Source organism: Trachypithecus francoisi, unplaced genomic scaffold (genome assembly GCF_009764315.1).
Source record: "Trachypithecus francoisi isolate TF-2019V2 unplaced genomic scaffold, Tfra_2.0 Lachesis_group4, whole genome shotgun sequence".
Lineage (NCBI taxonomy): Eukaryota > Metazoa > Chordata > Mammalia > Primates > Cercopithecidae > Trachypithecus > Trachypithecus francoisi.
The window spans coordinates 80,805,927-80,950,105 of record NW_022681469.1 but is presented as its reverse complement, the minus strand read 5'-3'; the positions used below and the strand labels follow the sequence as shown (position 1 = coordinate 80,950,105).

General features: G+C 34.0%; 1 pseudogene; it reads right to left on the bottom strand.

The window, feature by feature from the left end:
- Positions 1-31,292: 31,292 nt before the first annotated feature.
- Positions 31,293-32,451, bottom strand: LOC117072818 (annotated as a pseudogene).
- Between the last annotated feature and the right edge of the window lie 111,728 nt (positions 32,452-144,179).

The window sequence follows — 144,179 nt, the reverse complement described above, 5'->3', positions numbered from 1 at the left end:
GTTTCACCATGTTAGCCAGGATGGTCTCGATCTCCTGACCTCGTGATTCGCCCGTCTCGGCCTCCTAAAGTGCTGGGATTACAGGCTTGAGCCACCGCGCCCGGCCTCTTTCAAATTTTTTTTTGTTTTTGTTTTTTCCCTCTTCCAGAAAATCCAGGAAAGAAATATAAAACCACCGATGGTCATCAGACCTGTAATGTGACTCTGAAACAAAAACACTGTAATGGTTTATGTGCAAGTGGAGAAATACACAGCTCAAATCTGGAGAGTCAGCTCTGGAGGCCATGCCAGAACAAAATATAAAGCAGAAACTGAATGGAGAAGAGAAAAATGCAGCCCCGTCTGAGCAAGAAGGGGATGCAGATAAATGTCACCCTCAGAGAGAAAGCAAAGGGGGAAACACAGACACCATGTCTGAGAACTAGAGGAATCGAAATGTAGGTTAAGGGGCTTTGAAAGAGACCAGAGGTATCAGCCTTGCGAAGGCTTTGCTTCAAGAAACTTAGTGGAAGAATAAAGCATGTCAAGAATTAAAAGAAAACTATCTCCATAATAATTATTCAGACAATGGATGTTAAAACCAGTGAGTTAATAGGATACTTATACAATCTCAAAGTGTCTCCCCATAAGTTACATATTAATTAGAAAGGAAAAAGTGCCTTTACAGTGGAGTAATCTGATAGCCACTATGGTAACCAAGTAATCAACATTTTCATGACAAATAATGGGACACAATTAGTGTGACATGATACCCTGGGAAGATATCACTTTTTTGGTATTCCTGCCAAAAATAGTTGACTTGAATCTAATCTTGGGAAAATAATTAATAGTTACAAACTGAGGAACATTCTCCAAAACATTTGGCCTGTTCTCTTAAAAAAAAAAAAAAATCAAGTTAAGGACAAACTATGCGTGATTAAAGAAAATTTAAAAGACATTAAAAAAATGCAATTCATGGTCCTGGACTGTATTGTGGATCAGAAAAAAAAAAATCGTATAAATTGTGACTGGAGGTATTGTAAACATTTGAATATGAATTATATCAAATAATATGTTATTAAACTTAAACTCATGGAATTCAATAATTGTACAAAATTAGGGAATATGATTTCTTTGTTCTAAGTTTGAGGGGTGAGAGGTTACGATGCCCACTAATTATTTCAGTAGGCTCATAAATATTATAATAGTACTAACAATTTGTAAATTTAGGTAAAACTATATGCGTTTTCAATGTTTTATTCTTATAAATTGGGATGGAATATTTTTAAAAATTAAAGTTAAGCTGAGTGCAGTGGCTCACGCCTGTAATCCCAGCACTTTGGGAGGCTAAGGCAGGTAAATCACCTAACGTCAGGAATTTGAGGCCAGCCTGGCCAATATTGTGAAACCCCGTCTGTACTATAAATACAAAATAGATAGATACATAATACAAAATAGGCGACATATAGATAATTGTTTATTTAACATTATTGTATTTGTTGCAATAATCAATTTTTTAACTTAAAAAGCATGTAACAAAATATTTAAATTTAGGAATAAAATTAAAATCTTAAAACCCCAAAACAAAATTAAAAATCACCTTGCAAGCAGTTAAACTGAATGAAAACAATGAATAATGGGAAAAATAGAAGAGAAATCTTTCTTCTAGGATCCAAAGGAAAATGTTGTAAAGGATGCATATGTTCAAATAAACACTGAAAACAGTGGAAACAAAGACTAAAGTTAACTATAGGCATAGCCAACTAGTTAACTATATATACCTTTTTCAACCACTAGTAACCACTATTCTACTCTCTACTTCTAGAAGATCATCCTTTTTAGTTTCCATATATGAGTGAGAAGATTTTATATTTCTTTGCCTGACTTATTCATGTAACATAATGTCTTCCAAGCTCACACATATTGTCATGAATTACAGGATTTCATTCTTTTTATAGCCGAATACTATTCCATTGGCTGTATATACCACATTTTCTTTATTCATTCATCCATTGATGGGCACTTAAATTGATTCTATATCTTGGCTACTGTGAATATGCTGCAATAAACATAGAACATATATCTCTTTGACATACTGATTTCCTTTCTTTTGGATAAAAACCCAGTAGTGGGATTGCCCGGTCATATGGTAGTTACATTTGCAACTTTTTGAGGAAACTCCCTACTGTTTTTTTTGTTGTTGTTGTTGTTGTTTGTTTGTTTTTAATAATGGCTGTATTAATTTATACTTCCACCAACAGTGTATAATAGGAATCTTCTTTTATCTGCATCCTCTACAGCACTTGCTAATTTTTGCCTTTTTGGTAGCCATTCTAATTGGGATGAGATGATATCACATTTTGGCTTTGACTTGCATTTCTCTTATCATTAGTGATTAGTATTTTTTTTTCATAGACTTAGACATTTGTAAGTCTTCTTTTGAGAGTTGTGTATTCAGATCATTTGCTTTTTTTTTAATTGGACTAGTAGTTCTTGGCTGTTGAGTTTCTTTTATATCCTGGATATTAATTCCTTGTCTGATGAACACTTTACAAATATTTCTTCTGGTCTGCAGTTTGTCTCTTCACTATTGATTATCTCCTTTGATGTGCAGAAATATTTTTTATTTTGATATAATCTCATTTGTTTATTTTGACTTATGTTGCCTGGGCTTTTGAGATGGTAGCCATAAATTCTTTGCCAAGACCAGTGTCTCAAAGTATTTTCTGTATGTTTTCTTTTAGCAATTTCATAGTTTCGAGTCTTTAAGTCTTTTATCCATTTTGGGTTGATTTTTGTATATGGTGAGAGGTAGGAGTCTAGTTTCATTCTTCTACATATGGATATACAGTTTTTCCAGCACTATTTATTTAGATCAATAAATGTTCTTGGCACCTTTGTCAAAAATCGTTTGGCTATAAATAAATAGATTAATTTGGGGGTTGACCTATGTGTCTATTTTTATAAGTATTATGCTGTTTTGGTTACTATAGCTTTGTAGAATATTTTGAAGATGGATAATGTGATGCCTTCAGCTTTGTTTTTCTTCCTCAGAATTACTTTGATTATTTGGGGTCTTTTGTGATTTGTACAAATTTTAGGATTGTATTTTTTCTATTTCTTAAAGAATGCCATTGGTACTTTGATAGGGGTTGAGTTGAATCTGTAGATCACTTTGAGTAGCATGGTAATTTTAACAGTATTTCCCCTTCCAATTTATGACATGAGATGTCTTTTTATTTTTGTGGATATCCTCTTCAATTTCTTTCATCATTGTTTTATAGTTTCCTTGATGGACATTTTTCATCTCCTTTGTTAATTTATTCTTAGGTATTTTATTTATTGGGTAGTCATTATACATGAAATTGCTTTCTTGAATTCTTTTTCACCGAGTTCATTATTGGTATACAAAAATGCTACTAATTTTTGTATGCTGATTTTGTATCCTGTAACATTGCTGAATTCATCTATCAATTCTAAATGTTTTGTTGGTGAAATCTAAGTTTTTCTGTATTTAAAGTCATGTTGGCAAAAAGAGATAATGTGACTTTCTTCTTTTCAATTTGGATGCCCTTTATTTCTTTCTTTTGCCTAATTGCTATGGCTAGGACTTTCAGTTCTACGTTGAATAAAAGTGGTGAGAGTGAGCACTCTTGTCTTGTTCCAGTTCTTAGAAAAAAAACTCAACTTTTCCTTGTGCAGTGTAATGTTAACTGTTGCACTCTTGTCGTGTTCCAGTTCTTAGGAAAAAAAACTCAACTTTTCCTTGTGCAATGTAATGTTAACTGTTGCTTTGTCATATTTTGCTTTTCTTTTGTTATACACTGGAACTCCTGTTCTTAGCCTTATCTATAAAATCCTTTTCTGAGATAAAAGCATAAAATGTCACATAAATGAGCTATTAGTATGCATTTTTTGGTCATATTTTGACTGACTTTCACACAAACAATGGTAAAAAAATTCTCTCCACAAGATTTCTGAGCATGCTATATTGAAAATAGCTCAGACAAATAAGATTCTATGCCACCTATCTTTGCCTCAGAAATATATTTCAGAAGCTAATAATTTTCAGAACCTGGAAATAGTCTTCAGGTATGCAATTTATGTTCTTTATAAATTGTAGTGTCATTTAGGACTCTTTGTTTAATCTTTGGTGAAAATAAATACTGGTGATTATATCTTTGATGACTTCTTGAGTACCCTTTAGCCTTCTAGTCATAGGCTTTTAATTTTTTGTCATGTATTTTTTTCTCCAGTGCTTTGCACATTATTGAAATATTTTTGGCAACAATAAACAATTGGCTCCACAATAGCTACAAATACCAACCATAAAAGATTTACAATAACATCTTTGTTCACTATTGCTAGTGGATTTTTTAATGTCATAGTTTTTAATGCACTCAAGTAGAAATGAAAAACAAAAATTACTTGGCTCAAATTCTGAGACTTAATAGATCGTTTAGCCTTAAATTACAGATTAGAGATGGAGACTGCCCAGAAAATAAGTGGATGAGAAAATACACAACTCTTTTTTTTTTTTTTTTTTAAACAAAGGATTTGGTCAGAAAAAGAAAAGAAATATATGTTTTTTTTATTTCTTTGTGTCTTTAGCAGATTAACATAACCTTCTCTGTTCAATGTGCAGCAGTTGCCCATGGCTCAATGAAAGTGGACAGTAAGAATCACACAACTGGAAAGAATAACGAGACACCATTTTATTTATTGCCCTCACTAGGTTTACTTTACCTAAACCTTCTCTAGAGTTTTCATAAAAGCCTTTGGCAGAAATACAAAATTCTTAGGAGAGTCATAGTGCTTTACTAAATCTCCACCATGGTATTCATAAACAATTTTCATATGCGCATACGGACTATTTGCCGTCTGTTGTTTTCCAGTTCTCAAGTTAAAATGTAATTACCACCACAAGTTAAGTTTACATTTTCCAGTTCTAGCTCTCCTGCTCTTTCTGGAGTTTTACACAGAATCCTAGTACATTAAGAAAATAAACTCTCAGAATGCAGTTAAAAGAAAACATCAATTATTATAATAGTTTCCAATATAATTTTTTAACAACTTTATTGGGGTATAGTTGATATATGATAAACCACATATTGTTAAAAAGCAACATTTGATAAATTGTTATGTATACATCTAGGAAACATTACAATAATCAAGATAAAGAACATATTTATCTTCCTCAGAGTTTCTTGGTGCCCCAGTAAAATCTCTCCCTTTGTCACTGCCCTTATCATTACATTGCAGGAAAATATTGGTCTTTGTTTTGCATCACTGTAGATCAAATGTCATTTTGTAGTTTTATTTGAGTGGAATCATAAACAATGTGTTCTTTTCTGTTTCTGCCATTTTATTCAGCATAATTATTTTCAGATTCTTAAGTGCTATTGCAGGTATCAATACTTTATTTCTTTCTATTACTGGGTGGTATTCCATTTTATGAATATACCCATAACTTTTAAATACTTTTGCCTCTTGATGAAAATTAGTTTTGCTTCTAGCTGTTGGCTATTCAAAATGAAGTTGCTGTAAATATGCATACAGATTTTCATATACATATACAATCATTCCTCAATATGCGTGGGGAATTAGCTTGAGAACTCCCTGCAGATACCAAAATCCGTGGATGCTATAAAATGGTGCAGGGCTTATGTATAAGCCATGCAAACATGTGAAACATATAAACTGTGCACAGCCTCCCATATACTTTAAATAATATAGAGATTACTTATAATACTTAATACAATGTAAATGCTAAGTAAATAGTAGTTTTACTGTGTTGTTTAGGGAATAATAACAAAAAAAGCCTTTATCCATTCAATGCAGATGCGCTCATCTATTATTTTAATTTTAAATATTTTAGATCCAAGTTTTGTTGAAACTACATATATGGAACAGATACAGAGGAGGATTTTAAAAATGTGAATATTTGCTACTCATGTATTTTTTAAATTTAGTTTACTATTCAGATTTTGTACTCATTTTTTAAAAAATAGGTTTTTAATTTTTCTATTTTTGAGTTATAAGAGTTTTTACATATTATAGATATAAATTATATGCCAAATATATAGTATGCAAATACTGTAATTCAGTAGCTTGTCCTTTCATCCTTTTAACTGTATCTTTTAAATTTTTAATCTTAAGAGTAGAAGTTGTAATCTTGATGAAGTCCGACATTTTTGTTTTCTTTGTAGATCATGTTACAGGTGTGATGTATTAAAAACCTTAGCTGTATTCAGTCATTTCTGAAATCTCTATAATGTTTTATGATCTAGTTGTCTGTCTCAGTAACAAAACCACACTGTCTTGATGCTGCTTTTGAAATTATTTTTTAAATCATGAAGTATTATGTGCTCAACTTAATTCTTCTTTTTCAAAGTTATTTTGGATATTATGAGTTCTTTCATGTGTGTTTTAGAAGATTCTTGTCACTTTCAACAAAACAAAAATCCTGCTTGACTTTTGATACACATTGTATTGAATCTAGAGATAAATTTTGAGAGAATTTACATCTTAACAGTATTGAGTCTCCAGATGCATGAATGTAGTCTCTCCCTGCATTTATTTAGGAATGTTTTACCCTCAGTAATGCCTTGTAATTTTCGATGTATGTGTGTTGCACATATTTTATCAGCTTCATCCCTAGATACTTCAAGTTTTTTATGCTATCGTAGGAGATATTTAAATATTCAATTTCTAATCTGGAAATGCAACTTGCCTTTGCATATATATCATTTAACCATCGTTGACTTGTCAGTTCTAGATTTTAAATAAATGTTTCCAATGTATTCTCTAAAAAGATGATCATGTGGTCTGTCAATGAAGTCATTTTTTCCCTTTTCATTCTGGATGCTTTTTGTGTCTTTTTCTTGTTTTATTGCTCCAGAGAGAACCTCCAAAACAATGATGAGTAGAAGTTATATACATTTTATAATATATGGAAATATATAATATATATAGTATGTAATATGTGTCATTATATTATTTTATCTTATATTTGCTCAGATTTTGTTTACAAGTTTTATATCTAAATTCATGAGAGATGTTTGTCTTTAATATTTTATTATTATATTGTATGGTTTTTGTAAAAGGGCAATGCTAGTGTCAGAAACTGATCTAGTACACATTTCCTCCTCTTCAACATTTTGGAAGTTTTTGTATTTCCATAAGTATTGGCTGCTATGTTTTCCATAAGTATTGGCTAGAAATCATTAATGAAGACTTTAAGCTTTATTTTCTACTTGTAAGAATTAACTACCAATTCAATTTCTTTACTGAGAATAATAAAATTATCTATTTCTTCGTGTGTGAGTTTAGCAGCTTATGTCTTTCACCAAATACGCCCATTTCATCTAAAATACCAAACTTATTTGCCTACAGGTGTTAATATTTTTCTATTATATTTTTAGTATTTGCAGACTCCGTAGTGATGCCACATATATTGTTCATAATATTGTGATTTTTTTTCTGGAAAACTTTTATTAAGTTTATTCATCTTCTCAAAGAACTTGTTCTTAGTTTCATTGTCTCAAAAAATTTTTTTTATGTTTTCTTTTTGGTCCTTTATTATCTCTTTAATTTTTATCATTTCTTTCTTTCTCCTAGCTTTGTGTTTTATTTTCCCTTCTATTTTTAGTTTATCAAGATGAAAGAAAATGTCATTGTTTTTAGATCTTCATTTTTTTCTCAATATAATTGTTTACTGTTATAATTATTTCCTAATTGTTGCTTTAGACAAATTACATAACCTTTGGTATATTATATTTTATTTTTCTTTATTTAACACTATTTTTAATTTTCTTTTTATGATGTATTATTTAACCCATAGATTATTTTAGATGCATGCTTTCCAGTTCTCAAATATTTAAGGGTTTTTTACATATTTTTCTGTCATATATTTTTTAATTTAATGGAGTCAGAGAAAATACCTTATGTATTTTCACACTTTTTAAATTCATTGAGAATTATATTATGGCCAAGAATATGGTTCTTTTAGGTTAGTGATTGAGTATGCTTGAAAAACATGCATATTCTGCTTTAGTTTGGAGGCATATTCTTAAAATATTAGTTAAAGTTGGTTGTTAACTTTCTATAGTCTAGCTAATTTTTGTCTACTTGTTTTATAAATTTTTATTTACAGTATTAAAATAACTATTATAAGTGTAGATTTGTCTGTTTCTTCCTACAGTTATATCAGTTTTTGCTTCATGTATTTTGTAGCTCTCTTCTTAGGGACATAAATGTTTATAATAATTGTGTCTTCTTTATTAACTTACTTCATTTCTGAGTACAGAATTCTAGGTTAACAGTTTTTTTTTTTTTTTTTAGTACTTTTAAATATATTGCTTCACTCTATTATTTTATTGTTTCTGAAGAGAAATTTGCTATTAATTTTGTCTTTGTTCCTCTGTAAGTAATATGTCTACTTTCTTCTCTGCTTTTAAGATTTTCACTTTATCACAGATTTTTAGTAATTTACTTACAATGGCCTTGATTTTTTTTTTTTTTCATTTTTCTTATTCTTGAAGTTAGTTAAGCTTTTTCAGATCTGTGGATTTATTGATTTCATTGTATTTGAAAATAATTTGGCTATTACAGCTTCAAATATTTCTCCCTACCTACCTATCTTGAGGTCAAATTATGCTTAGATTTGATCACTTGAAGTTACTTCACAACTCACGCTTTTTTTATTTTGATTTTTTCTCTCTCCCTGAGTTTCATTTTTAATAATTTGCCTTTCTATGTCTTCAAGTTCTCAAATAATTTCTTAATTGTTGAAACTGCCATAAACCTCATAGAGTCCTTTAACAAAAGAAAAAAAGAAAGAAACTCATGCATATTACTTATCATAGAATTTTCAAAGTTTCATTTTGGTCATTTTAACATACAAAGAAATCTTCCATAAATCTAATTAAATTAATGTCTTAATATTCTTGTCTGCTAATTCTATTACTGTGTTAGTTAGTTGTGGATTGTTTTTAATTTATTCTCTCTTCCACACTCCAATTATGGGTCATATTTCCTTGATTCTTTGCAATCTAGCATTTTTTTTTATTGGGACAGAAATTGTGAATTTTACATTGTTAATGCTCTATATTTTGTTTGTATTATAAATAATCTGGAGCATTCTTCTGAAACAAAGTTAAATTATTTGCAAATAGTTTATTCTTTTGAGTTTTCATTATAAGATATCTTAAAATCAATAAGAATGGAGTTTAGTGTAGGCCAAATTATTACACACTAATGCAAGGCACTTTAAAACTTCTTAGTTTATCTGATGCCTTATGAATTGTAAATTTCCTAGGCTAGCTGGCAGGAAGAGACACTATTCTCAACTCATTGTTACATTGAGGTGCCACTTCTGAAGAGGTTCCCTGCCCCCCTCCCCACTTTGGCCTTGAGTAGTTTCCTCATGTACCTGTGCTAATCAATATTTTGGATACATTAGGGACTCATGGCTCCTGAAGATCTGAAGATCTTTGGTGCTTTTTGTGCAGCTCGCTTCTTTGGCACTCTGCTCTATGAACTGAACTCTACTTTTATTCCCAAATTCTCAGCTATGTATCTCTCCTACTTCTCGAGCTGGATAGTTCTTTCTACATTTGCCACGTCCTGGAAACTTTTTCAGGACATTAAGTTGAAGCAATAGTAGAATGTATCTTATTTGTTCCCTATTTCTTATGGATCACTGTCTTTCAGTGTCAGATACTCAATTTCTTGAAACCATTGTCTTATATATTTTATCATGTTTTACAGTTGTTTCAAGGTGGAGATATATTTGATTTCTGATAGGCACTCCATTTTCACTGGATTTGGAAGTATTCTTTTGACCTGTTATTTTCAGTTCCTTGGAAAGTACCTCGAGAACTATTCTCTGATAGAAGGGTTAATGATGAATAGGCATCTGGGTGAAGTGCTTGTCCAGGCCCCACAATTTCTAACCCTCATTCCTGGAAATCTTCATGTAGGCTTAAAAATAGACAAAGGCAATGTCTAGCATGATGGAGACTGCTGAGAGGATGCCAGAAATTGTTTATTAATCCTTCAAGAATAACGTGTTGAAAAATATTAGTTTAAGCTACTTTAGACAGACAAAATCCAGAGACAAGAATGTGAATATTGCACCACTGAGACTTATTTAATTTCAAATCCTAGCTTGTTCAATTAGTAAGTATTTACCCTGATAAATTCATTGAGAGTTTCTCTGTAACATAAACTCAAGGAAATCCTTGAGAGACCAAACCTATGAAAGGTGGTTAAAGTCACATTTAAAATAGTTGTTTTTTTCTTTCTTTCTTTTTTTTTTTAATGTCAAATATCTCACAAGTGTGCCTGGTTCTCAACCAAAGATTAAGAATTACAGATAGTTGGTGTTTTTATCATTTCAGTTTGTGGATGCATTTTTTTCTTCAATGTCATTCTCTTAATGAATTTTGTGCATAGCATTCAATTTTTTATTTTTCCTTAGAAAACATGAGGGAATTAACTAAAATAGAATTAACTAAAATTTCTATCAGAAATGCAAAAGTTCCTGATATTGTTTGTTGCATATAGGAACTCATGGTTCAGTTATTAAGAGATATAAAACAAAATTAATGGATTCAATTTTATGTTGTCAGATAAAGCAAATAAGTGAGTTTTTCTTTTTCCTTTGTTTAGAGTCAAGGTTTCCAAAAGGAAATATGTAATTATCTAACCAAAGAGATCCAGCGAAAATTCTATAATTTAAAGCCAAATTAGACATGTAGATATATACGCATTTGTAAAATATTATTTCTCACTTTGTTTACCAAAATAATCTAGAGGCAAGGTCACCCTAATACGCAAACCTGGCAAACAGATGATTTCAACCCATTTCCCACTAAAGGAAATTATGTCTAGGGCATGAATGAATTTGAAGCATCTGAAATATCTTCGCAATTGAAAGTAAGAACCTTTTAAAAGATCAATGAAACATAGAAAAGGCCCTCCTTAGACCAAAATCATTGATCAATCGAATTTTTAGAGCAGAAGAATGACAGTCGATAAATGAATAACACAAAGCCTTTAAGGAGCCATGAGTCCCTAAAAAAGAGAAATAATAAAAATGCAAAAATTGAGGAATAATAAAATATTCTCAAAGCAGGGTGAAAAATAGAATGAAGTATTACTGAGTTTTGTTACTCATCTGTTGTATGGATGAGGAATATAGAAGTTGATAAACATCAAATTTAAAGACACTATACAAATTCTGAAATTATGCCAAAAATTTAATACAATTATGTATACTAACTAGCTCATTATCAAAAAGGACACAGTTATATTTGCTGATAGCATGAAAATGTGACAAGACATTTTATAAGAAATATGACAAAAGAATCAATATTCTCAAAGGTTCATGAATGGATAATCCATAAAAGAAGATAAGTAATTGTCTAATGAGTAATAGAAACTATATTCAATCTCATGCAAATAAAAACATGTATAATATGATTTATTTATTAAATTAGCCAGCCTTTTAGATTTATCTCCTTCTGGTTTACCTCCACTTTACCTGAGCATCTTCGATGTTTCTTAGGGCTCTTTAGCCTTGGCAGATCAAATTCTGATTTTTCTCTCTCCAGCATCAGAGTACCATTACAAATTCAGCATAAGGGTCACTTCCATTTGTTTTCCTGGCTCTTGGACCTTGGCCTTTTAAGACTTGACTGCCTCTGAAGCTCTCTGATTTCTCCAGCTAGATATTTTTAGTATTTTGCATAGCTTTGATTTGTGTTCTTGGTGGCAAGCATATTGTTGTACTATAAGCTAACCCAACACAGTCAGGAGAAAAATGAATGACAATATCATTTTAAAATGCTGTTTTATTTTTTAGTTATTATTTTTCCAGTGTATTATTCTATGTTGACGAATAAAATGGCATTATAAGCTTGTGTATCTTCTTACTCTTTATCTAATTTCACAGTTATGATTTACATTCTTCCGAGGTCAGAGGGGCTGTGTGTTAAATTTTCAAGGCACACCTCCTCTGCTGCAGTCAATTCTGACTTAGGTAGTGGGGCATCACCAGTGCTGCTACTGTAACTGCACTGGCTTATGCCTGATACCACGTTCAGTAATTCAGTGGGGAGGATCCTTGAAATTCTTCATTCAACATCTATGGACTGCCCCTTTGTTGTCATGTCTAAGTTAGCTATGACTGAGATATGAGAAAAGCTTGAGCTGCTTGGGTATTGTCAGTCATGTAGATTCATTTGTCTTCTAAGAACGAACATGTATTTGTAAAGAATATACATTTTTCTTTTAAAGCTGGATGTTGTAGTTCTGGTAATACTATCAATGCAGTTTTTTTGTGGATAAGATGAGCTGCGTTGATCTTAGATTCAGCTTATATGCTATGAGTTTTCAATGTCTGGCAGACCAAAAATATAGATTTTTTCTTATTATCTGAATATCACATGTACCTATTACTTACTGGACTGTTGAGGTAGTCATTGATTACATGAGGAACTGCCGACCCAGATACTTAATTTTTTTTATACTGTCATAGACCCGCTACAATGTCATTGGTTCTTGTATTTGCTCTGTGCAGTGTCACTGAAGTTGCTAGAAGAGTCTGTGCTAATATAGTTTTCCTATGAAGTACTGTGTTGTTGGCTTCCATAGCCACTGGAAACACTCAGGTGAACCAGCTGTAAAAGAAGTTTGTTAATTTTTCTCTTGTAATTCTGTTATGTATTTGTAATTATTGTTTACCATATGTATTCTGGTAACAAAAACATTCTCCTTCAGTGGATTTGTTCAGACTTTACGAGAACCAACAGTGAACAAAATCTTATGGCTCCATGAATTTGAAAAGCTAAATCAGCTGGAATCCAATATGACGTAGTTGTACATTTGAATACAAAATGCAGTGAATGAATGTTCAAAGAGAAGGTAGCCTGCAAACATCAAGGCTTTTTGGTATGTATTGACAAGGAATTATATCCTGGATGCAAACACATTACGAATGACATTCCAACCAGATCTTGAGGAAAGTCACCCAGCAAAGACACCATTATCTAACCTGCCACTCTTTTAAAGAAAAACACATCTTCGAGTGTGTGCGGTGGTAAAAATTACTTTATCTACTAGTATTTGAGGAGCTTCATAGCCAGAGTGAATCTTCTTAACTAGTGTGAGACAGCAAGATTCAGATTCTGTTAGGATAGAGCTGTGTATATAGAGCTAATGGAGAATAATGTAGATTAAGTAATAAGTAGCCTGCACTTAACAATGGGGACTACATTTCACGATGCCCAGTTGATGCCTGAAACCGAGGACAGTACCAAACCCTGTGTACACTACGCATTAATTTCTTTCTCTTTCTTCACAATTTCACGGATAAAGGTTGGTTCTTACAATGTAGATCTTAGCCAGCTTAGTGTGTGTATATACACACACACACACACACACGCACACACACACTTTTTTTTTGTTTCCTTATTAAGTTGAAAGAACTTAAAGGAAGCATTCTATGGCTTCTCTTTCTTATATCTAATTGTTAGCATCACTACTCTTGTGCTTTGCGGCCATTAAGAAATACAGCAAGAGTTTCTTGAACAGAATCACTGAAATACTGGTACAGGCAATCTGATAACCCTAAGTGACTAGCAAGCAGGGAGCACCTATAGAGCAGATACTCTGGGCAGAATAGGGTGGGACTGCCCAATATTTCATCAGGTTACTCAGAACACTGACCACAGTTGACTGTAAGTAATTGAAACTGTAGAAAGCCAAACCACAGATAAGATGGGACTACTGTATTATTTCTCTTCTTCTGTGTCTTTACTTCTATGGGTTATGAAAGAAAAAAGAATTTCAGTGGAGCATATGCATGCTGTGAAGATGCTTTTGTAGGTACAGTTGCTCCAGAAAGAAAGCTGAAACTGGGTATTATGTGTATAGAACACTCTCATATGTTAAAGGCATGCATTTCAGCAAAGTGAGAGGACTCCAAGATATGTATGTATGTACACACACATACACACACACACACACACACACACACACACAATTTCAGGAATAACCTTCCAGACAGAAATAAAAACTTGCCACAGGGGTATCTGGTTTTGGAAGTGTATTCTGAATCAATGGTGTCTAGCAACTGAAGTTGAACATAATTGTATGTGCTTGAGGTACTCAGTTTTAACTGGAAAATCTCACTGTTTGCTTGCATGCTGTCAACACAGTGAAGGACATGGTTGAAGACATAGAAAGAATATGGTTTACTATGTCTCCACTATGTCTCCATGATGGAAAGTATATTTTCATATCATTTACAATCCTCATAAGTTCTTCAGAAGGCTTTTTTTTTTAAATGTGCTTTTGCCTTCTAATATATTTTAGTTATTTCTTTCAATTTCCTATATCTCCCCATTTTAAATTGTTGAGTCTCCACTACACTTTTCCATAGGCGGTTGCCACTCTCCATGTTACTCTGCCATGTGTATTCTGGCTTCACATTTCATCAGATTATTCCTGAAGGAAATCAATACCACTGGATTGTGGTCCATTACATTAAGGTCATTTCTGCTGGAATCATTTTCACAAGATTTAGTGTTTGGTGTCTATAGATCTTCAGAGTAGTCCATCTTTTGCTCTTCAGCCCTTGATTCTGTTGTCTGCTTCTTTTTATTTTGAAATCATTCACTGAATTCATTTGGTCCATACTATTTGATTAGAGAAAGTTATTAGTCATCATACACTGACAATTAATTGTCTACATTCTTGTAGATGTATTTCTTATTTCATATATTTCCAGGAAATCTCTTAGAAACTTTTACTCATGGTACATATAATCAGCTCTACCAGCAGACCGTGAGATTAGCCAGTACAGCTAGCTCTGCAGGCAAAATAGAACATGCTAATAATATATGCTATTGCAGTAAATATGCCATTTCAATAGTTTCTCATGGATGATAATAGTGGTTTGGACCAGGATTATAATTAAGTTGCTATGAAAAGTGTTTGGGTTATGGGTATATTTAGAAAATAAAACTGGCAGTTTTTTCCAATTCTGTGAAGAAACTCATTGGTAGCTTGATGGGGATGGCATTGAATCTATAAATTACCTTGGGCAGTATGGCCATTTTCACGATATTGATTCTTCCTATCCATGAGCATGGTATGTTTTTCCATATGTTTGTGTCCTCTTTGATTTCACTGAGCAGTGGTTTGTAGTTCTCCTTGAAGAGGTCCTTTACATCCCTTGTAAGTTGGGAAGGGAAACATCACACACCGGGGCCTATCATGGGGAGGGGGGAGGGGAGGAGGGATTGCATTGAGAGTTATACCTGATGTAAATGATGAGTTGATGGGTGCTGACGAGTTGATGGGTGCAGCACACCAACATGGCACAAGTATACATATGTAACAAACCTGCACATTATGCACATGTACCCTAGAACTTAAAGCATAATAATAATAATAAGAATAAATAAGAATAAGTCACTAAAAAGAAGAGTACAGGAAAGATGAGGAAAAGAGAACATAAAAAAATAGAAAATAAAATTGGCAGGATTGGATTTGGGGTACAAGGAAAAGTAAAGGGACAAAAAATGCCAAAAATTTTTAGCCTGAATACGATCCAGAATAAATTTACCATTTCAGAGATTTGCAGGTGGTGGGAAGAAAAGGTTTGGCAGAGGAGATCAAGAGTTTCATTTTGGAGATTTAAGTTTCAGGTAGTTACAGGTCCTTGGATAATAAAGTATTACAGTTAATCCTCTTTTCTGAGTATTATTAAGATACAGTTTATCTATCTGTCTATGAAGAAATTTCAAAGGTTATGTGGAAAATATTGACAGTCACTTGCACTAAGGGTAATTATGTGGGAAGAAAGCCTTTTAGGGTGGTCCTGGCTGTCTATTAGGCATCTATCCTTCAATTTCTTTTTCTTCGTTGAAATTCAAACACAAATTAAACTTAATTAAATATAGCATTTAAAAATCATTTAAATAAAATAACTATAAAATTGTGTACCTCTATTTATTCATTTCAATATGAATATAGAAAGATTATTGAAATGATAGTCACGAAATATCAGTAACATTTAGTAACCAAGTGCTGGAAATTGTGGTTGTACATTTATTTATTTTTATGGAACCGATTTTTAAAAAACTTTTCTATATTTTTTCCATTTTTTTACAATGAGAACATGTTACTTTTACAACACTATACATATTAAAATGTGAAGAAAAGAGTAAAATTACTGGTATGCACTTTGAATAGAAGTTATGTCTCCAGGGAGATACGATTGATCAAAAGAAAAGGACTGAATAATCACCAAACTTCCTCCATGCCTTCCCTCTTGGAGATACAACCTCTTTCCAGGAAACAAGTGAGCACTAAGACTTGTCATATCTTTAAGGATGTAGAATTTTTAAAATAATTATAATAATCCTACCATTTGTCCACATTTAAAAATGTACCATATTAACAACAGATTAATCCACAACAGAAGATTAGAACCAAGGTAGAAGAGTCAACTAAATTAGAAAAATTAGTTTTCAGAATAGAGATTTAAAAGAAGCAACCAGTGAAGTGAGGGAAACATTGAGATGTTGATGTCCATGAAGAAAATAAGGAATTCAAAAAGAAAGTACTAAGTTTCTACTAGATTTGGTGGACTGGTATTTTTCCTTTCCAAACAAACAAGTCTCCTGGATAAAACCTAAGAAGTAGACAAAAAATCGTAAGAAAGTGAAATACCTAAGTGCCACAGGTAACAGAGACAGAGTGGTGAGTGGTATTTGCTAATTAGTGGCTCAACAGAGTACAAAGTCTACATACAGGCCTTAAAACTGGATGCTAAGGTTGAAATGTCCATGCAATATTGGCTGATGATCATCTGGCCTGTGAAACCCACAAACTAAAACTGAGATTTCTGTGAAAAATTGGCACCCACAAAGGGCTATCCTTGTTCAATATGCTAGGAAACACAGCATTCAGTAGCTGAGGAAAGTGATAAGTAAACTAAAAATCTACTTGGGTCATGGGTAGATGAGGAGCAGGACTGATTACAGCCCATGATAGTCCCCTGCATGAATTGTGAAAAAAAAAAGTGTCTCTTTTTCCGGATGATTGCCTTTTCACACCAGAATACATGGCTTGATTAATGCACAAGACTGATTTTTTGGCATCGGTATCCCCTTAGTTGGGTCCTCTTTTTCAATGTATGATCTACACAACTGTATGCTGTTTATACAGAAGGCTGAGCTGAGTATTTACAATAAAAACTATTAGATAATAGGTGAAAAATTATAAGGTCACATTTAGACAAGGCAAAATTCATCTTTAGAGAAGTCTCCAAAACCAAGGTCACCTAATTTCATAGAATATGATATCCCAGAGAATAAATTCACAGTGGGAAATTGCAAAATACACAAAGAGAAAGAACCAATAGATGCAACATTTGAGAATATTTAAGCCCCCAGTAACAGAGAATAAAATAATCTTAAGAGATTTAAAAATAAGTATATAGAACTGAAACTTTCAGAGCTAAGAAAGAGATACTGAAGTTATACGACAAACAAAAAGAAGTATGAGAAAAATGCAGTAATGTACCATCTACAAACAAGTAGTATAGCCATGGTGTGTGGGACAGATATGGTAAGTAGTGAGATTAATATTGTTGTAAATAAAATTAGTGAATTGAGATAATCTAAAGAAATAGCTCAAAAGAGAGGCATAAAATATCAAAGAGAAGGCAAGAGATAGAGAAGATTAGGAAAATTTCAAGATTTATTTAATACTATTTATAGAAAAGGAAAATGGAAAAATAAATGGGGCAACACAGTTTTCAAAAACAGAAACTGAAAAGGAGACCGAAAGAAAATAGGAGTAAAATAGCTTTTACTTGGAAGATATTAATTAGTCTCACTGAGAAACTAGGTGGTGAAACCAGAGAACATGAAAGACAAAGGAAAATCTTAAAATATATAAATTTAACTTTGTGGTTTTGTGGTAGAGTTACTGATGGCAAGACTTTTAGCAGACTTTTCATCAGTAACACTTAGAGGTCAGATGTAAAATAAATTATTACCATCCAAGTGTGAAATTTAAATATGTTCACTGTATAATTTTATACACAGCTAAGCTATCATTTAAGAATGCAGGTGAAATAAGGATAAATTTCAAGCTGCAAAGTTCCTCATCATTGGAAACATTAATTGTATATTTACTTGAAACTCTCAAGAATATCTATCTTTTAAGGGTGTTTTCCCATTTTGCATCAGGTATGCATTTGCTTTTTGCTTCCCGTATTTTCCTCTTTCTCTATCCCTATGTATACCTTGTCACCAAACACCTTCCTTTCTAGTAATACTGTTGAGTGTGACCTAGCTGTTTATTCAAATATTGTTATAGAATTGTGTGGAGAAGCAGACATGTGTGGAAAGTGGAACGTTCTACTCTTCCATTCAACTATCAGTCTTGTATACCCCCTCAGCATGAAGTTATCGTATACCTTCCATCAACCACTTTTAATTTCAGGATCTCCATGATGTGCTCATTTTTCTCTCCCTTTTTCATTCTTCCATATCTGCAGTTTGTAAACCTTATGGTAGTAACCAAAGAGAGCTGGTGAGCATGTTTTCGAAAACCTCACTTGCATGGTTTCGAAAACCTCGGCAGGGTGCAGTGGGAATCTGCTGCTCTTTTCTGGGTATAGTGGGAGGACACAGGGGGCATTTCCCAGTTAGGGAGTGTCTTGCCATAATAGGGACACTTCAATGATGAAAGCTCTTTTTTTTTTTTTTTTCAGTCCATATCTTTTCTGATTTTGAGGAGCGCCAAGCTCTGGGTTCTACTTCTTGTTTTATTCCAATTTCCGTATTGGATATATATTCTTCTTGATTGGTGGTTAAGATTTTGATGATTTACTTTCTTCTGCTTTGACTATGGAATTGTATTCTTTTCATTATGCGTTTATTTTGTTGTATTCAGTGATGCTCAAGGAGTGAAATAGATTACAAATATCTATCATCTTTATTCAAAGCTACCTTACTTACATTTCGAGGCTTTTTTCTTTTGATTAATTTTTGTACCTTAATTAATTTTAAAGGACAATATTGCCTCAGTCATTGATTTTCAAATCATAAGTAAGAGTTGATAAACTTTAATAGTTAGGTGTTCAGTGCATACTGTGTGTCAGTCACTGTCCTAACTGCTTTATTTGATTATCTCATTTAACCCTGAGCGATTCTAATAGCATCATTATTCACACCTGGAGAAATGTAAAGGTGATGCAGTAAATAGGTGGAAATCTCACAAGTAACAGATAGCTGAACTGTGATTTGAATCTTTGCAATGTTAAGGCACAGATTACATTCAAATCACAATGCTGTATTCTCATTTGTACGACTCAAGGAAAAATATTTACTATAATTCTCTTAATTTAAAAAGTCATTCCCAGATCTCAAAAGAAAATTCATTTAAATGGAATTTAATGTAAAATACTTAGGAGGACTAAGGTACTGGTATAGCAAAATCAAACTAGCCATCTACACAAGAATTTTGTATCTCCTTGTGGTTATATCTCATTCCTTTAAATAACTTATTGTTAATGAGAATAGCTAGTAAAGTCAGAAATTAGTAGATCATCATTTATGTTTAACCTTCTCGAGTTTAGAGAGAAAATCTCTAGCATGAATCTGCTGTTTACAAGGGTAGAAAAACTATAACATAAAGTTGCTTCTTAGGTAAGTGGAAAATGAATACAAGATTAAGCTACGTAAATACAACAATAAAAAATAAGGACTTTAAATTCTTTCTTATTACAGTAAAATCTCATTAATTTAAAATAAGATTTCATGAAGATTTGCAAATGGGCTCTGTTAAAACTTACCTTTAAACTATTTTTAAACTATAGGAATTGCTAAGAAAATTAACTTTTAAATAAGCTTGTAGGTGAAATGTCTAACTTATTTAATAGGGTATTTTCAAGTACAACAGCCTGTTTTAAAATAAAATAGTACTCAGTTAATTTTCTGGTCATGATAGCTGCTGTGTCAGGACCTCCACTTTGTACTTTTCTATCCATTTGTTTCAATTCCTCTATGTATGTTTAGTACGATAAACAACATTTTTTCCTTAAAAATACACAATGTGAGGTTTCTATTAACTCTGAAAAAAATAGGTACAAATATTGTATATTCTAAATGAGATTAATATGCAATAATTCTTATCCCTACAGGAGAATAGTCCCCATATTATGAAGATTTAATGGCATGGTTTGACTCTGTCCCTACCCAAATCTCAGTTTGAATTGTAGTTCCCACAATCCCCATGTGTGGTGCGAGGGATCTTGTGGGAGGTAATTGAATCATGGAGGTGGTCATCTCCATACTGTTCTCATGATAGTGAGTGTGTTCTTACGAGATCTGATGGTTTTCTAAGGGGCTGTTGCCCCACTTTGCTCTGCACTTCTCCTTGCTGCTGCCATCTGAAGAGGGATATGTTTGCTTCCCCTTTCTCCATGATTGTAAGTTTCCTGATACCTCCCCAGCCACGCTGAACTGTGAGTCAAACCTCTTTTCTTTATAAATTACCCAGTGTCAGGTATGTCTTTATTAGCATCATGAGAATGTACAATTCAAGGGTCAATTCTGTTTTAATGAAGCATAACCTGTAATCTGGTATCTATGCCTACCAGCTTTCAATTGAGTTAATATCCTATATATATTAGAAATGGGAGTCTGAGTACAGGTATTTCTTCAGGAAAATATAAATTGGATGAGAAGCAGGAAGACGAATTTGTAAATTTCTATGTGGAAGTGTGACACATACATTCTGGAACCAATAATTCAAACAGGGACTTAAATCTAGATATAAATCACTGAGTCAGAACATTTGGATACTAGGTACATTTGTGTCATTTATAAGGTATAAGGCGTAAGACCTTGGGAAAATCACTTCATCCACTGAGTTTTAGCCTTAACATCTAATAAGATAATCAACTAAAAATGCATAATTTAACTTTCTATAATTTTAATTTATTACTTCTGAACAAAAATTATTGAATTTTTATAAACTAGGGAAGAAGAATAAAAATGTCATCAGATAACTCAAGCTTTTATATTTAGAAAAGTTTGGAGCAACTACTGACTTTTGATAGTTTGCAGCCTGCTTGACAGTGCAACTCATTCCCAGTCTCCACTTGATAAGCAAAATGCATGTAAGCTCACTCTGCTGTGTTAAGGGTTTTTTTTTTTTTTTAAATCTGTCAAAGGACCACTTCATTACTAATGATTTGTGTCCCCACTAAAGTTCATTCATGCTTAGAATATTGCTATAATGTATTGACAAAGGATTTTATCGCTGCCAGTGTGCTAATTGAAACTCTTTATACCACAGTTAAGTAAAACAAAATTGAATAAATCCAGCATAGTAATCTGACCAATAAAATTTCCCTTATATTGCTGGCCTTCAAATTCAGGCAATTAAAATGTAGCAGAAAGTTAGGAAATTATCTGTATAACACAGGAAATAAAGTTTTCAATGAATAATTTCATAACCGTCACTGTTATTTTGGGTGGAATGTATGGCTACTGTCTGGGACTCATATTCAAGTTATAATATAAAAAGTAGACATTTTAAGATTGTTAAAATATTTCTAATATATTGGATCAGAAGAAGCATGCATACATTTATTCAAGAAATGTGAATTAAGAATTTATAGTCTGAAGGATGTACTGATGAGCAAAAAGTACAAATTGTTTACTTTCATGGAGGTGACGATATAGTAAGGAGTAAATCATATAAACAAATAATTAAAATATAGCATCATAACGGCTTGATAGGGGAGGATTCACAGAAGCACAGCAAACCCTCAGTCTGATCTGATACTAAAGTAAGAACACAGAGAAGTCAAGAGGTCAAGAAATAATTGTCCTCTAAAGGGAAACCTTTGATAGTTAAACTCAAGAGGAAAGAGTGAAGAGACTGTTGAAAATAAAAGAGCATGTAGAGATGTCCAAGGAAGGCTTGATTCATTCAAGTACCTAACAAAGAGGAAATGAGTTCTGATTTTAACAGGTGGGGCTCAACTCGGAAGAGTTGAACTTGGGGAGGTAAACCTGAGCCAGAGTTAGATAAGTAGATATTTCTATAATTGACATTTTTCAAATAAGGCAAGAGAAGATGTAAAGCTATTAAAGTAAGAACGGTGAGCTCTAAATAATGTGAAAGCTAAAATAAATGACTAATATTTTTTCTCTGACTGCATCAAAAAGTAACAGCGGAAGCTTATAATAAACAGCAGCAGTGCAAGTGGTATACCAGCATTTAATACTGAGAGGGATATAAACATATCCCTTCAAGAGAAGTTGAACAATTACATTTCAAAATATTGCCCATCTCCCATTAAGTGACCATTAGTACTTATCCTCATATAACTTGCAGGCTCATTTCCTCCATATTGAGCAGAATTCTAGGATTTACAGGTCACCAGTCACCACTCATTTAGTCCCACATATCTCTGAACATCAAATCATTATCACCCTACCACTTCTAATGTGCCCTCAAACTCCACACTCACTCTGTTCTCAAATGCTTCTCTGAATTATTTTCTTTCCTTTCCTCTATTTCAGTCACTCCATCAATATTTATGGAGTCCTCAGTATGGCCCAGAGGTAAATTTATCTCCCTAATTCACTGTCCCACTCTCTGAGATCATCATCTCAGTTCTTCTCTTTCAAACTTTCATCATCCCTTTCCTTTTCTACTTTCAGATGATAATCTTGTTTCTTGTATTATTCTGCTTGGCCAAAGGTAGCTTTCATTTGGAAGCCTATTCTCTTCTGTTGGAGGCAGCTGTCATTTTGCTGGGCGCTGACATAATTTTTGTGTGTGTGTGGGACCTGAGGAGTAGGGAGCTTTCTGATGTCTCTTCTTTTAATGATAGAAATTCTATTAGATCAGGGTCCCACTCTTATAATTTCATTTAACCTTGATTACATCCTTATATACTCTGTCTCCAAATATAGTCGCACTGGAGGTTAGGGCTTCAACATATGGGTTTTGGGTGGGGTACACAATTTAGTACATAGCACTTCTTATTTCACGAAGAAAATAGAAGAAATCAGATGAGAACTGAATTGTCTTTCCACTTGCACATCTAACAACTGTCTGCATATGTACCAAACGGTTTTCCTTCCTTTCTGTTGCAGTGCATGGCTATGCCAAGGACAACTACTGCACTGTGCACTTGATTCACTCATGCCCCCTACATACATGCCTTTTGCTCAAGATTATGTCCCTTTCCCATTCTCCATCATCAATATATTCTTATTGGGTAATTCCCATTAGAATATACAGCAACTATTACAGTCCCAAACTTAAACAGAATTCTCATCCATCTTACTTAATTCTTTAATTCAATCTACAGCTCGCACTTTAAACAGTTTTCTTTAGCATTTACATTGCTTGTCTGTTTATGACAGCCTTTTTAATATTTGAATCTCACACTTTTCGAGGTTTTTTTTTTTTTTTTTTGAGACAGAGTCTCACTCTGTTGCCCAGGCTGGAGTGCAGTGGTGTGGTCTCAACTCACTGCAACCTCTGACTTATGGGTTCAAGCCATCCTCCTGACTCAGCCTCCTGAGTAGCTGGGACTACAGGTGTGTGCCACCAGGTCCAACTAATTTTTGTATTTTTAGTAGAGATAGGGTTTCACCATGTTGGCTAGGCTGTTCTCTATCTCCTGACCTCAAGTGATCTGCACACCTTGGCCTCTCAAAGTTCTGGGATTACAGGTGTGAGCCACCAAGCCCAGCCCTGTGCGTGTTTCTTGATGCAGTAGTTATTCTTTCTTACATACTTAGTTGCCCTCTCTTTTTTTTTTAGACCTTTTTCTAGGCACTATTAATTATGTAGGGTTCCAAGAAACAGTCTTTAACACTCCCCTCTTTTCTCCATCTTCACTCTGTGCATAAGTAATATCATTGCTTTAAGTATCTTTTTTTTTTTCTTTCTTGAGACGGAGTCTGGCTCTGTGGCCCAGGCTAGAGTGCAGTGTCGTGATATCAGCTCACTGCAACCTCCGCCTCCTGGGTTCAAGCAATTCTCTGCCTCAGCCTCCTGAGTAGCTGGGATTACAGGCTCCTGTCACCACGTTCGGCTAATTTTTGTATTTTTAGTAGAGACGGGGTTTCACCATCTTGGCCAGGCTGGTCCTCAGTTCTTGACTTGGTGATCCACCCGCTTTGGCCTCCCAAAGAGCTGGGATTATAGGCGTGAGCCACCGTGCCTAGCCTTAAGTACCATTTTCATGCTAACTCCCCAATTTATATTCCCAGACCCGACCTCACTCTTGACTCTAGCTTATACATTCAGTTGCCTACTTGATATATTGTTGAACACCTGATAGATGCCATAGCTTTGAATATTAAAGACATAGCTCCTTTTAAACTCCCAGTTTGATTCCTTCTCAAATTGATTTCTTGTTCAATATTACTCCATTAAATATATTGCTGAAGCCAAAAACATGAGTTGTTTATGATTCTCAGTTCTTATCCTTGGAAAATTCTGTTAGCCATAATTTTAAAAAACTATCCTTATTCCAACCACTTGTCACTTGGTGACTACTGTCCAAGCCATATGGTTAAGTCCAAGCCATAACCATCTTGTACCTGGACCATTATCTTATCCTCTAGCTTTCTGCTTTCAGGTTCTATTCATCTCATAACAGACTTTTTAAAAAAGCATTTTATTATAAAATTACTATAAAAATATAAGAAACAAGAATACAAAGTAAAAGAATGCCTCCTATATTCATCAGTTGCTTTACATTTCAGGAAAATTATATTTCCTTAATATTTTTTATTTTAAGACATAGAACATTATAATTACAGTTACGTTCCTGAAGGTTTATTTTTATCTTATTGCAATTTCCTCTGTTCCCTCTAGAATTAAAACTGGTCTGACACACTCTTAAATCCTTACATATATATTTATGTATTTATAATATATGAGTATTGTGTATGTTTTCAATTTTTATGCAAATTATGTTATGCTCGAAATACCCTCTGGCAACAATTTTTGGGCTTAAAAATATATTTTGAAGATGTATCCATTGTTTTATTTATAGTTCTCTCTCATTTTATCTGCTTTACAGTATTTCATTATATAAATATACCATATTTTATTTGTCCATTCTCAGGCAGAGAGACATTGTTTTGTATACATATTTTTGATATTTCAAAGTGTTGCAGCACACATTATAGTATATGTTTCCTTTTCTCATATGTAAACATTTAAAAAATTACCAAATCATTATTTAAAAATTGTAGTTTCCATTTCCACTCCCACCATCAGAGCATGAAACTTTGCTTTACTTCAAGTTCTTATTTATATGGTTTATGAAAACATGACATATGTATGACAGCATCCTATGGCTATCATATACATGTCATATTGTCATAAAATATATAGATGTGTTTTCTTTTTTTATCTTTTTTTAATGAATTACCATTTTGTAATCTTTGGTGTTTATATTTACATTTAAAAGAATTGTTATACATTCTTGATATAAGTCTTTGTCAGTTATTGTGAAATCCAGGATTTCTTTCTACTGATATCGACAATGAAATCTGCATGCATTTTAAATACACACAACCTTCCTCTTACTAATGCCATTTCTATTTGAATGATGATATGTTTCTCATTTCCATTGTTCTTCAGTCCTTTGAAACTTCCCATTCTTGTATGTAAGATCAAATTTCTTCTTCCCATAGAACACTTTTTAGTATTTTGTATACAGTTTATTTTTTATAGATGAGTTTTCTCATTTTTTGTTTTGGTCAGGGGACTTTTTTGTTATTTCCATATTAGTTGGTTGTAGAACTTTACACATTCTGTTTCATTAACCTCTGGTTTCTTATATTTCTGTTGAAGAAAACATTGTAAATGTTTTAGTGGGTTCTTTGGAGAATATATGCCTTTTTTCTTCTGGCTGGTTATGATTTGTCTCTTTATTTTTGACTTTTAGTATTTTTATTATGATATGCCCAGGTTTGATAATCTTTGCATTTAGTCTTCTTGAGCTTTACTGCTTTGAAATCTGTAGTTTGATGTCTTTCATTCATTATGGAAAACTCTTTGTTATATGTCTTCCAAAATTGCCTGTATTCTGTTCTTTCAATCATCCCTCTCTGTGTCTATTTGTATAATTTTAATTCATTCTATATTTCTCATGTTATTTCTCTGTGATTTATCCTGAATATATTCTACTAATCTATTTTTCAGATAATGCATCATATTTTTAGGTGTATCTAGTCTATTCTTGAACCTATTTATTGCATGCTTAAATCAGTTATTTTCTCATTTCTAGAATTTGTAATTAATTATGTTAATTAATTATATAATTTTATAGATTCCAAATCTATAGTAAAATATTTTATATTGATATATTCTTCCTAATATATAATCATATTTATTTTAAAGTTGGTGAATGATAGTCTTTATAGCAATCACCTGTGAGTTTGTTTCTACTGTCATTTAAACATTTTTTATTCCAATTTTTTTCTCTTATTCATATTCCAATTTTTGATTTAATTCCATACATTGTGTATGAAAAATTTTAGAGGTTTTAGAGTATGTTTCTTCCTTTAGAGAGTATTTTCACTTGCTTCTGACTGACAGTATTGTAATCAATCACCATGGATTAAGTTTCTTCAAGGCTAAGTGTCAGTTTGTATTAGTCCTTATGTATTTTCAGTTCATTCTTATTCCTGGATATAGTCTTTCAGGCATCCCAACTGAAAACCTGCAATGTCTACTGGGGCAGTTCCACCTGAGTGTGCCTGCACTCCATTTGTGTGTGTGTGTGTGTGTGTGTTATTTTTGTGGTCCTAGAAGACTGCTTAAAGCTCTGCTCAAGTTCTCCCTGCCAACAACTTCCTACCACATATTGCTAGAAAATGCTTTTAGGAGAAAGAGGGGCAGATATAAGACTTACCTTAGTGTGTTGCTATTATCTGTGGGCTCTGACCTCCTCAAATCCCAGTTCCCTTGGTAGCTCTCCAAAGCAATGTCTTTTCTAATTTATCCAGTGTCCTTTGTTTCTCAGGAAGACTGCTAGTCTGTCACAGTCATCCTGCGTTGTGTCTTTTGACTTTATTTTTATGATGTTTATTCTTTTGGCAGATTTCCTCATAAAGATATTTTGATTTATCAGCCTTCATTATTTGTTCTTCTGATGTCCTTTGAGATACAAAACATATTTTGTATCTCAAGATAGTCTCATTTATTTTCTTTTAAAACTTTTAAATTTTTGACTAAAATTATCTTTTTAATGGCTAGAAATATTAGCAGTGATTTTTAAAGGAAGCTTTTTACCATGAAAAGAGGGGTCTTGAACTTCATATGCATTGTGTTTTTAATCATATGCATCATGCATTTATTATTGTGTATTTCATGTTAATATCTAAATATGTACATGTGTTTCTTTTTCTTCATTTTGAACAACTCTTGGAGGAGGAGGGAAATGTGACTATGAATGATGCAAAGCACAAAATCGTGAGAGTTCAAAAGCTTGCCATAAAGGTCAAGGATTTTTTCGACTCTTTTTTATGTTTTTTACTCACGATTGAGAGACTGAGGATATTTGAGAAAGTTATAATCCCAAAGAATGATGCACATTTGCTTATGTAACATACACAAAAAAATTAATAAAAATAAAAAGATCAATGTTTATCTCTGTAATATGAAATATGTACTTCTTTGGGGACTGATTTGGGGAGAAAACAAATAAAAAATAAAACCAAGAGGAGGCTTTAAGGATCGAAAAGTAGAAAGGATTGAAAAACAGTGGAAATGAGAAACAAATCATCACTTTAATAGAGATGATATTAGTAAGAAGAATGTGCAGATTTAAAATGGAAGCAGATTTCATTATAGAAAAAAAATTTCTTAGTTCACAGAAGCTGTTGACAGCCAGGTTGTTCTGTCAAAGACAAACACAATCAGAAATTGAGAAAACATAAGAAATTGGTATTTGAAAAGAGAACTATTATTTAAGCTTCAAAAGATCAAATTAAAAGATAACCTTTCGATTGTATAGTTAAAATAGAAACTATGCACAAGAAAAGAGGTAAATATTATAAGTAAATATACGAAGGCAAGTCTGTGGACCACCGTACAATCAAAATAAAGAAGACAAAATTGAAAGTTCCCATAACCCTGCTGAAACTGTACGTGTATGGGGAGAAATTTTAATGCCAAAGCAAACAGAGAACAAGTCTTTCAGCAATGAGAAACGTGTTAGGTTGTTTTTCTGTTGTCTCTGTAGATTTTTTTTTTTTTTTAATGTGTGGCTTGTTAATGACTAGTAAGGGTGAAACCTTAATTTGATTTTTTTCTTAACTTTTAAATTGACTTTTTATTCCTTTTTCTGATTTTTAAGTTGTGATGTTTAATTGTTTCTTATTAATTGAAAAAGCTCTTAATAAAGGTAACAAAAGTAATGGCAAAAGCCACAATTCCTTTTGCACCAACCTAATAAGAATATTAAACATCTTCCTTTTGTATTTACCATAAGCCATTTCCCAAATGGTTGTTATATATTTGTATGTTTTTACAACCTGCATATTGGATATGTTTATACTGTAAAATCTTCAGTCTTTGTATTGTCTTTAGTTACCATTATGTGTGGAAGTCCTTCCATTGGGAAAGGTAAGACAAATGTTCTCATATATTTTCTTCAACTTGTTTTAAATCTTACATCTTTCCATGAGTATTATTTATCTATTTATATATAAAAAATACAGCAAAACATAGCAACAGAAAGCCACCAACATTGTCTCACAGTTTCTGTGGGCAAGGAATTCAGGCACAGGTTAGGTAGGTTCTCAAGCTGTGAGCATCTCACAGGCTGCAGTCAAGTAGCCGGGGCTACTGTTAACTCAAAACCCGACTTTGTTCATTCATTCATTCAGCAAATTTTTATTTAGTACCTACACTCTTAAATAAATAAGAAAAATGAATGAAAAGGATGGATGTAGGCTTTCCCCCATATAATTCACCGAATTTTTCTGATTATAGATCTATTAATCTGACAGTTCTTTCGACTTTACTTATTAAATATTTATAGCCAGTGCCACCCTTTTTTTCTTTTTAAAATATTGATGGTTATTTTAGAACATTTACTTTCCCATGGGAAATTTAAATATTAATGCATGCCTCTTAAAGTCACCAAAATTGAATTTTAATTAAAATTGATATCCATTTATATCTTAATAGAGGGACAATATACATAGTTCACACTATCAAGTAACAGAGTAGATCTTTTCTATGAGCCTAGTGTCTTTTATGTGTTTCAGTCAGATTTTAGATATTTCTAAAAATCTAAAAAATTTAGATATCTCTAAAAATCTGCCACAAGTATCTGGCAAATTTTATTTCTAATTATTTTAATGTCCTTTAATACAGGGTTGAGGATGTACACGGCAGTTTATATTACAAGCTAAAGTATTCTAAGTATTCCAATAAGGATTCTTATATTCTTATGTTATTTTAATCAGCCTTCTTAGTAAATGTTAATATTTATACATTCTAAGAGTTATTACAATGTTTATGTAGTCTTCAATCATATCAAATGCAAGAAACAATGATCTTGACACTAGTTTTTCAATTATTACACATTGCAATTTGTATTATCTTCTGAATTATTGCCCTTTCCAGAACACACAGTATATTAAATGACACCACATTTAATATGCAGTCACGTGCTATACAAGAACATTTTGGTAAGTTTATAACAGAGCTAAAAAATTTCTATGACTTAGTGACATCGTGGCATTATAGCCATCATAACATCGTAGTGCAACATGTTACTCACACATTTGTGGTGATGCTGGTGTAAACAAACCCACTGCATTGCCAGTGGTATGAAAGTACAACACATACAATTTATGTGCAGCATATAGTACTTGAGAATGATAATAAAATACTGTAAATGGCTTATGTATTTAATACACTATACTTTTAATCACAGTTTTAGAGTATACTTTTAAAACTTATCGTAAAAGAAAATTAATGGTAGAATAGGCTCAGGCGGATTCTTCAGGAGGTGTTCCAGAAGAAGGAATTGTTATCATAGATGACAGCTCCATGTGTGTTATTGTCTGTGATGACTTTGTAGTGGGACAAGATGTGGAGCTGGATAACAGTGATATTGATGATCCTGACCCTGTGCAGACCTAGGCTAATGTGTGTATTTGTGTCCTAGTTTTTAATTAAAAAGTTTAGAGTAAAAAAAGAGAAAAAAGCTTACAGAATAAGCATATTAAGATGGAAAATATTTTTGTACATCTGTGTAATGAGTTTGTGTTTTAAACTAAGTGTTGTTACAATAGAGTCAAAAAGTTAAAAAAATGTTTATAAAGTAGTTATAGTAAACTAAGATTAATTTATTATTAAAAAAAGAAAAATATTTTCATATATTTGGTGTATCCTAATTGTACAGTGATAAATTCTATAGTAGTATACAGGCCTTCATGTTCACTTACCATTCAGACTCACCCCGAGCAACTCCAGTCCTTCTAACTCTATTCATGGTAAATGCCCTTACAGGTGTACCATTTTTATCTTTTATACTGTATTTTGAGTGTGTCTTTTCCATGTTTAGACACACAAATACTGGCCATTGTGTTATAATTGCCTGCATAATTGAGCACAGTGACATGCTGTACAGGTTTTTACCCTAGAAGCTATAGGCTGTACCATCTAGCCTAGGCTATATCATCTAGGTTTGTGTAAGTACACTCTGTGACTTTCTCAGAATGACAAAATTGCCTAATGATGCATTTCTCAGAATGTATTCTCATTGTTAGCAATTTGTGTTTCTAAAATTAACGTGAGTCCTTCTAGGTTATTATTATGACAAATGTTGTCCATTGAATTCTAATAGATAATTTAAAACAGCATTTTAAGAAACTATCCATTATTTCTAGTCTTGTAAAAGATTATTCTTAGAAATTGATGAAAATTTTAGAAATATTTTTTATATTTTTAGATAACATCCTTATTGTTATCAATAAAAATATTTTCACATAATAAACTAATTTAAGATATTTAATCATTAAACAAGCTTCACACTTTAAAAATAACCCCAATGTATAATGAAATGTGATTTTAGCATAGTCTTACATTAATTTTTGGCAGTGTGTTATTTTTAATTTTTGTTTCTTTATTTTAAGTGAAATTAGCTATACTTTTATTTTCTTTTTTTTTTTCACGTGAGCACAGGGGACTTTATTGATGGTAACCAACAAGGTGGGGCTCCCTAGGCCCCTCCCTCTTCAGGGGGTCTGCATGGAAATTGTGAGGAAGGGAGATTCTCAGTGTGGTAGGGGACTGAGAGCAGCAGGGAACTCCCCAGCAGCTGAAGGCCTCTCTCTTCTTCTTGCACTCTCGCTGGGGCTGGTGGTCTGGGGGTCTTACTTCTTGGAGGCCATGTGGGTTATGAGGTTCACCACCCTGTTGCTGTAGCCAAATTCATTGTCATATCAGGAAATGAGCTTGACAAAGTGGTCATTGAGGGCAATGCCAGCCCCAGAATCAAAGGTGGAAGAGTGAGTGTTGCTCTTAAAGTCAGGAGAGATGACTTGGTGCTCAGTGTAGCCCAGGATGCCCTTGAGGGAGCCCTCTGATGCCTGCTTCATCACCTACTTGATGTTACCATATTTGGCAGGTTTTTCCAGATGGCAGGTCAGGTCCACGACTGATATATTGGCAGTGGGGATGTGGAAGGCCATGCCACTAAACTTCCCGTTCAGGTCAGGGATGACCTTGCCTACACCTTTGGTAGAGCCAGTAGATGCAGGGATGATGTTCTGGTGAGCCCACAACCGTCATGCCACAGTTTCCCAGAGGGGCCATCTACAGTCTTCTTGATGGCAGTGATGGCAAGGACTGCAGACATGAGTCCTTCCATGATACCAAAGTTATCATGGATGACCTTGGCCAGAGGCGCTAAGCAGTTGGTGGTACAGGATGCATTGCTGATGACCTTGAGGCTGTTATCCTACTTCTTATGGTTCATGACCACAACGAACATGGGGGCATCAGCAGAGGGGGCAGAGATGATGACCCTTTTGGCTCTCCCCTTCAGGTGAGCCCCAGCCTTCTCCATGGTGGTGAAGAAACTAGTGGACTCCACTATGTACTCAGTACGGCATCACCCCGTTTGATTTTGGTGGGATCTCGATCCTGGAAGATGATGATGGCATTTCCATTGATGACAAACTTCCCATTCTTGATGCTACCATGGGATTTGCCATGGGGAGAATCATACTGGAACATGTAGACCATGTGGTAGAGGTCAATGAGGGAGTCAATAATGGTGGCAATATTTACTTTACCAGAGTTAAAAGCAGTTCTGGTGACCAGATGCCCAATACGGCCACATCCATTGACTCAGGCCTTTACTTCCACCATGGTGTCTCAGGGATGCCAATGGCGCTGCACAAGAAGATGCAGCTGTCTATCGAACTGGAGGAGAAGAGAGCCTATTATTTTCATGTTGAACTATTTTATGTTAATTTTATTAAGTTATGTTAGTATAAAATGTTAATTTTTAAAAATGCATATTTTTCTAGGCTTTGGAATGCTTAAGTATAATAAAAGTTATTTGGTTCTTTGACTTTTGAAAGAAAACACACTGTTTTTGGAGGCAGTACTCTGATGCAATTTTCAAGGTCCTCTGCATTTATGAGGGTGTTCAAGTATTTTAATTTATAGGCCAGTTTTGTTCCTTTATATTTAACATAAAATCATCTATTTTTTCTAGGTTTTTAAATATTTTTCTAGGCTTGAAGTTGATTACCTCATATTTTAAATATCTTGTAAAAATTCTTGTCTATCTCCTCTTTTTCAATAGTTTTTCATTTAAAAACACTTTTCTTATTTCCAATATTATCTCTTTACAGTTTTCTTTTTGACTTGACTACACTTACTAGGTATATGTGGATAATACTAGTATCTTCTAAGTAAATCTTAAATTTTTCTTTATAAAAAATAGTTAAGCTTCCATTTTTCTTTTTTTTTTTTTTTTTTTTTTTTTGAGACGGAGTCTCGCTCTGCCGCCCAGGCTGGAGTGCAGTGGCCGGGTCTCAGCTCACTGCAAGCTCCGCCTCCTGGGTTTACGCCATTCTCCTGCCTCAGCCTCCCAAGCAGCTGGGACTACAGGCGCCCGCCATGTCGCCCGGCTAGTTTTTTGTATTTTTTAGTAGAGACGGGGTTTCACAGTGTTAGCCAGGATGGTCTCGATCTCCTGACCTCGTGATCCGCCCGTCTCGGCCTCCCAAAGTGCTGGGATTACAGGCTTGAGCCACCGCGCCCGGCCAAGCTTCCATTTTTCTTATTTGATTACTTTCTAATAGCTAGAGTTTTAATTCCTACTTTTTGCTTTTTTGTTTTCTTTGGCACTATTTCTCTGATATCTTGAGTCACTCACTCCAGTAATTTTTTTTTTTTTACATGCATAACTGTGAATATTCAAGGTACACCACATTTTGTACTAAGTACAATATTGGCTGAACACCATAAAATAAAGTATAGTGTTTTTGTTGTAATTGTTTTCTAAATGGACTATAATTGAAATTTAATTTCCTTTTAAACCTAATATTTCAGGAAATGTTCTGTATTATCCATTTTTAAAAATTTTAAGATGTTAATTTTTAGTGTTATAGACTGGCGGTCGTAGAATATGACCTCTATAATTTCTACTTTTAAAATTTGTTTAGAATTTCTTTGTGCTCTGCAAAGTAATACAATTTTGTAAGTGTTCTGCAGACACTGGGAATTAAAGAATATCCTCAGCTTATAGATTATGAATTTGAGTATATGGCTATAAAATCAAGAATATAAATCATGTTTATACTTTGGTATAAATTAGTAGGCTTAAATATGTTTGTATTCATGACAGAAAATTTGGCAGTACACTTAAATAAATAAGAGACTAGAATCACTATGCAACAAATCAGCCTTAATAACTACAACTTCACCATCATATTTGAGCATATATCCCATATTTATACAAAAATTGATTTTAATTGATAAGATTTATTGAATGCATATTGTGTGTTGGCACAAAATGATGATCTTTACCTGCATATAATCCATGTATAACACGCTTATTAGCTCTGTCTTAAATATAAAAAAATGAGGCATAAAGCTTAAACATGGTGTTCTGTTAGTCTTAAAATAGTATAATGGTAATATTATTTGTAATTTTCTGCTAAAATGGAGAGTTACTTATATAAGAGATAACTTGGGAAAAATAAGTCACGTTATAAATTTTACAGAGCTGAGAAGTGTGATTTCATTCATTTACTTTTGATACAACATTTATTGAGTGTTTATTATGAACCAGCCGTTGTATTAGGTCTTATAGAAATAAAATTAATTTAAAAGCATTCCTACTATCACTGACAATACAGAACACATAATAAAAGAGAAATTGTTGCTCTTATTTACTAAATTTGTTGAGAAAGAAAATTGCAATTGAGAAGGTAGAAGTACAACAACATAATCAATTCCCTCCCCCTGCTCCACTCCTTTGTAAAAAGTTAAACAAAGTTCAGCTCTCTATCTTTCTGTCTTTCTCTCTCACATACATACACATTCACCTTCTTGACTGCTTTTCAAGTAACTGTGTAATGGGTTATGTGAAAACTGAAACACATTTAATAAAAAATAGCAAATGTCAGTAGCTTCACACAGCTAAAGGTCAATTAATGATATGCATCTCCTGGCTTGCCCTCTCATAACACCTTGCTATCAGGTGGTACAAAGTAACAATGTTCTATAAAATGTTTATTAGTGGTTCGCACTCATTCATAAACCACTTTTTGTAACTTTGGTGAATTACCTGCTCTCTATTCAGAGACCTCAGAGAGCTGTACCCCAATGTTGATGCTATGATTTTCTGAGGGCAGAATCAGCCAAAATGGACCAGGTAAGTCTTTCACAAAATGAGATGCACTGGACCAGGTAGCAATGTAGAGGACAAGATAATTTTATTAGATAATTTAAGTACTTCTCTGATGCTCCTGGTCTTGTCGAAATTTTATACTTTGAGGTAAAGGTGGTGGTACCTGTACAGTCTCTATGGGTAATCAAAGCTTTTGAACATCTCTCACTTTGCTAAAGAAATTATTTTTATCATTTGTGTAAGAATAACAAAACAAAGAACAGGAAAATGAAACTCCTCTGGTATAGACAACAACAATGTTTGAAATGTTCAATATAACAATGCTTGGGCTGTGGATTTCAAAGGGTCTTCAAATAATGAGTACCCCTAGGATATGGATTAAAGTTGCCTTCTATACAAAATATCATGCTTATAATGGCATGTGTTAAAGAAAATTATTGTATAAATGGGCTAACTGGAAGGAAAATAGGCCAATTAATTTCAAGACACTCTCTGCTTTTAGTTGGCTTCAATAGTTGTCCAAACAGTGTGATAGAAAAATGGGAAAAAATTTTCAGTGGTTCAAGTGATTGTATCATCTCTTTCAGTAAGAGAAACAGAGGAAATAACAAGCTTCTCTTCCTTCTTGATTAACAACAATTTGTCAGATAGACTGATATTTTTAGTAAGCCAATTAGAAAAAAATGTTGAAACTCTAAGCTGTTCATGTTGAAATTTATACAATAGAAATACAAAATTAGAGATGAAAGTGAATGGCAGAAAAACAGCAACAACTCATCTGTACCGTCAAGTAAATCCAACAGAAACATGTATCAACTCAACTTTCCTTTGGCTTTCGTCTTCCAAAATGTCCATGAACACTCCACAGCCATTCTTGAAGCAGGGAAAGATGGTAGCAAGACATTCAAAGTGCAAAGGGAGAATGGTTTTACATTATCATGGCTAAATATTTTGTTATTGTTGTTCACTTTTTAGTTTTGAAATCTTATAAATGCATATAATCATGTAATCACATTGACATGGGCCTTCCCGGGGCCTTGGGAGGGGATGATGTAACTGATGGGTCCAAAATCTAAGGTTTATACTTTCATGGCAAATCTTTCTAGGTCTGAATTTGAAAAGTGTTCATAATGGTCTCTAGCTATTAGTTTTACTGTCTGTAGTCTGTGATAAAAAACTTTACTGCTGGTTGTTTAAATATTTTTATTGTACATAGAAAAATATCTTTATGATAAAGAATTATTTGCTTATAGGTATCCTTTTTACACACGCACACATACACATATGAATATATTCAAGAGTGAAATTTCTTAAATTCATAGAGTATGAAGTAAGCATTTTTTTCTTCTTAGTATCCACATTAGGCATTATGCAGTGTATATCCAAAGAGGATGAAATAGATATTGATGGAATAGCTTAATAGACAAAGTACCTAGAAAGAAATTTTCTAAAGAAATTTCTGTAACATCCATTACAAGTTGCCATTTATAGCTGGTTTTTAATAGATATTCTACTTTTATTGAAGTCATTGGTTAAATTTGCCCAATGTGCATACTGTTTACTCAGAGAAGTATTTTCAGAATTGTTTTTGTAATTTTCTGAATAATGCTAGCTCCCTTTTTAAAATGACTTGAAAATGCTCTTATTTGAGTTATTCCCCCTTTCCTCCTTGTATATGCTAAGTATAGTTAAAAGCAATGGTTTCTATACTTTAAATAATTGTTTTACAATATTTTAAACATTTTCACTTATGAAGTTGAATTAAACATACAAGACAATTTCTTACAGCTTAGGTTGGGATGCTGATGCTTCTCAGGAGTGAAGAATTTTAGTTTGGGTTTCTCATTCCCTATTTTGTTTGGACTCAGCAGTGTAGTGGGTGAGATCTATTTAAAACAATTTTGGGAGTGTAATAGATTCGATTACTGATGCCAATACCTTACTCTTTCATGCTTCCATACTTTTCCCTACAGTTCATCATAGCTTGCCTCATGACTTTTTGTCTGAGCATGTGTATTAGTTTCCTGGGGCTGCAGTAACAAAATGCCATAAGCTGGGTGACTTAAATGATAGATATTTATGTTCTTACAATTCTGGTGTCTGCAATTCTGAAATCAAAGTGGTGGCAAGATTGGTTCCTTCTGAGAGCTGTGAAGGAGAAACAGTTCCATCCTTCTCTTCCACCTTAACCAATTGAACCACAGCTATCTTGGAGATATGTGAGCAGAAACAAATGTTGCTTTCAGGTACTTAGTTTGAATATGGTTTGTGATTTGGCAATTTTTAGCAATACTTAACTGATATAGTTAGTATTTAAATTGTTTCCCTACTAAGTTTATTAGCTGTCATGATAGCAAAAAAATTTATGCATCTTATTTCAGTATGATGAATGCTACTTTTCTATTGTACTATATATTTAAAGACATTTTAATAAATAAAATTTGTAAAAATTAAAAGCAATAACAAAAAATATGGAGGAATACCTTGTTCAATTTTACTTATCTAAAACCTTTTTAAAGAGAAAGGAGATATGCTTATGATTTACAGAGTTCACAAATATTTTTATTTTGTTATAATCCTCTCACTTGCACTCGAATTATAAATCTGTTCATCCTAAACAAAAGAGTAAATACCTAGATAGTAGATATTTTGTTAGCTAATCTACCCAACTCATTTCTACTTGGCAGAATCTAGAATTCTGAAGAGTAGAGGAATGTAGAATATTTAAGAAGTTAAAACATGCTGTGGTAGGCTAGTTTATCTTTCAGGGATACAGATCTTTGAAGAGATATGTGTAAAGCTAGCATTCAGATGGAATGGTTTTTCATCCGTAGACCAATCTTGTCCTCTTGAATCATCCTAGCTAGAATATTTGTGGATGTTTTTTACATGAATCTGTGGAAGAGAAAACATGAGTATTTACTATAAGTTAGGATAAGGTGTTAAACACAACTGCAATGGGTACTCACTCTGCTGAAAGGAAACAACCATAAAGTGATGCATTTTTATCCAAGGATTTGCTCCTCTCCATAGAGATGACTAGAGATAATATCAGTTCCAAATTCATGAAATCACAGATTAAGTTCAACATGCAAATGAGTATAAATGCAAATTATATTTATATTATTACCTATGAAAATTTTTATCTATTATTATCAGTTTCTGGTTTGAATAATAAAAACATAGATAAACCAAAACCCATATTGTTTTTCGTGTGTGTGTTTCAGTAGGGTTTCACATGAGCAAGTTCAACTAGCCCTTATAAATCTGCTTTATGAATTTTGCTTTATGAATCTGGCTGCTCAAATTTGGGTGCATATGTATTTAGCACCCTAAGATGTTAAGTCTTCTTGTTGAATTGAACCCTTTACCATTATGTTATACCCATCTTTGTTCTTTTTCATTGTTGTTGGTTTAATGTCTGTTTTATCTGAAATAAAATTAGAACCCCCTGCTCATTTTTCTTTTTTGTTTGCTTGACAGATATTTCTTCCTCCCTTTACTCTGAGCCTAAGGATGTCCTAAGGATAGGTCTCTTGAAGATAACATGCTATTGAGTGTTGCTTCTTCATCAAACTTGGTACTCTGTGTCTTTGAAGTGGGGCCTTCAGCCCATTTACATTCAAGGTAAGTCTTGATAAGTGAGGATTTCTTCCTATCATTATGTTGTTAGCTGATTGTATTGTAGACTTGATTGTATATAGTTGTTTTATAGTTTCAGTGTGCTATGTATTTAGGTGTGTTTTTGTGTTGACAGGTAATGATCTTTTGTTTCCATGTTTACTACTCCCTTAAGGACCTCTTTTAAGGTAAGTCTGGTGTTAATGAATTCCCTTAGCCTTTTCTTCTTTGGAAAGAATTTTATTTCTCCATTACTAATAAGCTTAGTTTGGCTGGATGTGAAATTCTTGGTTGAAATTTCTTTTATGAGGATGGTGAATATCGGCCCCCAATCTCTTCCGACTTGCAAGGTTTCTGCTGAGAAATCTGCTGTTAGTCTGATAGTCTTCCCTGTATATATGACCTCCCCCTTCTCTCTAGCTGCCTTTAAGACGTTTTCTTTTGTGTCGACTTTGAAGAACCCGTTGAATATGTGTCTTGAGGACGGTCAATCTCATGACTATGTGTCTTGAGGTATAGTATCTTGCAGGGGTTCTCTGAATTTCCTGAATTGGTATGTTGACTTCTCTAGTGAGGTCAACCTCTAAGAGGTCGGGGAAATCTTCATGGACAATATCTTTACATATGATGTTTTCCAAATTGTTTTCTGTCTCTCCATCTTACTCAGGAATGCCATTTAGTTTTATGTTTAGTCTGTTTATATAATTTCCTATTTCTTGCAGGTTTTGTTCATTTCTTAAAAATCTTTTTTTTCCGCCTGTGTTGATTTGAAGGAGCAGTCTTCAAGCTCTGAGTTTTATTCTTCAGCTTGATTGATTCTATTATTAATATTTCCAATTGCATTCTAAAATATGTGTAGTGAATTTTTCATTTTCAGAAGTTCAGTTTGGTTCTTTCTTAAAATGATTATATTATCTTTTAACTCTTGAACCACTTTACTTTTTTCCTTGAATTTGACTGCAACCTTCTGCATGTCAAGCTTCCTTGCAATCTAGATTCTGAATTCTATGTCTGTCGCTTCAGCCATTTCAGTTTGGCTAAGGACCTTTTCTGGAGAGCTTCAGGTTCATTTAGAAGAAATGGGGCACTCTGGCTTTTAGAGTTGCCAGAGTTCTTGAATTGGTTCTTTCTCATCTGTGTGGGCTGGTGTTTCTTTCTTTCTTTTTTTTTTTTTTATACTTTAAGTTCTAAGGTACATGTGCACAACGTGCGGGTTTGCTACATATGTATACTTGTGACATGTTGGTGTGCTGCAACCGTCAACTTATCAGCACCCATCAACTTGTCATTTACATCAGGTATAACTCCCAATGCAATCCCTCCCCCATTCCCCCTCCCCATAATAGGCCCCAGTGTGTGATGTTCCCCTTCCAGAGTCCAAGTGATCTCATTGTTCAATTCCCACCTATAAGTGAGAACATGTGGTGTTTGGTTTTCTGTTCTTGCGATAGCTTGCTGAGAATGATGGTTTCTAGCTGCATCCATTTCCCTACAGAGGACACGAACTCATCCTTTTTTATGGCTGCATAGTATTCCATGGTGTATATGTGCCACATTTTCTTAATCCAGTCTGTCACTGATGGACATTTGGGTTGATTCCAAGTCTTTGCTATTGTGAATAGTGCCACAATAAACATACATGTGCATGTGTCTTTATAGCAGCATGATTTATAATCCTTTGGTTATATACCCAGTAATGGGATGGCTGAGTCTTATGGTATTTCTAGTTCTAGATCCTTGAGGAATCGCCATACTGTTTTCCACAATGGTTGAACCAGTTTACAATCCCACCAACAGTGTAAAAGTGTTCCTATTTCTCTACATCCTCTCCAGCACCTGTTGTTTCCTGACTTTTTAATGATTACCATTCTAACTGGTGTGAGACAATATCTCATTGTGGTTTTGATTTGTATTTCTCTGATGGCCAGTGATGATGAGCATTTTTTTCATGTGCCTGTTGGCTGTATGCATTTCTTCTTTTGAGAAATGTCTATTTCTAAGCAAAAGTTTACAAAACATTAAGAGAACATTTTTCTTTTTCCTTGGACCCTCATTGGCTTATAGAAATATCCAGCTGTTAGAAGCGATCATTCTCAGTAAACTAACAGAGGAACAGAAAATCAAACCCCGCATGTTTTCACTTATAAGTGGGAGTTGAAGAATGAGAACACATGGACACAGGGAGGGGAACGTCACACACTGGAACCTATCAGGGGCTCGGGGCCAACGGGAGGGAGAGCATTAGGACAAATACCTAATGTATATAGGGATAAAACCTAGATGATGGGTTGATACATGCAGCAAACGACCATGGCACATATATACATATGCAACAAACCTGCACATTCTGCACATGTATCCCAGAACTTAATAAAATAAAATAAAAATGGAAAAGGAAAAAAAAATTCAGCTGTTAAGGACCAATGGAGTCATGCTTTCTTTCAAATGCATCATACACAAATGCATCATACACTGTTTTCTTTCATTGAATAAAAAGTTATATACACAAACACAAAAAAAGGAGTAAAAACAACCACCTCATAATGGTTATATCAATTTACATTCCTGCCATCAGTGCACGTGAGTTTATTGTGAATATAGTTAATAATATTGTGTTGTTTACTTGAAATTTGTTAAGGGATTAGATGTTTAGTGTTACCACACACACACACACTCACACACACACCCCACAGTTGTAACTATGTATACTTATAGATTTGCTCATTAATTTGTTTTTAGTAATTATTCACAATATGTTTGTATACTAAAACATTGCATAGTACATCTTGAATATATACAATTTTTATATATCAGTTATACCTCAATAAAGCTAGAAAAAATTAAATAAAATGAAATACAAGTCAAAATAAATAAATAACTAAAAACGTATCCCATCTTCAAAGTTAAAAATGAATTCTAAATGAAAAAACAAAACAAAGTAACACAGAAAACAGCCACCTACCTTGCAGTGGATGTCCTGATGGAGTGCCTTTTTTTTTTCCTTTAATAAATCCCTACTTCAGTTAGGTTCATTTCAAACATTAGAGATGTTTCAGTAACACAGACCTTCACAAGAGAATAGTAAGAGGTTTCTTACTTTTCTGAAAATGTGGTCACTCTTTCTTTTTAAAATTTAATGTCTGATAAAACACCATCAACTACTGGTCATTATCTGTTTATCTGAGCCAGCTTCTTTTGTCAATGTGTTTGCTTTTCATTTTCTGGAGTTATTCTCACGATTTTCTCCTATTTTAACCTTGGAGGTGAAGAGACAACCTCCAAGGAACAACAACAGGAACTGTTCTTTTTATAACTATTTTTATTTCTTTGTTTCCATTTGCTTCTCCTTAGTGTGAGGAGCTTTGAAAGGCATAGGAAATCTCTATGTATATCCTAAATGTCAGTAGAGAGATCTTACATCTTCTCTTAATGAGTCAGGGGACATTTAAACACTTCACTCTTATCCAACTTAGCCCCAGACTACACGGGAAAAGGGCAGTCACAAAATCATCAAAACCTAAGGCTGTGAAACCTATATTTTCATGACTATATTTAAGAAATAAGTAGAATTAAGGAAAAAAGATGGTGGGTAACAGCCATGACACAGACAATTTATTTTATGAGAAATGCCCGTACTGAATATGCTTTATTTAAAAGATTAATCATATGTATAAATATACCAGAACAGAAAAGAAATGCTTGATTTTCTCCATTTGTCAGATACACTGATTTTTTTTGTACATTAGAGCAAATTAAAAGTACAAGTGCTTAATGAAGGCATTTTACAAAACAAAGTTAGATGCACATGGCAGTAAGTTAAGTTCCAATCTCATAGAAGCTGATTTTTTAAAACAAATCCTTTGGGCTACATTTTAATATATAGGCTCTCAGCCTGGCAAGATCACTTCAAAATTTGATACAAATCAGCACATTCAGAAAATTAGGAAGTAAATAACTTGGTTTTAAATAGTTCAAGACATTATTTCATATCTTAAGCAAAAAATAAAAATAAAACAGCTGAGCTTAAAATTTGGCAGGCACTCAGTCTTTAATCTAGAATATTTACTATATTTAAAACATAAATTAAATTTCTTGCATCTGGATACATTATAAGGAACTGGATGGAATCCTAATGTAACTTCTCTGGGAACAAATGAATTTCCCAACCAACTAAATCAGCCAAAATGATTTTTTTATAGATTTATCTTTGTTAATAAGGCAAAACAAGTACTTTCCAAGTGTAGTGTATGATTTGTTGCTACACAATTTTTTCCTACAACTTCTTACTCTTGCCCACACAGCACATGTGCAAGCATTGAAGGACCTACAGGAAAAGCTTTCTCTTTATCTTATAAATGACTGACTGGTATATGCACAGAGATAAATCTCAGCATCTGCCCTAGAACTTAGGACACCAACATATCTCTCTGACAGAAACTTTTAACTTATTTACAAAGATAGATGAGAAAGTGAAGCAGGTATAGCAGAATAGAAAGTTCAAGGCCCTTGTTATACTAACTCATTGAAACAAAGCAATATCTTCTCTATATCTCTTTACTTTTGGAAGGGAATTTGCTGTTTTTTAAATTGACTTTTTTGGTGCATGTAATTATCCAATCAATACCCTTAGAAAGCCAAGAAATATAAAAATATCAATAATACCATTTTCATGCTATATTAGTCAATTTTTATGCTGTTGATAAAGACATACCCAAGTCTGGATAATCTGTAAGGAAAAAAGGTTTAATGGACTCACAGTTCCACGTGGCTCGGGGCCCCTTACAATCATGGCAGAAGGTGAAAGGGATGTCTTCCATGGTGGCAGAGAAGAAAGAATGAGAGTCAAGGGAAAGAGGAAACCCCTTATTAAATCATCAGATCTCATGAGACTTATTCACTACAATGAGAACAGTATGGGAAATATGTCTCCTATGATTCAATTATTTCCCACCGGGTCCCTCCCACAACATGTAGGAATTGTGGGAGCTACAATTCAAGATAATATTTGAGTGGGAACACAGCCAAATCATATCATATCCATTAGATGCATAAATAAAAATAAAATATTGTAAAAATAAAGATTCTGATAAATGGCTACTTTTAAGCAGAGATTGTGAAAATATACACAGTAGTCTTACTGTATGGTAATTTAATAAATAAAACATGCTAGAATTTTATGTAGTATTTGCATATATGATTCCATATATACTGTATCTTAGTAAAATAATTGTGAACATGTACAACCATAGAACTGCTGTGATATCCATTGGGGGAGATGTGTGGTGTGTGTGTGTGTGGAAAATTATATATATGTATATATAGTATGTATTTGCATATAATGGGTAATTATATTTATCTATATATAAAATGGGGAAATTATAAACAACCTAAAAGCACAAACACATGGAATTGATTAAAAAAATCACAAAACATAAATAACGAACTTTAAAACATGAAAGATAGCAGTTTCTCAAACTTCTTAGTTGCTGTATTCCCCCCACCCTATGAAATTGCCTGTACTGCTCAATTCTCTACCTAAGGATGCCACCCGTTTTTCCCTACCACAAAGGACATCCCATGAAGCACTTCCATGGAACCCAGGGGCATGCTGAAACTCTATTGGTGAATCGCTGTTATAGAACACTATTTAGTAAGTCTATATCTACTCAAACTATGTGACTTTAACAAATGAAACACAAGTTACAAACAACAAAAACATGTACAGACAGTTCCCAACTTATGAAAGCTTGACTGGCTCTTTTTTGACTTTATGATGATTATGCAAAAGTGATATGTATGTCTGAATACACATGAAAGTATTCAATGAATTACAAAATATATAGAATATTTTATTATTAAATAAGATTTGTGTTATACGACTTTGCTCAGATATAGGCTAATGTAAATGTTCTGGGCACATTTAAGGTAGGCTAAGCTAAGTTATGATGTTGGTAGGTCAGGTGTATTAAATACATTTTTGGTTTTGGATATTTTATACTTACAATGGGTTTATCCAGATATAACCTCATCATAAGTTGGGAACCATCTGTGTATATGTATATCTTTAGAAAAAAGACTGAATACTTATGCTAAAACAATTAATAGGAATTATTTCTTAGAGGTGACTCTTCTTTTGCGAGCTTTGCAAGTTTTGGCATTCAATTTTTTCTCAACTGTCACCTTCTTCGTAGGCCTTCCTAGATTATCCTATTTATTGTTTTATTTATTTATTATTGTTTCTTTTTCAACTTTTAGTTTATAATAAGGGTACCTATGCAAATTCATTACAAAGGTACATTACGTGATACTGAGTTTTGGGGTATGACCAAATCTGTCATCCAAGAAATGAGCATAGAACCCAACAGGTAGCTTTGCAGCCCTTGGTCCGTCCCCTCCCACTTGCCCCCTCTAGTGGTCTTCAGTGTCAATTGTGCCCATCTTTTTGTCCATGTGTACCCAGTGTTTAGTTCCCACTTATAAGCGACAACATGCCATATATGGTTTTCAGTTTCTGCTAATTTCACTTAAGATAATGGCCTCCAGCTGTATATAAGTTACTGCAGATGACATGATTTCACTCTCTTTTATGGCAGTATAGTATTCCATGGTGTATATGTACCATCTTTTTTTGTCTAACCCGCCATTAATGGGCACCTGGGTTGACTCCATGTTTAACATACAAGTGCATGTATCTTTTTGGTAGAATTATTTATTTGGGGTATATAATCAGTAATGGGATTGCTGAGTTGAAGGGCAGTACAATCCTTAGTTCTTTGCAATATCTCCAAACTGCTCTCCACAGTAGCAGTATTAATTTCATTCCCACCAACAGTGTATAAGTGTACCCTTTTCTCTGCAGCCTTACTGATATCTTGTGACTTTTTAATAGTAGCCATTCTGACTAGTGTGAGATGATACCTTATTATAGTTTTGATTTGCATTTCTCCGATGATTAGTGATGATGGAGCATAGAGCATGTTTTCATGTTTGTTGGCTACTTGTATGTCTTCTTTTGAGAAGTGTCTGTTCATATCTTTTGATCAGTTTTAATGGGATAATATGATTTTCTTTGTTGAATTAAGTTCTTTGTAGATTCTGGATACTAGACTTCTGTTAAATGTATACTTTGCAATTTTTTTTTCCATTCTGTAGATTATCTGTTCACTGTTTATAGTTTCTTTTGCTGTACAGAAGCTCTTTAATCTAATTAGGTCCTACTTACCAATTTTGGGGGTTTTTGTGCAGTTCAGGTAAGCCTATTTAAAACTGCACCCACAGCCAATATTTCTGATCTATTTAATCAGCTCTATTTTCTTATTTTCCCCATAACACCTAGTATATTTTATCTTACCATATGATTTACTTACTGATCTTTTTAATATGTGTTGTTTTTCTCCACCATAGTAGAATGTAAACCCCATAAAGGAAGCAAAATATTTTGATCACTGGTGTATTTTGTGTGCCCAGCAGTGCCTGATACTTAGTAAGACATTAAATAATTAGTTAACAAAAGTTAATTCGTTCTTTATGAATATTCTTTAATATATTAATTTTATTTAAAATAACTTTTTTCTTTGAATTATCTTTGTTTGGAATTCATAGAAAGTCCCTGGTTCTAGGAAATGCAAGGAAACTTGGTTACTTTTGAAGCCATGACTTAAGGGATAACATCTAAACATCATTGTAGCATCACAGAATTGCTGCAGAGTTATTTATTTAGTTTATATAAAATAAATATACAACTTACTTTAACTATAATTTGGCTTTAGGATGAAAATCATTATGAATCTTTTCCTAATTGTTCAGAAATAATGTAATAGAATAGTGTAACTGTATGAGGAATAAAATGCTAGGCCATTAATCTCAGGATCGTTATTAGGTAATAAGAAGAATTCTTCAGTGATGATGAGAAAGAAAACATGTTAAAAGTCAGATATAGAGAAAATTATTATTTTTCATAGAGTGTCCATATGTCTAAATTCTCACATTACAGCCCTAAAGACATCAATTTGTTAGAATAGCATTTGCATTTATTCTAAGTTAATCATTATTTTAAGTAGACTGTGTGTTGAAAACTAACCATTTCAAATTGGGACAAAGGACAAGAGACTGTTACATCTACCTAAACAATAAGGAAATATTCAATAAGCATTTTTAAACCCATCAGAGCTATAGATAAAAATAAAGTCAAAATGAACAAAATTCCAAAGTAGTACAATCCTTATTAGGTGAGAAAACGAATGGCCTTCTATTTCCCTAGGGAGGCATGGTGGAAAGAGAAATAAATCTGGCAGAGATATTGTAAGAGTAAGGGGGGAAATGCAAAAACTTTTATTTTGTTAAATTTTTAGTATGATACATTTTCAAACTTAAAGAAAACCTGCAATAATAGTACAAAGAACTTCTGTCTCTCCTTAGATTGATCTTTTGTTTATATTTTGCTTCATTTGCTTTATCATCTGCTCTCTTTCCTCCTGATCTATCAATCTATTTACATGTGTATTTTTTCCTGAAATATTTTAGAGTAAGTTAGAGGCATTTACCTGAAATAATTCAGTGTGAATTTCTTAGAAATATGAACATTTCATTAAATAACCACAGTCTAGTCAACAAAATTAGTATAATTATCAAAATCAAAATAGCCATTCTATAGTTAACCTTGATAAAATTATACTACCTAACCCACAGTACATATTCAGATTTTTGTCAGTTTTTCTAATAATGTTCTTTGTAGTATTTTTCTTCCCTAGTCCGTGCTATGCATTGCCTTTAATTTTCATATCCCTTTATTTTTCTTTACCCCAGAATAGTTTCTCTGTCTTTTTGTGTGTGTGTTCCTTAATATTGACATTTTTTAAGAGTAAGGCCATGTGTTTGTTTTGCATAATATTTCTTTATTTGCTTTTGCTGATATTTCCTCATGATTAGACCGAAGTTAAGCAATTTGCTAGAATACATCACATCAGAAGGCACATGATATCACCTTGATTTAATAGTGGTTATGTCAGTATTGACCAATTAGTTACGAGCCATGTTTCTGAGAGCCTGTAGACAAGAATGACAGATTTTCTTCTGATGAAATCCAGAAGCAGAGACCAAAGTCTTTCTTTTCCACATTTGTTTTCCCTGGCTTTTCATCAAGAACACAACAGTACACAGGAAATCAAGACAGGGCTGGAAAGCAGATAAATCTCTCCAGAATCTAGTGATGCTTCTATTGTAGCCCTTTGGAAGGCAGGGGGACCTAAAATTGACTTTAAATAATTTGAAATAAGTAGTGAATTGGCATTAGCTAAAGGTACAGCATAGCACACAACAAGTTCTACTCTGGATGAATTTGTAGAAGTAAGGCCTTCACATTTAATACCTTATAAAAAGGGATTATTATTTACTAAAAATAAATATTATCTACCAGCATCTGTTCAGTTCTTTCCAGCATAGAATACCAAAAATCTGGGATATGCAAAGAAACAAAAAATGGAACTCCCAGTAAAGTAAAACATTGAGCATCGAGATTTAAAATAACTGTTGGGATTAGTTACTGTATACATGAGGAAAAGATGGACTAAATGTGGAAAAGATAGAGAATTTCATCAGAGAAACTAAAATCCTAAAAAAGAACCAAATGAAAACTTTAGTACTGAATCACATAATATCTAAAGTAATAAATAGATTAGATGGATATATCAACAGGCTAGATAAAGAAGAAAAAAATGAAAGATTAATAAAATTTATCTAATCTAAACACGGAGAAAAATATTAAACTCAGCAGAACTTCAGAGACCTATGGTAAAATATTAAATATTCTAATGTACATATATTTAGAATTCTTGAAGGATATTTTTTATGTATATTTTACCAACTTTATCAATTTTGTAAAATTATACAAAAGAACTCACTCACTATCATGAGAACAACATGAGGGAAACTACCCCCGTAATTCAATCCCCTCCCACAAAGTCTTTCCTTCAACATCTGGGGATTACAATTCAAGATGAGATTTGGGTGGGGACACAAAGCCTAACCATATGATTCTGCCCCTGGCCCCTCCAAAATCTCATGTATTTTCGCATTTCAAAACCAGTCGTGCCTTCCCAGCAGTCCCCCAAAGTCTTAACTAACTTCGCATTACTCAAAAGTCCACAGTCCAATGTCTCATCTGAGACAAGGCAAGTCACTTCCGTCTATGAGCTTGTAAAATAAAAAGCAAGACAGTATTAAAAAATCAAGTTAGTGACTTCCGAGATAGAATGGGGGTACAGGCATTGGGTAAATATTTCCATTCCAAATAAGATAAATTGGCCAAAACAAAGGGCTACAGGTCCCATGAAAGCCTGAAATCCAGTGGGGACAGTCATTACATCTTAAAGCTGATAAATAATCTCTTTTGACCCTATGTCTCATTTCCAGTTCCATTTCATTCTTGCACACTGATGCAAGAGGTGAGCTCCCCACGGTCTTGCGCAGCTCCACCCCTGTGGCATTGCAGGGTACAGCTCCCCTCCTGGCTGCTTCCATGGGCTAGCATTGAGTGTCTGTGGCTTTTCCAGGTGCATGATGCAAGCTGTCAGCGTGTGGATCTGCCATTCTGGGGTCTGAAGGACAGTGACTGTCTTCTCATAGCTCCATTAGGCAGTGTCCCCATGGAGACTCTTTGTGGGGGCTCCGAACCCACATTTCCCTTCCCCCTAAAACTCAATTATTTTCCGTGTACCTGCAGGCAACCCAGAACCACATGTAAGCTGACAAGGTTTGGGGCTTGGACCTTCTGAAGCAACAGTTTGAGCTGTACCTTGGCCCCGTCTAACCACTGCTGGAACTGGAGCAGCTGAGACGCAGGGCATTACATCCCAAGGCTGAACGGTATAGAGGGGTCCTGGACCCAGCCCGTACAACCATTTTTCCATTCTAGCCCTCTGAGCATGTGATGAGAAGGGCTGCTATCAAGATCTCTGACATGCCCTAGACACATTTTCCCTGTTGTTGTCTTGAAAAGTGACATTATGCTCCTCATTACTTATGCAAATGTTTGCAGTATGCTTTAATTTCTCCCCAGAAAATGGGTTTTTCTTTTCTACCACATCATCAGGCTGCACATTTTTCAAAATTTTATGCTCTACTTTCCTTTTAAATGTAAGTTCCAATTTCAGATCATCTCTCAAGTTCAAAGTTCCACAGATCTCTAGGGCAGGGACAAAATTCCAGTAGTCTCTTTGCTAAAGCAGAGCAAGACTGACCTTTGCTCCAGTTCACAAGGCATTCCTCATATCCATCTGCAACTACCTCAGCCTGGACTTCATTAGCCCTATTACTATCAGCATTTTGGTCACAACCACTCAACAAGTCTCTAGGAAGTTCCAAACCTTCTCATATCTTCCTGTCTTCTTTTGCGCCCTCCAAACTGTTCCAACCTCTGCCTATTACTCAGATCCAAAGTTGCTTCCATATTTTTACATTTCTTTATAGCAATACCTCACTCTTGGTACCAATTTCCTGTATTATTAGGTTGTTGCAATAGTAATTGCAGTTTTTTTTGCCGTACTTTTAATTACTTTGCCATTACTTTTAATGACAAAAACTGCAATTACTTTTGCACCAACATAATAGTTTGATTTCACACTGCTGTAAAGAATTCCCTGAGACTGGGTAATTTATAAACCAAAAAAAAAAAAAAGGAACGAAAGAAAGAAAGAAAAAGAAAAAAGCTTTAATTGACTCACAGTTCTGCAGGTCTGGGAGGCCTCAGGAAACTTACAATCATGGCAGAAATCACCTCTTCACAGAGGCGGGAGAGAGAAGAGAGCAAGAAGAAACTACCAAACACTTACAAAACCATCAGATCTCATGAGAACTACTCACTATTAGGAGAAACAGCACGGGGTAAACCACCCCTATGATCCAATCACCACCCATCAGGTCCCTTCCTCAACATCTGGGGATTACAATTCAAGATGAGATTTGGGTGGGGACACAAAGCCTAACTATATCAAACACTACGTAATTCAGTGGTCTACAAAAATGTCATAAACCACAAATATTTGGACTAGCAATAGACAAAATATGTAGTTTATTTTATATGGTCGCATCAACTGCAAATCATTCTTAATAAGAAGTCAAATATATTGGTTTTCTAAAATGAAGCATTGAATTAAAATAAAATGTACAAAAGGATGTTCTATTTTCCTAAGTCATGAAATTATAAATCAGATTTTTTTAAACTTAAACTTCAGAAATGAGATTGTAAAGTGATTGTCCATAGCATACACTACAGAAGATTTCATAAGAAGGGAAACATTTGGTAAAGAGAAAAATAAATCATACTTAACAGCAGTCAGTGATGATGGGAAATATTGCTGCAGAAATTGCTTATGATGAATAATGGATAATGATCCACAGGCCATACTGACAAATCATTGCTAAAAGCATAGAAGAAAGAAAAGTTCAATGTGTGGCAGTTAGCTTTACCTTAAAGCTTTATATACATATAAACATTTGGAGAGATCTCTGGAATGTAAACAATGGGGACAAAGGGAAATAGCATTCAAAACCCAAGATGGAAATCTCTACTACAACTGAAGGTTTGATGCAACCCTCATATCCCTATTCCTCTGAATAGTGACACCTTCCTAGAATCGTCTTTGATTACAATTAATGTGCTGATTATATGTGTCTCATTATCTAAGGCAATCTATCACTGTGGTAGCTAAAGTACTTACCTGTCAAAAATTTCTGTCTGAATTTTAGTGTTCAAATTATATCCTCTATATAATACTTGAATTCCCATTCATCTAAGATTATTTTAAAATAAAAGTGGCAGATATTTCCCCTATTTTCACAATTAAAGTAAGCATAGATTCTAATTGAAGTCATGGATGGCAATAGCTATCTTAATACTTTAAATCAAATGATTATTAAGTATTAATTTGGAACACAAATATAATAGTGAAAAGACTTCACATCAAAGTGAAAGAGAACTTCTAATTAGCTACTGTGTTACTCTCAAATCTTTGCCATAACTGAGTCAGAATATGTTTCTGAAACTACGAATTCCTTAGTATCCTATAGTAAGAAGATTAGTATATTATTGGGAACAATGTAATCAATAGGGCTATTTGAACTTCTCTTTTTTTAACTTTTATTTTAGATTCAGTGGTACTGCTGCAAGTTTATTATATTGGTAAATTGCATGTCATGGAGATTTGTTGTACAGACTATTTTGTCACCCAGGTAATTAGCATAGTATCCCATGGATAGCTTATAGATCATCACCCTCCTCCCACCCTCCACACTCAAGTAGGCTCAAGTGTCTGTTGCTCTATTCCTTGTGTCCATATATACTCAATATTTAGCTCCCACTTATAAGTGAGAACATACCATATTTGATTTTCTCTTCTTGTGTTAGTGTGCTTAGGATAATGGCCTCCAGTTTCGTCCACATGGCTGCAAAGGACATAATCTCATTCTTTTCAATAGATACTTAGTAGTCCACAGTGTACATTTAGCGCATTTTTTCCTTCAGTCTACCATGAATGGGCATTAAGGCTAATTTCATGTATTTGCTATTATGAATGGTACTGCCTTGAACATACACGTGCATGTGTTTTTACAGTAGAAAGATTTATATTCCTCTGAGTATATACTCAATAATGAGTTGCTAGGTGGCAGCGTAATTCTGGTTATTTGAGAAATCTCCAAACTGCTTTCCACAGTGAGGGAAATAATTTACATAACCACCAGAAGTACATAAGCATTCCCTTTACTCCACAAACTGGCCAACAACTGTTATATTTTGACTTTTTAATAACAGCTATTCCAGCTGGTATGAGATAGTATTTCACTGGGATTTTGATTTCCATTTCTCTAATGAGCACTGATGTTGAGCATTTTTTCATATACGTGTTGGCTGTATATATGTCTTCTTTTGAAAAATGTCTGTTCATGTCCTTTGTCCACTTTGTAATGGAGTTGTTTGTTTTTTGCTTGTAAATTTGTTCAACTTCCTTAGAGATTCTGGACATCAGACCTTTGTTGGAAGCACAGTTTGCAAATATTTTCTCCCATTCTGAAAGTTGTCTGTTTACTCCGAAGATAGATTGTTTTGTGAAGTAGAATGTCTTTACTTTAGTTGGGTCCCATTTGTCAATTTTTGTTTTAGTTGCAACAGCTCTTGGCGTGTTTGTCATGAAATCTTTGTGCAGTCTTATGTCCAGGATAGTAATTCTTAGGTTATCTTCCAGGGTTTTTATATTTTTAGGTTTTACATTTAAGTCTTTAATCCATCTTGAATTGATTTTCATATGGGGTGAAAGGAAGGGTTTTAGTTTCAATCTTCTGCATATGGCTAGCCAGTTATCCCAGGATCGTTTATTTTCCCCATTGCTTGTTTATGTCAATTTTGCCAAAGATCAAATGGCTGTAGGTGTGCAGCATTACTTCTCTTCTCTCTTTTCTGATCTATTGGTCTATGTGTCTGTTTTTGTACTGGTACCATGTTGTTTTGGTTACTATAACCTTGTAGTATAGTTTGAAGTCAGGTAATGTGATGCCTCCAAGTTTATTCTTTTTGCTTAGGATTGCCTTGGCTATGTGGGCTCCTTTTAGTTTCACACAAATTTTAAAATAGTTTTTTTCTAATTCTGTGAAGAATGTCACTTGTAGTTTGATAGGTATAACATCGAATCTGTAAATTGCTTTGGACAATATGGCCATTTTAACAATATTGATCTTCCAATCCATGAGCATGGCATGTTTTCTCATTTGCTTGTGTCATCTTTGATTTCTTTTAGCAGTGTTTTGTAATTCTTATTGTAGAGATCTTTCACTTCCCAGGTTAACTGTATTCCTAGGTGTTTCATATTTTTGGCTATTGTGAATGGGATTTTGTTTGTGATTTTGCTCTCAGCTTAGATGTTGTTGGTGTATAGGAATGCTACTGATTTTTTTACATGGAATTTGTATACTGAAATTTTGCTAAAGTTGTTTATGAGATCGAAGAGTTTCTGGACAGAGATTTTTGACTTTTTGAGTTATAGAATTATCTCACTCATAAGTGGGAATTGAACAATGAGAACACATGGACACAGAGCGGGGAACATCATACACAGGGGCCTGTCTGGGTTTGGGGGGCTAGGGGAGGGATAGCATTAGGAGAAAAACCTAATGTAGATGACGGGTTGATGAGTGCAGCAAACCACCATGTATACCTATGTAACAAACATGTACATTCTGCACAAGTACCCCAGAACTTAAAGTAATATAAAAAAAAGAATTATATCATCTACAAAAATGAATAGTTTGACTTTGTATTTGACAGTTTTTTATTTTTATTTCTGTGGCATCAGTGATAATATCCCTTTTATCATTTCTAACTGTGTTTATTTGGATCTTCTCTCTTTCGTCTTTATTAGTCTAGCTAGCAGTCTACCTATCTTATTGAGTTTTTTAATAAGCCAGTTGCTAGGTTTGTTGATGTTTTGTATGTTTTTCTATCTTTGATCACTTTTTGATATTTTGTATGTTTTTTGTTTCTCAATTTCCTTCTGTTTAGCTCTCATTTTAGTAATTTCTTACCTTCTGCTAGCTTTGGGATTGGTTTGCTTTTCTTTCTCTAGTTTCTCTTGTTGTAATGTTAGGTTGTTAATGTAAAATCTTTCCAACTTTTTGGTGTAGGCATTTAGTGCTGTAAACTTCCCACTTAACACTGATTTAGCTGTGTCCCAGAGATTCTGGTGTGTTGTGTCTCTGTTCTCATTAGTTTCAAAAATTTCTAGATTTATGCCTTAATGTAATTATTTATCCAGATGTTATTCAGGAGCAGGTTGTTTCATATCCATATAATTTTATGGTTTTGAGCAATTTTCTTAGCATTCATTTGTGTTTTTACTGCACTGTGGTCTGACAGAGTGGTTGGTGTGATTTCAGTTTTTTTTTTTTTTTAATTTGATGAGGATCATTTTATGCCTGATCGTGTGATCAATTTTAGAGTATGTGTCATGTGCACATGCAAAGAATATGTACTCTGATTTTTTTGGGTGTAGAGTTCTGTAGATGTGTATTACATCCATTTGTTCAACTCTTGGGTTCAGGTCCCAAATATCTGCTTTTTTTCTGTCTTGATAATCTGTATAATTCTCTCAGTGGTGGGTTGAATTCTATCGTTATTATTCCGTGCTTATCTAAGTCTTATCATAAGTCTCTAAGGACTTCATGAATCTGGGTACTCCTGTGTTGAGTGTATATATACTTAGGATAGTTAGGTCTTCTTGTTGAATTGAGCCTTTTACCATTATAGAATGTCCTTCTTTGTTTTGATCTTTGTTGTTTTAAAGTCTATTTTGTATAAAATTAATGCCAAATTCTGCTTTTCATTGTTTTCTGCTTACTTGGTAAATTCTTCTCCGCCTCCTTACTTTGAGTCTATGGGTGTCATTGCATGTGACGTGGGTTTCTTGAAGATAGCATACAATTGGTTATTGCTTCTTTATCCAGATTGCTACTCTGTGCCTTTTAATTATGGCATTTACCTCGTTTATATTCAAGGTTAATATTGATATGTGCAGATTTGATCCTGTCATTGTGTTGTTAGCTGTTTATTATTCTGACTTGCTTGTGTGGGCGCTTTATAGTGTCTCCGTTCTATGTATGTAAGCGTGTTTTTGTACTAGCCAGCAACAGTTGTTCCTTTCCATATATCGCACTCTCTTCAGGATTTTTTATAAAGTAGGTCTGGTGGTAAAAAGTTCCTTTAGCATTTGCTTTTCTGAAAACAATTTTCTTTCACCTGTGTTTATGAAGCTTAGTTTGGCTGGATATGAAATTTTTGGATGGAAATTCTTTTCTTTTATAATGCTGAATGCAAACCCCCTATCTCTTCTGGCTTCTGGGTTTCTACTGGAAGATTTGCTATCAGCCTGATATACTTCCCTTTGTAGGTGACCTGCCTCTCCTCTCTAACTGCCTTAACATTTTTTTCCTTCATTTTGACATTGGAGACTCTGACAATTATGTGTCTTGGGGATGATGTTCTTGTTAGTATTTCACAGGTTTTTTTTTTTTTTTTTTTTTTTTTTTTTTTTTTTTTTTTGCATTTCCTGGATTTGAATGTTGGCCACTCAAGAGAAATTTTATGGATGATATACTGAAATACGTTTTCAAAGTTGCTTGCTCTCTCTCTCTCTCTTTTAGGGATGACAATGTGTCATAGATTTAGTCCTTTTACACAATCCTATATTTCTTGGAGGTTGTTCAATCTTCTTTATATTTTTTCTTTAGTTTTGTTAGACTGAGTTATTTTGAAGAGCCATTCTTTGAGCTCTGAGGTGCTTTCTTCATTTTGTTCGATCCTGCTGTTAATATTTGTGATTGTACTCTGAAATCCTTGAAGTGAGTTTTTCACTTCTATAATGTTAGTTTGGTTCTTACCTAAAGTGGAAATTTTTTTCTTTTAACTTCTGTTAAAATTGTTTTACTGTATACCTTAGAATTTTTGGATTGGGTTTCGACTTTTTCCTGAAGCTTGATGATCTTCATTTTTATCAATATTCTGAATTCTATTTCTATCATTTCAGCCATTTTAGCTTAGTTCAGAACTATTGCTGGGAAACTAGTGCGGTGACTTGGATATAAGAAGACACTCTGGATTTTTGAGATGTCAGAGTTCTTTAGCCATTTTGTTTTTATTACTTAGATTTAAATGAATGATTTGACTTTGCTTTAATTCAATTATTTTATGGTTCAGAATTAGCCAACAAGTTCCTGAATTTGTTGTTACAGAAGATTGGTCATTTCTAGTTTGAAAAGCTATGGATCATAACCACAGTTTATTGATTCTTTTCTTCAATTTCTTTGTAAACGTGATCTGAGCAAGACTCTTTGCCACTTCCAACTGGTGATAAGAATTGGATAAATTTCACAGTTTTCACCTTACAGTGTTATGGAATCATACATTAATCTCCACACCAATAAATAAAGAAAAAACTGAACTATTACATTATCAAATGAGCAGCTGTCTTAGTAGCCTGAATACTAAATTTTGTTATCACTTGTATTCACAAAGTTAATTGGTATATCCATTTAATTATATGAATTGAATCAATACATATATCATTCATCCTAAAATTAATCTATAAATTTAACACAATTGCAATAAAAATTCCAAGAACCATTTGGTATTGCTAAACTAATGCTAAAATTTTATACAAAATAAAGTACTTAAAAAAGGTAAACAGATTTTTAAATGAGAAGACAGTTGGAGAACTTATGTTACTTGATTTTAATTATTAATATAGATCAGAAGTCCAAACTCTATAGCCTGTTTAAATCCTACTGTGATTTATTTTTGTACAACTTAATAGCTAACAATGGTTTTACATTTTAAATAATTATAAAAACAACGGAGAATATGAAACAGAGATCATATGTGGCCCACAAAACATAAAATATTTATCATGTGGCTCTTTACAGAAAAGGTTTGCTGGCTCTTCATGTAAGATAGCAGTAATTGCAAGAGTGTGGTACTGACAAAGGATGAATAAGTAATTCAAAAGAAGAAAATAAATGTCTAAAAATCAAGCTATACATATATAGTCACATTATCATTGACAATGGTATTTTGGTAATTCAGTGGTACCAGGCATTTTTTTTTTTCAAAAATGTTTCTTTTGTATGTAGATATCATATTTTAAACAAGGTCCATGCCTCCTATCATCTGTTAAAATTCAGACTGACCTCATGTCACCCCATGGTTGAAAGCAAGTATGAAAAGGACTAAAAGATGGTGATCGTGGCTGGAGAGGAGGGAAATGATATGATGAGAAGAGAGTGTAGAGAAGAGAAAGAGACCAAAGCATGCACAGGGATTGAGCTATTTTGGACAGAATATTTAGGGAAATCTTCTATTGATAAAGTGTCATTTGAGTAGAAGCTGGAAAGACTTGAGAGGGTCAAATGAACGACTAAGAAAAGAGCAAAAGCCATGAAGTTGACAAAAGTTTGTTGTGTTTTAGGAAACAAAAAAGAATGGTTAAAGGCAAAGCGTGGAGAAAAATTTGGAAAATAATTAGTTCATGAACAGGCTGGCAAGTAAGAGTAAGAACTTCAGATTTTATTTTAGTGTGATTACAAGCCAGTAGAAAGTGTTGAGCAGAGAAATACATAGTTTGATCTACATTTTTAAAAAAATGAATTTCTTTACTATTCAGATACTAGACTGAATGAGAAACAAGAGTAAAAACAAACCTAGTTAGAGGACAATTGTTATTTCCAGGTGTGAAATGACAGGGACAGAGTACAAAGTATTTTAGTAATTACTTATTTAATTTAACAGACATCACAATTCTCTCTCTAAACTAGGTTGTCCAATTATTTATACTTTTCAGATGAGAAATTAAGGTTCTTCAAGGTCATGGAACTAGAAAATAGCAGAGTTCGTATCAATACATAACTACTTGCTATAAATAAACCCACTTTTTTTATCCGATGAACATATGAACAAGACAAATGTAAGGTAGTTTGTCATTTCAGCAGGGTAATTTCCTCAAAAGTTCTAAATACAATTAAATAAAAAATAGAAGTCAGAATAAAGAGTTGGATCTCTTATTGGACCCATTTGATTTTATAGCATGTAATGCATTTTTAATCTGATTTGGGAATGTATCCTATGGAAAACAAAATAAAATAAAGTGTGTTTGAGGATATATACTTTCACATCTTCAAAAAAAAACAGGTAAATAATGACAAAGTAACTAATGGTGTCATGATTTTTTTAGGCAGTGCTGTTCATCAGGAAGGCAAGAGAAACAGAAAGCATGTAACTTCTGCCAAGTTTGGTATTTGAATCCTTGCTGTCTGTTGAGACTACTAGTCCATCTAATAAGACGTGTTACTACAAAAAAAGAAAGCTTTGCTAACAATATGACTGGATCGACTTTCCCTTCGCACAGCACCTGCTTTTATGATAACATTGATTTCCATGAGTCTTTTTGTCAATTTCCCTTCCAAAGACAACAATGAATATAACAACACCTCTTTCCCTTAAAGGAAGACAATTAAAAAAAAAATAGCACTCTTTTGTTCTGTTGCTCAGAATGTTTATGTCATGTTTTTTCTTTCAGATTCCTGAGTGGATGGTACCAATCCATTATCATAAAGTAAGGCGTAAGCAGAATGAATTTAACTTCATCAATTAAAAATTACATGTGTATTACTTTGGGAGACCGAGGCAGGTGAATCACAAGGTCAGGAGTTTGAGACCAGCCTGACCAACATGGTGAAACTCCATTTTCACTAAAAATACAAAAAATTAGCCAGGCATGGTGGCAGGCACCTGTAATCCCAGCTACTCGGGAGGCTAAGGCAGGAGAATCTCTTGAACCCGGGAGGCAGAGATTTCAGTGAGCCAAGATCGCACCACTGAACTCCATTCTGGGCAATAGTGCGAGACTCTGTCTCAAAAAAAAAGAAGAAGAAGATAGTGTATTAAATATGTTTTTTTTTTTTTTTGCATTTTCCTAATTACTTTCTATAGATCTACAGTTACAGAAACTTAGAAATTAGGAAGATCCAGGATGTAATGCATATCAGGATTTGGCATATTACATTCCTAGAGCCAAATTCAGCATGCTACCTGTCTTTGTAAATAAAGTTTTATTGTAACCCAGCAACATCCATTTATTTACACAAGGTTAAGTTGTGTGGTAGTGGTAGAGTTCCTATGTCCTGCAAAACAAGTCTATATAGTAGGCATCTATAAAGTGGTCTACTTTTTGGACATAGTGTTTACTAATTAATCTCTGACTTTAATTTAAATGTCACTTTGTCAATCTATCTGATTTACTGGCATCTCTAACTTGTCCCTCTTTCATAGCACCACTACTAAAATTATTCTGTCATTCTGTTATTAAGTACAATCTACATGTATATTAAAATATAAGCTTATAAGGTATATCAATAAAATTATTCTGAGTAGCAAGGGATTTATTATTCCTTTATCATTCATTGAATGTTTGTCAAACATTTAAAGCTTGTTTAAAACATGCATTGATTTATTATAAACACATGACTCACCTGTATACATTTGGCATAAAGGAAATTCTGGTGAACATGAAGAATGTTGGGTCTCTTGTTTTATTAACAATAGGTAACAAGAGGACATGCTAACTGTTATGTTTTATATTTGAGCACAAAACAAGAAATAATATGCTCTTTTCAGTGCTATGTGTGTTTGTATTAGTTGGTTTATAATAGTAGATTAATGCTTATTGGTTACGTAGCATCAAAACGGAAGATATTTCATGTTTAAATGTCTTCTGTGTAATTAAAAATCTGATGTGCTCTGATGTAATAAATCAGTTTTCCATCTATTGCTGTTGATTTAGGTTTTGGTTTTGGATCTTATTATTTTATAAGGCAAGGCTTGGCAAAAATTTTCTGTAAAGAAAGAGCCAGGAAGTAAATATTTTAATCTCTTGAGCCACTTACATTATCCGTATTATATTCTTTCTTACCACCTTTCACAAGTGTAAAAAAAAATCTTTTATCTTTCAGACTTTACAAACATAAGCCCCAAGCCAGATTTGGCCCGTCAACTGTGGTTTGCCAACCTTGTATTTTATAAGCCAGCCTTGTTCGTGGGAAATACTTTGGAGAACAGGTTGGGCGAATGTGTAGAAGCAGTGAACCTGGTGTGCCAGAACTGACTGTTTAGCATTCTGAGTGCTCATCTTTTGCATTACTTTTTATATTGCCATACATTTCACAGAAACACTATACCAGAGCTTGTGGAGGGAACTTCAAATAAGTGCCAACATCTGTATATACTTGACATGTGACTATCTATGTCAGATGATTTGAGGAACATTCAGGTAGCTATTCCCAATATAATAACTTTAGAAATACATAACAGTCTGTCAGTCTTGGATAAATGAATGACGTTAGTACACAGCTTACTCCTTATGAAATGCAAAAATCCAGATGTTATAGTTGAAAAATCCCATTTGGTTATTAATTCCTTGTCAGGTGGGTAGTTTACAAATATTTTCTCCCATTCTGTGAATTGTCTCTTCTCTTTGTTGATTTTATATACATGTACTATCTACCCACAGCAATTAATACATATATAATATAGAAATAACATACCATGATATATTTCTACAATGGTAAAAAGTATACCAACCTGAATCAACAACGAATTCCACAAGGTGAAAAGTTGATAAAGGGTTTTGCACAGTACAGTAAAATATTACATTTGTAAAACATTTGGAGCACTGGAGTGGAGATCGTGACAATTGTAGAGCTGCTCTCCTAACTAACATGTTATAAGATTGGGAGCTCCTAAGAACCATGAAAAATTAATATGGACCCTTGTTATTTAAGCAGGAACATAGTCACAGGAGAAGGAAGGAAGGAAGTAGATGGAGAGAGAATAAAAGACAAATAACATAAGAGAATCAGCTTTGTTGAGTATGAACATGCATACAATTTCTTCAACTTTTTACTTTTCTATAAAATTATATTTTACATTTCATTTATTTTATTCCTCCTACTCTCCTTGAAGTGATGTATTTGGATAAAACAAAATACTCTAAAATTACCAAAGTCCTCTTTCAGGTATCCTATAAGTAAAACAAACAAATTTTAAAAAATATATTTTTGGAGCATAAAAATTAAAGATGGTTGATCTACAGCAAAAATGGTGACATAGTTGAAACTTGTAGAATTTTGTCATGGAAAAATTATTTTCCTATGTACTATATTCTGCTATTCATTACTTGAACGTTATTTCATGCCCAAGTCTATTCTAACTTGAGTTCTGCATGCAGGGCTTTAAGGACATCTGAGGACGCTACGAGGTCTTATTTTGTCACATATCACAACCCTGAAAATGGTGGTAACAATGACATCAATAAAAATCATTTCAACATATTTTATTTCCTCACCCTCTTTTTATGGTGAACGTTTCTCAAATTGACATGAGTTTTGTTATAAAGAGAAGTGAGAGTCAGGTGTTCAAGGCCAAAAGGAATGCTGCTTTGGTCAGGCAAGAAGGGAATTGGTTTGACTTTGCTCCAAGCAGGCAATTAAAGGATGATGAATTAGAATCCCCTCAAAGCGGGAACCCTATTACTCTCAAACATGTCATGCACTCTGAAGTGTAAAATGCCTGATCATAAATAATAATGTCACTAATTGTGTAAAAAAAGAAACCTGAAAACAAATACAACTTCTTTACAAAAGTGGCATCAGTAGTTGGAGAAAATGAACTTGTCTACTAAAACTTTCTCACCATGGGTGTAGGCACATAATTTTTACTCTTTGGATACTAAAATACAAGTTGAGGGACATGACAATGATATTGCAACAATGTCTAGTGTTTTACCTAAAAATGTGTAATAGACTTCAAATGTCATTTTCATCTGAGATATTAATCAAAAGCAACTTACTGAAAAATCAAATCGACTGCACTAATATTTGAGTTATAACTCTTTGAAAGTCTACTTCAAGTTTGAACAAGTAGGACATTCATATAACATATTATGAGATATGGCATCACAATGGTTGTAAGAGTAAATACACACATACATGTATATACACACAGTATGTATCTATGTATAAACATATATATTACAGTATGCAAGTCATGAATATTGACTAAATCAATAAATGGATAGATTAATGTTTATAATAGATACAGCTATTTAAAAAATTAGTGATTCAATTTTTTAGAATTAATGAATATATTTTATGTGGTATATCAGCTACATTTTAGTCAAGTGATAATGTGAACTTATTAAAAATATATTCATTAAATTTATAATTTATTCTTTTATCCACATAATACTTAATGTTAGTTCTTCACAAAATTTATGATGTCATACTCACAATTGAAATATTTTGAACTAACTGTACTTGATAGTAACCAATATCATTTCTGGAAAGTCTTCATGTACCAAATTAGAATGCTAGTAATTTTTTTAAGTCATCATGCAATTATCTCCTAATTTATGCATACAGCATTTTAGTCAGTTTGCACTACTATAACAAATTACTATAGAGTGTGTGACTTAAACATATATTTCTCATAGTTCTGAAGATTAGAAAGTCCAAGACCAAGGTGCTTGCAGATTCAGTGACTGCTGAGGACCTGCTTAATGACATACAGATGGCCATCTTCTCATTGTATCCTCACATGGTGAAGAGCAGAGAGAGAGAGTGAGAGAGCAAGATCTCATGACTCTTCCTATAGCAGCACTAATCTTATTTATGAGGACTCCAATGGCCATGATGTATTACCTCCTAAACCTCTTAATACCATCACGTACATTGTTAACATGTTAACATTAATATTGGCAACATGTTAATGTTGGGGGACAAAATCATTCAGTCCATAACATGCATTTACGTATGCATAATATATATCAACACAGACATCACACAGATATATATGTAACAATACATACAGACACACATTTCCAATAAGTTTGATTTGTGGATTCATCTTTTTACTTCAGTTATGGAAAAAGTTACAGCCATTTTGTCTTCAATTGTCTGGAGACTCAATTTTCTGAATTCTGAATATACATTTATTGGATCATTTCACTCTATAATCCACATGTCTTAACTTATTATCTTTAATTTTCTGTACTTTATTCTGGGTAAGGTTTCATACCTCTCTTACATTTCACTATCTCTTCAGCTGTGATTATATTGCCAAATAGTACTGCCAAAAAATTCATAATTTAAAATATATTTTAATTCTCCTAATTCAGTTGGTTGGGTTTTTAAAATTTTACACACAAATGAACTTAAAAAAATGAGGCTGCTAATCTTATTATGGTTACTATGTCTGTTTTCATTATTTAATCAATGCATGATTTTTATCAATTTTATCTATTGTGTTCAAGTTCTTGGGGCTTCAATTCTTATTGGTTGTAAATGATGTTTTGTTTGTGTATGTAATTTGTAATTAACAAATAAACAAAAGTACATGTGTAAAACTACATATATAGTGCTGTACTATGATTGAAGTGCTCTAATAAAGTATTTTGATATAGTTAAAATGTTTCTGCAATTACTGCATTTGGAAGCTTGGATATTATCCATTTAGTTCATAAAAATTGAGGAATTCTGTAAATTAGTTTTAGTTAATAGTATTTGATGGTTAGGATTTTATGTTCTGTTTTGCAGTTTCCCTCCTAGATAATTAGAATGATTCATGTATTCTGGCAGAGTGTTCATTGTAGCAGTACACATACACATATCCATATACAAAGAGAGTAATCTATCAGCAAAACAAAGCTTCAGCTGTCTTTTGTTTGATTTGTATTTGCTTTTAGGCTTCAAACGTAATTCAATTTTATGGGTTCATTTTTTTAGGGCTTATTAGGAAGGGCAAAAAATACTTTATAACTTTATTTTTACCATAAATGTTATCCTTTAGTATATATACCATTTTAACACATTAATGGTTTGTTTCTTTCTGTCTCTCCTTATTGAAGTGCAAATATATTCAGAGAACATTGTATATTAAAAGTAATAATGATATAAATAAACTCAGGTAAGTTACTAACATAATCTTATGTAGAAGACACAATCAATTAGTAGAATAGCGTTGAATTTTTCCTTTATAAGAAACAAAGCATATTTATCACAGATTCACTTAAGTAGAATTAGGCATGTGTTTTATCTCATTTTATATTCTAAACCATTTTTGTTATAGGATATAAGTGGTAGAAATGTGACAGTTATGCTAACTAAGGATGACAATAGGGTAAAGGACAAAGAAAAAGCCTTTTGTAATTTAATTTTAAAAGGTGCCATCATTTATTTTCAGTTGGCATTCAATTTTCAATACATTCACTTTAAAATGCATTACTGTTTAGTTTTGAATGTTATGGTAATTCTGGAATTGACTTAGCTTTTCTCAGAGTCACAGATATGAGGCATATTAATGCACATGAGTTCCAGATGACAAATGGTGCTTGAAGTTTCCATGTCTGCTAATTCATTTTTGATTATAACATGGATGTCTTCTGAAATATAAATGGCATTTGCCCAGCTAAACAGTCATCTGATCTGAACATACGATGTGATGCTTCACTGATGTTTGAACTTTGGAGTCATTTCAAACTCATTGATAACAGTGCTTATAAAGGCCATGTTCCCTGACTCAGAATGAAATAAAGTAAGGGACTGTGTCATCTGCTTCTCAGGGACAGTGTTTTCTTAATCTATTTCATTTATGAAAACTATTTGGAATTAATTTCTCACTAAACTTTGCATTAATAAAATGTTTCACATTGCTTATACTTTCAAAACCAAATTTAAATGATCCAGAGTGTATTCCGTAAAGAGATCTCAACTACATTCATTTATTAGTTACTAGTTTTTTGACAAATAAAGGCAAGTTTTAATGTTTATTTGGAAAAAAATCAGTCAAAACAACTTAAAGATTTTAAAGTGGATTCAATTTATGTCATTAACCATCTTAATTAGCTTGAGATTGAGGGAAAAAATGATAAAAATGGCCATGATGTTTAATTTATTTTTATACTATAAATTATTTTCATGTATCTAAAAATTTCTTATACATTTTCAAAATAATTATTTTGTCCAATAAAATAAAAATAGTAAAAGCATTTGTTTCAAAGTCATTCTTAATCATACTCTTTGAAGTTCTTATTTCATTCAATTTTTAAAATTTAATGTAATTTTCTTCTTGAGTGTTAGAATCAAGTAAAAAACATCACACTATGAATTCTCAAAAAGGCAGTCGTGTGTCCAATATAGGGCTATGGTAAATGATCTCATGAGACCTTTAAAACTATTAAAAGACCTAATTGACAGTAGGTCTTTTTATCATTATCTCCATGAATCTAAATAAACTATTTCTCCTTGAAATGTTCTTCTGCATAAAGCCTCTAAATAATTGCTGAGTTATAATTGAATTTTAATAATGTATCTCTAAGATTCAGATTAACACTATTTTGTGTTCAATAAATGTCTTCTTTGAGAAAGTCAATTTGAAGAAATACCAGTAAGACAGTTGACTATCGCATATAGGGATTTGGTTTCCCACACTTGTTTTGGGGGTAGCTTTGTAATATTGCAAAACTATTTTAGCTTTTATGGGTAGATTTTCTGCCTCTAAGCACAGTCTTACAGAATATTCTTACATTTAGAAATTAGATTTGAAATATAAAATCACACTTTAGTGACTGGGCGGAAATAGAACTTGAATTGCTACAATTTTACTATATAAGCCATTTGAGATATTTGTGTTAAAATCTTTTTTATGATTATTCTTATATGCAAGACTTTTTCTAACTTCTTGCAAAGCTGCTTCTTCATGTGAAAATATCTTTTAAAAGATAGGTTTAAAATACATGCTTCAATCAAGTATGAATTAAAACAGGTTGGCAAATCTCATTAAAATGTTTATAAACAAGAATATGTGCAAATGGTGAATTTTGATAAAGTCCTTGACAAATTGGCAGATATGAAGTCTCTTAAACTTGAATGTTGCCGTGCATTACTGTGGCAGAGCAATATTTAACTATAATTTTATATTTTTGAAAAACTACATTAATTGAATTAAAAATATTAATCTGTTACATTTTCATTTTTTGTAGAGTGATATTTTATTTTTTATTGACATGATTGCATGTAAAGTAAAATATAAAAAAATTCACTATGTTTTTTCCTGCTTATTATTATTTATTTTATTACATGAATATTTTAAAAAATAATTTTGTTCTATTGAAGAGGAAGCATGTAAAACTTATTCTCTACAGGAAAACATTCCCAGTACACCACTGTTAGGAACTGTAGGAAACATCTGAGCAAGTATAAATGAAGAAGAAATAATTTAGTAATTTACTTAAAAGGAGTGAGGTAAATGCCTGCTTGTCTTTTTTATTTTTAATTTTTGATTTTTTACATTACAAATGCATTACAAACCCTGGCTGAAGTATCCTTGCTTAAAGTATTTGTAAGTGAAAGAAAAAGTGAGAGAAAGATGTATTATTTTTATAACTTTTGTAGCTTATTATTAGTTGCACATTTCTAAAAATCAACATTTACATTATTTCAACACTATTAATTTTAGTCCCCCCACTCCTACCCCTGTTTAAGTGATAGTGAAATGAAATCAATATCATGTAGTAGACAGAAAGCATATTTTACAATTAGAAAGATGACAATCCATATCCTGAGTTTAATTAAGTGGAAGAAAGTAAGTATACTATCTGAATCCTAAAATGGAAATTGGTATTTTAATGTACAAGTTTGCTATGGAATTGTACATATAATGGAATTAGAGCATAAGAATAAATTTGAGTTCCTTTGTTTCAAGTGTCAAAACTCACATTTATCCAGTTATTTTAATTTAAATATGTATTTATTCAATCATGTTTCATTGTAATATACTTTATTAAAGGGACATAAATGAGGTATTTGCTTTGATTGCAGTTAAATCTCAAAGTCATTTTTCTTAAGAAGTTATAAGCAAAGTTATTTACCAATTCTCAAAAATACCAACAACAGGGACAAATTTCTGCATTACAGTACACATAGCAAGGAAACTCCTATTTCTGGAAATGTGTGGTTTTCATACATGTTTATGATTATACTTTTACAAACTAAAAAGTAATAATTAAAATTAGCTTCCAGATGTTTCCTATTAAATCTAGAGATAACAAAAGTCTGATAAAATAAATATATTGCTACCTATTTGCAGTATTTTTTGAAAGTGCTAATAAGCTCTCTTGAGCAAGTACTGAACTCTCCAAGCATTGTAATAGACAACGAAATCTCACTCATGAAGAGGATACTACTGCAACAATAAAGAATATGCAATTTAATGAAAGAAACACTTTTTAAAAGTCATAATTATCACTACAGGAAAATATAGTTTATAATTTCATTGAGTAGCCTGTGGTCTAATTCTAGTAACTTGATGGCAGTGATTAATTAGACAGAAAATGATTTTAACAGCTTACAGTATGAAATTTGCATCCAAAACAATTATTTGTATTTTTCAGTCTGATAAATACTTACTTATCAATCTTCAAAAAGAAAACAGTTTTTTATAAGAGCCATCATGCATAAAATCAAGAGGAAGAGGAATATACTAATTATTGTTCCAGAAAAGAATTTTAAGGTTGAATAAGTTGCTATTTATAGCTTATTGGGATTGTATCTCAAAGAGAATTCTAATTTGGAAATTGAAGACTAACTGACATTTTAACTATATCATAGAAGAAGGAGTCACTAACGTCTATTTTTCTGTGTATAGAATGAGATTTGATGTGACAACTCATGTATTATGGTTTTGTTATATGTAAAAAGTATAAAATATTTGAAAATTGACATCACTTGTTAATAAAAAGTGTGGCAGATAAGTTGACAATAAAACCAATTTTATCAAAATAAATTTTTTGTACTAAGTAAACTGTGAAAACTGGAGTCTATTATCTAATATTAAAAATTTTATTTTTGAATATAATTTCAGTTTGAAAGGTTGGAAGATATGGTTTTACAAATACATTCCAAGCACACATTTTCGTGAAAACTAGACTATAATATGAATTTATTGTAGCTAACCCTACAGTTCTCATTTTATGAGTGGATGCCAAAAAGTTGTTTTCCTTTAGGAAAACTTATTCCAAGCTCTGTAAGTTTCATATCTACTTTGTAATTAGCTTAATTTTCATTTGAAACCCTCCAACTTTCTTCCTTTGTCATGCAAAAATGATGAAATGTGGGCAATAAATAAGTAACTTTGTTTTTGTTTTTGTTTTTTTGCAAGAAATGTCAGCATTCAAGATTTTCAAGCCACCTGTAAATAAGCAATTGCTTCTGAATTTTCTTTTTATGCTTATGATGTGAACATAAAAAAAAATGTGTTCACTCTGATGCTTTCTGGCAAATTCCCTTATTTTACATAATTTCACTAGTAAGTAAACATGCAATATAGTCCTGTATAAAAGCTAATGTTAAAAGAAATATAATAATTATGTAACAGTCATTTTAGGAGGGCAAAACTAGAAAGCACACTATTGTTTGAAACTAGATTTAAAACAAATATAAATATACAAGTTTGAATGGGAAATAATACATTTCCTATATAATTTGGACTATATAATTTGGGCTAGTGTCTTGATTGAGAATTTTTGTGGTCTGAAGAATACTACATTCTCTATTATCAAAGTTGACTCTCAGACTCTCAATATTTGTTTCTGCTGTGGCATTTAAAGAAACCAGAGTTTATTTTTGAAGCCATTTGTAGAATGACGAGTCTATAAAAAAAATTTAAGGTACAGACACATACTGATAGTCATTGCCCTTTCTCTACTGTTTGACTCATATGCTATTTATTTATTTATATTTTGATACCTTTTAACCCTTAAAGAAGTGTGTAAAGGTAAACTGTTTTGTAGAGGATGTATTTTTAGTGTTTTTTTTTTCCTGCTGCTGCTTCTGTTGCTGTTATTTTTCTTCCAGTGTTTAGCTAGCATTTTTTTCTGTGTCTTCTGAAAAGAAAATCTCTATTTATAGAGGGAAGAACCAACCTCCAATTACATGTGTTTATGGGGATGCTGATTTTCTAGCTGCAGATGTGGGCATAAAATCCTTTCAGGGCACTTGGATTAATCTAAGCATTGGGTGAGAGTCATGCTTTTCTCTGGGATCAGTGGTTCTGAGAAGCACGCCAAGCCTAAAATTCTTGGTGCCTCAATATGGAGCACATGTAAAGACAACAAAGAAGATTAGAGAACTAGTAAAAGTAATGACAGAGAGAGAGAAAATGAGAAAGAAAAAAAGAAAGAAAGAGACAAACTATTGACATTTCTGCTAAGCTTAACCTAATTTACTTGAATTTGAGTTTCTGGTTTCTACTACCTAAAACAACAGCAAATGGTTTGACATAGCTATTTCTTTTTTTTAAAATTTTCTTTTGTAGAGATAGGGTCTCACCATGTTAACCAGGCTGGTTTTGAACTCCTAGTGTCAAGTGTTCCTCCTGCCTCAGCCTGCTAAATTGTTGGGATCAGAGGCATGAGCCACCACATCCAGCCAGCTATTTCTTAGTAAGAGTGCACTTATGTATGTGTTTTGCCAGCAAAACAATTGATGTTATAAACTCGCCTCCTAATTCCCTCGTCTGCACACACAGTAGGAATTTTTTTAAAAATCTTATCCATTTACAGTTTACTTCTTAAACCAGAGAATGCAGTAATTAGTGGGGGATTGATTTTACATAATCACTACTAATCCTCACCTAATAAAAACAAAACCAAACATGTAATTTCAAATATAGTCCGATCTGATATAAATTAAGCACACGTTCATCATAGAGTCAGATAACTGTTTTTTTCACATTAGAGTCTGTGTCGGCTTTATGGAATATTATTCAGTTGGAACCTGGTTGCCACACTAGCTAAATGGATTTTTAGAGAAAATTTAATTTTAGACATGAATCTAATTTGATATGATAGTGACTCTTACATAAAGGCAGAGTTTGTTTTACTGTGTGTCATTTTATTGTGTTTGACAGATAGTGTGTTTTTTTTTTTTAAATTGAAAATTGGTAGCAACCTTAGATCAAGCAAGTCTATGAGTGACATTTTTTCAACCTTATGTGCACGCTTTGTGTCTCTGTGTCATATTTTGGTAATTCTCAAAATATTTCAAACATTTCATTATTATTATATCTAGTATGGTGATCTGTGGTGAATGACCTTTGATGTTACCTTTGTAATTGTTTTGGGGCACCACAAATCATGCCCATCTAAGACTGTGAATGTAATGGGTATATGCAGTGTGTGTTCTGGCTTTTCCACTGACCAGTCATTCTTCCGCAGGGCTCTCTATTCCGTGAGAAATAACTATATTGAAATTAGGCCAGTTAATAACTCTACAATTTCCTCTAAGTGTTCAAGCTTAAAAAAAAAAAAAGAAAAAGAAAAAAAGTATGTCTCTCACTTTATATCAAAATCTAGAAATGATTAAGCTCAATGAGCAAAATAAGTCAAAAGCTGAGCTAGGGTAAAACCTAAGCCTAGTATGCCAGTTAATTGAGTTGTGAATGCAAAGCAAAAGTTCTTGAAGGAAATTAAAAGTGCTACTCCAATGAATCCATGAAGAATAAGAAAGTGAAGCAGTCTTACTGGCTGATAGGAGAAAGTTTGAGTGATCTGGATAGGATATCACACCAGCCAAAATATTCCCTTAAACTAAAGCCGAATCCACAGCAAAGCCCTAACTCTCTCGCTCTGTGAAGGCTGAGAGAGATGGCAAAGCTTCAGAAGATAAGTTTAAAGCTAGCAGAGAAGTTGTATCTGAACATCAAAGTGCAAAGTGAAGCACCAATGCTGTGGAGAAGCTGCAGGAACTATCTGAAAGATGTAGCTAAGATCATTGACGGGTCACATAGTATTTCTAGTTCTAGCTCCTAGAGGAATCGCCACAGTCTTTCACAATAGTTGAATTAGTTTACACTACCACCAACAGTCTAAAAATGTTCCTATTTCTCCAATCCTTTCCAGCACCTGTTGTTTCCTGACTTTTTAATGATTGCCATTCTAACTGGTGTGAGATAGTATCTCATTGTGGTTTTGATTTGCACGTCAATTATAAATCATGCTGCTATAAAGACACATGCACACATATGTTTATTGCAGCACTATTCACAATAGCAAAGACTTGGAACCAAACAAAATGTCCATCAATTATAGACTGGATTAAGAAAATGTGGCACATATACACCATGGAATATTATGCATCCATAAGAAAGGATGACTTCATGTTCTTTGTAGGGACATGGATGAAGCTGGAAACCATCATTCTGAGCAAACTATCACAATGACAGAAAACCAAACACCGCATGTTATCACTCATAGGTGGGAATTGAACAATGAGAACACGTGGACACAGGAAGGGAACATCACACACCGGGGCCTGTCGTGGGGTGGGATGAGAGGGGAGGGATAGCATTAGGAGATATACCTAATGTAAGTGACGAGTTAATGGGTGGAGCACACCAACATGGCACATGTATACATATGTAGCAAACCTGCATGTTGTGCACATGTACCCTAAAACTTAAAGTATAATAATAATAATAATAGATAATTGATGAAGGTGGTTGCAGTAAATAACTGATTTTCAATGTAAATGAAACAGCCTAATATTGGAAAGAGATGCCATCCTGGACTTTCATAGCTAGAGAGGAGAATTTACTGCCTGACATCAAAGCTTAAAAGGATAGGTTGACTCTCTCGTTAGGGATTAATGCAGCTGGTGCCTTTAAATTGAAGCCAATTCTCACTTACCATTCTGAAAAACCTAGGGCTTTTGAGAATTATACTGCATCTATTCTACCCGTGCTCTGTAAAACTGACAACATAGGCTAGATGATAGCACATCTTTTGACACAATGGCTCACTGAATATTTTAAGCCCACTGTAGAGACCGTTTGGAGAAAAAAAAATGCTTTCAAAATGTTACTATTCATTGACAATATACTTAGTTATCCAAGAGCTCTGATGGAGACGTACAAGGAGATCAATGTTGTTTATATGCCTGCTAACACAGTATCCATTCTTTTTTTTTTTTTTGAGACGGAGTCTGGCTCTGTCGCCCAGGCTGGAGTGCGGTGGCCGGATCTCAGCGCACTGCAAGCTCCGCCTTCCGGGTTTACGCCATTCTCCTGCCTCCGCCTCCCAAGTAGCTGGGACTACAGGCGCCCGCCTCGTCGCCCGACTAGTTTTTTGTATTCTTTAGTAGAGACGGGGTTTCACCGTATTAGCCAGGGTGGTATCGATCTCCTGACTTTGTGATCCGCCCATCTCGGCCCCCCAAGTGCTGGGATTACAGGCTTGAGCCACCGCGCCCGGCCCAGTATCCATTCTTTAGCCCATTAATGAAGGAGTAATTTTGACTTTCAAGTCTTATTATTTAAGAAATACATTTTGTAAGGCCACAGCGATCACAGATAGCGGATCCTCTGATGGCTATGGGCAAGGTACACTGAAAATTTTCGGGAAAGGATCCACCATTCTAGGTGCCATTAAGAACATTTGTGATTCATGGGGGCAGGGAAAAATATCAACGTTAACAGGAATTTGCAAGTTTGCAAAAAGTTGATTTCAGCCCTCAAGAATAACTTTGAAGGGCTCAAGACTTCAATTAAGAAAGTAATTACATATGTGGTGGAAACAGAAAGAGAATTCATTTTAGAAGTGGAGCCTGTAGAATTGACTGAAATATTACAATCTCATGATGAACTTGAATAGATGAGGATTTGTTTCTTATGAACGAGAAGAGAAAGTGGTTCCTTGAGAGGGAATCTACTTTTGGTGAAAATGTTATGGTCAAAATAATAACAATGGACTTAGAATTTTACACAAACTTAATTGATAAAGCAGCAGCAGGGTTTGAGAGGATTGATTACAATTTTGAAGAAGTTCTACTATGGGCAAATTGCTATCAAGTACTACACATTCAACAGAGAAATCATTCATGAATTGAAGTCAGTTAAGGTGGCAAACTTCATTATTGTCTTAAGAAAATGCCACAGCCACCACAGCCTTCACCAACCACTACCTGGATCAGTTAACAGCCATCAACATTGAGTCAAGGCCCTTCACTAACAAAAAAAATGACAACTTGTTGAAGGGTCAGATGAACATTAGCATTTTTTAGCAAAACAGTATTATTAATTAAGGTATGTACATTTTTTAGACATAATGCTTTTGCACATATAATGGACATCAGTAGAGAGTAAATATAACTTTTACACGTTTTGGTTTTGGGAAACCAAAAACTGTATTTGGCTCACTTTATTGCACTATTTATTTTATTGCTGTGGTCTGGAGCTGAACCCACATTGTTTGCCTGTATTATCAGTGAAATAAACTGTATACATACATGTAATACACATATGTGCATGCATGCACAAACCCACATATATTTCTGATTGTGTCAAAAAAATGAGGGGATAGAAATACATTCTCTTCAAACGAATGCCTAAAGAAATATAGACAGAAGGTATATGTAGGTAATGTAGACAGTAGTCTATTAAATTAAATGTTCAATTATCTATTAAGTGGATTATTAGTGTGCCCCTAATCTCATAGCCAGAGTCAATTTCCCCTTGGTTTATATCAACTTGATATTTATTTGAGTTGTTAACCATTATTATAGTTCTTTTCTCTTTTCATGCTTATGTCTCCTTTCAATCCTTGCTTTGGACAAGAAGTACAAATGACATTTTAGTTTTTGACCCAAGTTTTAAGAGTGTTCCACTCCCGCAATAAGTCATGTAAATATGTTGGGACTGTTAGTAACTAATTAATTACATTCCTTATTTTCAGTCATCATTGGATATTGTTTATGAGAAATAATACTGTGTTGTGTTAAACCATGAGATGTAAGGTTTTCTTATTTTTGGAGCATGATCTGGTTCATTCTAAAAAATGAATACTATATACTTTTTGCCACTGTATGTAATTCAGCCTCTCTTATAGCACTTGCCTAATCCTACTACACTATGATATCTGTATACATAGCCACCCTGTTAGATTTTAAATGCCTGAAGATCAAGCATAGAGCTTGGTATATAATATTTATGTTTTTTAAAATGACTGAACAAATGAAACATTATTACATCTTTCTCATAATAAAATACAAAGGAATCAATCAAGAGTATAATGACATTTTCTGGTATCTCTTCTAAAAAAGAGAACATTTAACATATAGCACAAAATTTATAATATACATGGTGGTCACAGAACATGGTGCGCTGCAGTTAAGAAGCAGGTCAGTTTCCCAGTGTTGTCTCCTGCTCTGCTACTTCCTAGTTATGTGATCTTGTACATCGATATAATCTTTCTGTCACTGAGTTTCCTTTTCTATAAAATGGAAACAAATATATGTCTCTCACATAGTATTTGGGATAATTATATGAGTTAATAAATTGACATCATTTACTCTCAATAAATGAGGACAATAAACTACATATGTGTGTATACACGTACACAACAAATAAACTCCTTCCTTTTATACAAAGTATTCTCTGACATATTTGTAAAATTCTATCAAATAATATATCAGTTATATAATTTTGCATGTTTTACATCTGATTGATTTTTTTTTTTTTTTTTTTTTGAGATGGCGTCTCACTCTGTTGCCCAGGCTGGAGTGCAGTGGCATGATCTCATTTCACTGCAACCTCCACCTCCCTAGTTCAAGCAATCCTCCTGTCACAGCCTCCCAAGTAGCTGGGCTTACAGGTGCACACCACCACACCCGGCTAATTATTTTGTATTTTTAGTAGAGATGGTGTTTCCCATGTTGGTCAGGCTGGTTTCAGTAGTAGTAATTAAGGTTTTTTAACTTTCTTCTGATTTTTGATCTTCTGATCATATTCTAATCTAGCCTAAGTATCAGGCATTTGATTATCATTAAAGAATCCTTACATCACTAGAGGAACTAACATTTTGTTTATCTCAATACTTTTAAAATATTGTTTGCTCTTTTACAAGATGCATTGCCATTTCTTAATTTATATAGTTCTTAACAAATATTTTTGCATGTTAAATTTAAAAATACATACTGTATATATGTTTTCTACATATATTGTGCATATATTAATAACTAGATCTAGATGTAGATATATATAGATAGACAAATATATCTATATATCTATTCCTTTTCTACTTACCAATTTATTAAACTCCTATACATCTCTAAAGGACCAGCTTACATTACTCATCCTTTTATAAAACCTCATAAGTTCTGCATCAGAAGATGATCAAGCCATCCTCTTAATTTCAAAGCATTTCAGTTCATCATATCTCTATTATGTGAGTTATGGCTTTCTTTCTTTTATTGCTGTTGGTTGTTGATGAATGTTTTCACCTATGGATTTCAAATTCCTTGGGCAGAACCTCCTGTAACATATGAGGTACTCAGGGCATGAGAACATATAAAGACACCAATACTATATGTATAAATGTTATATATCATGAATAAAGGTAACTATCTATTAAATAAAATGTGCTCTAGTATCCTAAGTGATGATTATAGCTTTATGATTAACTAGAAGGCCAAATACAAAGTAATGACTATAGTTTTCCTTGAATTCCATACCAGACTCCATAACATAGGACAGCTAGTCTCTGATCACAACATCATGGCCTGCCTCACTTCTCCCATTCCAACCTCCATCCAATACAATTATGAGCTTTGTAAAATTGCATACAAATACTCTGACCCTCAAATGCAAGCAATGTCATCACTTTCAGCAAAAGACTGCTCAACTTTACCATCTCTAGGACCTAGAGGCATAACACATTAATAGAGTAGTTTACCCTAAGACAGATTGTCCTGAGACAGAAGCATGTGCAAGCCATAAAAGTGAGTTCAGGGACCCCACAGGGAGATTTAGAAGTCCAAATAACATGGCTTGTGTTGTAGAAAGTAGGACATGGTTTCTCATGATGTGCACGTGGCCTGAAGAGGGAAGGAAAAGGTTTTCCACAGCACTGGCCCCAGGACAGGGACCCCTTGTGCATGTATCTAAGAACATTAATATTGTTGGAATAGAACATGTAATTCCTAATCTTCTATACATATTGTCAGATTTGCATGCAGGCAACCTTAGTAAATATTTACTGAGTTAAAATTAAGTATATAATAGTATTTTGCCATATTTTTAATTCTTGGAATAAAGTTTATGCAATCATTGAAATGTTAAAATATCAGTCTATTATATGCATCAATGTTTTATTAAATATTCAAGCCAAAATTCTTCATTCTCTGAGAAAAAATAATAAACTTGTAAGGTAATTCAGATGAATAAATAACTTTTAAGATTTTACTCTTCTTGTAGTGTTATTATTTTGCATAGAATATATATTCTTACAGGGTAACATCTTTAGAAGAGGCAATACTTGTCAAATGGATGTGTCTTGCACCTCTCCATATTTTGCAAGCAGAGATGTGGACTATCTTTCCCTGGACTATCTTTTCAAGAAAGTTTATATACCAAACAACCTTGGAAGATACAGTATCTCCCTTTGGAGCAAAGGGCAGATGTGATGATTGCTCATTATATATGATTCAGTTTTCTTGAACTCAAGATTTTCTCCTATAACGCCACCCATTGCATGTTCAAGTATCAGCTGGTCCTTCTCAGGTTACCCAGTGGGAATTGAATCTTGGAAATAGGTACAAAAATAATGTGTCTGCTCTGGGCATGCTACTTCTGTGATAAATAAACTACCCTTTGTCTTTGATCCAGGAGTCATATGTTGTCTGTCAACATTCATTGAACTGTGGTGACCTAACTGCTTAGCTTGCAAATAGGGTAAAATCTCAGATTTTTCACAGTTATTAATATATAGCAGGTGACATACACATATCTGTCAAATGGCTACAAAAATTATTTTATTCACACAATGATTTGTTGTTTATGGCCATATGTATTAACTTAAATATTTATTTATTTTGCTTAGCTTGTTTCTATGTATTTTTCTTTTTGGATAATATAGTACAGATATAAATATTTTCATTGAATTTAAAGTAAAACTCAGGGATAAAATAAAAAAACTTCCCAATGTTACATGAAAACCATAGAATCTAGATAGAGTCTTGGTCTCCAGATTCTTCCTATATAATAAAATATTTATAAAAACTGCAGCGAAGTGCAGCATGTTCTCCTTTCTCACTGACATGATCACTGTAATTCAACAATAACTTGCTTCTTAAGTACAAGAAAGCTAGAAGAAAAAATTTCACTCACAATATTTATATCAAAAAGCATTAGAGTATATCTATTTTCCATTAACTGTTGCAAAGAAGCACTTCCATGAAAAAACATTCAAGTTTTTTATTCAGTGATCCCTCATGACATTATAGATAATGAAGTATTTTGTTTGCAAATACCCACACTCTGAAAATCATGTTACTGGCTACATTATGCAATTCAATTAGTTACTTTATTCTCTGCTGGACACCATTAGTTTCTACTGAATGAGCTTTCATATGTGTCGGCATTTTCAAACACATGCTTTTATGAATGCATATTGAAATACTTAACTAAAGCGTGCTACTTAATGTACATTTATTTGGAACCATGTGCATTAAAACTATATAAAATTATTAGAACAGGAAAATTCAACTTAATTTAAATTATAGAGATAATTTCAACATGTAGGCGTATTAAATTCAGTGTAACCACTAAAGATTTCAAATATTTCTTTTTGTGTGTGTGTGATTTCAGCAAGCAGTATATATTTCAGTAAATTATGTTGATGCTTTCTCTTTCTGCTATGTGACAGTGGCCAAATACTAACATAATGTTCCTCTAGTGGCTAGTTTTGGAAGATGCTTAGAGTTAGTGTTCAGTAAATGGCCCTTGATTAACTGGAAAATATATCGTGCCTTTAAAATGTCAAGATACTAGGAAAAGTAAAACAATTGTGGTTTTGGTATTCAGCCTCCGTAATGTATTTAGTTTTATGTTGGTTACTGTGCAATTATCCTAACACCAAAGCTCTCACGCTCACTAGGGTTTGGCTCTGATTTAATTTTTGGTTATAACCAACTTCCCTTTGTATAATGCAGCAAGCAGAGCATTATAAATCTGTAGAGCTGGTATTCTGTATTCTAAAATCAGTGGACATAAATCTGATACCTTAACACTATTTATTGGTGCAAGTAATTCCATCTAGACTATAATCTTTCTAGACTATAATCTTTCTCACTTGTTTCTACTTGTCTTGGCTGACCTCTCTGTATGTGGCCTATTGACTAACTTTTGTCAGGTTGTCTTTGTCCTGGTCAACCCTGTCCCATTCTTTTCATCTCTCAGAGAATCTTAGTAAACATATATATATATATATATATATATATATATATATATGTGTGTGTGTGTGCAGTGGCACGATCTCGGCTCACTGCAAGCTCCGCCTCCTGGGTTCACGCCATTATCCTGCCTCAGGTTCCTGAGTAGCTGGGACTACAGGCGCCCGCCACCGCGCCCGGCTAATTTTTTGTATTTTTTAGTAGAGACGGGGTTTCACCGTGTTAGCCAGGATGGTCTCGATCTCCTGACCTCGTGATCCGCCCGCCTCGGCCTCCCAAAGTGCTGGGATTACAGGCGTGAGCCACCGCGTCCGGCCATATTCATTGTTTTTAAAACAGACTTTCTAATTCAAGAGTGAGGCAGAAACTTCTGTATTTCCAAAACACTTTAAGAATGGGTGAAGTTTGATTTGAATAGAGTTTCGGTAATTTCTAGTTTCATAGCCTCAGCATCAACCCTACTTCTTCAGTCACAATATAAAAGGTGGTGGAAATGGCTAGAAGTGAGAATTCCTTCAAAGAGAGTAGTCACTATTCTTCATGATCCTTAAGAATTTGATCAGTAGTAAGTTTCTTTCTCACCTTAAACCATGTCATAAGGGTCTAGGAATGAGGATAACTTGAAGCGCCTTGAAGAGATTGGCATACATTTGCTGGAATTGGGAGAATAAAGGTAACGTTAACTGATGCTTTAAAACCTCAAGGCTTGGGAGGGTCTGGCTTGAGTGACTCGCCTCATAACAATGCAGATAAAGTATGATGTGAATGGTTGTTTTAGAGGACATTTTGACAAAAGTATAAATTTCTTGTGATTCAGATTTGAACTCACAAACAGATCCATAACACCGTCATAGATAGGCAATATTAGGGCCATGTTTTGTGATGTTACAGGTGGTGCCTTGCAAAGGTATTCTAACATGGAGTTTGCAAAATGTGTATCAAGGGATAGCAGTGTGTCTAAATAGAAGAAACTTAAGCTCATTGGTAATGAGCTCAGTGTTGCAGTCAATCATCACTTGGCTGTGAGGCTTCATCTTCAACTAGGGACTTGAAGATGGAATATCTGGTTATGTTGGGGTCTCTAAGAAAGAAAATGAAATAGAGAAAGAGAAAGACCTTTTGAGTGAAAGAGTCAGTGTTTGGACATTCTGCCAAGGAGGATACTAGCACTGGTTTATAGTAACATAAGCTGTAAGGTTTGATTCTTTACCTCTAACTCTCCCTTGCATACCTCCATGGACTCAGCTCTAAGACAAATAATTGCAATCACTACAAGAAAGATGTGTGTAGTCAGGAAAACATAGCAAACTGATCTTCACCTTCCTTTCCCCACTGAAAGATACAAGTTAGAATCTGACAGTAGATACAGTGAGGTTGAAAATAAAGAGGGTTGAAGAGAGTGGAGAAGTTTGAATGATATCAACTGGTATACCTCAAATTAGCTTGGACTTTTTATTACCCGAAAAAGTAAGAGTACCTGCTAATACCCACAAACTACAGGGAAAGAAAGCTATGGGATTTGCTTAAGATTTTATTCAGGAGTAGGAAAGAACAAGTCTTCAGAATGCGTTCAAAAAGAATATGTGAGAAAAGCAACAAAAAACACTTTTTTTCACACCCATCTAAATTCAGTAAGTACGTTGGATCTACCGTACACTATGTTCACTATAATTTCTATGAATTACTTCTTTCTTCTAAAAGTGATAATCGTCTTTCACTGATACACGCTGAAAAGAAACAGCTTTTATTTCCTGAATAAACATAAATTAATGTTTGAAGTGCACTGTTTAGCTCTCTAACCATTAACTCCATCAGATAATGGCTGAAGACACTAGAAGGAAAAAAAGTTTTAATATATTTACTTGACATACCATCAACTGGAATTCTGTATTACTTGGTCAGTCATGTTACATATGAGTAATAGATAATTAATTTTCTAAGAATAATACTGTGCCGCAATAAACATACGTGTGCATGTGTCTTTGTAGTAGAGTAATTTATAATCCTTTGGGTATATACCCAGTAGTGGGATGGCTGGGTCATATGGTACATCTAGTTCTAGATCTTTGAGGAATCGCCATACTATTTTCCATAATGGTTGAACTAGTTTACAATCCCACCAACAGTGTAAAAGTGTTCCTATTTCTCCACATCCTCTCCAACATCTATTGTTTCCTGACTTCTTAATGATTGCCAAGACTTGGAATCAACCCAAATGTCCATCTGTGACAGATTGGATTAAGAAAATGTGACACATATACACCATGGAATACTATGCAGCCATCAAAAAGGATGAGTTTGCGTCCTTTGTAGGGACATGGATGCAGCTGGAAACCATCATTCTTAGCAAACTATCACAAGAAGAGAAAACCAAACACCGCATGTTCTCACTCATAGGTGGGAACTGAACAATGAGATCACTTGGACTCGGGAAGGGGAACATCACACACTGGGGCCTATCAGGGGGAGGGGGGAGGAGGGAGAGATTGCATTGGGGAGTTATACATGATATAAACGTTATGCACATGTACCCTAGAACTTAAAGTATAATAAAATAAATAAATAAATAAATAAATAAAATAAAATAAAAAACAAAAAAAAACAAAAAACAAACAAACAAACAAAAAAAGAATAATACCGTGATCTAAAAAAAGTTATTTGTTCTATTAAAATGATATGAAACTGTATACACAATTATATTAGTGGTGAGTGCTTTTTTGTTGTATTTGAAGTTAGAAAATATGCATAATTTATGTAGTTTGCTGATTATATTTCCTGAACTCTAAGTCTGGAAATGTAATCAGACAAATAGTTTCCAGATACAAGAAAGTACCTAGATTGCCAAAATATTCTTACTGGTTTAATATTTCTGGTTTAATGACTTTGGTCTAAAATGCTGACAAAGAGGCTATTAAAAATATGATGTGTACAGTGAACACATTTGAATTATGTAGAGTAAATTACATTAAGCAGATGGCACCACACTGTCCATTAAAATCAGAACCTTAGCTTGCTTCTTTTGCTTCTGCCTTTCTGAGCTCTTTTTAATCTGAGTAATATTTAGGTAAAACCTCCTCCATTAAATGTCCTATTAACCAGTTCGTTTGTTTGCCTAATCTTGGCATGAAATCCTCTGTCATATTGCTAGATACAGAATATGTCCACCATATTACTCATCCCAGATTTTGTGACATTAAGGGTGTTAATGAGTCTATGTAATCATATCGCTAGTTCTTGTTGGTCCACAATTATTTGGCAGTTGAATTCATGCTATTTTAACTGGGTAGAAATCACTTACGTTTCTTTGTGCTTATTTTCAAGTGCTGTTATGCGGTATACATATGTTCTATTCCTGAATTACTGTATTCTAACTCACAAAAAGGAGACATTTAGTAATAGTTTAGGACACTAGATTAAGCTTTACTACAATTCTTAATTATGTTTTGAAATGACTCCAAATGATAGTTTTCATCTCATTATAAACCAAGTATTACAGTAAGAGAGGTGTGAAATAGCCATACGAACACTCCTAATACTGGTTCATTTTTCTGTTTACTCAGAACATCATTAACAAAAAGGGGCAGGGTTTTTTTTTTCCAGTTTAAAATAATTACTGAGTGAGTCTACCATCTGTATAATAAAATGGCATCAATCAAAGAAACTGAGAACCAAAATGCGTCTCTATATATCTATGCATTACAAAGCAGCCAAACCTAATCTCAGCCGAGGAATGCACGACTAAGGGGTAGAAGATGTTTTCATTAGTTACAAAGTTAGAATTTAGGAAAAGAAAAGAAAAAACTTCAGAAGAAAATGAAAATTCTTATTCGACAGTTATCATACTAACATTCGACAGTATAATCATACTAACAAATGGGCTATTCAAAGGTAACATTCTGTTATTTATTGATTTTCCTATTGACCATATTCACTAATCTCATCAGGGTTTCTTAAATGCCCATCCTGTTTTAAGATCTGGGTAATTAGATAAATTGTCAATCATTTTGTTTTTGAACAACTTGTTTATATTATATTTTTGTGCCTTGCTTAAGGAGACTCACGCATTAAATACAGCACTCGAGTGATTTTTTTTTCATGTCTTCAGGCTTGATACTCTAAAATTCAGACTTTAAAATGCAAGATTATCTGATTGCCCTAGCCAGAACTTCCAACACTATGTTGAGTAGGAGTGGTGAGAGAGGGCATCCCTGTCTTGTGCCAGTTTTCAAAGGGAATTTTTCCAGTTTTTGCCCATTCATTATGATATTAGCTGTGGGTTTGTCATAAATAGCTCTTATTATTTTGAGGTACGTTCCATCAATACGGAATTTATTGAGCGTCTTTAGCATGAAGGGCTGTTGAATTTTGTCAAAAACCTTTTCTGCATCTATTGAGATAATCATGTGGTTCTTGTCTTTGGTTCTGTTTATATGCTGGATTACATTTATTGATTTGAGAATGTTGAACCAGCCTTGCATCCCAGGGATGAAGCCCACTTGATCATGGTGGATAAGATTTTTTTTTTTTTTTTGAGACGGAGTCTTGCTCTGCCGCCCAGGCTGGAGTGCAGTGGCCGGCTCTCAGCTCACTGCAAGCTCCGCCTCCCGAGTTGACGCCATTCTCCTGTCTCAGCCTCCAGAGTAGCTGGGACTACAGGCGCCCGCCTCATCGCCCGGCTGGTTTTTTGTATTTTTTAGTAGAGACGGGGTTTCACCGTATTAGCCAGGATGGTCTCGATCTCCTGACCTCGTGATCCGCCCGTCTTGGCCTCCCAAAGTGCTGGGATTACAGGCTTGAGCCACCGTGCCCGGCCTAGGATAAGCTTTTTGATGTGCTGCTGAATCCGGTTTGCCAGTATTTTATTGAGGATTTTTGCATCAATGATCATCAGGGATATTGGTCTAAAATTCTCTTTTTTTGTTGTGTCTCTGCCAGGCTTTGGTATCAGGATGATGTTGGCCTCATAAAATAAGTTAGGGAGGATTCCCTCTTTTTCTATTGATTGGAACAGTTTCAGAAGGAATGGTACCAGCTCCTCCTTGTACCTCTGGTAGAATTCAGCTGTGAATCTGGCTAGGGCAATCAGGCAAGAGAACGAAATAAAGAGTATTCAGTTAGGAAAAGAAGAAGTCAAAATGTCCCTGTTTGCAGATGACATGATTGTATATTTAGAAAACACCATTGTCTCAACCCAAAATCTCCTTAAGCTGATAAGCAACTTCAGCAAAGTCTCAGGATACAAAATTAATGTGCAAAAATCACAAGCATTCTTATACACCAGTAACAGACAAACAGAGAGCCAAATCATGAATGAACTTCCATTCACAATGGCTTCAAAGAGAATAAAATACCTAGGAATCCAACTTACAAGGGATGTCAAGGACCTCTTCAAGGAGAACTACAAACCACTGCTCAGTGAAATCAAAGAGGACACAAACAAATGGAAGAACATACCATGCTCATGGATAGGAAGAATCAATATCGTGAAAATGGCCATACTGCCCAAGGTTATTTATAGATTCAATGCCATCTCCATCAAGCTACCAATGAGTTTCTTCACAGAATTGGAAAAAACTGCTTTAAAGTTCATATGGAACCAAAAAAGAGCCCACATTGCCAAGACAATACTAAGTCAAAAGGACAAAGCTGGAGGCATCACGCTACCTGACTTCAAACTATACTACAAGGCTACAGTAACCAAAATAGTATGGTACTGGTACCAAAACAGAGCTATAGACCAATGGAACAGAACAGAGTCCTCAGAAATAATACCACACATCTACAGCCATCTGATCTTTGACCAATCTGAGAGAAACAAGAAATGGGGAAAGGATTCCCTATTTAATAAATGGTGCTGGGAAAATTGGCTAACCATAAGTAGAAAGCTGAAACTGGATCCTTTCCTTACTCCTTATATGAAGATTAATTCAAGGTGGATTAGAGACTTAAATGTTAGACCTAATACCATAAAAACCCTAGAAGAAAACCTAGGTAATACCATTCAGGACATAGGCATGGGCAAGGACTTCATGTCTAAAACACCAAAAGCAACGGCAGCAAAAGCCAAAATTGACAAATGGGATTTCATTAAACTAAAGAGCTTCTGCACAGCAAAGGAAACTACCATCAGAGTGAACAGGCAACCTACAGAATGGGAGAAAATTTTTGCAATCTACTCATCTGACAAAGGGCTAATATCCAGAATGTACAAAGAACTGAAACAAATATACAAGAAAAAAACAAACAACCCCATCAAAAAGTGGGCAAAGGATATGAACAGACATTTCTCAAAAGAAGACATTCATACAGCCAACAGACACATGAAAAAATGCTCATCATCACTCGCCATCAGAGAAATGCAAATCAAAACCACAATGAGATACCATCTCACACCAGTTAGAATGGCAATCATTAAAAAATCAGGAAACAACAGGTGTTGGAGAGGATATGGAGAAATAGGAACACTTTTACACTGTTGGTGGGATTGTAAACTAGTTCAACCATTATGGAAAACAGTATGGCAATTCCTCAACGATCTAGAACTAGATGCACCATATGACCCAGCCATCCCGCTACTGGGTATATACCCAAAGGATTATAAATCATGCTGCTATAAAGACACATGCACATGTATGTTTATTGCGGCACTATTAACGATAGCAAAGACTTGGAATCAACCCAAATGTCCATCAGTGACAGACTGGATTAAGAAAATGTGGCACATATACACCATGGAATACTATGCAGCCATAAAATAGAATGAGTTTGTGTCCTTTGTAGGGACATGGATGCAGCTGGATACCATCATTCTTAGCAAACTATCATAAGAAGAGAAAACCAAACATCGCATGTTCTCACTCATAGGTGGGAACTGAACAATGACATCACTTGGACTCAGAAAGGGGAACATCACACACCGGGGCCTATCATGGGGAGGGGGGAGTGGGGAGGGATTGCATTGGGAGTTATACCTGATATAAATGATGAATTGATGGGTGCTGACGAGTTGATGGGTGCAGCACACCAACATGGCACAAGTATACATATGTAACAAACCTGCACGTTATGCACATGTACCCTAGAACTTAAAGTATAATAAAAAAAATAAAAAAATAAAAAAATAAAAATAAAAAAATAAAATGCAAGATGAATATTTGGTTTAGAATTAGATCGTTTTTGTAATCATATTAACAAAATTCAAGTTACAGTTTAGATGTTATTTATAGATCATTTTTAGGTTATGATTTGTTAATAATAAAAACAGTTAATCAATATTTCCTTTTAAATAATTTATTTTTAAAAACACCCAGGTACTTGTTAGAAGCAATGTGAGTTGTCTAACAAGGAATGCAACTGAAACACAAGAAGATAAACATTTAAATTTTCCATAGAATAAGTTCAAAACAACATAAAGTTACGATTAAAACAAAGACAATTCTATAGTGAATAAAAATTATCTGAAAAAAATTAAATATTTTATTATTATAGCTTTCCAATAATTCTTAAAATCAGGTAACTCTAGTCTTCCAATCTTATTGTTCTTTTTATTGTTTTGGCTATTCTACATCCTTTGAGTTTTGTCTACATAAAAATCAGCTTCTTAATATCTAGGAAAATAAGTCTGATGGGATTTTGATTGGGATTGCATTAAATCTTTAATAAAATAGTCAGCAGTATAGAATATTCTGTATTAAGATGTTTGACATCTTGACATCTTGATATGGAATATTCTACTCCATTAGTATGATTATCGTTTCACTTATTAAATCTTCTTACATTTTTCTAGCGCTATTTTGTACTTTTAGAGAACTGGTCTTGTACATTTATTATGGATAATTTTTAAACGTATTTTAATTTCTGGTTATTTATTGCTAGTATTTACATCTGTGATTGATTTTTATTATTAACCTATTATCTTACAAACTTAAAAAAACTCACTATTTCAAGTGGATTTTTAAAAAATACCCTAGGAATTTATTTTACAAAGACTAATTATGCCTCCTATAAAGATAGTTTTACATTTCCCTACCTAATATTCATGTCTTTTATTTATTTATTTTTTTCATCTTACTGCAGTAACTAAACCTCTAGTACAATGTTACTTACAACTGGTCAGAGCAGTTGTTTGATAATTTAGATAAAGACCCAATTTTCTACCAATACGTATCATGTTTGCTTTAAGTGTTTATTGATTCCGTTCATCAGGTTCAGAAAATTGACATGCATTTTTATACTGCTGAGTTTTTTCATTTTTATTATATTTTTAAGGTAAAATAAATTTTTGATTTTGTTGGAAGTGATTTTTGGTGTGTCTATTGAGACGATCATAAGACTTTGGTATTAGGTTTCTAATATAATGACTTTCATTGATGTATTTTAAACATTAAGAGAACGTTGCATTCCTAATATAAACTCTACTTAATAATAAAATATTATATTTATATTCTGTGGAATTAAATTTTGTATGCTTTCAGAAATCACAGTGGGCATTGGTCATTGATTTTCTTGCAATGGCTTTGATATCAGGTTTTTACTGACCTCATAGAATGAGTTGGAAGTTCTTTTTACTTTTCTCTTCTATGTTTTAGAAGAATTTGTGAATGGTTGGTATTATTTCTTCTTTAAATGTCTGGGGAAATTATTAAGCTATCTAAGCTTGAAAGTTGTTTTGCTTTTGTTTTGTTTGGGGGGGAGTTTTTAACTATAAATTCAACTGTAATAAATATTATTTTAGTATGGTAATTGTTCTTGAGCAGAATTTGCCAGCTTGTGTCTCCCAAGGAATTAGCTCATTTCATTAAAATTGCAAATGTTGTTGTATAAATTTGATTATAATATTGTATTTTTAACGTCTATAGAATTTGTAAATCAGTGACTTTTCTCATAATTAATATGGATATTTTGGGTCTTCTCTATTGTTTTCCTTTATCAATATAGCTAAAAATTTGACAATATCATTGATCGCAAAAAAATAGCTCTTGGTCGGGCATGGTGGTCATTGACTGTAATCCTAGGACTTTGGGAAGCCAAGGCAGGAGGATTACTTGAGTCTAAGAGTTTGAAACCAGCCTGGGCAATACAGAGACCCCATATATATGAAAAAATTCTGAAAATTAGCTGACTTTGTGGTACACATTTGTTGTCCTAGCTACTTGGAAGGCTGAGGTGGGAGGATATCTTGAGCCCAGAAGGTCAAGGCTGCATGGGTGACAGAGTGAGGAACTGTAAAATAATTAAATTAAATAAAAAAATTGGAAACTCACTTCTTGATTTTATTCCTTTTTTACTATTTTTGTTTTGTTTTCTATTTTGTTGATTTTCATATTGATATTTACTATTTCTTTGTTCTTATTATTTTAGGTTTAAATTTTCTTGTCTTATAGTTTTTAAAGATAAAAATAAAGTGATCAGTTTGAAACTTTATTTTTAATAGAATCTTTTTTTACAATTTTATCTCTAATTGCTATATTAGCAAAATTGCACACATTTTTACATGTTGTGTTTTAATTTTTATTATAAAATTATATTCTAATTACCATTTGATTTTTTTCTTTGATCTGTGAGTTACTTAGAAGTGGTTTATTTGGTTTTCAAATTTTTGGATATTTTCCAAGATCTTTCTGTAATTACCTAATTTAATTCCATTGTACTAAAAATATCACACTTTATGTGATTCAAAACATTTTGAAATCACTGGTATTTATTTATTAACTTAACCTAAAATATAGTTTATCTTGGTAAATATTCTATTTTAACTGGAAAATATGTGTATCTACTATTGTGGAGTAGAGTATTATAAACAAGCTGAGTGGGCCAATTTGGCTGATGATGTTATTCAAATCCTCTGTATTATTAATTTTCCATTTATTTGATGTATTAATCACTCAGATAGATATTGAGATATAATTTTGTTTTTGTCTAATTATCTGCCCTCTATAAGTTATTGCTTCCTTTTATTTTGGAAAAGGTTTGTTGTTATGGTGCATAATTTCTTCTGATAATCATGATGTCTTAATAGATTAACCAACTTACCAGTATGAAACGACCTTTTAGGGGAAATATTCTGTGCTCTCAAATTTACTGTTTGTAATATTAATATAGTCACTCCGGCTTTCATTAGATTTTTATTAACACGATCTATATTTTACTAATCCTTTTTGAGGTTTTATATTTAAAGTATATTTATATTTAAAGTATACCTCTTATAGACAGCATACTAAAGAGTCTTTTTTTATCCAATCTGACAATCTCTGACTTTTAGTTAAATTCTTTAGACCATTTTATACTCAATGTGTTTATTAATATGGTTAAATTCAATCATGTTACTATTCTATTTTATCGAATAGCTATCATTATTTTACTGTTGTTGTTTAATGATTAAATTTTATCTCATTCATTATTTCATTAGCTTTTTTCAGGATTGCTTTAGGGTATCTAGTACACATTTTTAACTTATTACAATTTATCTTCAAGTAATATTAAACCACTTAATGAAGGTCATAAAAGTTTCAAAACATTATGTACTTATTAACATAACTCCCAAATATATTTTGGTATAGACACATAGTTTAAAACATGGCAGTGAAAGTAATGAATTAATTAGTGATATATACATTGCCATGTCTAGATCTCAAAAACACATTTGAAAGAGAAAGCATAAGTCACAGAAGAGTCTGTGTAATCTTATTTTATAACAATAAAAAAGTAAAATAAAATGATATATTCTTAAATGATAAAGAAACACATGGTAAAGTCATTAAAAGTAGCAAAATAATTATTAATAACAAATTTGGAATAATGGTTACCTTGGCGCCTGGAGAGCAGAGATATGGAGACATTCATTCATGGCATATAAAGACTTTAAAATATAAGGGACCATCTATTTGATACTGAGCAATAAACAGATAATTTATTAATATTCTTTTATGCATAAAAGTCATATATACATATACACACCCATATATCTAGTACAGTATATTTTATAGCATAAAATCTATATATCAATATCTTTTTTCACACAATACCTTTGATCCTGTCAGTAGCAATTTTTTTCTGGTCCAGTTATATAGGTAGCCTCTTTAAATTAAAATAAGGAGGGGTGATGCATTAAATATTTATTTGGTGGGGGGATGGATAAATGTGCCTGTTTTACTTAAAATTTGTCCTCTAGAATATCAGTCTAAGAAAGATTCTGGTAAAAAGCTTTCATCAAAACACCAGAAAGATGTGCATATTTGCCCCAATATAATTCACATTATATAGTGGAATATTAGAAATGTTTGCCAACTCTTTAATAAAAATGTTTTCTATGCTTGGTCATTTCCAGAAGCTTTGTGTAATAGTTGAATATTTGTATACTGTCACCTGCCTTCCTGAAAACAACTATGTTTAAAAATTGCATTTATGCTTACAGACCAAACTCTTAGAAATGTGTACTTCTGTTTTCTGTGTCCAGTCCTTTCCAGAATTCCTAGCCTTGCATTACACATTCCATTCATGAGCCTATTAGAACTTATTGCAGATTGTGGACAGGAAAAAACGATACGTATGATGCATTCAGTGAAAACTGATTCTGGCATTACAAAAATTTTTTTAAAAAGACAAATTTTACATTTCACATCTGACATGGCCCTGATAAATATTTGAGTCATGTATGCCTAAGAACAAATCACAATATCAATCAATAAATAAATGGATGTATAAATAGTTTACTAATGTCTGAAAATAAAGGAAATTAACAACTGGTCATTTTGTTAGGTGCCAGATTCTGTGTTGTGTGCTAGACCTAAGGTTTACCAGTCTTAGTCCCTTAAGAGAGATATTATTATCTACACTTTCACAGGAGGAATGTTATTGGTATAAAGGTTAAGTAACTTCACCATGTGCTCAACACTCAAAACCTGGTGAGTACTGAGTTGAGCTTCAAACTCAGGTATATTCGTCTTCCAAGACTGAGCTCCTCTCATTAAATTATGTTATTAGGATAGCTGAGTAATCAAGTCCCAGGTATACTTCCTATTTGCTGTAACGTAATTTTTCACTTAAAAACAACTGCTTTTTTCTTCATGATGAAATTATATTAGTCCTAATACTTACTTGTGACCTAATGCAGTGATTCGATTAGACTCAGGTGAGCCAAAATGCAAAAAATTTACTTGCAAACAGATGTAAGGAAATCTTGCCTTGTTGTTTTTAAAAATGTTTTAAAATAGCATTTCTAGCAGAGAAATTAATATGTGACCTGTAGCAGATGCTTTGCAGCCTTTGATGAATTAATTAACCCATGTACTAGAAACAAACTTGAATGTCTGTTTATATATGTAAAATGTAGCAAAGTAGACTCACTGTATATTGCAGCTTTCCTTTGAATTTGCCATTCCATATTTCCAGGAAGGTAAATGGTGGAAATTTCTTTTTGAAGAATAAAACGACAAATGGAGTGACTGTGTATTCCATGCATTGCCTCATACAGCACTGCAGGTGGGGTCTTTGGGAGAAGATGCAGCCGGGTTCCTAGTGTACACAGGCAGCCTGTTTAGACTTACTTTTGCTCTAAACCAATTCAAAGTGCCTCTGTTAAAGCAAGCTGGAGAGACTTGCCACAGGTGGTGTTCATGACTAATGTGCACCTGCACCACTGGCTCAGCATCTCATTTCTTAATGAGTTTTGTCTGTTTTATGGTTCCGTAATTAAACAAATTGTTATAAGTGACTAAAAAATTGTTGCCAAGAAGCCCATTTCCGCAGCTGGCAGCCTGATACATCAGAAGTTTAATTGTTGAAATGCTCTGTCAGGGGCCAAATACTTTATTATTGTTTGCCTAACAATTTCAAATAAGTGGGTGAGTAGAAGTAGCACTTTGGGTACTATTAGACTTCTTTTATGATTGATTTTTCCCCCAAATACCGGCTTTGTAAGTGGCTAACTTGCTAGGGAATATATTAGGATAATCCATTTTTAAGAACAGGGATGAATCTTTAAACCAACGACACCTGTTGCTACTAGAGGTTTAAATCATAAGAAGTAGTCTGGGGATTTTCTCCAGAGAATCACCAGATGAAGAAATACGGATGGCTTTCTAATCTCTGTCAAGTCCCTAGAGAGCAGAGCATCTTCTTGGGAGCAGTTTTCCTCTACTGTGAATGAAAATCACTGATGCTGTCCTCTTTCTCTTACTTTAACTAAGGACACACAATACCTTTGTATTAACATGCAGTCAGGTCTCTGAGACGCAAGTCCCCCATTTCTATATAAAGAATTGTAGCTTCTAAGTTCAGACACCATTCTTAGTATCATTTAATTTTTATTGTTTGCTACATCTTAAACTTATTTTAAAAATCATCTTTTATTTGAGTAAAAGTATATCAGAAAATAGAAAAAATTTTCCCAGTCTTATTCAGGTATTAAGTGACAATAAAATTGTATAAATTTTAGGTGTGAAATGTGGTGATTTGTTACATGTATACATTGTGAGGTGATTAGTTAGTTCGCATATCCATCGCATATAGTTACCATTTATGTGTGTGAGTGTGTTTGTGTGTGTGTGTATGTGTGTGTGGCTAAGACCATTTAAGATCGATTTTCTTAGCACATTTCAACTATGCATTGCAGTATTATTAATTATACTCCCCATGTTGTACATTAAATCCCTATGATTTATTCATGCTTCTATATGGCCCCAAATAGGTACCTTTTGTTTCTTTACTATATTAAGTAGGATATTGTCAATGGGACTTTAGGGTTTTTTTTTGGTTTTAAATTATATGCTTCTCTGATTATTAAACTAATACACCTTTAGTTTAGAAAATTGGAAAAAATATATGATAAGAAATAACACATTCAAAATCCCACATTGGTATGTTGGATTATTTCTCAGCAAACATTCTCTCCCCTCCTCGTTAACATAGCCTATACTCCTTGATCCACTGAGTTTGAGTTTGGCCATGAGCTTTCCTTTGACCTTGGGAAGGTAGGAAAAAGTAACATGTTGAGTGTGGACAGAAGTGCCAATTCAGAGTAAAGGCTTTAAGAGGCTTGCCCTCTGCACTCCTGGTGTCCACCATGACAGGAACAGGTCCTGCTCCTTCAGCCTGGGTCCCAGTAGGAAGTAGATGTGCACAAGACCTGGGTCCAACCAGATCTAGTGAAGTTCTAAGCAGTCTCCTTTTGAGCTTAAAATAAATGTCTCTTATTATAAGTCCCTAAGATTATGAGACTGTCTATTACACAGCAAAAAATTGACATATTCATCCACTTTCAATGGAGATTCTGTGTGCACGTACACATGTATGCAGTAGATCACACACATACACACACAGAGAGAGATTTGAAATAGATTGCTTCTAATGCAACCATTTCATTTTTTTTAATGGAGATTGTGTGTGCATGTACACATGTATGCAGTAGCACACACACACACACACACACACAGATTTGAAATAGGTTGCTTCTAATGCAACCACCTCACTCTTCTTCTCTTTTTTTTTTTTTTTTTTTTTTTTTTTTTGAGACGGAGTCTCGCTGTGTCGCCCAGGCTGGAGTACAGTGGCCCCATCTCGCCTCACTGCAAGCTCCTCCTCCAGGGTTCACGCCATTTTCCTACCTCAGCGTCCCGAGTAGATGGGACTACAGGCGCCCACCACCGCGCCAGGCTAATTTTTTGTATTTTTAGTAGAGACGGGGTTTCACTGTATTAGCCAGGATGTCTCGATCTCCTGATCTCGTGATCCACCTGCCTCAGTCTCCCAAAGTGCTGGGATTACAGGCATGAGCCACTGCGCCCGGCCGCAACCAACTCATTCTAATGCAACCAACTCATTCTAGTTTGCCTGATACGTTCCTGGTTTTAGCGCTCTAAGTTCCCCATTCGGGGAAACTCCTCAGTCTCAAGCAAACCAGGATTATTATCATCCTACTTCCTACATTTTTTTTACGTAATGAATCTACTTTTCTTGCTTAGTAAACTTCGATTAGAAACCTACGCTGTTGCATGTTCTTCTTAGTTTGTAGTAATTGAATAATACCCAGTCACGTGCACAAACCAAGAAATTAATTTAACAAATCACGTAATGTTGGGTATTTATTAATAAGTTATTTTTAAGGTTATTTCTTCTTATAAATTAGGAGAACATTTGCTGTATAATATTTGGTTCAGTTGTATTTTTTACTTGAGCATAATTCTTCATAACTTAATTTTATAATTTGAGGTCTACTTGTTTATGAAATCAACAGCTTAATTTTAAAATATTTAAGTAGAAAATAAAAATTTTTTGAAACAATGACATAGTTGTAATTCATATTACAATACATTGTGTAAAGAGTACATGCATAACAAATATAAACCATAAGAGGCATGCAATAGAATCTTAATAGGCATTGAACCATGTGCCCTTTGATATTCAATATATCCGTCTTGTTACCTACCCTCTTTTGACTTCAAATGAAATCTATAGATGAAGTGTAAACTTCTGAAAAATAAATTCACAGTATTAACAAATGGAAGATTTAAATGTGATAGTATTATTAAGTATCACATGGTTTTGGAGAAATAAGCAAATAATACAGTTTAGTGTGGTCAAGGAAGGCTTTGCCAAGGAGATAGTATGTGAAGTACAAGAAATATTAGTGATGATATATGGAACTTAGTACCTATTCCTAAAATTACTTACATGGTACAAAATAAAGACAGAACTCTGTGTAATAAAAATATAATTGCACTGCAGTTAAAATCTGGAGTCTCTGAAGGAGAGATTCATGTGGGATGAAGCAATAGCCTTTGAAGAGCTGGATCTGGAAGCCTTCTTCAGACCTTGTTAATAGGCCGTTTTTATCTTCCATTACCTACGAATATAGCAGTAAATTAATAAACCAAAGTGATATACTGTCTCAGATGAGTTCAAAATTTTGATTTTTTAATTTTTAATTTTAATTTATTAATTAATTTTTTTGAGACCAAATCTGGCTCTGTCACCCAGGCTGGAGTACAGTGGCGTGATCTCGGCTCACTGCAACCTCTGCCTCTCACGTTCCAGCGATTCTCCTGCCTCAGCCTCCTGAGTAGCTGGGAGTACATGCACCCGCCACCATGTCTGGCTAATTTTTGGTGTCTTTTTGGTAGAGACGGGGTTTCACCATGTTGGTCAGTCTGATCTTAAACTCCTGACCTCAAGTAAATCAGCCTGCCTTGGCCTCCCAAAGTTCTGGGATTACAAACATGAGCCACCATGCTCTGCCAATTTTTATTTTATTTTTGATTTTTGTGCATACATAATAGTTGCATATATATTTATGGTATACACGAGAAATGTTGAAATTGGCATTCAATGCAAAATAATCACATCAGAGTAAATGGGGTGTCCATCATCTTAAGCATGTATCCTTTGTGTGTGTGTATGTGTATGTGTGTATATATATACACATGTATATATATACCCATATGTATATATATACACACATATACATGTATATATACACTCATCAATTTGAAAATGCACAATAATTGTACTGTTCACGATAGTTACCCCATTGTGGTAGCAGATATTAAATGTTATTTATTCTTTCTACCTGTTTATTTGTATCCATTAACCATCCCCAGTTACCCACATTCCCCACTACCCTTCCCAGCCTCCAGTAACCATCATTCTGTTCTCTATCTCCAAGAGTTCAACGGTTTTAATTTTTATCTCATGCAAACAAGAAAGAACAGGTGAAGTTTGTCTTTCTGTGCCTGCCTTATTTCACTTAACATCTTCTAGTCCCTTTCACGTTTTTGCAAATGACAGGATTTCATTCTTTTTAATGACAAAGTGGTATTCTCTTGGGTATCTGTACCACACTTTCTTTATCCATTCATCTACTGATGGACACTTAGGTTGCTTCCAAATCTTGGGTATTTTGAATTGTGCTGCAAAAACATGGACAAGTATACCTCTTCAATATACCGATTTCCTTTATTTGGGTACATACCAAGCAATGGGAATGCTGCATCATACAGTAGCTCTATTTTTAATTTTTTGTAGAACTTCCAAACTGTTCTCCATAGTGTTTGTACTAATTTACTACCAATGGAATATGAGAATGCCCTTTTCAACACATCCTCACCAGCATTTATTATGGCTTGTCTTTTAGATATAAGCCATTTTAACTGTGATGAGATGAGATAATATCTCACTGTAGTTTTGATTTGCCTTGCTCTGATCAATTATTTTGAGCACCCTTTCATATATCTGATTGTTATTCATATGTCTTCTTTTTGAGAAGTGTCTATTAAGATATCTTCCCATCTTTACATCAAATTATCCAATTTTTTTTCTATAGAGTTGTTTGAGCTCCTTACATATGCTGGTTATTGATGCCTTGTGAGATGGATGGTATGCAAATGTGTTCTCTCATTCTGTGTGTCTTTTTACTTCATTGATTGTTTTCTTTGCTGTGAAGAAGGATTTTAATCCTATTTGTCCATTTTTGCTTTAGTTGCCTGTGCTCACTGTAGATGTATGGATTTGTTTCTGGGCTCTCTATTTGTTCCATTGTTCTGTGTGTCTGTTTTTATGTCAGCACCATGCTGTTTTGGTTACTGTAGTTCCATAGTATAACTTGAAGCCAGATAATGTGATTCCTTCAGTTTTTCTCTTTTTGCTTAGGATGTTTGTCTATTCTGGGTCTCAAATAGTTTCAAGTGAATTTTAGGATGAATTTTTGTATTTCTGTGAAGAATGTCATAGGTATTTTGATAGGGATTCATTGAATCTGTAGATCGCTTTGGGTATAATGGACATTTTAAGAATATTGATTCTTCCAGTCCATGAACATGAAATTTCTTTCAATTTTTTATTCATCTTCGATGGCTTTCATCAGTGTTTTAGAGTTTTCATTGTAGATATATTTCACTTAATAAGGTAAGTTAATTTCTAGGTACTTAATTTTATTTGTAGCTATTGAAAATGGCATTGCTGTTTGATTTCTTTTTCAAATTGTTCGCTGTTGGCATATAAAAATGTTACTAGTTTTTGTATGTTAATTTTGTATCCTGCAAAACCCTGAAATTGGTTATCATTTCAAAAGGTTTTTTTTGGCGGGGGTGGTTGGGAAATGGAATCTTTGGGTTGTTCCAAATGTAAGATCATGTCATTCACAATCAAAAATAATTTGACATATTTCTTTTGAATATGAATGCATTTTATTTCTTTCACTTGTGTGTCTCCGATAGGTAGGACTTCCAGTACAATGTTGAATAACAGTGGTAAAAGTAGGCAACCTTGTCGTGTTTCAGGTTTTAGAGGAAGGGTGTTCAGTTTTTCCCATTTGGTATGAAACTAGCTATGGGTATGTTGCATATGGCTTTTAAGTTGAGGTATATTCCTTGTGTACACAGATATTTGAAGGTTTTTATCATGAAGCGATGTTGAATTTTATCAACATCATTATTTATTCATTTTTCATTCATGTGTTCTCTCATTCTGTGTGATAATTTTTCATTATCAATGGAAATAATCGTGTGGTTTTTGTCCTTTATTCTGTTGACAGAATGTATCACATTGATTGATTTGCACATGTTGAACCATCCTTGGGATGAATCCCACCTGGTCAAGATGAAAAATCTTTCTAATGTGTTGTTGAATTCAGTTTGCTAGTATTTTGTTGAAGATGTTTCAATCAATGTTCATAAGGAATATTGGCCTGGCCTGTATTTTGCTTTTATAGATATGTCTTGGCTTTGGTATTGGTAATATTGGCCTTGTAGAGTAATTGTGGAACTATTCCCTCCTCCTTTACTTTTTGAAATAGTATGAACAAGATTTTTTTTTTTTTTCAAATGTTTGACAAAATTCAGTAGTGAAGCCATTAAGTCCTGCGCTTTCCTTTATTGGGAGACTTTTTTTCTGCTTTGACTTTGTTACATGTTGTTGGTCTGTTCAGGTTTTGGATTTCTTCATAGTTTAATCTTGGTAGATGTTATGGGTCTAGGAATTTATCCCTTTATTTTACTGTTGTGTATCTGCCAGATTTTGCTGTCAAGATAATGCTTGCTTCATAATAAATTTAGGAGGAGTCCTTCCTCCTCAATTTTTTTGGAAGAGTTTCAGCAGGAATTGTACCAGCTCTTCTTTATACATCTGGTAGAATTTGGCTGTGAATCTGTCTGTACCAGGGCTTTTTGGTTTGTAGGCTATTTATTCCTGACTCAATTTCAGAGCTCATTATTTGTTTAGGCCTTCAGTTTCTTCAGGATACAGCTTCTTCAGTCTTGGGTGGGTGTATGTGTCTAGGAATTAATTCATTTCTTCTAGATTTTCTAGTTTGTGTGCACAGAGGTCTTTACTATAGTCTCTGACAGTTATTTGTATTTCTGTGGGATCAGTGATAATATTTTCTTTGTTATTTCTGATTGCCTTTATTTGGATCTTCTTTCTGCTCTTCTTTACTAGACTAGCTAGTAGTCTATCTTATTATTATTAGTTTCTTTTTTTTTTTTCAAAACAAAACAAAACAAAAAAAAAAAAACAAAAGCTCCTGACTTTGTTCATCTTTTGAATGGTTTTTCATGTCTCAATCTCCTCCAGTTCAGTTCTGATTTTGGTTATTTCTTGTCTTCTGCTAGCTTTGGGGTTGGTTTGCTCTTGCTTCTCTGGTTCTTTTATTTGTGATGTTGGGTGGGAAAATTGAGATCTTTCTCACTTTTTAATGTGGGCATTTAGTGCTGTAATATTTCCTCTTAACACTTCCTTATTGGTGTCTCAGAAATTCTAGTATGTTGTATCTTTATCATTAATTTCAAAGTACTTCTTGATTTCTGACTTAATTTCATTATGTACCCACAAGTCATTCAGGAGCATTTTGTTTAATTTTCTTGTAATTTTACTAATTTTTGTATGTGAATTTTGTATCCTGCAACATCCCGAAATTGGTTACAGTTTCCAATTTTTTTTTTTTTTTTGTAGTGGGGAAGTGGAATCTTTGGGTTGTTCCAAATGTAAGATCATGTCATTCACAATAAAAAATAATTTGACTTTTTTCTTTTGAATTTGAATGCATTTTATTTCTTTCACTTGTGTGACTCCTATAGGTAGGACTTCCAGTACAATGTTCAATAACAATGGTGAAAGTGGGCATCCTTATCGTGTTCTAGATCTTAGAGGAAGGGTGTTCAGTTTTTCCCATTCAGTATGACACTAGCTAGGTGTATGTTGCATATGGCTTTTATTAGGTCGAGGTATGTTCTTTGTATACACAGATATTTTGAAGGTTTTTATCATGAAGTGATGTTGAATTTTTATCAACATCATTATTTACTTATTTTTCATTATCAATGGAAATAATCATATGGTTTTTGTCAATTATTCTGTTGACAGAATGTATCACATTGATTGATTTGCACATGTTGAACCATCCTTGGGATGAATCCCACATGGTCAAGATGAAAAATCTGAGAGATTTTTGAGGTTTTTGGATTCTTGATTTCAGAGATTTTTGGATTCTTGACTTCTGTTTTTATTATGCTGTGGGCTGAGAGAGTGGTTAGTATAATTTTGGTTCTTTGCATCTGCTAAGGATTGTTTTCTGCATGATTGTGTGGTCAACTTAGAGGATGTGTCAAGTGCTTGTGGGGAGAATGTATCTTCCGTCATTTTGGAGTGGAAAGTTTTAAAGTTCTACATAGAGTGTCCAGAGAGATCAGAAATAGCTCATTAAGTGTCAACTATAAATTCTTTTCTAATTATTCTTAAAAATATAATACATTGAAGTTGTATAAGATTTCTTTATATTAAAATATTTATGCACTGAGAGAATTTCAGACTTCATTTTCATATAATTTCAAAAAATTATGTAGACTGTAACATTATACACATTATAAAACAAATATAATATGCATTTGTCTAAGTTACTCAGATTGTTTAAGCAAATTATAATAAGTTTTGAAATTTGTGTGTCACTGTGTACCTGCAGGAATGTTGATAACATCAGATGTAATAGATAACCAGCTATGCTAAAATAAGCCATGGCCTGTTGGGTAACAACCCATTGCTGTTTTCTCTCCCTCCTTCCCTACCTAATTTTCCTTTACTTAGCTTCTGCCTCCCTGAGCTTGCATACTGTATTAGTGAGCTTCATCTCCCGTGACAAAATAGCATAGACAGGGTGTCTTAAGATAGTCCAAGACCAGGGTGCCAGTATGACTGGGTTCTGACAGGGGATCTCTTCCTGGCTTGTAGATAGCTGCCTTCCTGCTATGTTATCATGATAAGCAGAGATCAGTCTCTGGTCTGGTGTCTCTTCCTCTTCTTATAAGGGCACTAATTCTATTGCATCAGGACTGTAGTCTTACAACTTCATTTAACTTTAATTACCTTCTTATTAAAAGTTGTATCCCCAGACAATTTCACAGGGGGTTAGTCCCTCAACATGAATTTGGGGGTGGCACAAACATTCAATCCATAGTATTCTGCTCCTGCCCCCTGCAATCCATGCCCTTCTCATATTTGAAATACATTCATTCCATCCCAAAGGTCCAAAAATCTTAACTCACTCCAACATCAACTTATATAACTTCAAAGTCTAATCTAAACATTATTGAAGATACTGGTGAGACTTTAGGTATGATTTATCCTAAAACAAAATTCCTTTCCAGCCTTGAACCTGGGAATGTGTACAACTTACGTGCCTTCAAAATGAGCTGGTGTACAGGTATAGGACAGACCTTCCCATTGCAAATGGGGGAATTGAGGAGGAAGAAGCAGGTGACAGGTTTCAGCAAGTAAAAAACAAAGCAAGACAAATTCCATTAGCTTTCAAGTCTCCAGAATTTTCTCTTTGGTGTGATATTCCACCCTACAGGTCCAATAGGATGATATCACACTCATAGCTCTGCAAGGTAGCTCTACCCCCTTCAGCTTTCTACAAGGGCACTGCCCTTGCAGCTCTCGGAATTTTGAGGGACACAATTCAGTTCATGGCACATACCTTAGTAAATAGTAACACCTAACTTTTGCCTCAGAATCTGCTTCTTGAAACCAAAGCTAAGACTTGTTTCCGTCAAAATATATTTGAACACTCTTATGAGATAGGTAATGGAAATAATATGTTTATAATAATTTTTGCACACATATACATATAAATAAAATTTAACAAAAATGGATTATTTCATACATGTTCCAAAACAAAAATGGATTATTTCATATATACATACTTGTTTACAAAACAAGATTGTTTCTGTCATTCATTTTTTAAAATCCCACTTCTTTTCATATTACCAAGGCACTTTTTTTATTTGCACAAGTTTTCTCAAAATATTATCTAAAGTGTTTTGTCTCATTTATCTCCTCTGATTCTCCATAAAATCCACTCCCATTAGGCTTTCATTCCACTATTGCACTGATACTGTTCTCTTTGGTGTTCACCATTATGACACATATTCCATATGATGTCTGCAATCAAGTCCTTCTTTCCTGGACCAGCATGCTTCTCCTCACATTAACAGATGCAGTCTACCTTACCTCCCCCTGGATACGAGTTCACCAACAGCCTCCAACACAAGTGACATTTTGAGACTTCCAAGAATAGATCATAAGAAGTCCTGCACTTTGTCCTGGGGCTCTTGGATAACTTTTTCTCAGAGTGCTTTGTCTTGGAACCAGCCTCCAAGGTCAGAGACAAGAAGTCAAAATGCAGAGATCTCAAGTAGGTGTTTCACCTGGAAACCTTTATTAGTTTTCTAATGCTGTTATAATAAATTGTTATGAACATGGCAGCTTAAAATCAAACACAAGAAGTCATTTTTAGTTCTGGATGTTAAAAGTCTAAAAAACGTCTCGCTCAGCTAAAATCAAAGTATCGACAGGGCTGCATTTCCTTCTGGAGACTCTAAGATAGAATCAATTATCTTGCCTTTGTGTTTCTCAAGGTCACTTGTATTGCTTGACTGGTGGTTCCCCACTCCTCCACTTCAAAGCTGACAGTGGTGATTGAGTCTTTCTCATGTTTCTTCACTTTACGTTACTATTACGTCTTTCTTTTCCTTTTCTTTTCTTTTTTTTTTTTTTTTTTTTGACACAGAGTCTTGCTCTGTATTCCAGGCTGAACTGCAGTGGTACAATCACAGCTCACTGTAACTTGGAAGTCCTGGGCTCAAGCGATCTTTCCCCTCCCCTGCCACAGCCTCCTGATTAGCCAACTATTCTGCCTTTCTCTTCTTTATTGAAGAACCTCTGTAACTACCTTCATTCCAATGTGATACTTCAGGAAACTGTCCCTATTTTAGGGTTATCTGATAAATAACCTTAACTCCATTTGCTACCTTGGTTTCTCTTGACCATGCAAGGAAAAATAATAACAAGTTATGGGAAATAAGAAGTGGAAATCTTTGGGAGGCAACTGTTCTGCCTACAACAGAGCCTGAGCTGAGCATCCAGCTGACAGTCACATCAACTGATGGCCGTGTGAATGATCTATCTTGGATGTTTAGACCAGTAGGGCTTCAGATGACAAAAGACCAAATTTATATCTAATTACTAATTTCTGATTTGCAAATTTCTAATTTGCTAATCACCCCACAGAATCAAACCAATATATAGAACCAGGACAAATAATAATAAATGTATATTTTAAGCCCTGAAGTTTTAGGGTGATTGGATATAGAGCAATAGGTAATGTAAACCTCATTTGGCTAACTCCAATGTTCATTTTTCTCACTCTTTATTTTCCTTGAGCTGACAGCATTATCTGACATAGTTGTGAACTGCCTTCTCCTTGGTGTATAGATAGATAGATAGATAGATAGATAGATAGATATAGTATTCAACTTCTAGTATATCACATACTTCTAAGATTTTAAATAACTCTCTTGTTGTTTTTCTCAGTTTCTCATGTTAATTCTTCTTGTATATAACCTCAAAAGTTTGGAGTAACCCAGTGCTTAGTCCTTATCCTTCTTTTATATTTAAATTTCATCCCTTGGTAATCTTAGTCTCACAGGGTTATATACCAACCATATGCCAATTCCCACATTTAAATCTCTAGACGAAAATTTTTTTTTGTAAAACTCTGTATTCATAAATCCAATAGCTTACATCTCCACTTGGATATCTAATTGCCATCTTAAACTCTAATTGTCCCAAACTAAGCTAATATCTGCCTTTAAATCTGTCCCATATACAGTCTTTCTCATCTTAATTGCTGGAAACTCCATCCTTATAATTCAGTGGTCCTCAACCACTGAATTATAAGGGCACCAGGGACCATATATGAGTTAGTTTTCACACTGCTAATAAAGACATACCCGAAGCTGGGAACAAAAAGAGGTTTAATTGGAGTTACAGTTCCACATGACTGGGAGGCTTCAGAATTATGGCAAGAGGTGAAAGACACTTCTTACATGGTGGCAGCAAGGAAAAAATGAGGAAGAAACAAAAGTGGAAACCCCTGATAAACCCATCAGATCTTGTGCGACTTCTTCACTATCATGAGAATAATACAGGGAAGACTGGCCCCCATGATTCAATTACCTCCCGGGGGTCCCTCCCACAACATGTGGGAATTCTGGGCGATACAATTCAAGTTGATATTTGAGGGGGGAACACAGATAAACCCTATCAGACCAGTTTTGTTGAAGACAATTTTTCCATAGATGAAAGGGGGATTTGGATGCTTTGAGAATGAAAGTGTGCCACCTGGTACATTATTTAGATTCTCATAAGAGGCATGCAATCTAGATCCCTTGCATGTGCAATTCACAATAGGGTTCCTGCTCCTATGAGAATCTAGTGGTGCAGCTACTGATCTGACAGGAGGCAGAGCTCAGGCTATATTGCTTGTTGGCCCGCTTGTCACCTCCTGCTGTGCAACTCAGTCCTTAACAGGCCATAAACCTGTACTAGTGCACGGCCCTGGGGTTGGGGACCCCTGTTCTAATTGCTTAGGGTATATACCTTCTTTCTCTCACATCTCATACCCAATACAAAACTTTCTTAGGAACTGTGGAAGGTAGATAGATAAAAGGATGGTAGGTAAAGTGTTTCTTCATACTTCTGCCTTTAAATGACACTTGCCAATTCTGCCTAAAGTCAATTGAACATAACTAGTCATTTTTACCTGAAAATGTTGACAAAAGTGGAGGAGTAGAGGAACTCTTTGAGGACCACCATCATCTCTACCACAACTCCTCCCTGGTCTACATAAAGAACAAAAATATAAATTTTTTTTTTGTATTATTTCTCTTAGTTTTTCCTCATACTGTAAACATTATTACTTTTATATAAAAAAGTAGTCAATATTGTGCATATTCATTTTATGTCAGAATTGCTCACATATTCATATCAGGATACTTGGGAATTTAGTCATTAAATTTTCTTAGGACATATTTCAAAGCTGTTTTTGAAGTCAAGTAGCAAAAACTATAATTCTGCCCTACAAAAGTTTACAGTGAACTGATTAATCTAATGTCATCCAGTCACCCTCCTTTAGGGAAACAGCACACTTCAGATTTTTAAAATTTGAGATTGGTAGAGATTTCTAGTAACTGTTTCTCTTATCTGGAATTTCCATATTATAAACCACTACTTTTCATTTGTTCTTCTCTTTTGGCGTGATACTGTATTGCTTGAAGAGTAGCCTTTAACTTGTGTATATATGTAATGAGTTAAATCATATAAACTATTATGTACACTCAAAATACAATTGTCAATAAATAGGTGTCTTGCAAATTTTACGTATTGGAGGCCTCACACTATCTATAGTCAACTCTTAAAATGCATTATGACAGAGAATCATATTACTCAGAACTATTTAATCATTGAAATATTTTAAATATTATAAAAATTTGTGTGAAAATATTTTGTCTGTTTATTGTATAAGCATTTTGCACGTTTTGCCATTTCTTAACAATGTTTTTTTTACAAGAAAAAAATGTTAAAACATGAGAAATGCATCTAAATACATGCAAACATCTTTCATTAGTTTTTCATAATATATGAATCAGGGAACATTTTTAAGACTGAAAATTTGTGGAAAATTACATCTCATCTTTTAATTGAGGCAATCGCTGCTCTACATATTTTTCATGGTATTAAAATATGTTAATCTGAATAATATTTTAGAAAGTACACTAATACTTTTTTTTTTTCTTTTTGAGACAGAATTTTGTTCTTGTTGCTTGGGCTGGAGTGCAACGGTGCAATCTCGGCTCACTGCAACCCCCGCCACCAGGTTCAAGTGATTCTCCTGCCTAAGCCTCCCAAGTAGCTGAGATTACAGGTGCCCACCACCACACCAGGCTAATTTTTGTATTTTTAGTAGAGATGTGGTTTCACTTTGTTGGCCAGGTTGGTCTTGAACTCCTGACCTTGGGTGAACCACCCGTCTTGGCCTCCCAAAGTGCTGGGATTACAGGCATGAGCCACCGCACCTGGTAGACTAATAAATTCTTGAGGTTAAATACCATGTGTGATTCATCTCAAAATCATCCATATCCTATAGTACCTCATAATGAGTAGGAAATAAAAGTGACCATATTTGCATTTCAACTAAAAACTCTTCATGATTCTGATATCAACTAATTTTTATACATCCATTTATTTGTTGCCTTTCTATTTTACAACTTCTACAATGGAAATGCTGAAAATATATTGCTATATAAAAATTAGTTTTAGTCAAGATCACCATTTGAAGATATCAGTGTACATAATGTCAGATTTTTTTTTCACCATGAGAAATCATTCTATTTAATTTTTTTTTTTTGATTCTTGAATTTAAATTAACTCTTCTATTATACTTTCCTCTCCCATATAAAAACCACAGTCTTATAAGTTTTCTGGTGGGCTCATGGCTATTCTGTGCTTTCTACTCCCTTTTCTTTTTACATGCTACTGTCTTTACTAGATGCAAACATATACTCAGAAATAAAACCAGCAGCTGGATCTCTGTAATTTACAATTCCCAGAGATCTCAGTAAAACATTATATATAGTTGAACCAGCCCACAGTTTTACCAACATTCTGTGCTCCTGAGCATCACGTATAACTAAAAGTGCCTTAGGGACAAAGTTATAATGAGTAGCAATAGATATGTACTTTCGTCAATAACCCTGGGATTTCATTGTAGGAATTAGAGTCTGTACTACTCATTTGTAGATGAGAGTAATACACACTTTCATTCCTAAAAGTGAAAATGTACCCAGCAACTTTCCTCTCTCACTCCAAAGAGCACATCTACATGTGTGATGAAAATTGCTGGATCAATCATGGGATTTACAGTTGGTTTGCGGGGCATATGCGTAGTGTATGTGCAGCATAATTATTTTTATTGCACGAACAGAATGACCATATGTGTATATATCACCACTAACTAACAAAACTTAGCATGGTGCTTGGCATACAGTTGGCAATCAATAAATATATATTTACTAAGTAAATAAAATACTGAAGATATTAACTCTGATTTAACTATACTGAAAAATACATCACTCATGTAACATGAATTATCAAAAAATGTAACCTTCCAAGATACACCACATATTAACTACATGGTCCTAGACAATGACACATTTGCATAATACCTCATATAATGTTGATGTGAGGATTAAGTAAATGATGTCCACAAATCACCTAGCATCTACCAGACACATTGAAATAATCCAATCTACATTTAAAACAAAAATAGATGGCATCAAAAACCAAAATTCAAAAAAAGGGATTTTAGAAATTCTTTTTGAAGGAAGGTTAAAAATATTTTCTTAAGATTTAACAGAAATTCTTTAAGAAAATATTTTTATATTTTCTTTTTCTTTTCTTTTTTTTTTTCTTTTTTGAGACGGAGTCTTGCTCTGCCACCCAGGCTGGAGTGCAGTGGCCGAATCTCAGCTCACTGCAAGCTCCGCCTCCCGGGTTCACGCCATTCTCCTGTCTCAGCCTCCCGAGTAGCTGGGACTACAGGTGCCCGCCACCTCGCCTGGCTAGTTTTTTGTATTTTTTAGTAGAGACGGGGTTTCACCGTATTAGCCAGGATGGTCTCGATCTCCTGACCTCGTGATCCGCCCGTCTCGGCCTCCCAAAGTGCTGGGATTACAGGCTTGAGCCACCGCGCCCGGCCTATATTTTCTTAATATAAAAATAATATTTGCAAGAAAGACCCACTCTAAATCTTTGCATGGAATACTAGCTCTTATATTTGTAAGTACACCATGCTTATAAATTGTTAGATTATCAAACTTTTCTAAGTTCTGTCAGTAAGCAATAAACAAAAGGATAGATATAATGTAATCGAAATATTTGAGCTGAATAGCAAGTTTAAAATATGTGGTATTAACTTCTCAAATTCTACAGGTAAGTATGTGACATGTATTCCACTAATTTCTCTGACGTATTACTTGTACACTAGAGATTACAAAGTGTTTACACAAGCGCCAGCTACTTAAGTAGCTTTGTGTCCTTTTATATAAACATTGAGTAGGGGCTTTGTTTTCTTCCTTCACAAAAAGCTAAGCTCAGAAAATTTTATTTCAAACCTCTGGGCAGTATTCAAAAATAAAACCGGCTTCTTTCCATATTCTCAATTTAACACTTATCCATCTCCTGGATCAGAACAAACTAAATAACTGATCTAATTTAAGTTATCATGGAAGACAAACTATATTATTTAAAGTTCGATCACTAAAAATTTTAACTATTTTTGTGATTTCTATCTTCCTTGCGTAGTTTATTTAGAAGCGCTTTTCTTCTCTTTCCTCTATCCTCAACTTATTTTCTTGTGAGTTTTCAGAATATGAACAAGTCCATCCTGTCTTTCAACCTTCATGAACTCTACCTGGAACTTATTCTTCTGCATAAAAGCATCTTGAAAATGTCTAATACTTGCCAGTTTCTTTTACTTGCCTCTAAATTCTTCCTTAGAAACCTGTTTAATTTCCTTAGCTAAGACTACGGGGACAAAATAGGAATTTTCTTTGATAAAAAGTTGTTTGAAAATAGTATTGAATACCATTGTGAGAATAACAAATAAACATCCAAAGAGCAGTGAATTTTACTGTTAGAATTTCAACAATGGGTCAGGAGCAGTGGTTCATATTTGCAATCCTAGCACTTCGGGAAGCCCAAGGTGGGCATATGTCTTGAGCTCAGGAGCTCAAGACCAGCCAGGCCAACGTGGGGAAACCCTGTCTTTACTAAAAATACAAAATTTAGCCAGGTGTTGTGACATGCGCCTGTAGTCCCTGCTACTCAGAGGACTGAAGCAGGAAGCCGGAGGATCGCTTGAACCCGGGAGGTCGAGGCTACAATGAGCCTAGATGGTGCCATAGCACTCCAGCCTGGGTGACAAAATAAGGCACTGTCTTAAAAAAAAAAAAAATCTTGATAATGAATTTTGCCTGTTTTGAACTTTGGCACAACATCTATAATTGCTTTTTTATTCCACAGGTACACATTGAGAACTACTATGTCCCAGGCATGATGATGAACACATTTAAAAAGCACACAAAATGAGCCAGGCACGATGGCTCATGCCTGTAAACCGAGCGCTTTGGGAGGCCGAGGGAGTGGATCACGAGGTCAGAATTTCGAGACCAGCCTGACCAACATGGTGAAACCCCATCTCTACTAAAAATACAAAACTTAGCTGGGCGTGGTAGTGTGCACCTGTAATCCCGCTACTCAGGAGGCTGAGGCAGGAGAATCACTTGAATCTGGGAGGCAGAGGTTGCAGTGAGCTGAGATGGCACCACTGCACTCCAGCCTGGGTGACAGAGCGAGACTCCATCTCAAAAAAAAAAAAAAAAAAAAAAAATTGTACAAAATGTTTCTCCCCATTGAACTTAAAGACTATTGAAGAGTAATGAAAATATAGTTGAATATAAATAATGATATTTTGAAAGCATAATGATATTTTGAAAGTAATGCTTTCAAAATCAGTGAAAAAAAAATCCAAATATGAACTACAAAACAAACACAGCCACGATGACAAAAACAAATGAGAACCAAAGCAGGGAATGACAAACCAGATAAGTCAGTTTAATATCTGCTAGCTTCTATAAATATAATAGAAAGCAATCATCTGGTTCTTTGCATAATTATTAAGAATAATGTAGTTTGTCATTCAGATTACTATTGAAGAAAGAATCGTACATAGATAGCCAAATTATTGTAGTAAATAAACCACATAACTTTCAGGCCATGTTGCCTCGCTACTCATGACTGCAGATGGAATACTGAGCTGGAAGAGGGTAAATAATTATCATTCAAAAGATATTGGGAGATGAGAATGCTGCAAACTAGTCAGTCTTTTGCCTTCCACCAGTGGTGGTAATAAAACAGGAAACCAAAAGTGCAATAAGCACTAAACAAATAATCACATATACAAATATACAATGAAAATTGTTATGAATAGCATTAAGAAAGTTTAAAGAATCCATGAGAAATTTTAAAAGAAAGACTGAATTTAAATGGTGGTCACCTAGAGGGTAAAAAAAAAAAGATTCTCTGATGAAGTGGAATTCTAGAAGAGATCTGAAGGGTGAATAAGAGTTGGCCAGGTCCAATATATAAGGAAGAATATTTTAAAAGCGTTAGGTTTTTCAAAAGCCCAACAGGCAGTTGGAGCATTTGACTTACTTAAAGATCAGTATAATTAGAACACAAAGAGTATGAAGGAGATGGGCTTATGACATTAAAAATATTCATATATCATAATTATACTATATAATATCATACTACATGTTATATGTGGCAAAAGCGGCAAACACATGCCTGTGAGTCCAGGAAAGAAACAATCATATCAAGTTTATTTGGTAAGCATAGTAATGAATGATGGAAACTGCAGGAAACGGCAGGGTACTCGATCAACTTCTGCTTAATTTTAGAAGATTGTTGCACACGAAATGTGGGCATTATGTTGTCCAGACATCTGATTTATCAAGGGAAACCAGAAATATAAGTCACTATATGTGAAATTTTCTAATTTTAAAATTCTAGCTTAATGATTTATATACTCCATAGATCAAATATATATATATGAGGCGAATACAGCCCAGTGGTCTTTTAGGATGTTAAGAATTTTTACTTATATCTTAAGTAAAATTATAAGCAATTCAAGCAAAGAATAAGTAGGAAAGGACAAAATCAAGCATGTATTTTTAATTAAAAATTTTGCACTGCGTATGGAAAATTGATTGCTAAGAGTATAATTTGAGTATAAGATGATATTGATTTGGCAAATTGGTGATGCTGATGTGGAAGACAATAATTGAAGATATAGTTTGGAGTTTGAATCAGTTAGGTATTGGTTGCAGAGAATGAGGAATAGAAAAGTATTAAGAAAAGTATTAAAGTTGAGTTCCGGGATGCTGCCATGACCTATTGAGATAGCTGTATCTTTTGCTTTTGTTGAGCGTTTTTTCCTTAAATATTTTTCTTGACTTTCTGGAAAGAGCTACTATTTTTTGTTACTTCAACACCTCTTCCTCTGCTTTTATTCTCCTTTAGTAACATAATCCACCTATTCTTGAAGATCCACATACGAACTATGAAATTCTCATGAAGACTCAGACTACTCCTCCAACTGACACTGGTGTGGGCATCTGACTAAACTGATCCAAGCATAGGGCTTCCTTCTAGACTCCATAATTTATCAAGAGATAGACACTTGTGCCAAACTTGGTCAAGCAGCATTTATTCTGTTTATTAATTTTGTAGTCAAAATGTTAGGATAGAGGTTTTGCATTTGCCACAATTGATATTTAATCCCCAAGAGGCAGATCACCATATCTTCCCTCATGTGAAACACTGGTCTGACAGAATGAAGTTGACACATAAAGAGAATTAAAATAGAAGTGAGAAAGCATCTTGTTGTTGTTTCAATTTTCTAATTGATACATAATTATTATATTTATGGGGTACAAAGTAATATTTTAATACATGCGTTTAAAGTTTAATGATCAAATCAGAGCAACTACCATATACATGACCTCAAATATTTATGATGTTTTGTATTGGGAATATTCAAAATCATCTCTCCTAGCTATTTGAAACTATTCAATAAGTTACTGTTAACTATAGTAACCCTGCAGTGCTATAGCACACTAGAACTTAGTCCTCCTATCTCAGTATAATTTTGTATTTATTAAGCAAGTGTTCTCGATCCTTCTCTGTCCCCAGTGTTTCCCAGCATTGAATAACCACAATTTTATGTTTATATAGGCTCAACATTTTCACCTCCTACACATGAAAGAGAACACGCTATATTCATCTTCTTGCGCCTGATTTATTTCACTTAACATTATATCCTTCTGGCTCCCTCTTTGCCACAAATGACAACATTTCCTTCTTTTTCTTGTGTCTATATAGTAAATTTTCATTAACCACTCATCTTTTGATAGACACTTAGGTTGATTCCATATCTTGGCTAGTGTGAATAGCACTGCAATAAAAAATGGCAGTATAGATATCATTCTGATGTGTTGATTTTCTTGCCATTGAATAAATACCCAAATGAGATTGAGATTATTGAATCATATGGTACTTTCTCTCTCTCTCTCTCTCTCTCTTTTTTTTTTTTTTCAGACAGATTCTCTCTCTGTCGCCCAGGCTGGAGTGTGGTGGCACAATCTCAGCTCACTGAAACCTCCGCCTCCTAGGTTCAAGTGATTCTCCTGCCTCCACCTCCCGAGTAGCTGGGACTACAGGCACCTGTCACCCCCCTCCCGGCTAATTTTTTGTATTTTTAGTACAGATGGGGTTTCACCGTGTTAGTCAGGGTGGTCTTGATCTCCTGACCTCATGATCTGCCTGCCTCAGCCTCCCAAAGTGCTGGAATTACAGGCATGAGCCACCATGCCTGGCCTGGTACTTTTATATTTAAGTTTTTTGAGTCAGCTGCATGTTTTCTATAACTGTATAATTTACATTGCCTGCAATAGTTTATAAGAGTTTTCTTATCTCCAGATCTTCCAGTGTCTGTTATTTTTTCTACTTTTGGTAATAGCCACTCTAACTGGAGTGAGAAGGTATCTTTTAGTTTTGACTTGTATTTCCATGGTGATTAGTGAAGTTGAACGTTTTTTCATATACTAGTTGACTGTTTGTTTATTTTATAAAATGTCTAATCAGATCCTTTGTCCGTGTTTTAATAGTATAATTATTATAATTATTTGCTGTTGATTTGAATGCTTTTATATTCTGGATATTAATCCCTTGTAAAATGAATAGTTTGCAAATATTTTCTCCTGTTCTACAGATTGTCTCTTCACTCACTTAATTGTTTCCTTTGTTGTGCAGAAGCTTTTTAGTTGGATACAATACCATGTGTCTATTTTTCTATTGTTGCCTGTGTTTTTATAATCCTACCTACAAATATTTGCCCAGACTAATATCCTCTTGCACTTCTTCCATGTTTTATCCCAGTAGTCTCATAGTTTTAGGTTATGTTAAAATTTTTAATCCACTTTTACTTTGATATTTGTAGTGGTCTAGCTTCATTCTTCTACACATAAATATACAGTTTTCACAGTGCCATTTACTGAAAAGCCTATCCTTTCCTCAGTGGATGTTCTGGCGCCTTTGTCAAAAACCTATAAAGACACATGCACATGTATGTTTATTGCAGCACTATTCACAATAGCAAAGACTTGGAATCAACCCAAATGTCTATCAGTGACAGACTGGATTAAGAAAATGTGGCACATATACACCATGGAATACTATGCAGCCATAAAAAAGGATGAGTTTGTGTCCTTTGTAGGGACATGGATGCAGCTGGAAACCATCATTCTTAGCAAACTATCACAAGAACAGAAAACCAAACATCGCATGTTCTCACTCATAGGTGGGAACTGAGCAATGAGATCACTTGGACTCGAGAAGGGGAACATCACACACTGGGGCCTATCATGGGGAGGGGGAAGGGGGCGAGGGATTGCATTGGGGGGTATACCTGATGTAAATGATGAGTTGATGGGTGCTGATGAGTTGATGGGTGCAGCACACCAACATGTCACAAGTATACATACGTAACAAACCTGCATGTTATGCACATGTACCCTAGAACTTAAAGTTTAATAAAATAAAATAAAATTAAATTAAATTTAATTTAAAAAATAATAATATTGAGCAAAAAATAGAAAAAAAAACGCAGTTGAATGTAAATACATGGGTTTATTTCTGGGTTCTTTATTCTGGTCTATTGGTCTATGTATCTGTTTTTGAGCCAGGAACATGTGGTTTTGGTTATTATAGCTTTGTAGTTTATTTTGAAGTCAGGTAATGTGATGCCTCCAGCTTTGTTCTTTTTGTTCAGGCTTGTTTTGGCTATTTGGGGTCTTCTGTGAGACATCAAACGAAATTCGATATGAATTTTAGAATTTTTTTTCTATTTTTATGAAAAAATGTCATGGGTATTTTGATAGGAATTGCATTGAATCTGTAGGTGGGTAGTATGGTCATGTTAACAATATTTATTCTTCCAATCTATAAATAGGGAATCAAATCCCATTATTTTGGTGTGTTCTCTTCAATTACTTTCATCACTTCTTTGTAGTTTTCATTGTAAAAGTTTTTATCTCCTTAGATAAATTTATTCCTAGGTATTTTGCTTTTAATTTTTATAGCCTTTGTAAATAAAATTGTTTTCTTTATTTCTTTTTCAGCTAGTTTGTTATTGGGATTTAGAAATACTACTGAAATTTGTATGCTGATGTTGTATCCTGCAACTTTACTGATTTGTTTATCAACCCTAATCGTGTTCTAGTGGAGTCTTTAGGTTTTTCTATATATATATATATTTATTTATTTATATTTATATTTATATTTTAAATGAAGAGAGATGATTCAACTTCCTCTTTTCCAGTTTGTATGCCCTTTAATTCTTTCTATTGCTTAATTTCTCTGGTTAGGACTGTCAATAATATGTCAAATAAAAGTATGAATGTTGGCGTCTTTGTCTTGTTCTAGTTCTTATAGGAAAAGTTTTTCCCATCAGGATGATGTTAGCTGTGGGGTTTTCATATATGGCCTTTACTATATTTAGACATATTCCTTCCATATCTAATTTACTGAGAGTTTTTATCACGAAGAAACATTAATTTTATAATTTTTTTCCACATCTATTTAATGATCATATGGCTTTTGTCCTTCATTCCACTGATGTGGTATATCACATTTACCAATTTGCATATGTTGAATCATCCTTGCATCTCTGTGACAAATCCCACTTAATGATGTATAGTCTTTTCGATGTGCTGCTGTATTTATTTTACTAATATTTGATTCAGGGGTTTTGCACCTATGTTCATCAGGAATATTGCCCTGCAGTTTTCTTTTGTTTGTTTGTTTGTTTGTTTGTCTGTGTCTGGTTTTGGTATCAGGATAATGCTGGCCTTGGAAAATAAGTGAGAAAAAGTTATCTCCCCTTGGGGAAGCTGTGGCACAATAATCACTTGAAACCAGGAGGCTGAGGTTACACTGAGCCAAGATCATGACACTGCACTCCAGCCTGGCGACAGAGTAAGATTCTGTCAAAAGAAAAACAAAACAAAACAAACAAAACAAACAAACAAAACAGAGTTCTCTCCCCTTTAATATTTTTAGAATAGTGTGAGAAGAATTGTTGTTAGTTCTTTTTTTAAAAGTTTGTTAAAATTCATCAGTGAAGCTAGTCTCTCCTCAACTTTTCTTTGTTGACTGACTTTGTATTACTGATATAATCTTGTTACTGATTATTGGTTGTTGAGGTTATCTATTTCTTCTTGGTTCTCTCATAGTAAGTTATAAGTATACAGGAATGTATCAATTTCTCCTAGTTTTTCTAATTTGTTGGCATGCAGTCTTTCTTAATGGCCTTAAGTTCCTATGTATTTCTGTGTTATTTGTTGTAATATCTTCATGTATGTTTCTAATTTTGTTTATTTTAGTCTTCCCTTTTATTTCTTACTTAGTCTGGTGAATAGTTTGCCAATTTTGTTTATTTTTTCAGAAAACTAATTTTGTTTTCTTGATCTTTTGCATTTTTAGCAACCATTTTGTTTATGCTCTGATCTTTACTATTTCTTTTCTTCTAATAATTAAGGGTTTTGTTTGTTCTTGCATCATTAGCTTATTTATTTGAAATATTTCTTTATTGATGTTGGTGTTTATTGCTATAAAATTTTCTCTTAGTACTGCTTTTGCTATATTCAATATATTTTGGTATGCCATCTTTCTATTTTAATAATCAACATCAGTGGTGTTTCAGAATGTCTGAGTGGTCTAGGCGGTGGTTGTTGGTGGAAGCTGTTAGATGGGTTTGATGGTATCAGGGAAACTGGGCAAGCCAGTCTTCAGTCTCTGATGGAACATGACATGCACATAGTAGATCCACTACTAGAGGGGGTGGGATTGTCACCAGTAGTCTTGACAAGTCTCAGTTGGTCCTGCTTTCAGACTCTGGGGAACACACATGTCTGCTTTCTATGTCATAAGAGAAGCTGCCTTGCTTTGATGAACTGCCTGCTTTCCACGGTGTAGGGCACTGTGTGGACTTGGGTGCTGGTGCCATGACTGCAACACCAGGTCCAGCTGTTGCTGTGACACTGCAGCCCTCTAAGTGGATGTGGTGAGATGCTAAGCAGGGCCACATTTATGCTGAGGTGCTGGAACTGTTGGGTCCCGGGGAGGATGCACTCAGATGGTTACTCTGCTCTCAGAATAGTGCCATGTTGCAGCAGCCTGCATCCCAGTGAATGAGGGTGCCGCAGCATAAATTTTCTCTCTAAAACAATCACATGGACTCCAGTCACTCTCTATACTAGACTCATGGCCTGTAAAGACTGTGGATTCTATAGCTAGGATTGCAGGCATCTCTGTTGGAAACATGGACTACTGGGGATCGCCTGCTTACTTTTTTCCCACAATGAGGAGTCCCTCTTGAGCGCAAATTTAAACCCAAGTAGCACTTCACTTCCCTCTGAATGCTGCCATCACGAGTTTCAGTGCCTCAGAAGATCTTCATCTCTTCCTTGTTAAATTTCACTATATTCCTTTAAACACTCTATTAACTTGTGATTATCTATTTGTTATTTTTGGTCCTTCTTTTTGTAGGAGTTAGGTGTTGGGTGCCTCTAGTCAACCATCTTTATCCAGAAAACATCTTGATCACTTTGTAATTTCAGCGTCTAGTCTCTGTTCTCCCCATAACTACCCTGACTGCTATCTCCACAAACATTGGTTTTTCAAACCATTACTCCAATATTGTGATAGAGTCTACTATCCATTCAATATATCATTGTTTGAATATCATTGTACAGGCTTAATATCTACCATCTATAACTAAAATACTGCTCACAAGTAAAGTTCAACCCTACTGGTTATCAATACACTTCCCTGATTATTTCCTTTATACATCTTTTTTTCTGCTGACCTCTTAAATGACATGTAATATAGGGTTCCATTTTCTTCTATATTACACAGATAGTACATATCTAAACATCTTTACCACTTATATTTCATGAAGATCTCTGGGAATAGCGCTAGGCTCTGTTTTAGTCAAAATATTACCCAATCAAATCAATCATTAAATTTTGTCCATTATACCTCCTGAATAGCTCCTCTCCAATCCTAATGCAAACTGTTTAGTTTATATATTCACCATCTCTCACTTGGCCATTTATAGTTTCCTCAGTTATCTCTCTTCCACTAGTGACAGCTCTCATCTCTTCCTGCATCTATATCACTGCTGGAGTTAGAGTCCTGAAATGAAAATCTTGATACATGGGTACAACACTGACACTTTTCAATAGTTCTTATAACCTTCAGATAGGAGTTCAAGCTTCTTCATATTGTGTGTAGGCCCTGCTATCAGAATCCTGCCTGCCACTTCAATTATATATATTACCACATGCTCCTATCACTTGGGTCCAAGAGAATCAGATCCTAGTTGTTCTATGTCTGCCTCATGTGATTTTGTGGCTCTGTGCTTTGTCTTAAACACTCCAGATGTCTGAAACCCCCTCAAATTCCTCATGTAAATGGTAGGCTCTTCTCCATCAATAACAATTATACTTAGGAACCACTAACTATTTGCACTGTTTCCTCACTTCCTAGATATATTAGTCCATTCTCAGGCTGCTAATAAAAACATACCCAAGATAGGGTAATTTATAAAGAAAAAGAGGTTTAATGGACTCACAGTTCTATATGGCTGCAGAGGCCTTACAATCATGGCGAAAGGCAAAGGAGTAGCAAAAGCACATCTTACATGTGGCAGGCAAAAGAGAGTGCAGGGGAACTACCCTTTATAAAACCATCAGATCTTAGGAAATTTATTAACTATCATGAGAACAGCACAGGAAAAACGCACATGATTCAATTACCTGCCATTGGGTCCCTACAATAACATGTGGGGATTCTGGTAGCTATAATTCAAGATGAGATTTGGGTGGGGGCACGGCCAAACCATAGTATTAGATAAATATATTTACATCCTTCTCTCTCTAGGCATTCAACTTACTTCTACTATGGCCTGAGTTTTACTATAATTATTTGTTTATTTAATTTTCACTGTACTGTAATGTAAGCCATTGCATTAGTCTGTTCTCACAATGCTATATAGACATACCGAGGACTGAGTAATTCATAAAGAAAAGAGGTTTAATTGATTCACAGTTCCATGGTTGTACAGGGCTCTGTTTCTGGGGAGGCCTCAGGAAACTTGCAATCATGCCAGAAGGTGAAGGGAAAAGCAGGCATATCTTCCCATGCCTGGCAGGAGAGAGAGAGAGAGAGTAAAGGGGGAGGTGCTATGCACTTTCAAACAACCAGATCTCATGAGAAGTATATAATGAGAACAGCAAAGCGGAAGTCTGCCTCATGATTCAATGACCTCCTGCCAGATCCCACCTCCCACACTGGTGAATACAATTCAACATGTATCATTCTGCCCCTGGCCCCTCCCAAATCTTTTTTTTTTTTTTTTTAGTACTCCATTAATTTTCTTTCATTTCTACATATCTGGTTGTCAATTTAACATGGAAGTTAAATGGCTCAAGGCAATATTCAGCAAACAGGTGATATTCAATTATGAATAAAAGGCATATTTCATACTAATGAACATAGAGGAAATAGGTACTTGGATATGTTACAAAACAATTGTGGTACTTTCAACATTTCAAAATTTAGAATAAATTCTAACTCCTAGGACTCTTTTGTTATAATCCACTGTGAACTCTGAGAGGTAAATTAATGGATATCTCAAGGTCATTTTCAAACCAAGGGTTGAAAAAAATGTAAGCACAGCCTTTAAAATATCAATGTAAGTTTTTCTTGTATTCTGTTGTCTGTAAATTGATTGTGTAGCTTCAACATTTCCTAAGCTTTACATTTCAGGGCAATTTTTAGAGAATTGGCATCCTGAAACATGGTGAAGGCACTTCATTAGGCTTATCTTATGTCATTTTCACATCATTCTTTCCCACCAGTCCCCAAAATCTTAACTCATTCCAGCATTAACTCAAAAGTCCACAGTCCAAAGTCTCATCTGAGACAAGGCAAGACACTTCTTGTCTATGAGCCTGTAAAATAAAAAACAAGTTAGTTACTTTCAAGATACAATGGAGGCACATGCATTAGGTAAATGCTCCCATTTTAAAAGGGAAGCATTTGTCCAAAATGAAGGGGCAACAGGCCCCATGCAAATCTGAAACCCAGCAGGGCAGTCACTAAATCTTAAAGCTTCAAACTAATCTCCTTTCATTCCATGTCTCACATCCAGGACATGCTAATTCAAGTGGTGGGCCCCCAAGGCCTTGGGCAGCTCTGCCCCTGTGGTTCTGCAGGGTACAGCCCCCACAGCTGCTTTCACAGGCTGGTATTGTGTTCCTGCAGCTTTGCCAGGCTCACAGTGCAAGCTGTTGGTGAATCTACCATTCTCAGAGCTGAAGGATAGTAACCCTTTTCTCACAGCTCCACTAGGTAGTGCCCCAGTGAGTACTCGATGTGGGGGCTCAAATTCCACATTTCCCCTTTGCACTGCCCTAGTGGAGGGTCTCCATGATTTCTCCACACTTGCAGCAGACTTCAGCCTGGACATCCAGGTGTTCTCATACACCCTCTGAAATCTAGGCGGAGGCTCTGAAGCGTCAACTCTTGTCCTCTGCACACTGTCAGGCCCAACACCACATGGAAACCACCAAGGCATGGGACTTTCACCCTTGAAACCAATGGCCTGAGCTGTATCTTAACCCTTTTTAGCTTTGGCTGGAGCTGGAGCAGCTGTGATGCACAGGTTCAAACAGCCAGATCTTGTGAGAAGTCTATCAGGGGTACAGCAAGGGGAAAGTCTGCCCCATTATTCAGTTACCTCCTGCCAGGCCACACCTTCAACACTGAAGATCACGACCCAACATGAGATTTGGGTTGGGACAGAGAGCCAAATCATATCTGCCATCTCTCTCTAGGGTAAGGAGCGGATATCTTTTCTTAAGTACCTAGGATGCAAAATGATTGACAAAAAGATGGTATTCAATAAATGATAGTACTAACATCATACTAAACATACTAAAAGATAAACATACTAAAAGATAGTATGTTTATCTCCTAATGTTTACATCATTTGACTATTCACTAATATTTACTATTTGTAAGTACAAGAAGAATCAAAATAACAAAGTTTGAGTCCCGGTTGTATGATACAAATTCAACTTCCTTTGGTCTCTATCTGCTTACTTGTTACATGTAGATATTGATTTTTCTTACCTTACAAGGTTTTTCTACTGATAATATCCTTAAATAACATATTACAGTACCTACAAGGCAGGTACTCAGTAGATGTTTGCCACTTCTATCCTGCCGTGTATATTGCCTCAATAGTCAACCACTAGATTTTCTTTGTGATACTAAAACTCCTTTAATACAAAAAATGTTTATATAAAGTAGAATAAAAAGCAAACTACTACCTTTTGTAAGTTGAACACTGCAAGGTACTCTATATTGAATAAAGACTCACAGAACTAAGCGTTTCTAAGATATTTGAAAACCAAAACATCAGCCTTGTGGGCCAATCAGCTATTCTGTATGTGCAGGCATTTATTTTAGAGAAACTCACACTGCAATAATTACCTATTCACTTTAACAGCCTTGGCCGTAGCTACTACTGAATCGATGTAAGTTAATGTAGCTTATAGAATTTTTTCTCTTAGTTAGCTTTCTTCTAAAACAGTGAAAGATAATGAGTAATAGAAGATAAAAGCACAAATACATTGAAATATATACAAAGAAAAACACTTTATCCTCTCACACTAAATATGCAGTAAATGATGCTAAACAATAAGTACATTTTGCACACTACTTTTCCGAGGCACCAAATTTAGAAATAAATCCAAGATATGACTAATACCATGAATTTAGCTAGATTTTAATGCTAGAATAAGAAACGTACTGTAGAGGAAAATTTCCAACCTTGGCAAACATAACTATAAGTTGCTTTCTCTTCTGAGTTTTTGCTTCTAACTCAGTGTTTTTATTTCTATGGTAAGTCTGCTACCTTCTTTATTCAGCTGGAGAGTCATGGCGTCAAACTCCTTGAATTATGGACATTAGAGACTCTCGGAAAGTCACAAACAGTAGATTACCAGAAAGAAAGAAGATGTCTTTCATTTGAACCTATACTTAACAGTAAAGTGAAAGTAATTATCTTAATATTCAACGTAAAACAAAATAAAGTATTGCCTGGTAAAATTCATTTTGGCATGACAATATTAGAGATTAAGGTATTATCTGTCAGTCTTGGTGATATAAATAAATAAAAGAATGATAAGCAGGTTCACTCCCCCACCAATATGTTAAAAAATAAACAAACAGTAAAGCAATCTGCAATTAGAAAACATTAAAAGTTATCTGTACCAATAAATGATTTATTGATTTTTAAAATACATTATTCAAGTCACTCATTGAGGATAGAACTGGCCTGTCACACATCTATGGAAACAAATGAGAAAGAATGACAGAAAAGCGTCAGTTTTCACAAGTTTGGTCGCTTTGTGAAATATCAAGTATGCTTACATGAGATAGAAGTCAGCAGAACCATAAATAAAATATAGCATTATTGATCATCATGAGGCTTTTTTCACTATGGACAATGTTTTTGAAAAATAATCAATAATGTCCTTTAAATTCAAAATTACCTCAGTGTTACACATTCAAATATAAATAATGAATTGTTGAAAAAATCTTTGTATGTACATCTTACCACAATAAAATCAAAGTGAACTCTATAAAAGCTCTAAAATATTAGAAAGAATATAAGAAATTTATAATTTACTAGATTATGCATATGTATGTGTGTGTAATATGTACATATATACATATATATGCACATATATAAAAATATTAAATTAACTGGTATTTTGAATTTAAGTTTAAAAATAATATTCCACATTAATACAGATAAATAATATAATGTAAAACTACATGCCCATTAGCTTGATTAACAATTGTTCACATTTTTTCATATTTATATATTTTATTTATGATAAAAATTTTAAATTATTGACATTATGAATTTGATCAGTAAGGTACTATTTCTCTAAATAAATATGGACATTTTAGGCCTAATCACAATACCCTATTACATCTAACAAAATTAACAATTATGACAACATGAAAGCATTAATTTATCAATCTAATTGAATAAACATTTTGTATTCAAATTCCCAGATTGACACACTTAATTGTCTCCTCACTCTATATTTCCCATAAAATGGAGGTTTAATTTAAAGCCTTTTTTTGACTGAAGTGAAACACTGTTGGCAAGAATACCTCATAGGTGAAAGTTATGCAATATTTTGTTGTGGCATTCAGAGGAAGCTAATCACCAAGTGAGGTTGTGGATGGTTTTATTCATCCCTTGCAAAGTTCCACTTGTTTCCCTTAACAGTCAAAATATTGAGGCCGGGCGCCGTGGCTCAAGCCTGTAATCCCAGCACTTTGGGAGGCTGAGACGGGCGGATCACGAGGTCAGCAGATCGAGATCATCCTGGCTAACCTGGTGAAACCCCGTCTCTACTAAAAAATACAAAAAACTAGCCGGGCGAGATGGCGGGCGCCTGTAGTCCCAGCTACTTGGGAGGCTGAGGCAGGAGAATGGCGTGAACCCGGGAGGCAGAGCTTGCAGTGAGCTGAGATCCGGCCACTGCACTCCAGCCTGGGCGGCAGAGCGAGACTCCGCCTCAAAAAAAAAAAAAAAAAAAAAAAAAAAAAATTGAATGATGTGATTTTTGTGTATGTCCTGAGAACACATATTTTATCCATAAATTCATACTGTAATTATCAAAATAGTAATTTTCTTTTTTTTAATTAATGAAAATAGGGATACAAGTCATCAAAATCTCAGGAATGCAGCTAATGCAATGCTAAAGGGAAGTTTCATAGTGCTAAATGTCTTCATCAAGAAGTTTAAGAGATCTTAAATTAACAGTCTAACATTGCACCTAACAGTACTAGAAAAAAAGAACAAATCAACTCAAAAGCTAACAGAAGAAAAGATAACTAAAATTAGAAAAGAACTGGACAAAATTGAGATGCAAACATCCATACAAATATCAATAAAATCAATAGTTGGTTCTTCAAGAGAATTGACAGGACGATAGATTGCTAGCTATATGAACAAGTAAAAAGGAAGAGAAAGTCCAAACAAGTACAATCAGAAATGACAAAGATAAACTTGCAACAAATTTCAAAATTACAAAAGATCCTCAGAGACCATTATGAACAGTTCTATGTACACAAATTATAAAATCCAGAGGAATTTAATAAATTCCTGGAAACATATGACCTTCCAAAGTTGAACCAGGAAGAAAGTGAAGCCTTCAACAGACTAATAACAAGTTCTGACATTGAATCAGTAATTTAAAAACTACCAACCAAAAAGAGCCCTGGATCAGATGGATTCTCAGCCAAATTATATCAGATATACAAAGAAGAACTGGTATCAATCCTATTGAAACTATCCCAAAACACTGGGAAGGAAGGGGTTTTCCTTAACACATTCTATGAAAATAGCATCAGCCTGATACAAAAATCTGGCTGAGAGAGAACAAAAAATAATTTCAAGCCAATACCCCTGATAAGCATAGATTCAAGTCTTCAACAAAATAATAGTAGATTGAATCCATCAGCACATCAAAAAGTTAATACACCACAATCAACCAGGTTTTATTCCTGGCATGCAAGGCTGGGTCAGCATATGCAAATCAATAAATGTGGTTCACCATATAAACAGAATTAAAAGCAAAACCCAGATGATCATCTCAATAGATGCAGAAAAAACTTTCCATAAAATCCAATATGCCTTCCTGATAGAAACCCTGAATAGACTAGGAGCTGAAGGATCATGTCTCAAAATAATGAGAACATTCTAGGACAAACTAAGAGTCAACATCATACTGATTGAGTAAAAGCTGAAACCATTCTCCTTGAGAATTGGAACAAGACAGGAATGATCATTCTCACTACTCTTCTTCAACATGGTGCTGGATGTCCTAGCCAGAGCAATCAGGCAAGAGAAACAGATAAAAGGCATCCAAATAGGAAAAGAAGAGATCAAACTTTTGCTCTTCATCAATGATATAATTATATCCTACAAAACCCTAAAAACTCCACCAAAATGTTCCCAGAGCTGATAAAAGACTTCAGTAAAATTTTAGGATATAAAATAATTGTAAAAATACTAGTTGCATTTTCATACACCTATAAAGTTCAAGCTGAGAGTAAATTTAGGAACATAATCCCATTTACAGTATTCACACAACAAATGAAATACCTAGGAATACAGCTAATCAAGGAGGTGAATGATCTCTACAAAGAGAACTTAAAAACATTGATGAAATAAATCAAAGATGACACAAACAAGTGGAAAAATATTCCGTTCTCATTGATTATAAGAATCAATATTATTTAAATGGCCATAATGTCCAAAGTAATTTACAGACTTAACACTATTCCTATCATACTATGAATGTCAATTTTCAAAGAATTAGGAAAAAATCTTCTAAATTTAATATGGAACCAAAAACGTGCTCAAATAACCAAGTCAATCCTAAATAAAAAGAACAAAGCCAGAGGCATCACACTATTGACTTCAAACTATACTATAAAGCTACAGTAACCAAAACAGCATGGTACTGGTATGAAAGCGACACATAGACGAAGGAAACAGAATAGAGAGCCCAGGAATAAAGCCACACACCATGACCATCTGATCTTTTGCAAAGCTGACAAAAACAAACAACAAGGAAAGAACTCTCAATAAATGGCAGAGGGATAGCTGGCTAACCATATGTAGAAGAATGAAACTGGAACCCTACCTTTCATCATATACAAAAATTAACTCAAGATCAATTAAAGATTTAAATAGTAAACTTCAATGTGAGATCTACTTATATAAATGCTTATAATAAAAATCCTAGAAGAAAACTGAGAATACCTTTCTCATCATCAGCCTTGGTGAAGAATTTTAGCCAAGTCCCCAAAAGCAATTGGAACAAAAATAAAAATTCACAAGTGGGACTTAATTAAACTAGAGAGTTTCTGCACAACAAAAGAAATGTTTCAAGAGTAAATATAAAACCTACATAATGAGAGAATATATTCAGAATCTATACATCCAACAAAAGTCTAATAATTAGAATCTATAAGGAACTTAAACCAACAAACAAAAAACAATCCCATTAAAAAGTGGGCAAAGGACATGAACAGACGTTTCTCAAAACACATAAACACAAAAGAACAACAAACATATGAAAAAATGCTCATAATCATTAATTCTCAGAGAGATGCAAGTCAAAACCACAGTGAGGTACCATCTCACACGAGACAGAATAGCTGTCATTGAGAAGTCAAAAAATAATAGATGCTGGTGAGACTATGGAAAAAAAGGAATGCTTATAATACACTGTTGGTGTAAATATAAATTCTTTCAGCTACTGTGGAAAGCACTTTGTAGATATCTCAAAGAACTTAAAACAGAGTTACCATTTGACCCAGCAATCCCATTACTGGGTATATAACCAAAAGAAAATAACTCATTCAACCAAAAAGAAGCATGCCCTCATGTTCATCAATGAGCTATTCACAATAGAAAAGACAAGGAATCAACCCAGGTGCCCATCAGTGGTAGACTGGAATAAAAAATGTGCTACATATACATCATGGAATACTATGCAGCATAAAAAAAGAATGAAATCATGTCCTTTGCAGCAACATGGATGAAACTGGAAGTCATAATCCTAAAGGAATTAACACAGGAACAGAAAATCAAATATCTCATTTTCTTACTTACAAGTGGGAGTTAAACATTGAGTACACATGTACAGAAAGATGGGAAAATAGACATTGCAGATTACTAGAGAGGGGAGGGAGGAAGCTGACCATGGGTTGCAAAACTACCTATTGGGTACTGTTCTCACTATCTGGGTGACAGGATCTATACCTCCCAGAGCCTCAGCGTCATACAATATGTCCATGTAACAAACCTGCACATGTACCACTTGAATCTAAAATAAAAGTTGAAATTATTTAGAAATGGTGGTTTTCTAAATCTATCTTTCCCTCACGTTTATTAGACAATGTTCTTTCATAAAGAAGAGCTTTCCAACATTAAGTAAAGCTATATGATTACTGCATAATATAGTGTTTCCTAGAAATGAATAATTATTTTTTTCATTTATTTCTTTATATATGTGTGTGTGTGTGTGTGTGTGTGTGTGTGAGACAGGGTCTTGCTGTATCACCCACGCTATAGTGCAGTGGTGCAATCATAGCTCACTGCAGCCTCCATTTCCTGAGTTCAGGAAATCCTCTCACCTCACCTCAGCCCCCCAGGTAGCTGGGATGACAGGGGCACATCACCATACTTTGCTTTTTTTCTTTTAATTTTTAATCTTTTGTAGAGATAGGGTCTCACTATGTTACCCAGGTTGGTCTACAACTCCTGGGCTCAAGCGATGCCCAGCCTTCCAAAATGCTGAGATTATAGGCAGGGGCCTTTTCAGTCACTCTGTGTAAAAATATGGCACAACAGTCACATCAAATGGTGAAAATGTATGCTTAGTCTGATTGTGCTGACTTTCTCTTAGTTTTAAATAATGATGACTTCATAGACTTACATATCTATTTACATTTTTCAATTAATTCTAGCATTTATTCTGTTTTTTAAATTACTGAAATATAGCATAGAGATAGAAAAATACACATATCGCTTAATGAGTTTTTGCAAAGTATGACACCTGTGTAACACCCAGATCAAGAAACAGAACCTTGGAAGCATCTCAAAAGTCTCTCTCATCCTCCATCTAGCCACCTCCCCCAAATACTTACTAAAATCACAAATTGGTCTTGCCTACTTTTGAAATGTATGAATATGAAAAATGTCAACCTGTAATACCTTGTCTCTGGGTCACTTCACTCAACATTGTATTTATCAGTATTCGTATTTGGGGATATAGTTGTGATTTTTTGTTTTATTACGGCAGTCTCATTTCATTGTTTTAAATATGTAACAAATTTACTTATCCACACTACTCTTGTTGGGATTTTGTGTAGCTTCCATATTTGGGTGATTGTAAATATGGTGCTATTAATATTTTCGTATGCATCTTTTGTTTGATAGATGTGTGTTTTTCTATTATGCATATGCAAAATGTAGATATCTATTTTATATGCATGCAAATATGTACACAGATGTGTGTGTTCATTTCAGTACTGTCATTAACACTATATAAGTTCGAGTTCTGTATCCTTACCAACTTACTGTAAGATTGTCTTTCTTATTGATTTACAAGCTGCTTATAGAATTTATTCTGAATAAAAGTCTTATTAAGATATACATATGAGAATATCCCTACACATACACTCACACACATTAACAGTGCTTCTTTTTCATTTTTAACAATATTACAACCTTCATATAATCCAATATTAAAAGTTTTCCCTCACAGTTTCTTTTTGCGTATGTGTTCCTACTCTGTGTTCATGAAGTATTGTCTTATATTTTTTATTTAAAAGCTCTACTGATTTACCATTCACATTTAGTTGTGAAATATCTGTAATTAATTTGTTGTTTTATACATATATATCACTGGATTTATTAATATTTTTAGGATTTCCTGCTTTCTATTTAATCAATTTTTATGTTTGTTTTTTATTTCTCTCGAGTAAATACCTAGAAGTGGAATTGTTCTGTCAATGTTTAACTATATAAATTCAGTCAAACTATTTTCCAAAGTGATTGTGCCATTTAGGTTTCCAACAGAAACATAGGACAGCTTCAGTCACTACCAACCCTCATCAAAATGTTGCATTGTAAGTCTTACACATTTCCATGATTCTAGTAGATATGCAATAGTATTTAATTGTGGTTTTAATTAGCATTTCTTTAACAAATAATAATGTTGTGTCTTTTTATATACTTGTCATTTGTTTATAGTTTGCTGCCATACCCATTTAAATATTTAGTCCATCTTTTCATGAGGTTGTTTCTGTTCAAACTCTCAAACTCCCAGACTCAAGCTATCCTCTCCTCAGCATCCTTAGTAGCTAGGACTGTAGGCATATGCCACCACACCTGGCTAATTGAACTGGCATTTTAGTTTGAAAGATTAAAGCCTATTTTGAACTTGCTCAAGGTACATTTGAATATCTATATTCATACCTATATGAAATAGAGTTTTAGCACTATTTTATGTTCTCTGAATAGAACTACCATATATATACACATAATAACATATAATATATATTATATTTTATATATATGTAAGTACTTATATATAGTACATACACATATACTATTTGTACATATACTATATATATACAGTGCATCTATCTATCTATCTATCTATCTATACATGCTCTTTGTACTCCATGGACTTTCTTTTTAGAAAAATTAAAATTTGATGAAGTATAAATTATCAACATTTCCACTTATAATTAGTACTCTTTGTCTCAAAATATTTGCTTGGAACAACTTGTTAAAATTTTCAGATTTCTTATGCTTTTGATATATAAATTTTGTAACTAGAATTTTTTAGTTGCTTTTAGCAGAAACATTGGCTTACTGCCAACACTGCTTTCTACCCAAGAGAAGAATTAATTTTCTTGGTTCTTAGATTTTTTATTATGCATAATACTTAATAGGAATCTCTTTGAAAGAAACAAATTCTCCACCAGCTTTATATTTTATTGTTAAATAGTTATTATTTCATACCTGAGATTATATGACTAGATATTCAAAAGATTTTCAAGTGTACCTTGAACAAGTTCAAACTAGGTCTTGATATTTCAAACTAAAATGCCAGTTCAATTAGCCAGGCATTCTGGAGTCCTAGCTACCACAGTGACTGAGGAGCAGATAGCATGAGCCTGGGAACTCAAGGCTGCAGTGAGCCATGATCACCCCAGTGCACTCCAGCCTGGGTGACAAAGTGAGACTTTGTCTCAAAATAAATAAATAAATAAATAAAAAAGTTCAAAGTGAGGTTGAAGACAAATTTCTCTCCACAGGTTTCCTATAGACTATAAAATATAATTTTAATGAAAATTGAAGAAACAATGTAGTACACAAGTAAAATAATAAAATATAACCATTCCAGTAGATACACCAACAGATTCTACCCAGTTGCCTGGTAGTCACACTTCTGAACTGCAGAACCAAATATATGGGGATTCTAACCAAACTCTAGCAGCCTTTCTTGAAGATTCAATAAAGGTTATTCTCATTACAGTAAGAAATACTATAGAATTATTCATGGTTTCAATGATAAAGTGAAAAAGGAAAGATTCTCTTAGAGTCTTTTAACCCAACCATTTGATGTTTTGTATTTCCACTCTTTTCTTTTATCTGTAGTACTTGGAAAACTGTACTTAATTTCTGTATATCAAGTTTTGTAGCAGTAATGTAAGAAATAGGTAAGTAACAAAAACAGTAAACAATGGTCGTGTTTATTATTATTATTAGAAAATATAGAGAAGAACAATAAAATGAATAAGTTAATTTGATGTGACATACATAAAATATTGGGTTTAGTTGTTTTTTTAACTACCAGGGATGATTTAGCTTTTAAATCTGGCCATTTCCACATTATAACGTCTAGGTAAGAGTCCATCTGACAAAAGATATTAATATTTTGAATCTGAACTAGAAACATATCACATATCTATGTGAACAGTTCATTTAATTTATGTGTAATGTAGATATTCAAGAAAATGCTAAAAAAAATAGCCTGCTCTTGTGTATACTCATGTGTAACCTTTTCAGAGCAATGTTCTAGAGGCTAGCAATTACTCCCTATCATAACTATAGTCCTCTGAAAATCAGTAAAAAAAAATTGTGGTAATGTTTCTAATTCTATCTCTGCTTAAAATCCCATCAAGAAAATAATTCAGAGCATTCACGAAAATATGTGGAAATTTTCATTAGTGAGGATTAGGTTTAGGTGCATATAAAATAATAATAATAATATCTTAGTTTAAACACATTAGAATTTATTCTCTCATGTTAAAAGTAAAACAACTACCAAAACCCCACAAACAAATAAACAAATTAGCAAGCAGTGCTGGGATAATATGATAGCTTTATCAAGTCATTCCACTCTTTTTACCTCTGTTATACTGACTTCCACACTCAAGGTTGCAGCACAGACTAATACAGCTAAAAGAGCCATAATATTCTGTTCTTCCAGGAATGAGGGAGGAATAGGAGAAAGGAAAAGTACTTCACTAAAAGGGATGAGTTAAACAGTTAGGGAAATGTCCTGAACGGCCTTCCTGGATATTGCACCTAACACTTCTGCTTATTAGACTATGTCTCATGGTCATACCCAACTGCAAAGGAAATTGGGAAGTACAGCCTGGGAAATGTGTCTGGGAAAAAATAGGACAAAACATAGAATAAAATTGATTTGATGTATAAAGTTATGTATTAGCTACAGTTGCCTCTTTGCCAGTGCACATTCATAAATATCCTTACTTCTATAGATGTTTCCATAAACACATTACCTCTCAAAACCCAAATTCTCTTTAAGTTGCTACTACTAGACCCAGATCTGGATCTGTGTGCAGCCTTCCCAGTCAGCATCAACTGACTACCTATCTGGCTAAAACTCATTGTTTTTACATTGATAGACAAGGAAGAATATGGTTCATTAAAACTTCCTCCTAGCATATTCATATATCAAAACATCATGTTGTACACCATAAATACAGATAGTCTTTGACTTAATAATGGTTCAATTTATGATTTTTCAACTTTACCATGGTGTGAAAGTTATTATAGTTCAATAGAAACCTTACATCAAATTTTTAATTTTGATATTTTCCTAGACTAGCAATACTTTCTGGCAATCCTGGACAGTGGCAGTGAGCCACATCTCCCAGTCAGCCACACAATCAGGATGGTAAACAACCAATATTTTATAGGGCGCCATGTTGTCAGTTGATTTTGCCCAACTGTAGGCTTATGTTAGCATTTTGAGCACATTTAAGGTTGGCTGGTCTAAGCTATGATATCCAGCAGGTTAGGTGTATTAAATACATTTTCCTCTTATAATACTTTCAATTTCTAATGGATTTATTGGGACAACCCCATTATAAGTTGAAGACCAACTGTATATAAATTTTACTTGTTAATTAGGATTTTTTTAAAGCTCCCCTCTATATGAGAGAGAAATAAGAAATATTCAAGAGTCTCTGGTTCCTAGCCAAGAAGAGTTTTGCCTCACTAACCATCAGTTACTTGATTATCCCCTAGCTTTGCTATCTAGAATGTTGTTTCTTGTGTATTATCCTCCATTGCAATATGAGAACTGGACAGTAGATTATGTTTTTAGCAACCCACTTTCTCTAAGCACAGTGAAACTTGGGGTTCTGTAGAGGTTTGGCAGATACCATCTTCTGCAAGTTAGGATTGAGGCTTCTTCGACCACAGTTTCCTAAAAGTATTAATAAACTCAGAGTCTATATTGTTTTTGTCATCAAGTGTATGAATAACTACAAACCCTTTATTGTGATGTAGTTTTTTTTTTTTTTTTTTTTTTTTTTTTTTTTTTTGAGACGGAGCCTCGCTCTGTCGCCCAGGCTGGAGTGCAGTGGCCGGATCTCAGCTCACTGCAAGCTCCGCCTCCCGGGTTTACGCCATTCTCTCGCCTCAGCCTCCCGAGTAGCTGGGACTACAGGCGCCCGCCATCTCGCCCGGCTAATTTGTTGTATTTTTTTAGTAGAGACGGGGTTTCACCGTGTTAGCCAGGATGGTCTCGATCTCCTGACCTCGTGATCCGCCCGTCTCGGCCTCCCAAAGTGCTGGGATTACAGGCTTGAGCCACCGCGCCCGGCCTGTGATGTAGTTTTAAGCTTGCTGTCTGAGATCTTTTCTTAGTATTTTTAGTGCTCTTACTATCCATCTATCATAACTTAATGGCCAACAACACAAAGCCTTCTGAAATAATAAGTAATGATGGGAAGTAAATATTAAATTAATCTGTCAGTAGGCTCAGAACCTTGTACAATACACCACAAATTTTATCTGTTAAGGCTGCCACTAAATTTGCCAAGCCCCAAATTATGGCATTCTAAATTTCATATTACATAGATTTTGTATACAAGCTACGTTTAGATGTTTTCTGCCATTGCTTAAAATAAATTATTTTCCTGATCTAGAAATGACAGTTGTATGCAGATAAAGGTGAGAGATTCCAGTGGCTTATTTCTTACATTAACAGCACCCTCTTCTATTGGTTTAATGCATTCAGTTTAAGAGATGGATTATCTTGTGGAGGATATGGAGTTGTTATGTCATCCAATTCTTGCTTCTTTCTTTTTTTTCACCACCAAGAATATTAGGGGTATTTCCCCTTTCCAGGTTACTTCTTTCTTTCCCAAAAGGAGTACTCTGTCAAGACTGCCACCTCTAACCTCTTTCTATTTTAAGATTGTTTTTCTTTATTCCTTCATATAAGAGTCATTAAACTATAGCCCAGGAACTAAACCCAGCCTACTGCCTGTATTGGTAAATAAAGTTATTGGAACACAGTCGTGTTCACTTTATGTATTTTGTATGAGTGCTTGCATGCTATAACAACAGAATTGAGTACTGCCAGAGACCATATAGCCTTCAAAGCCTCATAAATTTACTATCTGGTCTCTTGTGTAAAGAGGTTGGCAACCGCAACCTCTGTAAAGTTCACAACTTTACAGGTTAGTGAACCTGTCTTGCTGTTAAGTTACTGAATTGATATTCAGGTTTCACCAAGAGATGTTCCAGTATAAGACTGGATTTAGATCTCATTCCTGTGGGGAACAAAAGGGATGGCATCAGGCATTGAAATGTGCCTGTGAATATCATGGAAAGAAGAGCAGGTGTTGGAACCAGCAGGTTTATAGCTATATTCAAAATTTGCAGCCAGGTTCCCGATTCTATATTTTTCTCATAGTGACAAGGTATAGGGATCTTTTGGTGGCCCAGTTCTACAATGTGTCATTGGATGATTGCTTAGCTCATGAAAAAAATTCCATATGTCATTTAATGCCTTGTAATAAATCATTTTCTACTTCAGCTATATGAAGTGGATTATATACTCTATAACTGAAGCTTGACCAATAAAGGGAACTGTAAATGTGGTCCATATAAAATTAAAAGTTGCTACATCGAACATATTTAGCAACAGAAAGCATGCCTTATTTATTTTGAGGCTTATATATAAAAGATGCCTAAATTAATTACATATATTATAAATTTATATGTAGCTATATATAATATACAGTTTTATATTAATATCAATATTTACATAAAGATATATTATCATACTTATATCAATATATATTTGTGTAAACATAAGTTTATTATATAAATACCTATATATACTATATATAAGGATGTGTATATAAGATTAAAATAAGATTATATAGTAAGATTAAGATAATAAGATTACATACATAATCTTACTATACATAATTTACAGATATATCATCTATATAGATTATAAGATTATATGCCCATATATTATATATAATGTCTATAAATTATAATATGCACAAATAAATCGTATATTAAAATATATAAATTATATGTAGCATATATTATTAAATAAATTATATATGTTTATATAATATATAATTTACAATTTATATACTACATAATAATACGTAATGTATAATTTATAATATATTACACTCTTTATATCTATTTATACTATACATTTATAAATTGTGTATTTTATATAGTATTAATATAAACATATAAATTATACATAACACATATAAATTACATATGCATGCATATGGAGTATGATATATGTATATATAACACACACATATTATCTTTACACCTTATACAAAAATTAACTCAAGATGGATTAAATACTTAAATGTAAAACCCAAAGCTAGAAAAAACTGGAAGAAAATCTAGGCAATACTATTCAGGGCATAGGCATAGACAAAGACTTCATGACAAAATCACTGAAAGTAATTGCAACAGAAGCAAAAATTCACAAATGGAATCTTAAACTAAAGAGTTTCTGTACAGCAAAACAAACTATCATTAGAGTGAAGAGGCAGCCTACATAGTGTGAGAAAAATTTTGGAATCTATCCATATGACAAAGGTCTAATATCAAGTGTCTACAAGGAACTTAAACAAATTTTGAAGAAAAAAACAATTAACCCCATTAAAAATTGGGCAAAGGACATGAACAGACACTTCTCAAAAGAAGACCTTCATGTGGCAAGCAAACATATATATGAAAAGAAGCTCAGCGTCACTGATCATTAGAGAACTGCAAATCAAAACCACAATGAGATACCATCTCACGCCCGTCAGAATGGTGATTATTAAAAAGTCAAGAAACAACAGGTTGTAGAGAAAAAGCAATGCTATTACACTGTTGGTGGGAATGTAAATTAGTTCAGCCATGGTGGAAGACAATGTGGCGATTCCTCAAAGATCTAGAACCAGAAATATCATTTGACCAAGCAATCCCATTTTTGGGTACATACCCAAAGAAATAGAAATCTTTCTATTATAAAGATACATGCATGCATATGTACATTGCAGCACTATTCACAATAGCCAAAACATGGAATCAACCCAAATGCCCATCAAATAGACTGGATTTTTTAAAAATGTGATACATATACACCATGGAATACTACGCAGCCATAAAAAGGAAAAAGATTATGTCCTTTGCAGGGACATGGATGCAGCTGGAAGCCATTATCCTCAGCAAACTAACACAAGAACAGAAAACCAAACACTGCATGTTCTCACTTATAAGTGGGAGCTAAACAATGAGAACACATGGAAACTGAGAGGGGAACAACACACACTGGGGCCTGTCAGAAGGTGGGATTGGGGAGGGAGAGTATTAGGATAAATAGCTAATGCATGCTAGGCTTAATACCTAGGTGATGGGTTGATAGATGTAGCAAAGCACCATGGCCCACGTTTACCTATGTAACAAACCTGTACATCCTGCATATACATGTACCCTGGAACTTAAAGTAAAAATAAAAATAAAAATAAAATAATTAAATAATTAAGAATAAAATATATAATATATAAATTACATTATATAAATTATATAAAAATAGGTCTTATATATATAGTTATATAATGACTTTTCTATAATTTACAAATATAATATTTAAATTTTATTTATGAATATTTAAATTATATAAAAATTATATTGTTATATATTATATATCTCTTAAGATTTTATATATATACAGTTTTGGGTGTCTTGTAGTGGGAGCATTTGTGGTCTAATATATAGCCAGAAAAAAACTTCCAATTTTAGTAGCTATATTCTTTTGTATATCAATTCAATGTCCGGATATGATAACCACAAACTATGTTAAATAATGTTTAGTGAAGAATTTAGATATTGCTAAAAATATATCTCCAATGGCTCTCTTTATTGGGACTCTTATGTTGCCAATTTGTGCACACTGAATTGTATCAACCACAAAATATATACATATTTATTTTTCTATCCACTAGTCTTAACTCTGAATTATGTTAGGCCTAAATCCTGACCCAACAATATAGGTGTCCAATACATGCTTATAGATAATGGGATTTATTTCTTAAGAACATAACCTGTGTGGAAGGGGAACATCACACACTCAGGCCGGTAGGGGGGTGGGGGTCTAGGGGAGGGATAGCATTAGGAGAAACACCTAATGTAGATGACAGGTTGATGGGTGCAGCAAACCACCACGGCACATGTGTACCTATGTAACAAACCTGTACATTCTGCACATATATCCCAGAGCTTAAAGTATAATAATACAAAAAGAATGTAACCTATGTAAATTGAGGAATATACACACATGCACACACGATAATATATGTAGTGGTCATTGCAATGTATACATATATGAAAATATCCAGTTGCATACTCTAGATGTACATAATTTTTATTTGTCAATCAGACCTCAAGAAATCTGGGGAAATTTTTGGATCAAATGAAACTTTTGATTACTTATGTCAGAACCAAGTTATTTTTCCAGTAGGCTATCATTAATTTAGTGTTTTACAAAGCTGCATAAAAATTTTGATGTGTATGTGTTGGCTTTTGGTTGCTTTGAATAGAAAGAAATATGTTTTTTATGGACAAGTAATAATTTTTTATTCATGGGATAGGTGTGATATTTTCATACATGTGTCTGTTGTAGAAATATTGAATGAAGCTGATGGGCTTACCCATCAACTCATCTACTCATTTTTTTGTGGTGAGAACATTTAAAATCTACTATTTTAGCAATATCTGTTTTTTGAGGGACCAAAACTTGCATCTCTTTAGCTATTCAAGGACATGCTTACCCTTTATTTATCAGTTAATTACTGTTCACATTAAACTGCTGCACTTCCTGAGACATTTAATTCAATTTTATCAGATCTCATGAGGTTTGCTAGTTTATAGTCACAAGATCATACAAAGCTAAATGACTGGTTCAAGATACTTTCAACCAGACCTGAGTATCATAAATGTTTTCCTGGGAAAATTGTCAACAGCCTCTGTGTTTCTTTTCTTTTTTTTCTTTTTTTTTTGAGACAGTCTTGCTTTGTCACCAAGGCTGGTGTGCAGTGGCACAATCTGGGCTCACTGTAGCCTTGACATCCTGGGCTCAAGTGAGCCTCCACCTCATCCTTCCAAGTAGCTCAGGCTATAGGCACATGCCACCATGCCCAGCTGTCTTTTTTTTTTTTTTTTTTTTTTTGGTAGAGATGGATCTTATCATGTGGCCCAGACTTGTCTCCAGCTCCTGAGATCAAGCAATCTGTTTGCTTCAGCCTCCCAAAGTGCTGAGATTACAGTTGTGAGCCACCATGCCTGGTCAAATAGCCTTTGTATTCTAAGTACCCAAAGTTCAATTAAGATTTTTAGGAAATATATGGATTCCCTCATGTTTTAACGGATATTTCTAATTAAATTATAATATGATGAATGTCTTCTTCTTTTCTAACATGTCAAACAATTTAAAAAAGAAACAAAACACAAAGCCATATGGAAAATGTTACTCAATGAATTTCTTCTTAAACATTTTTTATTTTGTATACAATGTCTTTCTCTCTTTATCTGTATTATGTAAAAATTATAGTTGATTAGAGGGCATTATGGTTAATAGATTGAGTAAAAATTGAACTATAAATAGTTATAGATATACCATAGGAAAGTGAGCTGCACTTAACATGTAATTTAATTTCTTAATTTCCAAGTGACATTAAATAGCCCATGTTTCATCATCAACCTACCTTTAAATGAGTACAAAATTTTAGCATTTCTAATCACATTAATTTTATTTTAAAATTATTGAAATGAAGAGGATATTTTCATAATGTGTTGCATGACTTTGGACCTGCAATTGTGAACATGAAAATAATTTGAAGTCTAAATTTTGTTTTGGAAAGTCACAACATATTCCAAAAAAATTTTGAAATTAAATATTAACACAATACTATATGTTCTTAGTTATATCTCATTGACAGCATAGACTTATTTGTTGGAGCTGCTATAATTTATCATTAGGCATTTTCTTTGTATTTAGTAATCTGATTTAACTTTAAAGAGTTTTAGCTGTCATTTGAGCACAACAATGATATTTAGTTTGATTTTCTTTTATTACATTCAGTAGGGAATTTACTTTGTGTGTTTTCACTTCTCTTTATTTCCCACAGTTTTTTGTTTTTTTCTTTTTCTTTTTCTTTCCTTTCTGTTCAATTGTTAAAGCACAGCAAAAGCTGAAAGAGGGTCATGAGAGCCCACTTTTGGAGAAAGCACTACTATTCAGACATACATGCACACTCACACAATTCTGCCTGTTTCTCAGTGTTTCCCAATAGTTGTGATATTTTCAAAGTTAGGTTTCTCTAAGTTTATAAAGCTGTGCAATACAGGCTGAAGTCATAGGCATGTGCGCGCGCTCGTGTGTGTGTGTGTGTGTGAGAGAGAGAGAGAGAGATAGAGAGAGAGAGAGAAAGGGAAAGAGAGAATTAAAGATAGCTAAAGGGAGAAGTGGAAAGCATTTTAAGTTGTAAACTAAACTGATAGTGACTAACTTTTATACTTGTTTGCTGCTCATTGATATCTTCCATATAAACTGCCATAGACCTTGAAAATATTTAAAATGCATTATGCATATTAAATAAAATAAAGCAGAAGTAAATTAAAAATAAAATAAAATTTTTTTGTAATGTCAGCATGATAATCATTTAAATCTCAGTTTAAATTATTTTATAGTGTCTATGGCAGACATTGAAAATTTGGATAATTTAAAGATCAATTTTTAAAAGGGAGATATATAAAAATTAAAGCATTTGTTCAATTTTTTCACTCATTTATTGATTTTATAAACTTTTTTTTAACTTTTATTTTAGGCTCATGGCTGTACGTGCAGGTTTCTTATATAGGTAAATCGCATGTTACAGGGGTTTGGTTATACAGATTATTTTGTCTCCCAGGTAATAAGTGTAGTATCCAATAGAGGTTTTTGTAATCCTCATCTCCTCCCATCCTGCAACCTCAAGTAGGTTCCGGCGTCTGTTGTTCCCTTCTTTGTGTCCATATGTACTCACTGTTTAGCTCCCACTTATAAGTGACAACATGCAGTATTTGATTTTCTTTTCCTGTGTTAGTTCACTTAGGATAATGGCCTCCAGCTCCATTCATGCTGCTGCAGAGGACATGATTTTATTCTTTTTTATGGCTTTGTAGTATTCCATGGTATATGTGTACTACCTTTTCTTTATCTAGTCTGCCACTGATGGACACTTAATTGATTCCATGTCTTTGCTACTGTGAATAGTGCTGTGATGAACACATGCATGCCTGTGTTTTTATGGTAGACTGATTGATGGTCCTTTATGTATAAATCCAATAATAGGATCACCGGGTCAGAGGATAATTCTGCTTTGAGTTCTGTGAGAAATATCCAAACTGCTTTCCATATGGCTGAACTAACTTACATTCAAATCACCTGTGCATAAGTGTTGTCTTTTCTCTGGAACCTCACTAACATTTCTAATTGGTTGACTTTTTAATAATAGCAACTCTGACTGGTGGGACATGCTATCTTACTATGGCTTTCATTTGCATTTCTCTAATGGTTGCTGGTATTGAGCTTTTTTTTCATAATTTTTTGGTCACTTTAAGGGTTCTTTTGAGAAGTATCTACTCATATCCTTTTGCCCACTTTTTAATGGTATTGCTTTTTTTGCTTGGTTGTTTAAATTCCTTATAGATTCTAGATATTAGACTTTTGTTGGATGCATAGTGTGGAAATATTTTCTCCAATGCTGTAGGTTGCCTGTTTTCTCTATTGATAGTTTCCTTTCCTGTGCAGAAGCACTTTAATTAGATCCCACTTGTCAATTTTTGTTTTAGTTGCAATTGTCTTTGGTGTATTTGTCATGAAATCTTTGCTTAGTTGTATGTCCAGAATGGCATTTCCTAGGTTATCTTCCAGGGATTTTACAGTTTTACATTCTACATCTAAGTCTTCAATCCATCTTGAGTTTATTTTTGTATGTGGTGTAACAAAAGGGTCCAGTTTCAATTTTCTGTATATGACTAGCCAGTTATCCCAGCTCCATTTATTGAATAGGGAGTCATTTCCCCATTGCCTGTAGTTGTTGAGTTTGTGGAAGATCAGATGGTTGTAGGTGTGTGGACATTTTTTTCTGGGATCCCTATTCTGTTCCATTAGTCTATGTGTCTGTTTTCATACCAATACCATGCTGTTTTAGTTATTGTAGCCTTGCAGTATAGATTGAAGTTAGGTAATGTGATGCCTCTGGCTTCATTCTTTTTGTTTAAGATGGCCTTGGCTATTTGGGCTTTTTTTGGTTTCACATAAATTTAAAAATAGATTTTTCTAATTCTTTGAGGAATGTCATCATTAATTTGATAAGAATAGCTTTGAATCTATAAATTGCTTTGGGTAATATGGCAATTATGACAACATTGAGTCTTCCTATCCATGAGCATGGAATATTTTTCCATTTGTTTATATCATTTCTGATTTCTTTGAGCAGTGTTTCATAATTCTCATTGCAAAAATCTTTCACTTCCTCTATTCCTAAGCATTTTATTCTTTTTGTGGTTATTTTAAATGAGATTACATTCTTGATTTGACTCTCAGCTTGGATCTTGTTAGTGTATAGGAATGCTACTGATTTTGGTACATTGATTTTTAATCCTCAGACTTTGCTGAAATTGTTTATCAGATCAAGGAACTTTGGGGCAGAGACTATGGCTTTCCTAGGTATAGAATCATATCGTCTGCAAATAGGAATAGTTTGACTTCTTCTCTTTCTATTTGAATACCTTTTCTTTCGCTTGCTTGGTTGTTCTGGTCAAAACTTCATAAAACTTTTACAAAATGTATTGTAAATGCTGTGTTAAGAGTTAGGCACTCTTTGGGACCTTATATGAGTTCTGTCTTTAAGCTGTGCCTTTAAACTTTGTTTTCTAGCTGGGAGATAGGTTAAAAAATACAAGCATAATAAAATAATGAAATAAATAAAACAATCATGCCTTCCCATAAGTGGTGTAAAGGAAGAAAATATAGTCTTGAAATAGAAAGTAAATTGCCCATTTGAGGTGATCTGCATTTGACAGAAATGACTGAACTCTGGTACTCTTTCCATACACAGTCTTTGGTGGGGGGATACCTAGGAACAAGTTGTCTCAGCTTAAAAGCTGAAGAAGGTTTTGGAGGCATTGAGGCTGAAGACTATCACCTGTTTTCACTCCTTGTAGTCAAATGGAATTACTAAGTTGAAAGGATATCTGAGTGGCATATTTTCATGACTACTTACAAATTAAGAGTTTGGTAGGCCAGGCATGGTTGCTCACACCTGTAATCCCAGCGCTTTGGGAGACAAGGTGGGCAGATCACCTGAGGTCAGGAGTTCGAGACCAGCCTGGCCAATATGATGAAACTCTGTCTCTACTAAACATACAAAAATTAACCGGATGTGGTGGCATGTGCCTGTAGTCCCAGCTGCTCAGGAGGCTAAGACAGGAGAATTCTTGAACCTGGGAGGTGGAGGTTGTGGTCAGCCGACTTCATGCCATTGCACTCCAGCCTGGGCAACAAGAGTGAAACTTCATTTCAAAAAAAAAAAAAAAAAAATTGGTATACAAGCTTTAGAGTTGCTTGGATGCTGAGTAAGAATATGTAAAATGTAAAAATTAAGGAATAAACTTGTCAACAGAGATTTATGAAAGGAAACAAGTTGTGTAGCAGTTAAACTGGTTTGTTTGTTGGAGATATTGTGTGTACAGTGTTTTTTAAATTTCTTTCTTCAATTTTATAAAATAGTAGATAGTGCAGAATTTTTGGTCACCAATGGGACAGCAGAGAAGTGAATGAAATACAAAGAATAAGAAATCATAAAAATACACAAGATTAATTCACAAAAGAAGATAATTAGGCCCAGAACAGAAATAGGGAAAATGGAATTTAATATGACAAGGAATAGTTATTTTATTATACTGAGGAGGAAAAGAAGTTGAGTACATTTGCAAGGGAAAAAGTAAATTTGTTGGTGCAAATATAAGAGGATTTCAGATTTTGCACTTACATTTTCTCAGTGGATTATAAGACAGAAACATGAGCTGTGAGAGGAGGAACCAATTCTCATCCCAAAAAGTAAGAAAGCAAGCTACGAATAAATAACAGTTGGTTTTCAGATAATATTAAATGGCCAAATAAAATCTGTGAACTTAAATAATAAATATGGTTGAGAGTTTGTAAGGCGTTATCAATGGGAGATGAAATAGGCAAGGGGATTTCGAAACCAACTGCAATGATGGACAACAGATTATCATTCATATTGCTGTGAAGTCAAATAATTTTAGTTGTAAATGCACTAGAACAAGTTGTCTGGAAAGGTAAGAGATGCTTGGTGTAAACAGTAAAATATTTGCTTAGAGATTTCAAAAGTGATTCACTCTGTTGTAAAACTGGAATGGCTGGCTGAGGTAGGATGGAAGAAAATGCCATTGGAAATAAGAACACCGGGCGCGGTGGCTCAAGCCTGTAATCCCAGCACTTTGGTAGGACGAGGCGGGCGGATCACGAGGTCAGGAGATCGAGACCATCCTGGCTAATACGGTGAAACCCCGTCTCTACTAAAAAATACAAAAAACTAGCCGGGCGAGGTGGCGGGCGCCTGTAGTCCCAGCTACTCGGAGGCTGAGGCAGGAGAATGGCGGTAAACCCGGGAGGCGGAGCTTGCAGTGAGCTGAGATCCGGCCACTGCACTCCAGGCCGGGCGACAGAGCAAGACTCCGTCTCAAAAAAAAAAAAAAAAAACACCAAGGAATGAACAAGCCCTGAAACTGACAGGTCATCTTCCAAGATGACAGGAGCAGGCACTAAAATAAAGATTGTTATCAAGGAGCTAAAATCTTTAAGAAATGAAATGGAATGGCTAGAAGTTTAGATTGGTTAAGGTCAGGGACTGTCAAGAGGGATTGATGGTATCAGGAGGAATGGATGATATCACACATACTTTGAGGAGCAGTATTGATTTATTTTATTACTCCCACTCCCACCTCACCCAGCCAAGAGGTGAAGAAATGAAATGCAAAGCATAATGGGGAACCAAAAGGTCACTAACCTTATCTTGCATTTGCTTTCTGCTGGGCGTCAAGTCCATGATGTCACAGATACTTGGATAAACTTCAAAAACTGATAGTGGCAGAAACAAAAAGAGGAAAAAATGTCTAGATGTAGTCTTTGTAAGAAAAAAAGACTCTACTGTGTCTGGCTGAATCATCTAATTTTAGAAGTTAGTCTACATTCTTAATTTCACCTATGAGAAAACCAAAGCATGTACAAAATAAGTGATTCTCAAGTGCATACAACTTGTTACTAGCAAAGTCTGGAGTAACCTTAGGTTTCTGATACTCAGTCCATATTCTTTCCTCTAGTTGGGTTTATTGTTCTGTCAGAAGAATTTACAGGAGACAACACATGTGCTAGATTCATTTTACTGTATACTATAAAATATATAGAAAGCAGTAATTAATGGTTCCTTTGTTGTAGAGAGTGCTTTTCCATAAGCGTTCTGGACAATGAGGAAGCAGTGACCGCTCTAGTATGCATACATTATTTGAATATAATAATTTTTAACTCAAAATTCCATGGCATTTACACAATTTGATGTTTTAAAGCAGCAACATTACCAAAATGTTGACAATATAATCTCGAAGTGAGTATACTTGCAACTGGTTGTTTTAACAATTTTGTTTCTATCTGAAAAAGGCCTCTCCCTGGCTGAAGGTAAGAGGGAAGAAAACACGATGTTTTTCTTATTTGTGGTTTAGAGACTGATCATAACATTGCTCCATCTATAAGTAAGCTTCTATGAGCGTCCCAGAAGTCCTGCCACAAGTCCACTGTCACAGTTTATTGGCTAATCAGCAAGAAATTGAAATCTTGATTGGCTTTATTTGTTGGCTGATTGAAACACTGAGATAGGAAGTAGTGGACAGATTAATTAATTTGTGCTGGGAATCCAAAGTTAATCTAAGGAATGCTGTCACTTTGATTGATGGCTGTGGGAGAGAAGAAGTCTTTAAAAATCCTCATGAATCGTCACTCTGCAAGCACATAAATACAAGGTTTTGTCCATGTAACTGATTGAATTCTGAACGATATTGCATACTAATGTTTATGTGTGCATAACAATTACCCACTTTTTAATAGTGGACTACCTAAGATATAGAAGAATGGATGAAGTATATCAATAAAAACAAACAATTGCATCTGTAAACACTGTCATACTCAAGAAATATAAAGTGCCACTTTACTAATATATTATCTACACAATTCTTGTGGAATGTTTCAACAACAAGAATAAAAATAATTTATTTTGCAAGTTGGTACTACCTTCTACTTACACACCTGTAATTGCTGGGTAGTGTTTTTTTTCTAAAAGTATCAAAGCAAAGCAATTGCTTACACAATCTGTAAGAAAAGTTAAGAAGTATGTGTGCTTATTAATTTTTCACCTTGCTCATGGTTTTCTGCTGAGCATTGGAGAGAAGAGAGAATGAAAATTATATGAACTTTGATAGATTGAATTACTTTTCTGCAAATTATAAACACGCTTAAAGATGATGTATCAGTAAGGGACCTTCATATTTTGTATCTATAATTTTCTGATGACCACAAAGATGAAAGAAAATTAGAATCACAGATTTACCATTTTTCTCCAAGTGCAACCTTATTCCTTTATTTTATAAATAAAGGATCTAGGTTACAGAATGTTTTAATTTCTTGCAATTACTCGCCTTAACTAGTGATATCCTGGGAATTGTTTCTGTTTTTTTTTTCTACATCATAAATTATCCCCTCTTTTCATAAAAGGGAAAAGAGATCTCAAAAATCAGAAAAATAAAATTGAAGTAAGAGAGTTCATATATCACCATTTGATCATTTAACAGGCATTTGTGGACCACCTAAAATTATCAGCACCTATGCTAGATAATGTGCTAGGAATTGTATAAACAAATAAGCCTTGGCTTTATGGGCTTAGAACAACAAGAAGGAAGTAAACACATAAACACATATATGAGAAAAGTTTGAATAATATGTATAGATTATTTCCTGGGGAAAACTGTCAAGAAAGCTTACTGGTTTTTGTTTGTTTGTTTGTTTGTTTGTTTGTGATGGAGTCTCGCTCTGTCGCCCAGGCTGGAGTGCAGTGGCGCCATCTCAGCTCACTGCAATCTCCGCCTCCCGGGTTCACGCCATTCTCCTGCCTCAACCTCCCGAGTATCTGGGACTACAGACGCCCGCCACCGCGCCCGGCTAGTTTTTTGTATTTTTAGTAGAGACGGGGTTTCACCGTGTTAGCCAGGGAGGTCTCCATCTCCTGACCTCGCGATCCACCCACCTCTGCCTCCCAAAGTTCTGGGATTACAGGCGTGAGCCACCGCGCCTGGCCAAAAGCTTACTGTTTTTAATATACTCTTCCTAAGTGTTCTTACTAAATAATTTTTACCTCTCCCGTTTCTGGCTTTTGCCAACTGTTAAAAAGATAAAGTATGAATAGAAATGAACTTGCATTTTAAAATTATTTTAGGGATATTTGAGTCAAAGTGTCCCATCACATGTGAAAAGTACAGCTCCTGTTACTGAAGTCAGAGTCATTCAGGCGTTCCATTTTTGGGGTAGAGAGAACTGTTATTGTAAACATTTTCTTCCATTTATTTCAAACTTTTATATTCTCTTTT